Source organism: Hyperolius riggenbachi, chromosome 3 (assembly GCF_040937935.1).
Source record: "Hyperolius riggenbachi isolate aHypRig1 chromosome 3, aHypRig1.pri, whole genome shotgun sequence".
In the NCBI taxonomy this organism is placed as follows: Eukaryota; Metazoa; Chordata; class Amphibia; order Anura; family Hyperoliidae; genus Hyperolius; species Hyperolius riggenbachi.
Genome location: NC_090648.1, coordinates 98,207,818 through 98,310,254, shown reverse-complemented (window position 1 = coordinate 98,310,254; position 102,437 = coordinate 98,207,818). Strand labels below are relative to the sequence as shown.

Here is a 102,437-nt window from a genome sequence, read left to right as displayed (position 1 = left end):
GATGGCAACTGCTTGCCAGTAATGCATTATTTCTATCAGTATCCTTGCGAAACAGGTCTGTCTCAAAGGTATCACCCTTAATCTCTATACTCACATCCAAAAAGTGCAGTTTGGTGGCATCATAATCAATGGTAAATTTTAGTGTATCGTGGCGGAGGTTGAGGTCATTGAAAAAATTCAACAAAAGTTGCTCGGGCCCTGTCCAACAAAAAAACAGGTCGTCAATGTACCTGCAAAAGCCCTTACTGTACTTTACAAAAATCTCATCGTCCAGCATGAACTTGGACTCAAACTCCGCCATATACACATTAGCCAGACTTGGCGCATAAGGGGCCCCCATAGGAACTCCCTGGACCTGTAAGAAAAAATCTTGGCCACATCTAAAATAATTAGATCTCAAACAGAATTCCAATAGCATTGTCATAAACACCGATCGATCCATATCTGCATTTTCCCTTCCTTCAAACACATTTCTCACTGCCGCTACTCCCTCAGCATGAGGGATGTTAGTATATAAACTTATTACATCCAGACTCACTAGAAATGCAACATCATCCGCAGTTAGTTGTTCCAAACATGACAGGAAATGCGTAGTGTCCCTCAGGCATCTAGGATTAGACCATACCTCTGGTTGCAAAACCGAGTCTATATACACTCCCAAGGGTTCCAACAGCGAATTCACTGCCGACAAAATTGGTCTACCAGGCGGGTGCATTAAATTTTTATGGACCTTAGGGAGTGTATACAGTACAGGGACCCTATATGTATCTTTTTTCAGCGCAATAGCCAATTCGCTGGAGATTAGCCCATCATCATATGCTTGAGACAACAAAGTTTCTATCTCTTCCTTAATGCTCAGTGAAGGGTCACCGCGCAATTTTCTATAGGTTGACTCGTCATTCACCTGTCTCATCAGTTCTGACAAGTAATCAGCTCTGGATTGAGCCACCAAAGCACCACCTTTATTGGCTTTTTTAAACACCACTTCACGATTGTTCCGTAAATCCTGCAAAGCCTGTCTTTCAGTCAAGGGAGTATTATGCTTATTATGATACTTATCATTTCCCCATATTTTCTCCAACTTATTCAGCAATAAAGTTTCAAAGACATCAAGTGCTGGGCAGCTTAACGGTGCCTCTGATTTATTCCTGGCTCTCAGCTTCTCTGGAACATCCTCACCAATTAGCCTCTGTGTCGCAGCGGACAAACTATTCGCAGGTTTCTTTAAATAATGCCATACCTTCCATTTAAGTTTCCTCACTAATTTATATATGTCCACTTTCAAATCAAACAGCGGCTGACAAAAGGAGGGCACAAAGCTCAAGCCCTTGTTCAAAATAGAAACCTCTGCCTCAGTAAAAACGTGACCACTGATATTAATCAGTAGATCATTGGGCTGCAGTCCCGCTCCACTCAGACTCACAGATGCCCCCATACTACTTACGTCCTGTGCCGGGGCTAGAGTTGCTGGGTCTGGCTCCTGGTGACTGGTCCCGCTGGTGCCGCCGGGTAGTTTCGCCTGTAGCGCGGTCTCTGTGGCCGCCTCAAGCCTCTCCCTCCTTGCTTCGGCGGCAGTCCGCCTCCGCCTGCACCTACGCCTCCTCCTCTCACTACGGAGGCCTGTGCAGGAAAAAAAGCACTCCCGTCTGGCCTTCGTTCAGCGTCAGATCCTGAGCTGTCCTGGCCTATGCGTGGCTCTCTAGCGCCACCTCTCTCCTCTCGGCGCTGTCTCCTCTGTACTCTCCTAATGGAGGACCAGGTGTACACCTGATTAGTGCTGTAGTCCTTTGCGTCGCGTTGGAATTTCTGTGTTTTAATTTGTAGTATATAGTCCTTCAATTCCTTCATAGATGCCTCAAGCTCATTTTTAAAGGCCTCTATGACCGACAGCTCTGCCTTTGTCAATAATTCTGCGTTCATGCGCTCAATCTCCTTCCTTAACTCATCGACTTTCGGGTGCAAATATTGTATAGTGAGGTACATCAAATCCTTTGAACATTGATTTAAAATGCCATACCACTTCTTCATAAATTCGGGGTCCTCTTTACAGAATATTGGCGTAATGGTTACTCTCAGCCCTCTGGGAATGCGATCAACTTTTATATACTCCACAAGTGTAGATATATGCATAGAGAGGTTTAACTCCTTTCTTGCCAACTCATCGATCTGTTTCTTTAGTGCGTCAACTGGATTGGAATCCTCCGAGGTGAAAGTGTATCTCACCGAGCCTCCAAGTTGCAATATAGCCTGTCTCTCGTCATCAGAAAAGCTGTGGTACTCCACTTGTGAAACCGACTCCAATGTCACGTTTTCCTCCTGTGACATGATCAGTCACCACGACACGTGTCCGGGGAGTATAAGGTGGTGGATGCAACAGTCCAAAGTAAAACAGATTACCTTAATACTACAACCCAAGTACTTGCTTCAGACCAGGGAGTCGACCAGTCACACCCGTATCCACCTAAGGTGCTGCAACAGTCCAAACAAAATTCACGACTGGGTCTCGACCTGGATTTTAGGCCTGATTGGCCAATTTTATTTTATGTACCACAGTGCAAAACAGCACGACGTTTCGACCAACAGGTCTTTATCAAGTGCTTACAAACTATTTGTGCAGCATCCATATATATAGAAGCAGATTCAAATTTAAAACACACCCCCGTAGGGGCGGGCACAATACTTAAAGAGACAGGCTATATTATATTATACAAAATCATAGAAAACACTTCAGGTTGTAGGCCTCATTCATGCCATTAGGCGCCAAAGTTCCTAAGTCATATATCCATTTGCTTTCTCTGCGTAACAGGGAGGCAAATAGTTTGTAAGCACTTGATAAAGACCTGTTGGTCGAAACGTCGTGCTAATCCTAGATGCCTGAGGGACACTACGCATTTCCTGTCATGTTTGGAACAACTAACTGCGGATGATGTTGCATTTCTAGTGAGTCTGGATGTAATAAGTTTATATACTAACATCCCTCATGCTGAGGGAGTAGCGGCAGTGAGAAATGTGTTTGAAGGAAGGGAAAATGCAGATATGGATCGATCGGTGTTTATGACAATGCTATTGGAATTCTGTTTGAGATCTAATTATTTTAGATGTGGCCAAGATTTTTTCTTACAGGTCCAGGGAGTTCCTATGGGGGCCCCTTATGCGCCAAGTCTGGCTAATGTGTATATGGCGGAGTTTGAGTCCAAGTTCATGCTGGACGATGAGATTTTTGTAAAGTACAGTAAGGGCTTTTGCAGGTACATTGACGACCTGTTTTTTTGTTGGACAGGGCCCGAGCAACTTTTGTTGAATTTTTTCAATGACCTCAACCTCCGCCACGATACACTAAAATTTACCATTGATTATGATGCCACCAAACTGCACTTTTTGGATGTGAGTATAGAAATTAAGGGTGATACCTTTGAGACAGACCTGTTTCGCAAGGATACTGATAGAAATAATGCATTACTGGCAAGCAGTTGCCATCCTCCCCCTTTGATTAAAGGACTCCCTAAGAGTCAACTTATCAGAGCCAGTAGAATTACCTCCAGTGATGGGAAGTATCAGGAACAGTCCAAAAGAATGGTGGTGGACTATGAAAAGAGAGGATACCACAGAGAGATGGTGGAGGGAATGGCAGCTCAGGTAGCTACAATGGATAGAAGGGAGTTGAGAGGGAGGAGGGAGGTTAGCAGGAAGGAGCCCCAGGAGGGTGTGCAATTTATCCTTACGTATGATAACCATGCATCAGACATTAGAAAATGTCTGCGCACGGCTTGGTCAGTGGTGGAGGCTGATCCGCTACTGTCCAAGGTTTTCCACTCTCCCCCTAGGATGGTGTTTAGGAAAGGTAAAAGTGTCAGGGACCAGTTAGTCAGGGCGGATTTAAGGGGACACACTGAGACCACTGCGACATTCATCCCACGCCGTAAAGGCACGTTCCCCTGTATGAACTGTCAGAATTGTTCATCCATAATCCGGGGTGATTATGTCACCCACACCACAAAAGGGACACGGATTATGATTAAAGGCAATTATTCTTGCACCACGACAAATGTAATCTATCTGCTAAAGTGTCCTTGCGGAATGGGTTATGTAGGACAGACAACTAGGGATGGTAGGAGGAGGATTAATGAACATAGAAGTGACATTAGGAACTATAAAAAAGAGCAGGAGAATAATGCAAAAGAAAAATTTAAGGATAAATTTGAATCTCCCGTAGGTCGCCACTTCCAGGAGTGTGGGCATGCAGTGGGCGAATTGAGGTGGTGTATACTGGAGAAGGTGTTCTTGCAGGAGGGAGTGGACCCCCAAGCCTCCCTGTTACGCAGAGAAAGCAAATGGATATATGACTTAGGAACTTTGGCGCCTAATGGCATGAATGAGGCCTACAACCTGAAGTGTTTTCTATGATTTTGTATAATATAATATAGCCTGTCTCTTTAAGTATTGTGCCCGCCCCTACGGGGGTGTGTTTTAAATTTGAATCTGCTTCTATATATATGGATGCTGCACAAATAGTTTGTAAGCACTTGATAAAGACCTGTTGGTCGAAACGTCGTGCTGTTTTGCACTGTGGTACATAAAATAAAATTGGCCAATCAGGCCTAAAATCCAGGTCGAGACCCAGTCGTGAATTTTGTTTGGACTGTTGCAGCACCTTAGGTGGATACGGGTGTGACTGGTCGACTCCCTGGTCTGAAGCAAGTACTTGGGTTGTAGTATTAAGGTAATCTGTTTTACTTTGGAGTGTTGTCTAATGACATCAACACCCTATATCAGGTGTGCATAATTATTAGGCAACTTTCTTTCCTTTGGCAAAATGAGTCAAAAGAAGGTCTTAACAGGCTCAGAAAAGTCAAAAATAGTGAGATATCTTGCACAGGGATGCAGCACTCTTAAAATTGCAAAGCTTCTGAAGTGTGATCATCGAACAATGAAGCGTTTCATTCAAAATAGTCAACAAGGTCGCAAGAAGCGTGTGGAAAAACCAAGACGCAAAATAACTGCCCATGAACTGAGAAAAGTCAAGCGTGCAGCTGCCAAGATGCCACTTGCCACCAGTTTGGCCATATTTCAGAGCTGCAACATCACTGGAGTGCCCAAAAGCACAAGGTGTGCAATACTCAGAGACATGGCCAAGGTAAGAAAGGCTGAAAGACGACCACCACTGAACAAGACAAACAAGCTGAAACGTCAAGAGTGGGCCAAGAAATATCTCAATACTGATTTTTCTAAGGTTTTATGGACTGATGAAATGAGAGTGAGTCTTGATGGGCCAGATGGATGGGCCCGGGGCTGGATTGGTAAAGGGCATAGAGCTCCAGTCCGACTCAGACGTCAGCAAGGTGGAGGTGGAGTACTGGTTTGGGCTGGTATTATCAAAGATGAGCTTGTGGGGCCTTTTCGGGTTGAGGATGGAGTCAAGCTCAACTCCCAGTCCTACTGCCAGTTTCTGGAAGACACCTTCTTCAAGCAGTGGTACAGGAAGAAGTCTGCATCCTTCAAGAAAAACATGATTTTCATGCAGGACAATGCTCTATCACACGCGTCCAAGTACTCCACAGCGTGGCTGGCAAGAAAGGGTATAAAAGAAGAAAAACTAATGACATGGCCTCCTTGTTCACCTGATCTGAACCCCATTGAGAACCTGTGGTCCATCATAAAATGTGAGATTTACAAGGAGGGAAAACAGTACACCTCTCTGAACAGTGTCTGGGAGGCTGTGGTTGCTGCCTCACGCAATGTTGATGGTGAACAGATCAAAACACTGACAGAATCCATGGATGGCAGGCTTTTGAGTGTCCTTCCAAAGAAAGGTGGCTATATTGGTCACTGATTTGTTTTTGTTTTGTTTTTGAATGTCAGAAATGTATATTTGTAAATGTTGAGATGTTATATTGGTTTCACAGGTAAAAATAAATAATTGAAATGGGTATATATTTGTTTTTTGTTAAGTTGCCTAATAATTATGCACAGTAATAGTCACCTGCACACACAGATATCCCCCTAAAATAGCTAAAACTAAAAACAAACTAAAAACTATTTTCAAAAATATTCAGCTTTGATATTAATGAGTTTTTTGGGTTCATTGAAAACATGGTTGTTGTTCAATAATAAAATTATTCCTCAAAAATACAACTTGCCTAATAATTCTGCACTCCCTGTATACTGGGGGGCACCTACCTAATCTAACCTATACGGGGGGCAACTACCAATTTAACCTATACTAGGGGGCAGCTACCTAATCTAACCTATACTGGGGGGCACCTACCTAAACTAACCTATACTGGGGGCAGCTACCTATCTAACCTATACTGGGGGGCAGCTATCTAACCTATACTGGGGAGCAGCTATCTAACCTATACTGGGGGGCATCTACCTAATCTAACCTATACTGGGGGTCCACCTACCTAAACTAACCTATACTGGGGGCAGCTACCTATCTAACCTATACTGGGGGGGGGCAGCTATCTAACCTATACTGGGGGGCAGCTAGCTATCTAACCTGTATTGGGAGCACCTACCTACCCAGCTAGCCTATACTGGTGACGCCTATACTGGTGGCAACTATACTGGCTACCTATATTGGAGGCACCTACCTAACTAACCTATACTGGGGGCACCTACATATCTAACCTATGCTGAGGGGAAACTATTCTGGCCACCTATATTAGAGACACCCACCTAGCTAACCTGTACTGGGGGCACATACCTATCTAACTTATACCAGGGGCACCTAACCTATACTGGGGGCAACTATACTGGCTACCTATACTAGAGGCACCTACCTGGCTAACCTATACTGGGAGCAACTATACTGGGGCACCTATGCCTGGCTACCTATACTGGGGGGACCTATAGCTGGCTACCTATACTGGGGTACCTATTCCTGGCTACCTATACTGTGGGGACCTATACTGAGTGCAACTAGACATGGCTAACCTATACTGCGGGCACCTATACCTGGCTCCGCGGGGGGGCCCAATTTTTACACCCTCGCCCTGAGTGCATTTTAGCCTAGAAACTGCCCTGGTGACCACCCTCTGTGTCTGGGGGACTGAGGCATCCCAGGTCTTTTTCAGGGGATCGTGGCCCCAATATACACTTGACAGGCAGCTCTGTCTACTGTAGTAGCAACATGTAAGAGCAGCTCTACTGTGCAGTGTGCTGCTTGTTTACCTTTGCTTGTGGCTGGCAGAGCCCGTCCTTATACACTCTCACAGCCTCTGCAGCACAGGTCAGGCTTGTGCTTGTGCAGTGACTTGTGCTGTGTGACTGATCTGTCACTGTCATGTCTTCCTGTGCTGCAGGCAGAGCAGGGACAAGGTCCTCCAGCACCCAAGGCTGAGACACCAAAGTGCGCCCCTCCATCCCTCCCACCTCAGCCGTCACACACTGATTGCTATTAGACTAAGAGGCGCCCCAGGGCCCCCAACCTCCCCAACACCTTAATATCTAGTTATCTGGCTTGCAGTCACTGCTATGTATCCCCTTTTCTTATTTCTTTCTGCTTCATACACAATTAGGAATGACAGCTGAATGAATTGTGCGCCCCCTCCTACACTGCGCCCTGAGGCTGGAGCCTCTCCAGCCTATGCCTCGGCCCAGCCCTGGCTGCAGTAGAGCCCCTGCCTGCTGTGTGTGGTGTGGGGAGTGTGGGCCAACATTCTCTCCCTAAAGGCGCATACACACGCCATACTGTAGCTAACGACGGGTCCGTCAGACCCTCCCACTGGGCGGACATTCTGCCGACAGTAGCATGTGTGTACAAGCTGTCGGCAGACTGATAAGACTGTTTCTGACAGAGCGGATCCGTCAGAAACAGTCTTATCAGTCTGCCCGACAGCGTGTACACACGTGCTACTGTCGGCAGAACGTCCGCCCAGCGGGAGGGTCTGACGGACCCGTCATTTGCTACAGTATGGCGGGAGTACGCGCCTTAAACACAAGCTTCTGCTGCTGCCTTGAACTTGTGGGGGTGGGCTGGGCTGCCTCTTGGCAATGTGTTGGGGGCTGCTGTACCTTTACTAGTGTTGCCTGTAGATGTGAAGAATACAGTATGTAAATTTTAGTATGACAGAGGAACCAGAGATCAGATGTAAATGTAAAATGGTATATACAGTGGTTTGCAAAAGTATACGGCCCCCTTGAAGTTTTCCACATTTTGTCATATTACTGCCACAAACATGAACCAATTTTAATGGATATTGAAATATGATAACAGAGGCGCCAAGCAGAATGAAATTAGTTAAAATTGTTAAAAAGGGGGAAGTGGGTGGACTCACCTCCCTTCTGAAAAAAATGGCCGGACAATGGACAGGTTACTTACAGTCTAAAGTAACATTTATTAGTAACTCCAAAAGTGCAACGCGTTTCACGGGTAACAGTCCCGCTTCTTCAGGCAAACGATTATTTGGAGGGTGCAAAATCAGGTCATGAACCAGGTAGAGCGCCTCTGTCCAGACAGAGGCGCTCTACCTGGTTCATGACCTGATTTTGCACCCTCCAAATAATCGCCAGACAGAGGCGCTCTACCTGGTTCATGACCTGATTTTGCACCCTCCAAATAATCGTTTGCCTGAAGAAGCGGGACTGTTACCCGTGAAACGCGTTGCACTTTTGGAGTTACTAATAAATGTTACTTTAGACTGTAAGTAACCTGTCCATTGTCCGGCCATTTTTTTCAGAAGGGAGGTGAGTCCACCCACTTCCCCCTTTTTAACAATTTTAACTAATTTCATTCTGCTTGGCGCCTCTGTTATCATATTTCAATATCATCTAGTCCACCCTTGGTGGAGGGGTGTATCCCCATTTTCTCCTATCTACAGAGAGCGACTTTTTAACCTGAGCGGGGTCAGGTTACAATTCTCCCCGCCGGCCTTTCCAGTGGTTGCCTTTGTGGCGACCCACCCTTGTGAGTATAATCATCTCATTTATTCACAACAGATCTCTCCATATTAACATACTGCACCATATTGGGCTCTCGGTTTCTCCCCCATTTTCAATTTTAATGGAATTCCACGTGAAAGACCAATACAAAGTAGTGTACACGTGAGAAGTGGAACAAAAATCATACATGATTCCAAACATTTTTTACAAATAAATGAGTGCAGTCAGTTGCCCATAGACATTGCCTGATGAGTGCTAATGACTAAATAGAGTGCACCTGTGTGTAATCTAATGTTAGTACAAATACAGCTGCTCTGTGACGGCCTCAGAGGTTGTCTAAGAGAATATTGTGAGCAACAAAACCATGAAGTCCAAAGAACACATCAGAAAGGTCAGGGATAAAGTTATTGAGAAATTGAGAGCAGGCTTAGGCTACAAAAAGATTTCCAAAGCCTTGAACATCCCACGGAGCACTGTTCAAGCGATCATTCAGAAATGGAAGGACTATGGCACAACTGTAAATCTACCAAGACAAGGCCGTCCACCTAAACTCACAGGCCGAACAAGGGGAGCGCTGATCAGAAATGCAGTCAAGAGGCCCATGGTGACTCTGGACGAGCTGCAGAGATCTACAGCTCAGGTGGGAGACTCTGTCCATAGGACAACTATTAGTCATGCACTGCACAAAGTTGGCCTTTATGGAAGAGTGGCAAGAAGAAAGCCATTGTTAACAGAAAAGCATAAGAAGTCCCGTTTGCAGTTTGCCACAAGCCATGTGGGGGACACAGCAAACATGTGGAAGAAGGTGCTCTGGTCAGATGAGACCAAAATGGAACTTTTTGGCCAAAATGCAAAACTCTATGTGTGGAGGAAAACTAACACTGCACATCACTCTGAACACACCATACCCACTCTTAAATATGGTGGTGGCATCATGCTCTGGGGGTGCTTCTCTTCAGCAGGGACAGGGAAGTTGGTCAGAGTTGATGGGAAGATGGATGGAGCCAAATACAGAGCAATCTTGGAAGAAAACCTCTTGGAGTCTGCAAAAGACTTGAGACTGGGGCTGAGGTTCACCTTCCAGCAGGATAATGGCCCTAAACATAAAGCCAGGACAACAAAGGAATGGTTTAAAACAAAACATATCCATGTGTTAGAATAGCCCAGTCAAAGTCCAGATCTAAATCCAATCTAGAATATGTGGCAAGATCTGAAAACTGCCTTTCACAAACGCTGTCCATCTAATCTGACTGAGCTGGAGCTGTTTTGCAAAGAAGAATGGGCAAGGATTTCAGTCTCTAGATGTGCAAAGCTGGTAGAGACATACCCTAAAAGACTGGCAGCTGTAATTGCAGCAAAAGGTGGTTCTACAAAGTATTGACTCGGGGCCAAATAATTACGCACACCCCACTTTGCAGTTATTTTTTTTTTAAATGTTTGGAATCATGTATGATTTTCCTTCCAATTCTCACGTGTACTCCACTTTGTATTGGTCTTTCACATGGAATTCCAATAAAATTGATTAATGTTTATGGCAGTAATATGACAAAATGTAGAAAACTTCAAGGGGGCCGAATACTTTTGCAAACCACTGTAATCCTGCTCAATGATGCACTTCTTGTAGTTTGGTTCACTTTAAAAGACACCTGGATTGAAAAGGATACATGGAGGCTGCCATATTTTTTTTTTTTTAAATACCAGTTGCCCGGCTGTTCTGTTGATCCTTTGCCTTTAATGCTTTTAGCCATATACCCTGAACAAGCATGCAGAGCAGAGGTTTGTCAAGTCTGACTAGATTAGCTGTATGCTTGTTTCAGGTGTGTGATTCAGATGCTACTGCAGAAAGCCAGGCAACTGGAATAGATTAAAAGGAAATAAATATGGCAGCAGCCATATAACTCTCAGTTCAGGTGTCCTTTAAAGATGCATTTCACAGGCCCACCCGCAGCCAGCAAGACAACGTGGAGGACCAGGGCTGCGGCGAGGGACTGAAACTACTGTAGGGGCTGGGAGAACCCCCCGGTGAGTAAAATCTGTTTAATATTTGTCGTATCGGAAGTCTTCTAACATTCCTCATTGAGAATGACGCACTTGGTACAGCTAAGTTGCAGCTTTTCTAGACAAATAGAAGTCTTTTGGTTGGACCTCAAATCAGCTCTCATGTGTGACATCAAAAAAATGTCCTCAAAGCGTTTCCCCTTCAGAAGTTTCTTCGAGTTTGGGAACAGATAATAGTCTGAAGTGTCCAGGTCAGGTGAGTAGGGGGGATGGTGGACCAATTGGAAACCAGTCCCAGGGTGTTCAGTTTGGAAGTCACGATGTTGACATTGTGGCTTCCAAACTGAATGTACAGGTGCACTGTCCTGCAGAAAGGGATCCCCTTGGCCAACTTTTCTAGGGATGATCGTAGTCAGCCAACGCTGGAACTACGCGTAGTTTTCCGCAACTACGCACAGTACAACTACGTCTACGTTACATGAACTACGCTACGAAAGCACCTACGCAAGTATGCTTTGAACTACGCAATAGCAGTAGTCGTACCGTCATGCTCCCATGCGGAATTCTGTCCGCATTAACTTTGGTGGTACTACGCATGCGTTTACCCGTTTCTATGCGTAATGTCTGGCTGTCATGCGGAAATAAGTCCGCATGTGCTGGGTAGGTGAAGCAAGTCAGTGTGCTTGCGTAGTTTACGTCCGCACACGTAAAAACACGCGTACGGCACAAACACGTTTCTGAATGGCTGATGCGTACAAACAACAGGAAGTTGTCCATCCATAGTTGATTTACTGACCTCTAATGCCTGTCTCATGCTGGGAATACACTGGCCGATTACTCGCCGGATCAACCTCCGCCACGTCCCCGCTCGTCTCAAGGCTCTATGGGCTCTGTCCATCCTCAGGTCTTCTTCTTTCAGAGAAGGAGCAACTATGAGAAATAGTGCTGTCAGGTATGAGTGTATCTCCTCTTTGGATTCCGGGACCCCTCGGATCCTCAGATTGCATCGCCTGCCACGATTTTCGCTATCCTCTTTGGCTTCTTTCAGGGCTTTCACCTCCGCTTTTAGAGCAGTCACATCAGCATCTGTCTGCTTGTTATGGGTTCTCACTCCGTCGAGACCCTTCTCCAGATCATGTATTCTGTCACCCAGCGATGAGATTTCTGTTTGGATCTCTCGGACAGTTAGTGGACTTGATTAGTTGCTCCAGATTAGTGAAAAGTTGATTGAGATCAGCTTTAGTCGCCATATCTTTCGGGAAGTTCTGATGGCCCGGGGTCTGCAGGCCTTCCTCGCGTGAGCTGGCGCCATCTTGGGAGTTCGCGCCCTTGTTCTTGGGACTAAAGATCTCTGCATATTGTCCCTCAGAGTCCACGGTATGCTTCTTGGGTCCCATGGTTGGGTAGCCTGAGGCTTGGAGGTCTGGGTGGGCTAAATTGCGTCGGGTCTGTCGGGGTACGAGGTGCTCGTGAGGCTAGTTTAGCCGGAGCTAAGGAGCCAGGCGTCTGCCCCCACTGCCTATAAAATTCTATGGGACTATTCAGATCTCTCCACTGTAACAAATTGCGCTATTTTTACTCACTGCTTGCATGCTTGGAATTAATGTGTATGTTATAATGTGCGCTGTGTCCAGTGCAGTTCACACACATTATACCTGGAAACTGCTCACCAAAATGGAAGAAGTGTGTTCCCTACCTTATGTGTCTCATATAACAGGTTACAGCAGATAATGGATTAGTAGTATAGGTGGTACCAGCTGGCGGGTTCTATGGAAACTGTTCCATCAAATTAACATGTACCTGTATTCCTAAATGTTATCAAACCATCCATGTACTATGCATGTATTTTATACTTTCTTTATGTTGTGTGTGAACTATGTAGGCACTATATGTATGGTTCCCACTGTTGTCCGTATTATACTCTGTACATCGCCAAAGATGTTAACGCTATGAAAATAAAAAATAATAATCTACAGCCTGCTGCCGAGATGCTGCCAGATGTAGTTGTACAGTAGACTCCCTTTATAGTAAACTCCAAGGGACCTGGCCAAGTAGTTTACTATATCAGTTGTAGTAGGAAGCAAGAGTCTCTTAAATAATGGAATCACATGTTTAAAGCAGGATTGTCACCATAAAAATCAAATTTCAACAGCAACTGGTCTGAGTGAATTAAATGATAGAGATGCTAATCCTGCATTCGAAACTTTTTCTGCTGTTATGGTTTGGAGTTATCAGATACCGTATTTTTCGGAAAATAAGACACACTTTCCCCCCCCCCAAAACTAGGGGTGAAAAATCAGTGTGTCTTATATTCCGAATATACAAATATAAGATCAAAATGGTGCCATGCCATGGTGATGCTAAGGGGCGGTAACGCGATGTTGAAAAGCTCTGCTAATCACATTGCGTCACCGCCCCTTTGCATCACCATGGCAACCTGTGACTACAGTGAAATATTTTAGGATTTTTTGGTTCAAAATCTTTTTTTCTTTATTTCCCTTCTCTAAAACTAGGTGTGTCTTATAATCCAGTGCATCTTATATTCCGAAAAATATGGTACCTTAGGAACACTGGCCTTTTAATTGCCATTGCCAAACAGTTGCATGTTGGGAGGCTTTTTATCTGTAATATATTCCTCCTCTTCCCTTTATTTCCCCCTCCTTCTAATGACATAAGACAATGCACTTCCTAGCATAGACCTCAGTCTGAGAGGAAGGCGGGTAACCGATTCACAATTAGCAAGAGAAGAAACAAAAATAGCGAGGTAGGAAATTTTGTCAGTGGGTGAAAAAGGGGTGGAACCAGCACTAGTTGCCACTGACAACCTCCGTGGGGGTCAGTAGTGGAAGGTTTGATGTGCCTCCAGACAGCTTGGAACAGTCACACCAGTAAAGTAGAAAGTAGAATCCGGGCACCGTCAAGATGCAACTTCCACACTTTATTTCATCCTTGCTTCCTCAGAGTCTCTGAGGAAGCAAGCGTGTCTGCTTGTGAAATGGCTGTTAGACCAGCCCTGTGCACCTGTATCTGTATCTTTGTGGGGATGAAATAAAGTGTGGAACTTGCATCTTGACGGTGCCCGGATTCTACTTTACTGAGGTAGGAAATTATGTCAGGAGGTCAAAGGTAACAAAGATGGAAACTATCTAGAATAGGATTCTCTGCTTTTCCTTTATATAATTCACAGGAATCATAACGTAGGCAGTGCAATACATCTGTTATGCAAGCAGAACTAGCATTTATCTACTTATATATGTGTTTTGTATTTCTAGGTTAGCATGTGTGTCACTTGTTCTTTAACCACTTAAGTACCAGCGGTCTCTGCCTCCTTAAAGACCAGAGACCTCTGGTACAATAACGACGGATCCCAGACAAATAGCCGCATACCCGCCGCAATCGCCGCACGCTGGGATCCTCCTGACATCCACTCTGCCGTCTGCATGACGGCAGAATCATGTGAGCCGGTCAGGAGCCGCTTTCATTGGCTCTTGACCGTGTCTATCAATGTAAGCCAATGGGAGCGGCTTATATTGATAGACACGGCCAGGAGCCAATGAAATCGGCTCCTGACCGACTCACATGACTCTGCTGTCATAGAGACAGACAGAGCCAGTGAGCTGCTGCGAGAGACATAAGGTGTGAGCAGCGTGATCAGCGGGGAGCGACGGATGCGCGCTGCGGTTGTGATTAAAATCTACGCCCTGCCAGCCAGGAGCCCACCAAAACAGGGCGTAGATTTCAATCACCATGGTCCTTAAGTAGTTATAGAGACTCTGAAGCGAGAATAAATCTTGCTTCAGACCTCATAGATAGCAGGGGCATGTGTGCCCCTGCTAAAACGCCGCTATCTAGCGGCTTAACGGGGGTCCCTTACCCCCCAAATCCCCTCCGTGCAGCGGGGGATCTCTTCCGCATTGAGGCAGTGCTAACCGCCGCAGCCCTGCCTCACGCGCGTCTTTCAGACGCGTATCTCCGCCTCTCCCCCACCCCTCTCAGTCTTCCTTCGCTGAGAGGGGCGGGGGAGAGGCGGCAATGCGCCGCTGATAGACGCGCTGTGAGGCAGGGCTGCAGCCGTTAGCCCTGCCTCCAGGAGGAGCAAAATCCACGACCAAGTTGGTCGTGGATTTTGCAAGGGGGGATTTGGGGGTGAAGGGACCCCCGTTTAGCCGCGGGATAGCAGCGTTTTAGCAGGGGCACGCATGTCCCTGCTAACTACGAGCTCTGAGTCTCTTTAAGGTATGCTTCCAAAAAATAGAACAGAACTTCCAGAACCCACTTCATTCAGCCATAATTATAAATAGAGACCTTTAATTAATTTTAATAATTACAGAAACCTTTAATCAATAGAGGATATACAGTACATGACAATGTATATAAAACATGAGACAGAGTGCAAACATTTTCCATATGGTTTTAATGAGATTTCTGCACGGCCGTGTGACGGACAGTTTTTGATTTGTAATCAGAAGTCCTTGTTAAGGCTCGTACACACGTCCAACAAATCCGCCCAATTGTCGTTCAGTTGGTTGGTGAATGGAAAATACAAGTCGTGTAAATGGTTTGTTTTGGGGTCAGTCACGTTGTGGAGTTGGTTGTGTCATTTGTTGGACACGTACGAGCTTAAACATTACGATGCTGAGCATTGCAATAGGACAGCAGCCACTATACCATTGCACAAAGCAAACTCTGATAACATACTGATACAAACTGCATAACAGGATCAAACAGTGGTGAGAAATGCAGAGGTTCTTATTGGCAAACAAAAATAGCCCTTATCTCTTATCAGAACAGAGATTTCACTAATCTTGTCACTGAGCTGCTGAAAGTTGAATCCTGCCCAATCATGTTAAAATGTACACATAGCAATGCGGACTGGCACAATGTAGCAGCCCACAGCAACCAGTCAATCAGAATTCACCTTCATCTGTTCACTGCAAACCAGACAATGAGAATGAAGAAAGTTAAGTTGTCACTGGTGTTCTGCAAACTGTGCCTTGCATGTGAATATCAGACACTACTAAGGATTAAAGGGCAACTGAAGAGAGGGATATGGAGGCTGCCATATTTATTTCCTTATAAGCAATACCAGTTGCCGGGCTATCCTGCTGATCCTCTGCCTCTAATACATTTAGCCATAGACCCTGAACAAGCATGCAGCAGATCAAGAGTTTCTGACATTATTGTCAGATCTGAAAGATTAGCTTAAAGAGACTCCGTAACAAAAATTGCATCCTGTTTTTTATCATCCTACAAGTTCCAAAAGCTATTCTAATGTGTTCTGGCTTACTGCAGCACTTTCTACTAACACAGTCTCTGTAATAAATCAACTTATCTCTCTCTTGTCAGACTTGTCAGCCTGTGTCTGGAAGGCTGCCAAGTTCTTCAGTGTTGTGGTTCTGTGATGCATCTCTCCCCTCCTGGCCCCTCTCTGCACACTGCCTGTGTGTTATTTAGGATTAGAGCAGCTTCTCTCTTCTCTCTCTTATCTTTTACAAGCTGGATAAATCGTCCTCTGAGCTGGCTGGGCTTTCACATAGTGAGGAATTACAGACAAGGGCAAAGCTGTTTGCAGGAAGAAACGAGCAGCCTGAAACTTCAGTGCATGAGAACAGGGGGAAAGAAACACACAAATGATCTCTTGAGATTCAAAAGAAAGGGTGTATACAGCCTGCTTGTGTATGGATGTATTTTCTATGTGTGGACATGCTGTACATCAACCTACTTCCTGTTTTGGTGGCCATTTTGTTTGTTTATAAACAAACTTTTTAAAACTGATTTTAACCACTTTTAATGCTGCGGGGAGCGGCGAAATTGTGACAGAGGGTAATAGGAGATGTCCCCTAACGCACTGGTATGTTTACTTTTGTGCGATTTTAACAATACAGATTCTCTTTAAAGCTAATGGGAACCCTTATTTAAATACAAAAAGTCAGATACTCACCTAAAAGGCTCGGTCCTAATGAGCCTTCCCTCTCCTCTGCCGGCGCTGAGCTGGCTCCTCCGTTAACATCCCCTGCCGAAGGGACTTCGGAAGTCTTCGGGAGCCGAGTCCTCCCAAAGACAGGCAGCTCCACACTGTGTATGCGCAAGTGCGTCATAGAGGGCGCGCACGCGTGCGCAGTGTAGAGCGGCCCGTCTTCGGGAGCACTGGAGCTCCCGAAGCATTTCTGAAGCCTCCCTTCGGCCGGGAGACAGCGGTATTTGACCGAAACAGTCGAATACCGCTACGGGGGAGCCAGCGGAACAGCGGGGACCGGGAGAGGAGAGGGAATGCTCTATGGGACTCAGAGCCTCCCTCTCCTTAGGTGAGCATCTGACTTTTTTTTTTTTTGTTAATACGGGTTCCCATTCACTTTAATGCTTGTTTCTGGCATTATTCAGACACTACTGCATCCTCATAGACCAGAAGGACTGCCAGGCAACCGGTACTGTATAAAAGAAAATAAATATGGCAGCCTCCATATATTTCTCACTTCAGTTGTCCTTTAAAGAAAACCAGTTGATATTTTAACTGACTTATAAACTCAAACAACATTGTTCAAATGTATAACTGTGCAGGCTTGTTGATAACAGATTTATATTGTTTTGCTTAAAGGATACCCAAAGTGACATGTGACATGATGAGATAGACAGGTGTGTGTACAGTGCCTAGCACACAAATAACTATGCTGTGTTCCTTTTTTTCTTTCTCTGCCTGAAAGAGTTAAATATCAAGTATGTAAGTGGCTGACTCAGTCCTGACTCAGACAGGAAGTGATTACAGTGTGACCCTTACTGATAAGAAATTCCCCTTTTTATCTCTTTCTTGCTCTCAGAAGCCATTTTCTGCTAGGAAAGTGTGTTATAGTTGTAATTTCTTATCAGTGAGGGTCACACTGTAGTCACTTCCTGTCTGAGTCAGGACTGAGTCAGTCACTTACATACCTGATATTTAACTCTTTCAGACAGAGACAGAAAAAAGGAACACAGCATAGTTATTTGTGTGCTAGGCACTGTACATACACATGTCTATCTCCTCATGTCACATATCACTTCGAGTATCCTTTAAATCCCATCTCCAAGGACATATCTAAAAATATCTTTATTTCCATTAGTTTTAGCAGGGACGGCCCAGGCAGACAACCTACTGCTCTGTGTACGGGGCTTTAGGCTATAGCCCTGAAGGCAACTATCAAATCTCAAATTAACCCTTTAGCAGCCAATTTATTTAGTGGCTTACAAGTGCTCCAGGCCAATTTCTTTTAGCACATTTTTATTTCTTTATTTGTTACATTTCCTTACTTCCAACTAGTACTGCTGTAATGTGTATTTATGGCCACTTGTCACTAGGGGGCAGTGTGAGACAACAACAGAGGACTTCTGTTTTAAGTATCTAGATTATCTACTAAAGAGAGATCAAAGCATTCCAAGAATTTACAGCATGAGTTCTGCCGACTGAGGTCAAAAGCAGAACACTTATCTCAAACTAGGCAACTCTATTGCAGCTGCTAACTATATCAACCTTGACTCACAAGCTCAGAGTTTTTCTCAGACAACATAAGCAAAAAAATTTCAAAATGGATAGGGATTTTTTTTTTCAATGAGTCCAACCCATAACTACTTTGCTTACGACCATTTAAAACACAACAAAAGATTGCAGGGTGTTGCGTAATGGTCAGAGAACATATCTGGTAATGCAATTGCTGGGCTCAGTTTCTATGCAGAGACTGATCTCTGCATTGTGAGGAGACAGGGCTGTGCAGCATTCATCATCAGCTCTCAGTTGTGGTCAATGGAAGAGAACACGCTGCGTCTGTGATTGGAGATCTGGAATCAAACAACAAAGAAAGACATTAATGTTTAGCTTGTACATATTGGTCTTGAAAAAAAAACTACCCATTGATAGCGAAATGCTGACTTTTAGCAGAATATCTGTAAATGTATGGATATTTTACTACCAGCTATTTCCTGTGCTCTTTTTAACTGGCGCCTTAATCAAAAAAAGTCACTGTAAGTACTTGTGCAGACAGTTGGGTAAATTGGGCAGTGAAAATCTAGACACAGAGGTGTTGTACGAAACAGGCCATAGAGGCTGCAAAGGCCACCAAACAGCTATTAATGGAGACACTAGACCTGCAACATAGTGACATGTCATTGTGCTGTCGTGCGCGCCTACGCACTACTGCCCGACTCCGGCCACTTGGACTCAGCTGCACAGAAGAATTACGGTATGAAAGAGGGGGACAGAGGAGAATGGGGGAATGGGGGGGGGGGGGGTGCAGGCATGTACTAGGTACAGTCCAGATGCCCACCGCTCACCCCGTTTTTAGTTTAATGTTCGGCTCTGGTATACTTTAAGGAGGGAACAGACAAAACATCCAGTAAAAACATGCCTTCCTCCTTTTTATTACCCCTAGTTATCATATTTGCTTTTGAGCACAAGTAGTATTGTCTGTTTATAAATTCCCAAAGTACAGTTCATCTGCACTGAAAGCTGCCATTGAAACGTAATGCAGTGTTGAAGGGAGAGCTGGCAGGCACTCGGGCAACGCTGTAGCATGCAGGCAGACAAGGATCAACACCCAGCAAACTAAGTGCTCAAGACAAAAAGCAAAGTCTCTGCAAAGTATGCAGGAGGTGTAAAGTGTCTGGCACTATAGTTTATTGATTACAAGTTGGAAACAAAAGTCCTGTGACAATATGCAGTAAAACAACATAGCGTGCAGTGAACACTGACATAACATCAGAACTGTGTCATCAAAAAATCATCACATATGTGTCAAAAAGCTGTACCTGGGTGTGGGGAGGTAGCAGGTGTGGGCCGTGCACCAGAAGGGCCGTGCACCACTTGGCGCCCACACCTGCTACCTCCCCACACCCAGGTACAGCTTTTTGACACATATGTGACGATTTTTTGATGGCACAGTTCTGATATGTCAGTGTTCACTGCACGCTATGTTGTTTTACTGCATCTTGTCACAGGACTTTTGCTCCCAACTTGCCATCAATAAACTATAGTGCCAGACACTTTACACCTCCTGGATACTTTGCAGAAACGTATTGCAGAGCTGCTGTATTTATATATTGCAATGTATCCAGTGAGATTGGGGTTGATTAGCGAAAGAAAATAGCGTAAGTAACCTCCTGTTACTTGCGCTATTTCCACAGCATGCTTTAATTGTAATGTGCTGAACGCTACGCGTGCCATTAGCCGCGTAGCATGCATAACAATAGGAGCGCACGCTATGCTGCTGTTAGTGTAGCATATAAAGCTATTAACTTAAGCCTCCTTCCTGCTATTAAGGAGCCCTGTGCCCCTTCAGGTCCAATACCCCTCGCCCCCCCCCCCCCCCCACACCTTCTAGTCGCCCAGTTTCCCCCACCCCATTCTCTATGCTATTACAGTACTACTTGTTCACTGTGTTAATTTTGCACTACAGTCTACAGAGCTGTTTCTGAACTTTACATTATAGAATAAAGCACATGAAGACTCACCCTGACTTCTCTCCATCACAGAAGGCCTAGTAGGGGAGGCACCAAATGCAGCAGTGGGAACATTTGGCAGATCTAATACCATCTTGTTCAGGTCAAAGGCTGAAATGAACAGAGAGTGTTGTGTCAGCAAGAACTCCAACAACAAGAATATCAAGATGTAATATCAGACACTACCTTATGTGTATAATATGTACCATTCTACATGTTCATGTACTGTTGGTGGGCCTTAAAGAGGAACTTCAGCCTAAACAAACATACTGTCATTAAGTTACATTAGTTATGTTAATTAAAATAGATAGGTAATATGATCTCTTACCCACACTGTTTTAAAAGAACAGGCAAAGGTTTGTAATTTCATAAGGGCAGCCATCTTTTTGGTTGAAAGAAGGTGACAGGGAGCATGAGACACAGTTCCAACTGTCCTGATCACCCCTTCCAGTGGCTAGGCAACGTGAACAACAACATAGGAAATCCCATCATGCTTTGTACAGCATTAGGGGAAAAAAGCCCAGCATTAGGGGTAAAAATGCAGCTAAAAATGAGACTTCTATAAGAAAAACAAAGTTCTGATGCTGTAAATCTGTTAAAGAAATACCAAGCCTTGTCAGTGCTGCCGAGTAGATGGAGGTTCACTTTAAGGACAGGGTCGGGGAGCTCTGCCCTAGGCCATGGCCTTTGTGGCCTTGCCGAAAATATAGCCATGCATGAAAAGTAGTTAGGATTTCTTCTCAAATGTGCAAACCTTCACTGACCCTGAATAGAAAATGAATGCCAATCAAAGCCTCTAGCTGCTAGTTAATTCACCATTTGTCAGACAGTTATCAACACATACTTGCTTTGATTGGCTTTATTTCATTCCCTTTTTGGGTCAGTGGAAATCTGCTAATTGTTTTGCTCATCACTAATCTCTATATTTCCCTCATTTCAGGTCATAACAGGAGATGGGTAATTCTCTCCAACACAGACAGACAGCAAAACAATCAAACAAAAAACAAACTTTCTTGGTGGGGGAAGAAGAACTTGCACCTTCATCAAGCTTTTATTGCACCTCCTCATTTCCTGTACCTGGAGCATTGCTGATCATACTAAACCAATGTAGGTTCCCAGGGACAGGAAGTCTGTGTTTTCTTCCCATGCTCTTTTAGCCGGGTGCTCCACCCAGCTAGTTTTGGTGAGCACCCTGCTGTAAGCAGAGTAGTGCCAACCTTGCATTCTCTCATATTGCCCCACCCAGCTACTTTTTCATGCCACGCAGGTACTTTTTTATGCCACCCGCCTGTAAACAATTGCTGGGGAGAACACTGAAAGTGATGGAAAATTTACCTTATAAAGGACACAGACAGCAATAAAACCCTCAACATATTTTAGCCCCTTTCAACAAAGCCAACATGAAAAGGATTCCAGGAATGTGGCTGTGGCTTGAAACTAATATTCAGTACACATACTTAGCTATTTCCTCCCGTATTTCATTTTTACCCTAACTGCAGTTGTTATTCTGCTTGTTAAATGGTAAATGGACTGTAAAACTTGTCTTAAATCGACATCACTGGGGATAATTATCAATTACCAATAGAATACATCAGTTTATATGCACACCATGTGTGCCAAAGGTAGCATGGAAACAAAAGTAGGTAAAGGATAACAAATTTAGTCCTTTAAGGAACATATTAAAAACAATAATAAAAAAAAAAAACGAGCAGACCTCCGTATTTGCACAATATAATGGTTCAGTCAATCAATACATAACAGAAATACAGGAATGGAACACGCATTGTGATTGGCTGGCTGCCCGGCACTTGTAAACTGAACTGTGGGAACTATATTACCACCGAGAGTTGGAAAGTGCTGCACTCACTGCTGCTCTGTATTATGTACTGGGCCGGGCCGCACCGGTAATTTGACAACACTGCATAATTCAGGATCCATGTAGACAAATGCAGTTCAAGCTGGCTCTTCCTGAACATTTTTTTATTCATGCAGAAAACATGAAAATGTTTCTGCATTAATAATAATTAGAGAAGTGCAAGCTTCAACTGCACTTGCATTTACAGCAACCTATGGACTTTCACTCTAACCATTTCTGCCGCTAGGACGGGAGCCTCAGCTGCTACAGCTGCAGGGACACGCTAGTCACGTCCCTGCAGATTGGAGAGCTGTGCGGGCAGATGCCCGTTACCGGCAACAGGAGGGAATGGCTGCAGGAGACAAAAGCCCCCTGAGCCAATCCATACATTACCGCTGAGAATCACCACTGTAATAGTTCAAAAACAGTGTTCATTCTGAAAGAGACTCTGTAACTAAAAAAAGTTCCCCTGGGGTGTACTCACCTCTGTAGGGGGAAGCCTCCGAATCCTATCGACACAGAATGCTTCCCCCCGCCCTCCTGTGTCCCACGGTGGCCAAATAGTAAAATTACACCTACTGACTTTAGGGAATAATTTTTTTTAATATGTATGTCATTTTTAAATATGTATGTTTAATATTATTAAATTATTAGCTAAAATTTAGTGATGGATGTAAGACTGAAAAAATGCACCTTTAATTCCAAATGAAATATTGTCACCATACATTATACTAGGGATATACCGTATATACTCGCAAGCAAGCCAAATTTTTGACCCCCAAAAAGGGGGTCAAAAGTTGGGGGGTTGGCTTGCTTGCGAGTCACCTGTGGTCCCCCCCCCCCCCCCAAGCGGCCACCGCTATCACCTGAGCTGGCGCCGCATCTTCTAATATTCCCCTCTCCGCCGTGGGGCGCGCTGCTGTGAATGAATTACTTTACGAGCGGAAAGGGGAATAATAGAAGATGCGGCGCCAGCTCAGGTTATAGGGGCGACCACGGAGCGGGGGAGAGGAGGGGGCACTACCTATACTGGGCACTGTACCAGCTATACTGGGGCACTATACTGGGCACTACCTACCTATACTGGGCACTACCTACCTATACTGGACACTATACTGGGCACTATACTAGCTATACAGGGCACTATACTGGGCACTACCTACCTATACTGGGCACTATACTAGCTAAACTGGGGCACTACCTACCTATACTGGGCACTATACTAGCTATACTGGGGCATTATACTAGCTATACTGGGCACTTTACTAGCTATATTGGGCACAATACTAGCTATACTGGGGAACTACCTACCCATACTGGGCACTATACTAGCTATACTGGGCACTATACTGGGACACTCTTGGGGGATCACGCGGCTAGCATTTCCTACCCCCGGCTTATATGAGGGTCAATCATTTTTTCCTGTTTTTTCAGGTAAAAGTTGGGGGGGGGTCGTCGGCTTATATGCGGGTCGGCTTGCTTGCGAGTATATACGGTAATTTTAACGTTGCAATAACCGGGACAAATCGGCAAATAAAATGTGTGGATTTTAATTACGGTAACATGTAATATTTTTAAACTATAATGTCTGAAAACGGAGAAATAATTTTTTTCTTATTATTCCCATTATAATGCATTAAGAATCAAATAATAATTAGCATAATGTACAACCCAAACAAAGCCTAATTTGTAGGCGGAAAAAACAAGGTATAGTTAATTTCGTTGTGATAAGTAGCAATAAAGTTATTGGGAAATGAAAGGGATGAGCGTTGAAATGTGAAAATTCCTCTTATCTATAATGTGAAAAATACCCGCGGGCTGATATGGTTAACCTACATATGATAAAAAAAAAAAGGTTGACTGGCATCTGCATTTGCATGTCAAAAATAAATACGATTTCCTTTCCCTTTCTGACAGTAGAAACCCATAAACCAAGCCTACGTGGTATTGTATGATGCACATTGTACTTCCTTATACTTTAGTATTTCTCAGTTACTTAAAGAGAACCTGTAATAAAGAAAAGATAAAGAAAAGTGCCCCTGGGGGATACTTACCTGAGTGAGTGTGTGTGTGTGTGTGTGTGTGTGTGTGTGTGTGTGCGTGCGTGCGTGCGTGCGTGTGTGTGTGTGGGGGGGGGGTGTTAGCCTCTGGATCCTACTGAGGCTTCTCCCATCCTCCTGTGCAGCTTGGATCCAGCGCTGGGACCCCCGGAGAGAAGCAGACCCCCCTGAGGGATCAAAAAGGTAAATATTGCAGCATGCTGCAGGTGCTACTGCGCCAGCGCATCAGTGGACAAGCTTGTCGGCAGATTTTCAGGGGGTGCCAGCGCTTTAACTGGGGCTACACAGGACGACAGGGAAGCCTCATTAGGATCGAGAGGCTCCATATGGGCATTTTTTTTTTCCCTTACAGGTTTTCTTTAAAATCCTTAAAAATGGGGTACATAATACACTAAAGGGCTGATCTAACAAAACAGGTGAGAAAAGAATCTGGAGTAAAATAGAAGACATTGTCCAGAGCACCAATCAAGCTTCAGCAGTTAATTGAAGCAACGATGCTGGATGGTTGTTCTTGGCAACTGCTAATCTGCTGCTCCAGGTTTGACTTGGTTTTGATAAATCGGTCCTGTGTACCCAGCTTGCCTTCTTATGAATTTCAGGTCAATAAACCCTGTAAAGCAGGGGTCAGGAACCTTTTTGGCTGAGAGAGCCATAAACACCAAATGTATTTCCGTAACAGCCATACAATATGTTTCAAACTGGAACAGTGCGCATGCGCAGCATACATGTAGGAGGGTATAATTACCACCGTTATTCTGTCCATCAGAAAACCTCTGCGGGGATGTTATTAGTGGTCCAGTAGGAACTGTGGGAAGGTCCACATCATCACTCTGAAGAATGTCATTCAGCTCCTTCTCCAGCTCATCTGTGTCTACATCTACAGGGAAACAAGATACCAAGTATTGAATATGAGAGTACAGTACATTATGTGCTTACAGTATTGCTAGCCACAAAGTGACACTTGTATCACAAACGTAATGTTTGGACTAATTTCCTTACTCGGGTTGTTTTTATCTAGGACTTGTGTGATAAAAAATATATCTTAAAGGAACACTATCAATAACCAAGTGTTCTAAAATTACAGTGAACAAATAATGTCTAAGAAGCTGTGTAAACATTTTCCTACTTTTCATGTTAAATATCAGAGGAAAAAGCTGTAATTTGTTGTGTATAGCTTGTAGCTGCATTGGAACAAATAATTGTTTTTTTGAGTTGAAAGCCACTCGAATTTGAAATTGTAATAAGGCTTTATTAAGGCAGGTGTGAGCATGGGAGACGAGAGGTTACTTACCCAGAAGTCTGTCGGGCTCCTATGCGTATCATTCCACTCGCACGCGACCTATGGGACACACGTTCCACGACTCACTACGGCAACTCCTCCTTCCGACTTGAAGGAAGAAGTGCATCCCATAAGTGCAAGTGGAGTGAAACACATACCAGCATAGGAGCCCGACGGACTTATGAGTAATGGCCTGAGCCCACTAACGCAGTTGTGTCCACTTCTGTCCGCTTTTCAGCATCTGTAACATTGTTGTGTAACTGAAAAGCGGACACAACTGCGTCAGTGGGCTCAGGCCCTAAGTAACCCCTCGTCTCCCATGCTCACACCTGCCTTAATTAAAGAGAATCTGTACTGTCTGATTTGTACAATAAAAAAAATACCAATCGAGTCACTGCGATCTCCTGGATCCCTCTTTGCCATTTCCGCCGTGATCCTGGCTTTTAATAGCCAGTTTTAGGCAGGGTTTACAAACAAAAAACATGGCCAGGAAGTGATGTGTGTGTGTGTGTGTGTGTGTGTGAGTGTGTGTGTTACATGCAGCTCCCTCCCCTTCAGCCCTCACAAACTGCATCACATCACAGATAAGCTGAAACTGAGAGCAAATAAGTTGTCTGTGAGCAATAAACAGTTGAAGTAGGGGGAGGTTGACTCCATATGTACCTCACTACTGTATAAACTTATTATTGAAGTAACTTTCTAACAGTAACCTAATTGGTTATTTTAGATGTAATTATTAAATGTTAAGTTTTATTCCCTGTTGAGGGAATCTTTTGTGAATTGTCTGAGCAATAAACAAAGCACACAGAGCCTGAAGGGGGCGTGCATAACTTGTATTCATTACAACAGAGGCAGCCCATTCCTCCCTGGGTCAACAAAGCTTGACAAAGAAAAGAAGAAAAAAAGATTAGATATATTACAGAGACAGTGCAACTAGAAAAGGCTGCAGTAATCCAGACCACATTAGAACAGGTATAGGAACTTATATGATAGAAGAAATAAGGCTGAAATGTTTTTTACAGAGTCTCTTTAAGCCTCATTACAATTTCGATTTCGAGTGGCTTTCAACTCAAAAGCCCATCGCTGGTCTCCACAAGTATTTTTGCCCATTCATCTTTAGCAATGAGCTCCAAATCTTTCAGGTTGGAGGGTGTTCTTGCCATCACCCTGATCTTTAGCTACCTCCACAGATTCTCAATTGGATTCAAGTCAGGACCCTGCCTGGACCATTCCAAACCATTAATGTTGTTGTCTGCTAACCCTTTCTTCACCACTTTTGATGTGTGTTTTGGGTCATTGTCATGCTGAAATGTTCACTGGTGCCCAAGGCCAAGTTTCTCTGCAGACTGCCTGATGTCATTAAGAAACCTCATGTATTATTTTTTTTTTCATGGTGCCATTTACTGTGATTAGGTTTTCTAGTCCATTGGTTGAAAAATACCCCTAAAGCATTAGTTTCCCACCACAATGTTTGACAGTGGGGATGGTGTTATTTGGGTTGAAGGCTTCTCCTTTTTTTTGCCAAATGAAGAAATCATCACTGTGGCCAAACAATTCAATTTTTATTTTGTCTGACCATAACACAGAAGACCATAAGTCTTCTTCCTTGTCCAGATGAGCATTTGCAAAGGCCAAGCAAGCTTTTGTGTGCCTTATCTGGAGAAGCAGAGTCCTCCTTGGTCTGCATCTGTGGAACCCAGCAGTGTGCAGTGTCCGTTGGATTGTCTGCCTTGAGACATTACCACCAGCAGAGCCCACATTCACCAGGATGGCCTTGGTGGTGATCCTTGGATTCTTTTTTACCTCTCTTACTATCCTCCTGACCAGCACATGTGTCACATTTGGCTTCCGACCACGTCCTCTGAGATTTTCCACTGTGCGGAACATCTTGTATGTTTTAATAAAACTTTGCACTGTAACCACTGGAACTTGAAAACATTTAGAAATGGCCTTGTAGCCCTTTCCTGACTTGTGAGCAGCCACAATGCACAGCCGCAGGTCCTCACTGAGCTCCTTTGTCTTAGCCATGACTGTCCACAAACCAGCTGCAGAGAACTGCGGTTTTTCACCTGTTGGGTTGATTAAACCAGCTGTTCCCAATTAATCAGGGTAATTAGGATGCTTTCGAACAGCTTGGACAGTTTGGAATGGTATAGAACTTTGAATTTTCCCATAGACTGTGACAGTTTGTGAAGGTTATGAATAATTTTGGACTGGACACCTTTTGCTCAAATGTAAATAAAAGCTGAACATTTTTTTTTTTCTACAATTATGCCTCTTGTACATCGTGATATCTTTTGGGAGACACCTATGTCATTTCTCGTCAAAAAAATCACTTGCTGGTTAAATAAAAGTAACTTTAAGTGAAAATTTGCCAGAGGTGTGAATAATTATGGGCAGCACTGTATATATATATATATATATATATATATATATATATATATATATATATATATTTATATACACACACATACACATACACACACACACACATACACCTAAAGGCCTGTACTTATGCTTGATTGGTGTTGCCCAATGGGGCTCAGGACCCAATCTCTCAGGCGACATCGCTGGGCTGAGACTGTACAGATGTGGAGCCAGCTGTACAGCGGACACTGCTATCTGTTACTATGTGGGGCAGTAAAGGGCCGGTGGAGCGGCCCCGATATGAAGTCACACAATGGGCGAGGCTAGGGGCACCAACAAAAGTATCGGCCGTCACTCTGCGAGTTGATCCGCCTGGGAAATAGTTGGTCAAGCAGTGGTCGCTGGTCGGGGGCAGCTGTAGACATGCCAGATTATCCATTGTCGGCCATCTCAGCTGACTTTAATTTAGCACGTGTACGGCTGTACACAGCAAAGTGTCAGCACTCACACAAACGCAATGCAAAACACTACTTACCAACATCTCCAGGAACTGCTCCGGCTAAGGTCTTGCTAATATCGTCCTGAAGATCACAGAACTACAAAAAGAACAAAGCCTATTTAGTGCACTTACAAACTGAGTTGAGTCCGTAAATAGGAGTTCCGGAACATTTTCCAAATAACTTACATTCTACATAAAAGTTTCCTGAAAAACAAAAAGGGAATTACTCGCTCCATCAGTTTATGGAACTTCAGCAACTGACAGATGCCTAGTCTCACTCAATTAGCCTGGAAGACTATCTTAAGTCACCTGTGGGAGCAGGGCCGGCTTTTGACCTGAGCGACCGGAGCGATCGCTCAGGGCGCCGGCTTCCAGGGGGGCGCTCCTGCCGCCTGGCTGCATGCGGCTGCTGCGGGCCCCGGCTGGGTCCGTCTTGCACCGCCCCCGGGTGCCGCTGCCGGGGGTAATGGGGGGGGGGGGCAAACATGCCCGTGCGGCCGACGTGATAGATGGGGGAGCCGCAGCCGCGGGGAGGGCAGCCCAACCTCTCCCTCCCTTCCACTCCGGGCCACCCTCTGTGCTCCCCCCTCCGATGTAGACTGCAGCAGGAAGCAATGCAGAGAGAACAACTCACCTCCCTGGTTCCGATCGCTGGCGCCGCTCACTTACCGCTGGTCGCCTCTTCTACATAGTCACTGATACACACTAAACTTCCTGCTTAACAGGAAGTTATCTAACCTAATACACTGGGGGCAGCTACCTCTGTAACCTGTACTGGGGGCACCTACCTATCTAACCTATAGCTGGGACAAATGCCTATCTAACCTATACTTGGGCAAGTATACTGGCTACCTATACTGGGGGCACCTACCTGGCTAACCTATACTGGGGGATTCTATAGCTGGTTACATTTACTGGGTCACCTATGCCTGGCTACCTATACTGGTGGGAATTATAGCTATATGTCAGGAATCAGGATGGATGGAGGCGCGCTGAGCCTCAGGCTGCTGCAGAGAAGCGTGCAGCACGTGTGCCACTCAGCCCTGTGACAATGTCCTGAGTAACGACGAGTCCTTCTCTCCTGCTCCCAGAATCCTGGCACCTACACTGGCACTAAGTCTGCAGACTGCTCTGCAGACAGTAAGAAGGTAAGAAGAGAAGACTGATCAGCTATAAGCAAGGCTCCCCAACCTCCCTACGCTACAGGGGGAATATGCTTATGCTGCTAGATACACTAATTGGGGGGGGGGGGGGGGGGGGGGGTCTGCTGCCTAAATACACTAAAAGGGGATCTGCGACTGCAAGATTAGTGGCCTAAGCCTATATACACTAAGGGGGGGATCTGGCAGTGTATATAGGCTACAAGTCTTGTATATGTAGGCAGATCGCCCCTTTAGTGTATATAGGCTTAGGCTACTAGTCTTGCAGTCGCAGATCCCCTTTTAGTGTATTTAGGCAGCAGATCCCCCCCCCCCCAATTAGTGTATGTGTGTGTGTGTGTGGTGCGCTCACACGCGAAGAGGATGAATGTGGGGGTGCACCAAAATCTGGTTACGCTCAGGGCGCTGTGAAACCTAAGGCCGGCCCTGTGTGAGAGCGGAAGACATAGTAACTCTTCCTCTTTCACTCCTCACTGTGTTCCCCATGGCTCAGTCCTTGGACCTGTGCTATTCTGACTTTACACCTTCTCTTTTGCCATACTCATACCCTCCTTCAGCCAACAATACGAACTGATTGAAGATGAATGACATCCAAAAGTACCTGTTCCCCCCTTGTCTTCATCCGTCCTAAATAAAGTTTACTATCAGTGCGGATGGCTGACAGGTACCTAAACTGAACTAACACCCCACCCCCTTAAAACCTAGACTTGAGATGTCAATGTAATAACCAGTATTTCCAGCACCCAACAGGCATACTCTGACCTTTGACCATGCATTTCTCTCCTACACTTCTCACATGCAGAACATCTTTGTGCCCTGCCATAATCAGCTGTGCGACATTTCCAAACTATACTTCTCTCTATGCTCACTTGAGTATCACACAATACAAAATTACAGAAGCACAGCTTTACCTCCTGAATCTGATCCACTAAACTTTCAGCCTTCTCCAGGCTGGTGTCCTTCATTGCAGTGCGCAAAGCAGAGACGCCCATCTGGTACGCAGACACCACCTGTCATTGGAAATGTTTATTACTTAACATGCCCACTTACCAATAAAAGGGGTAAAAGACAAGACAAGCATGTTTAATACCTTATCAGTCACATCTCACTTCTGTGATATTTTGCATTGCTGGAGGTGTCTGACTCCAACTTTTACCTTTCATAGAAACAAGAATATAGATCTATGGACAGTTTAAATTACCTGGCACTGAGGGTACTGTCACCTGGACGACATGATGTCCCCACAGTAGCAGTAAGGCCTGGGACCCACTACAGATCACTGATCGCAATCGCTCAGCACTTTTGCTAGCAATTCATAAAGCGGTTTCAGCAGTGATTCCTGGCGTTTTTGTTGCGATTTTATTTTAGTAGTACAAATGCAAAAGAGATTGTGATTAGCAATTTGCAGTTTTGAAGTTCGGCAAGGGATTTTGGGTAAGATGGTGTTTTTTTTCCGTACAGCTGTAAAATAATTTTGAAACCATGTATGTATAGCGATTGATCCTATACTTAAAGGAAGCCTGAAGTGAGAAGCATACAGAGGCTGCCATATTTCTTACCTTTTAAATAATGCCAGTTGTCTGGCTGCCCTGCTGATCTATTTGGCTGCAGAAGTATCTGAATCACACACCTGAAACAAGCATGCAGCCTATCCAGTCTGACTTCAGTCAGAGCTCCTGATCTGCATGCTTGTTCAGGGTCTCGGGCTAAAAGTATTAGAGGCAAAGGATCAGCAGGACAGCCAGTCAACTGGTATTGTGTAGAAGGAAATAAATTTGGCAGCCTCCATATCCCACTCAGTTCAGGTGTCCTTAAACATTGAATCATGATCACTAGGAAAATGGTGCAGGCAGAGCGACTGTATTTTGGCCAAATCACAATCCCTAAAGTGGGCTCACCTCCATTCACTTTCATTGTCAATTTTTGGAATCATCGGTGAATCTAGAAAGCATAATTCGCTGCTGAAAGCGCTCTAGTGGGTGCCAGGCCTAAGCAATAGCTCTGGAGAGGGGTGCTTAAGGATTTTCTCTGTGATGTGCGCGCTGACATGCAGCGGCGGTGACAGGGGTGGGAAGTGAGGAGGGTTGTGAGAGAGGCCTAGCACCTGTTATGTCAACGGGCCTTCGTTCTAGCGGCTATATAAAAATTAAAAAAAAAAATCACTCTATGCAACAGACCTTATAATTGTGGGCAATTGTACTGGATGTTATGAGCAGATGGAGATTTGTAGTTGCCAAAAAAAGCCAGCAATAATTCAATGCTACAAAATGACCTATTCCTAGAGATCTACTGTAAATGTTTTTGGTTTTTGCTGTACACAGTAACAGATTGAAGGTTATTTAACAAGTAATACAGCAGTTTGCAGCTGAGTGCTATTCCTTGTTTTTTGTTTTTTTTTTCCCCCTGACCCGGGAAGTCAAACTCATGTCCTCATGCTTAATAGGCAGAGGCATTACCTCTGGATTAACAAAACTTTATCACAGCATTCTGCTAATGTGTCATACACTGAAAGGGTATTTGTGCCCTGTGAACCGATGACTGTGGGGCCACATGATTGGTTACCGTGCGGTCAGTCTCTGCTGTGGAGATTTTCTCCAGGATGCTTTGCACGGTGTCCAACTTATTCTGCAGCTCTGACAACCGGCGTTCTGACATCTTCCAGCGCTTCATACATCGTAAAGCCTATTATATAAAAAAGACTGAGAATTAATGTTTGAAATTTGGGGAATTAAAAGTTTCATTGACTGTAGGCTTCACTGTACCCAATGGAATGTGCAAGTTACATGCGGTGCCACTTTCCCCAATCTGTTGCATTCCCACAGTTAAGTCCACTATGTTCAGTTCTGTGCCTTGTTCCCTGGTGGTAACCTAAAATGCAGATGTGTAGTCACACAACATAAACATTTCCCTATGTGCTGGACCAATTACATAGTATCAATGAAATCCATAGGGTCCGCACACTGCTCAAATCAAGTCAATGTTTTTTACTGATACATTCCCAAGTATAGTTCTATCACCAACAATCGTTTTGGGGCCATGCAGGGTCCCCTTTATCAAGGTATTGAACATGAACGATATATCATTCTGTTTTGTACCTTGACAAAGGGAATTGCCAGATATGCTGGACCTTAACAGCAGTCATCAATGGATACAAAATAAGGGTTATGCTGGGCATACACGGTGCAATTGTGCACCATCCCCGTTCGTCCGCGCGGATCGATTCCCGCTCGTCCCCGCTGGCGCTTTTAATCAACGCTTAGTTTATTCCCATTGTTCTCCCCGCCGGTATCGAGCGCAGAATCGATCCGGCGGGGTATCGGACAGGTTGGATCTTATCAATCAAGCCATCAGCGGCTCGATTGATAAGAACTATTGCACCGTGTATGCCCAGCATTACACAGTGATACAAAATGGATAAAATAACATGGCCATGGTATGGTTATGTTGTGTCACTACACAGTTTACTTCTATCTGAGTTAAAGGATTAGGATTTAGCACTAAATTGATGACTCTAGTTGAAAGGCTACTTAAGAGATACTATACACTATCTTTATATTGCTCAATTATTTTGTTTAGTCTGCATACACACTATGAAGACATCTTTAAACAAGAGTTCAATCAACCACTTTATCCACCACTACTGAATATCTACGTCCTCTGTGACTTCATCTAAGCCATGAGCTTAAAGGTGCCCATACACTCGTCAGATTGGCAGCAGATAGATAAGAAATGCATCTGATGATCTATCTGATGCGTTTTTAGAACATTTTTTACCAGGAAAGAATTCCAATAGATTTCAGTTTGAAATCTATTGAAATTCGATCTGATGGCATTTTTTTGCCATCAGATTTCCATTAAGGCCAATGCAAACTGATAAGCAATCTCATCAGATCGACCTAAATTTTCCACCCTGCCAGTTCGATGGAAATCTATCGAAATCGATCGAAATCGGCCGTCGATCGGTCGATTGGCCAACCGATTTGCAATCGATCTATCGATCGGGATCGATCGGTCGGCCAGAAAATCGGCTGAGTGTATGGGCCCCTTAAGTCTTGTAGCTGAAGCACAGCTGTACATGATTGGGCATTGCTCTGGCACTATCTGCTGCAGCACTAATTGGTGAAAGGGAATATATGATCCCTGAGCCAATAAGATGGATTTTTACCATTAAATATGCTTTTAGGGCCCGTTCTCACTTGAGCGGGAATCGCGAGATTTCCGCTCTAGGCAAACCGCTACAACATGTAACAAATGGCAGTGTTCTCACTGCTGCGTTTGCGGTTAGTGTTAACTGCAAACGTGTTACATGCAGCGGTTTGCCGGCTGTTCGCGATTAGCATGCATAGCACCGCTAATCGAGATCGCTCCAAAACCGCAGCAGTGTCCAGTGATTTTTCCATGTTAATCACAGGAAAATCACTCCCACAAAACCGGTTTTAGATGTGAATGGGCCCTTAATTTTCTCAGTTCATTGTGAACAATACACAGGGCCAAATGCAATTCACTTTTTCACCTGAGTTTTCTCCTAGGTGAACTTTTCAAACTTGTCAACAAAATGCCTTTTAAACAACCAGCAAGCAAACAAATACTCAGAAAAATTTTGATAGTACTTTTTCGCTTACTATTTGGTACTTTTACAATTGCAGTGTTAAAAGTTTATTATAAATCGAAGATGAAAAATTTTCTCCTAGCATTATTTCAGAATCAAATATCCTCACCATAAATTGTGACAGGAACATAATCTAAGTTTTGTGATAAACGGTTGAAATAGCCAAACAAAATTTGTGGGTTTTTTTTCTTTAGTAGCCCTTTTTAATTTTAAACTGTAATTGGTAAAACTGAGAAATAATGTGTTTTTCCCATTTTTTATCTCCCCCCCCTCCCCATTGAAAGGCATAGAAAACAAAATAGTTTGAGGGAAATAATGCCATACAATGAATGCCTAGTTCGTCTTGGAAAAAAAAAAGATATATATTTCATTTAGGTGTAATAAGTAGGGATAAAGTTATTGCTGATTAAATAGGGAGATGGCTAAAATGTCAAAGCTTCTCTGGGGAAACAAGGTCTGGATGTATAGTGGTCAAGGAGCAAGGCTGGAGACCTGGGGCAGACTATTTGTCTAACAAATATGTGGAAAAAGGCTATACTAAGTAACTAGTATAATGATGTATTTATGAAGGGCAAGGCCCGATTGTGTGGAATATGTTGCAATAAACTAGAATGCAAGTTTGTAGACTGCCTACTATTGTTGAATTGTTCCACCAAGGTGTAACCCCACTCGTCACTTATCACTGCAGAAAACGGAAGGTTTTGTCACATGTTGTATGCAGGGTTTTTTTCTGAGAGCCTAATGAAATACATACACATTGGTAAATGAAAAAGCAATGCAATTGCATATACAGGGGTGTAGCAATAGGGGGCGCAGAGCTAGCAACCGCATCGGGGCCCTTGGGCCAGAGGGGCCCTCCCTCAACCGCAGTATTAGCTCTCTATTGGTCCTGTGCTCATAATAATCACTTCTATAGATACTTTAAATAGTGGTAATCATTAACAAACTGTTCCCCAGCCCCTTCTTGCACCTCTGACACTGTAGTTGCCACTGGCAGTTTTTGGTGCAACGTATCAATTGTTATGTATAGGGTGCTGGGGGGGCCCATTGTAAAACTTGCATCAGGGCCCACAGCTCCTTAGCTACGCCACTATGCATATATGTTTTCACAAGCACAAACGCAATACTGTATTGTGAAAAAGATCATGGTTATAGGCTGCTTGATTTAAAAAAAACCTCAGGTGAGAGAGGTATGGAGGCTGCGATATTTCATTCCTTTTAAACAATACCAGCTGCCTGGCAGTGCTGCTGATCTTTCTGGTCAGTAGTGTCTGAATAACACACCTGAAACAGGCATGCAGCTAATCTTGTCAGATCTGTGTGAGAAACATCTGATCTGCATGCATGTTAAGCGTCATTGGCTAAGGCCTCTTTCACACTAGGGCATTTTCATTGCATTGCATTACCCTATTTTGAGGCAGGGTAACGCTAAGGCAATGAAAGTCTATGGGGCATTTCCTACCTGGCGCAATGCGATGTCTGCCATTTGACGCACAGGCAACAGCATGTTTGGGGACGGCATGCGCAGTAACCTGCGGCAACCAGAAGTCATGCAAGTCTATGGAGAAGCAGCTTTTTTAAAATTGTTTGTTATTCACGTTGCGGCGTGCATATGTGGAAGCGTATTTTTTTTTTCAATAAACTCCAATAAAATTCTAATTTTGGCCACAGGAAGTGAGCACTAGAGAGCCTCCCCTCTAGCCTGGCTTGCAGCCAGAAGGGAAATTACCGCGCATTGTCATGGTAATTTCCGACGGCCATCTTTTAGCGTTGCAATCATCGCACCGCAGCGCATCTATAATGCCGGCTGGTGGTGTGAAACCGACCTAAAAGTATTAGAGGCAGTGAATCAACAGGACAGCATTGTTTAAAAGGAAAGAAATATGTCAGCTTCCATATGTCTCTAACCTCGGGTATTCTTTAAAGGACACATCCGAGGAGGAGGAGAAAAAAAATCCACTTACCTGGGGCTTCCTCCAGCCCCTGCCAGCCGTCCTGTACCCTCGCCGCAGCTTCGCTCCACGCGGGTGGTCCAGGGTCACCTCTGGCGCAAGATGTCGACTGCATCTGTGCGAGCGTCTCTCAGAGTCACGCTGACGTCTTTCGGTCTGTATTGCGCAGTAGTTCTGCATCTGCACAGAACAGCCTGGATGAAGTCAGTGCGACTCAGTAAGCCGCACAGTGGAACGCAGGAAGATGCCGACCTGGCAAGGTCGGCCTCTGCACCGGAGGGGACTGGGAGCCAATGGAGCTGCGGCCATGGCACAGGATGGATGCAGGGGGCTGGAGGAAGCCCCAGGTAAGCGGATTTTTTTTGTTTGTTTTCCTCTGAATTACCCTTTAAAGCCTTGTAAACACACACAAGATGGTTCTCGGGTAAGGTGGCCAGTTGGGGCTGCCTCTTCCAAGAATCTAGCATGTTTACAAAGGCCCCTGGTCTTTCAAGGAGTGAACGGCTTGGCCAGGCACAGGCCAAGGGCATTGTTCCCTTACTGAACCTGCCTACTCCCTTGTATGCCACTTACCACCATCCTTCCCCCTCCATATCAACAGAACGCATTGCTAGCCTACAGAACTCCTGAATAGCATTGGGCCCTGAACTGTCGCCTGCATGCCACAGTCCTCTAATGTGTGTACAAGGCTTTAGTTGCTGGTCCTAAGGGAAGAATTATCATCACAGGATCTATTTGTAAAATAGTGACACAGGTGAGAAAAGAGATTTCACAATCATAAAATCCACCTGACTGAGCACAACAATAACTATACCTCACCTGATGTTTATTTCCTTCTCTTTTAAAGCTTATTGCTTCCTCCTTCAGCCTGCAAATGCAAATAACATTTACATGAGTGAGATTACAGTTTTATCTCTGGATATGCCCATTAAAATATTAGCATTTGGCCAAGATAGTCCTGCCTGATATCATTGCCAAGCTATTGCTTTCTGGTGTCTGTATGTACAGTCTACAGTGTGCTCCCTCCCCCAGCAATCCCACTATAACTGCTTCAGTTACAACTAGAATAAATTACTATTATCGATGTACAAAGCGCCAGCATATTCCGTCAGTGGCGCTGTACAAAGTAAGAAACAAACATGGGGTGCATAATAATACAGGCAATGGTATACATCAAATACAGACACTTCTACAAAATACAGAATTGGTAATTACAGTGACAAACGTAACTTGTGAATAAAATAAATTCTAAGACACAAAGTAAATAACATATTCCAAAACACAAATCCCAGCCCTTGCGAGCTTACAATTTGAAGGAATTGGAGGGGGGGGGGGGGGGGGGGGCAGTGTGTTTTCAGGTTATCTAGTGAGAAGTACAACTTGGCCAGCGGTCGAAGGGGGAACGGCCTAAGTTAGAGCGTTTGCTTGTCGGGAAAAGTTTTGAGGGAGTGTTTGAAAGAGTTCAAAGGTTGGAGAGCGGCAGATGTGTTGTCAGGAGGGGGTATCCAGAGGGAAGGGGGGTGAAGCATGTCAGAAATCTTGTATATGTGAACAATAATGCATTTATATAGAAAAAATACATTTGAATAAGCACTTTAGCGACATGTACTAGCTGCCCCCCAGAGGGGCTAACAATGTCTCTACCAAAGCGAAATAGAATGTTTTTTGGTGGTATGAGAGAACACTTGACAACCAGTAGAACTGCCATGCAAACATAGGGAGAACATACAAACGTCCCCCAAATAGTGCTCTGGTGGTACTAAGCAATAATGCTGACCACTTAGCCACTCTGCTGCTTTACAGGAGGTAATAAACTCAGGAGCATGATTTCTGCTGCAAAACCTGTGAATTTCTTCTCCGAGGCTCGGTCCACACTACATGTGGTTGCAGAACGCAATCCGCGGTCCAGGCTCCGGTTTTAGAAAACCGGGACGTAATGGATAAAAAAAAAAGTTTCTAGTCCGTTTAAACATTCCATGGCTTTGGATGGGAGGGCCGCCATGCTGGAGTGAGTAGCAGGCAGGAAGGGGGGCAGCTGGCACAGTGTTGGAGAGGGGTGTTGGACCCCCCCTCCCTCATCTGAGTGCCCCCTTCCACGCCCCCCTCTAGTTAGTTTCTTTTAAAATCAATCCAGCGGAGAGCAGGGAACTCATTCACTACCTTGTTCCACCGCTCGCTACGTCACCTCTTGCAATGCCGCCCACGGAAGTACAGAGCGCGGCATTGCAGGAAGTGACGCGGCGAGCGGTGGAATGCAAGGAAGTGAGTTCCCGGCTCGAAGCTGGATTGATTTTAAAAGAAACTAGCTGGTGGGGGAGCGGGGACGCCACTGTGCCCACTGCCCCCTTCCTGCCTCCTACCCCCTCCAGCATGGTGGCCCTCCCACCCACAGACAGGGTTGGGACTCTGGAAACGTATCCGTTTCTGTCTAAAGCTGTCTGTGTAGAGGGAGATCCATTTTTGCATTGCTTTTCACTACCCCTCTGTGTATCCGGGGTCTGTGAAAAAACTGCAAATCCGGACTGTCCGTTCAGTTTTTCAAACCGGATTCCCCCACGGATCCGTTTTTAGATTGTGTGAAGACGGACGCTATTTTTAACATTGGTATCCGTGGCTCCGGTTTTGGTCCGGGCCCAAAAACGGAGCCACGGATACGTTTCAAATACAAGTGTGAACCGACCCTAATGGAGCTTTGCCTACCTTGGGAACAATTTAACTTGGAGTTAAATTCCACTACAAGCTTAACTGCAATATACTTCCTGAAACAAATGCATGGAAATCTGCAGTATAGGTGAAATGTGATCAGGATCTGCTATGGGTTACTATTTCATGCAATCAGTGAGGAAGCCGCCAGGAACGCCAGTACTTGCCGATCAGACTCTTCGCATGCCTTCTGCACTCTCTCTGATAGCAGCTTCTCACTTTTCTGTAACTCGTATATGCCCAGGTCTGCTTCTCCAATGGGGGTCACATGACTCTTGCCGCTCTGCACAAACTTCACAAGCTGCAAAGAAGCAGAGGTGACAAAACCGTTATCAGTAGGGGCGTTGCTAGCCCCAAAGATCAGTGGCACATGTCCCTGATCTATTCTGGGGTGCCCCGGATGTCCCCCAGGCAGAGTCAGCTGTGGTGCTTCAATAGCGAGCATGTTGGGAGCTGTGGTGCCTAAATGGCAGACAAGCTGGGAGCTGTGCTGCCTCTATGTGGGCATACTGAGTGCTATGGTGCCATGCTGGGCACTGTGATGCCTTTATGGGGGCATGCAGGGAGCGGTGGTTCTTCTATGAGGGCATGCGGGGAGCTTCTTCTATGGGGGCATGCTGGGAGTTGTGGTGACTAAATGGGAGGCCCATGGGAGCATTGGAGGGGCTCCACTAGAAGGTCAGGGAATGCTATGGGGGAACTGCCAGATAACCTGGTGGCAGGCCAGCCCGCCCAGCAGAAAGCCAGACCAGCCAGCACAAAAGCCAGGTAACTGCCTATTTATGTGATATGCTGCATGAGAGGGGGGCTTCATCCAACATTTTCCTGAGCAGGCCTACTTAGACCACTGTTTAGTTCATGTAAATTTCGCTCCACACATGACCACACCCACATTCTGGCTTATGGCCACACCCATTTTCCATCTGGAGTGCCCAAAGTGCCCCGGACCTCTTAGGATACTAGCAACGCCCCTGGTTATCAGAGAGGAGAATAGGAAACAAGCATTCAGAGGGACTGAAAGCACCGCATAACTCTTTCTGAAAACGTTTCTAAGACAAACTTGTGGAGCCACATTTCATATGTATAAAATGCTTTAAAATGAAGACTACTCCACACCTCTATCTCAGTAAAGTTATATTATTTCAGGGGAAATTTTACAAGCTTTAACTCAAAGCCCGTTGAATGAACAATGGCAATACACCATACAATTGTATTTAAAAAGAGAAACTCCGACCAAGAATTGAACTTTATCCCAATCAGTAGCTGATACCCCCTTTTACATGAGAAATCTATTCCTTTTCACAAATGGATCATCAGGGGGCGCTGTATGGCTGATATTGTGGTGAAACCCCTCCCACAAGAAACTTTGAGGACCATGGTACTCCTGGCAGTTTCCTGTCTGTGAACCCTGTTGCATTGTGGGAAATAGCGGTTTACAGCTGTTTCCAACTGCCAAAAAGCATGCAGCAGCTGCATCACTTGCCAACAGTAAAAATGTCACCATGTAATAAATGTCCGAATGTAAATCAGGGATTTAAAAGATTTTACCATGGGCAAACACTGACTAATCATTTGCTGTATACATAACTATTGTAAAAATGAAGCACTTTTTTCATTACATTAGTTTCACTGGAGTTCCTCTTTAAAGAAAACCTGAACTGAAAATTAAAAGTCAAAATAAGCATACACAAGTCATACTTACCTTCCATGTAGTCTACTCCTCAGTGTCTTTCTCCTGTCCCGCGTCCTGTTTGTTCACTGTGATCAAGGGAATTTTCCGTCCTCCATTTTGAAAATGGCCATTACTAATAACAGCTTTCTGGTCAGCACACAGTTAAACTGTAACATCGCCCACTTGAGCCATAGGGAAACATGGACATTACCTGGTACATCAGTTTTCTTCTCAGCTATAACTGACAGCAACTGATATTTTACTGACAGCAACTGATATATTTCAGATCTGACAAAATGTTGTCAGAACTGGAAGGGATTATTGTCAGAAGAAAATGGCGAGCTCCTGAGAGGAACTGATGGCAAGGTAACTATGTAATCTTCATTTGAAGTTACCTGATAGGTTTATTTTAAATATTTTTACTCAGTACAGGTTCTCTTTAAAGAGGAACTGTAACCCAGGATTGAACTTCATCACAATCAATAGCTGATTCGCCCTTTCCCACAAGAAATCTTTACCTTTTCTGGAACAGATCATTGAGGGGTCTGTATGGCTGATATTGTGGTAAAACCCCTCCTATAGTGGGATGTCAGCATTTAGGTCTTGACAGTTTCCGGTCTGTAAACCTCATTGCATTGTGGGAAATAACAGCTGTTTCCAACTGCCAAGCAAGCAATATCTACTTCTGTGCATATGTACAGTGCTGCCCATAATTATTCATACCCCTGGCAAATTTTAACTTAAAGTTACTTTTACCAGCAAGTAATTTTTTTGACGGGAAAGGACATAGGCGTCTCCCAAAAGATAAGACTATGTACAAGATAATACAATACAATACAATAACATTTGTAAAGCGCTTTTCTCCCATAGGACTCAAAGCGCATAGCTGTGTCTCAGATTAATACAGGGTTTCAGGCTGGGTTGTGTTACAAAGGAGATAGTCAGATGTTCATGAATGCCAGACTGAAAAGGTAGGTTTTCAGTTTAGACTTAAATGCTTCCAGGGATGGGGCTGTCCTGATTGGGTGTGGCAGGGAGTTCCAAAGTGTAGGGGCAGCATGACAAAAGGCTCTGTCTCCAAAGGTTTTGAGGTGGACTCTGGGGGTGACCAAGGTGTTACGTCCTTTTGATCTAAGATTGTGGGGGGTGTGATGTAGTTGCAACAAGTCCTTCAGGTATCCAGGGCCCAGATTGTGCAAGGATTTGAATGTCAGTAAGCCAATCTTAAACAGAATTCTCCATTTTATCGGTAGCCAGTGGAGTGAGCTCAGGGTTGGTGTTATGTGGCAATGGCGGGGTTGGCTCGTTAACAGCCTTGCGGCGGTATTCTGTACTAATTGCAGGCGGCGTAAGTCTTTCTTATGCAGGCCTGTGTAGAGGATGTTGCAGTAGTCTAACCTTGATGTGACGAAGGCATGAACTAGGGTTGGAAGATCCCCTGAAGGAATTAGGTGTTTAATCCTTGCAATATTCCTTAGGTGAAAGAAGGAATGTTTCACAACAGCTGAGATTTGATTCCTGAAGCTTAATTTCCCATCAATCAGTACTCCCAGGCTGCGCACACAGTCTGAGTTGTTCAGGTCTGAGCTCCCTATCCTTAGCGGTGTTGGTTGAGACTGGAGCTGCTTTGCTGTTGAGCCCTGGCCCTCGATAACAAGAACCTCAGTTTTGTCAGCATTAAGTTTTGTTTTTTTTTGTTTTTTTTTGTTGTTGTCAGCATTAAGTTTTAGCCAATTATTATTCATCCACTACTGAAGCTCAGCTAAGCATGCGTTTATTTGTGGAGTAGGGTCTGTGACATCAGGTTTGAATGACAAATATAGCTGGGTATCATCAGCATAGCAATGATATGTCAGGCCATGTTTTTGTATGATTTCTCCAAGTGGCAGCATGTATATGGTGAACAGTAAAGATGAATTATTTTGGAAAAAAAAAAAATTTCTCAGCTTTGATTTACATTTGAGCAAAAAGTGTCTAGTCCAAAATTATTCTTACCCTTCACAAACTGTCACAGTCTGTGGGAAAATCTAAAGTTCTATACCATTCCAAATAGTCCAAGCTGTTCTAAAGCATCCTAATTACCCTGATTAGTTGGGAAAAGCTGTTTTAATCAACAGGTGAAAAACAGTAGCTCTCTGCAGTTGGTTTATGGACAGTCATGGCTAAGACAAAGTAGCTCAGTGAGAACCTGCGGCTGTGCATTGTGGTTGCTCACAAGTCAGGAAAGGGCTACAAGACCATTTCTAAAGGTATTCAAGTTCCAGTGGCTACAGTGCCAAGTATTATTAAAAAATACAAGATGTTCGGCACTGTGGCTTCTTCCAGCTCCTGGCAGTTGATCGGTGCCCTCGCCGCAGCTGCTCTCCCTCCCGGCGTCCATCGGTGAAGAAGCCGACCTCGCCAGGTCGGCTACCGGGTCAGCTTCTGTGCACTCCACGACGGGTGGTCACGTGGTGTAGGGACGTCATCTGGTCTCTACTGCGCCTGCGCAGTAGAGACCAGATGACGTCATACCACGTGACCCACGCCATGGAGCCCACATGAAGCCGACTTGGCGATGTCGGCTTCTTCACCGCTGGATGCCGGGAGGGAAAGGAGCTGCGGCGAGGGCACCGATTGACTACCAGGAGCTAGAAGAAGCCACAGGTAAGTGCAGTTTGTTTTTTATATCCTGCGTGGATCTTCCCTTTACGATCTTTTTAATACAATTGATATTCTTGACTGATAGTAATGTTTGAAAAATCAGATCGATCCACCATATGCTACAGTAGAATCGCGTTATAGTAAACTTGATATAATAAACCTCTGGATATAGTAAACTCCAATCCTCAGGTCCCAGCAAATGCATCTGCATAAATGTACAATGTATGACCAATTCTGAAATAGTAAACTTCTGATCTAGTCTACTTTTCCTGGACCCTTGGAGTTTGCTATGATGGGATTCAACTCTATTACATTTTTCCTAAAAATTCATCAGAAATTTCCAGCACTGGGCATACCATAACTATCAAAAAATATTAGAAGACAGATTGATTTCTCTTGGGGGAAAAAAAAAAAAAAAAAAAGGTAGGTAAATTAAATGTTTTGTGGTTGAATCATGTATGGCACCCTTAATGGGAACCAGAGGTGAGAGGGATATGGAGGCTGCCATATTTATTTCCTTGTTGCCTGGCAGCCATGTTTATCTGTTTATCTTCTGCAAGAAGTGGTGTCTGAGTCAAAACCCTGGAACAAGCATATGGCTAATGCAGTATAACCTCAGAGTACCTGATCTGCTGCATGCTTGTTCAGGGTCTATGGCTAAAAGTAATAGAGACACAGGAAACTGCCCGCTAGGCGGCGGCTGGTCACAGTGGTGTTTCCATGGAAACGGTTTCCTGTCAGTTCACGGAGGGAGTCTCCGTGAACAGCCTGCGAGCCTCCGATCGCGGCTAGCAGGCAAAATGTAAACACGCGGGGAAGAAATCCCAGTGTTTACGTCGCAGGAGATCGGCGATCCCCGGCCTCTGATTGGTCAGGAATTGCCGCCGTCTGATAGGCTGAAGCCTATCTAAGGCGGTACAGGATGGATCGCTGTCCTGTACCGCCCATAGTGAGGAGGGGAGAGAGGGAAGGAGAGGGAAGGAGAGGGAGGGCAGGATATCGCTGCGGAGAGGGGCTTTGAGGGGCCCCCCGCTACACACAAGTAGCCAGCAGCGATCAGACCCCCCCAGCAGGACATCCCCCTAGTGGGGAAAAAAGGGGGGGGGGGGGGGGGAGTCTGATCGCCCTGCCTACCACCCGATCTGTGCTGGGGGCTGAAGAGCCCACCCAGCACAGATCATTCAAAATTCCTGCGGTGCTTAAGTGGTTAAAAGTAAATAAATATGTTCTGTTGTTTTCTGATCTTAAAATTAAGCTGATTTCCGCTCAAAACTCACCTTTAAACCTACAGGTACTCAGATCTTGAGAAATGTTTGTACTATGCTTTTTCTTTCTTCTCACCAGTAGGCTCAACTTACACCACCTATTCCACATTCGATTAATGGTATGGATCTGGACATTAATTTACCACCTGTGCTCCTTTCCAGTCTCAGGCTGTAACTTTCCACGTTTACTGTATTTCTATTTGTTGACCCTACCTATGAGGTACTACTTTGCTCTAAGACCTGATAATTGCCTATGTACCTGTAAACTTTTTCTTTTATAATCAAAATAAAAATAGTGTTACAAAAAAAAAAAAAGTAAATAAATATGGCAGCCTCCATATACCTCTCACCTCGGGTTCGTCTTAAGAGATCAATATCCCCAAAAAATTTTAAAATACATGTGTATAATACGTATATTTCTCCCCAGTTAAAATGCACTATAAATTAGTTTCTCCTACATACCTGTTGCTTACAGTAGGCAGTAAAAATCTGACATTTGACAGGTTTCAGATTAGTCCACCTCCTCATGAGGGTCTGTGTGGGTTTTCGTTATTTTCAAAAGCACTAATTGAACAGCAGTTACTGAGTCCAACTGCCAAAACAATGGGCAAATGAGTAGGCAGGCCAGGCAACATCTTTGTGTTGATCCTTTCTAGGGAATGCTTTTGTAAAGAATAAAGGGAATATTGAGAATGCCTCAAGAGGAGATGGACTAGTCCAAACATGTCAGATTTTTACTACTTAATGTAAGCGACAGGGATATTGAAGAAAATCTAGGAGAAATATACTTCTTACAAGTATGTGCACACATATATTTTACCTTTCACAATTTTTCCCAACAGTGGTCCTTTAAGAGAGCCAAAAGTGTGTGTGATTTCATTTAGCCATGGTACAAGATACAATCACCAAAATCTGAAAAGATATGTTGATTTGACAAGGAATCAACAACGCTACTCATAACTGCAGACTAATGTTCCTCAATAACTGTACACAAAAGTTCCAAAACCGATGCCCACCACCCTTATATGGATATGAAAACCCTCTGTGACAATCCTTATATGCTACAGAACTGGCTGCTTTCTTCTCACCCTTTCCCCGTGCCGTTGCAACACACAAATCTTCTTGTCTCGCTGCAGCTGCAATAAAGCCAGCTTGAAGGTGGGCGGGTCTGGAATGACCTCCTTGCACAGTGTGCATACATCATCCTCCAGCAGTAAGGGGAAGGAACTCAGAGGGGAAGACTGGTACGTCTGCAGCACCAGCTCTGCCTGCACCTGCGGAGAAAGAAACACAACAGCATGTTAGGGAACCTCCGTCTCCTACCATACGGTTTCCAAACAATGCAAAAATGAATACAACCATCACACCAAATATATCTATCTATCTATCTATCTATATATATATATCATATATAGGGTATTTCGTGTACAAGACACTTCTAGGCCCCTCCACCCTTTTGTCTACTTCAGAGCCCTGATACACAAGAAAAACACAGCTGCACTCTTCGCATCCATGTCGTAGTTCTGGACTACACGCTGCAACACTGGAAAAAGAGAAAATGTCCGCACTCATCAACAAGTAGCTTCCATACACTTTATTAGACATCCATAAAACAGCAAAGAAAGGCTGACATGTTTTGGACAATTGTGTCTAAGGCCGGGTTTCCACTGCTGCGAATCCAGGCCGATTCCCCGCCCACGAATTCGGATGGATTTCAGCAGCCTATAGAAGTCTATGAGAGCCATCCGAATTCGTGGCCGAGGAAAAATCTGAGGCCCTGCAGCATAATTTCGTCCGTAGCTGTCCGAATCCCATAGCTGTGCATAGCACGGCTAGAGGGATTCGGCTGCGAGAGGCAAGAGCTGTGCCGGCATTGCGTCTCGCAAGACGCATGCCGCCGCACAAATGGAAACCTAGCCTTATTCATAGCCCCAGAGCCCTGATATGTTGGAGGAGGAGAAAGATAGTTACTTATCACGATTTGAGCATTTGGTTCCTTTGGCTCCCTGCTGATTGGAGGGAAGGGACGGGGACAGGGACTGGAGCTATGCAGGAGGCGGGGGAGCAGCCGAGACTGACACTACAGATGTAAACACAGCCTTACAGCACGGCTGTGATTTATGAGGGATTGCAGAGTGCAGGGGATACTTAGTGAGGTTTGGGATAGCAACAGAGGCTGGGCTGTATAGGCAGATCCAGCCTCTGTAAGCAGATAACATTCTTTAAACACACCTCGGGTTCTCTTTAAGACTCCCTTTCAAGAGTATCTGAAGCAGATAATTGGTGGTTTCCTGGGACAGTTGGAAATCTAGATTCAGGAAAGAGTATGGCTCTTTAGGGGTGAAGTTATATTTGAAGTATTAGGAGGTTGGGATGGAGGGGGGGTAACTGACTGGAATATGGGAGGGGTGAAAGGAGCCGTTTGGTTGTGTATATAGTTGCCTAGTTTTAATAGGTCTTTGTCTTGGCTCTCAACACGCGTAGGTCATTTCCTATAAGTTGTTTGGGTGGGGGGGGGGGGGGGGGGGGGGAGTGTGCCGCTAGGTAGAATCCCTGTTGGAGTGGTGCCCTCAACACCCATCTTTAGAACTTCAGGTTTTTGAGCACTGCCGTTTATAAATCATACTGCAATGTATTTTAGACTTGCTGATCTGTTTGATCGATATTTTCATTTTGTGTTCTTTGAATTGTAATACTGAAGACTGATGCAGAGTATCTCAATGTGATTTTATATATTTATCTATAATTATACTGATTGTCTTGAGCATCAATAAAAAAATGTTATTCAAGAAGAAGACATATATAAAGTATTTACACAGGAGATGCATTTGTAATGGACTGGTCTTTTGGAAGTGGCTTCATCAGCCCAGCACATGTGCCCCTTTCTTCAAAACCGCAAGATGTTGTAAAGCTAAAAGGCACCACCAGCCAGGATACTGACTCACCTGCGAGTAGTTACAAGACAGCTGTACTGTAATTATGCATCTCTGATGCCAGCGACTGTCTAAAGCAGTGGTCCTCAAACTAAGGCTTGCGGGCCCCTGAGGCATCTTTACCGGCCCCCACACACAAAATGTATTACTTATAGAAGCGGTCAGCTACATCTTTAAATATTGATGGTCCGCATATAGAATAGCAGTGCTGGCACACCCCCCCCCCCCCCCCCCCCCCCCACACACACACACACACACACACACACACACACACACACATGGAAGCCAGAAAGCAGTCATTCGCTTTTTTCCAATCAAATTCCACATCAGGTGACACTGCTGTCCAATTGGACTGCACGCTGTCACCTGGGTATGCTTCACTGTCTGGCCAGCAAAGTCTTCTACATCATTTTATGTATATTCCGCCGGCCCCCCAGCAGTCTAAAGTATGTTGACCGGGCCCTCGACCCAAAGCGCTTGGGGACCGCTGGTCTAAAGGCTCTAATGAATGTACAAGTCATGTCACCCAGCCAGGATACCAGCGCTCCATCCCTCGGCAACATTGCAGGGCTGAGTCTGCACAGGCTGGCAATATGTTGCCACGTGGGGAGGGAGAAGGGCCAGGGAAGCAGGGTAAGAGGTTCATCATGCAGAGTCAGAGGTGTGTCATGTGGTGGGCAGGGAGAGAGAAGAGAACAATGTGCTCGGCCGAGTTGATACAACGGGCTGATCACAGGCCCCTGTGCTAATGCTAGATTCTCGGCAGAGGCAGTTGTTATTACACCCCTCGCCCAAGTTTCATCAAGTGACTGTAGGAGGCTAAAGTTGCGTTACAGTGGAACTGAACACAGAGCTTCCTTTCTGCTCTAAAAAATTAGCCACATCATGATCTGTGAATCCTATAAAAACATGGGACTTGATTCACTAAACATAGCGCTGCGTAACAGTGCGAGCTAGCTGTCAAGTGACAGAAAGCCAATTGGACCAATCAGAGTGCAAGGATCGGGTCCTTTAATGTGACTGGACCCGCTGGTGCTCAGGGTGGAAGGAGTGTTTGCTATGCTGTAATTCAGAAGCATAGCGTGCACAGAATGCCCGCTCCCCAATTACACATGCTACACTGCCAATAGTAAGCGTAGCGTGAAGGGACACTGATTTGGAGCGTGCGTATTCACTAGCGCGCATAACAGCAGCTAACTCGCGCTGTTACGTGGCGCTATTTTTAGTGAATCAAGCCCATGAAGTTTTACTTGAATTCACTTGAATTCACTTCGCTAGAAGTGAGTTAAGGGGTTAAGCCTGTGTTTACACCAGGACAGAGCAGCACAGTTGACACACAACTTATGCTGGGAATACACGTTATGTTTTGCGCGTTCAATTCGGCGCCTGATCTATTAGCCATTCGATTTTCTGCTTGATTCTCGCATCTTCCCCTCGTTTTTCTTATCTTTTTTCCATTCACTTCTATGAGAAATCGAGCGGAATTGAGCGGAACATCGGACTTGTCGGAATTTTATCATCGAAGGCATCTGTCGGAACGATTCTTAGCAAAAAACGTACCGTGTATTCCTAGCATAACAGCTTTGATTCACAGCTGCTGATAACACACTCTGATCTAGCTAAACAAGCACAGAGCACAATAGAGTAAATGTATCCAATAACTAGATATGAATATATTGTGTGATGTGCTGGGTTAAAACTGTCCGCCCACTATTACACAAAAAATAACAATGACAGGGGAACTCATTTAGGAGTGAGTGACAGCATGGGAATTCTGCAGTTCCTAATGTCCTTGTTTTTTTACATAAGAACTTGACAAGGTCTAAGGTAAACCAGAAATTCCATTAAGACTCAAACAGAAAATGACAATAAAGAAACAGACATGACGGACCAGCTTTACAACATAAATTGATATAGTCATGTACCTTTAACACATCAGGAATCACGAATCCTTCATCCAGATTCATCTGTCCACCTAGAACGGACCCCAGCGTCCATCGTAGAGGTCTGATGACCAGCTGCCTCATGCCCCACGAGATCCAGCCGCTGGAGACCCCAGACACAAAGTCCGCCTCTCTCTGCAGGGAACCACGCCTGTCACAGCACAAGAGGGACAACAGGGCTCGTTTATACAGTGTGGAATAGTGACAATTCTGCAGACACTAGATGTTGCTGCTCTAACAGGGGTTACATCCTGGAAAGCTCAGTGCTGACCAGCTGTTACTATGATCAAAGAACTGGTGTAACTATTACAGTTATAGTGGTGGCAAAAAAAGCAAAGAGACCACTATGATAACCTAACCACCTTCTACTGTTTGCATTTCACTGTTTTGTGCAGTTCCTCACAGCTTCTTCAGTATAATCGAATAAGCCATAGGTGTTTTTGCCCCCAAAGCTTTACTATAATTTAGTGCATAAAAGCTGCCCAAGGTTTTACACAGGGCCAGTCAGTCCTCAAGTCCTTCAGGAAAAGTCAGTATACAAAAGGGGGAAAAACCAGGTGGTAAATATACAATAGACAAATGTCTCTGTTTGACAATATGTGCTATGCAAAATGTTGAGAGCATCTCCTGCATGCATAAAACAGATAGCTCTGTAGAGAAATGCTGAATGTGTAATAAGTGAAAGTTGCAGCCACCAGGGTTTGGTGTGGACTGGTAGCCCAATACCTGATGTCAACCGATGAATGCAGCAATATATCGTCTCCTATATCCAGCTGGTCAGAATCTGCAGGATAAACGGGACACACCTCCTACAGGTCGGGAGTTGGGAAACCATCAATCTGCCTGCAGACGTCGAGAGGAACGGCAGCCGTGTAGCCTGGTCAGGCGCTCTAGCCCCAAGTAACGTCACCACCTGCACCCCACGCTGCGTTCCAGGGTCCATCGCCCAGGAGGATTGTGACCAGCAGTTATAGGAGGCGATACATTGCTGCAGTCATCGGTTGACATCAGGTACTGTGCTATCAGTCCACACCAAACGCTGGTGGCTGCACATTCAGCATTTCTCTTCAGAGCTCTCCAATTTATGCATGCAGGAGATGCTGTCAACTTTTTGCATAGCACATATTTTCAAACAGACACATTTGTCTATTGTATATTTAGCGCCTGTTTTTTCCCCCTTTTTACTGTCATTTTGCCGTTCTCTGTATACATAGCTCAGAAAGCCCAATGCTTTACTTTAGAAAGAGGTCAGCAATGGCTGTCTCCTAATTTCTCTTACCACTTGTGTACTATAAAAGTCACAGCCATGAGGTGACAATTAACAAATCAGGATGAACCAGATAACAGTCCAATGTATCTGGTTTCCGCAGAAACCAACTCCGGGAGGGCCAGGAGGCCTCAACTAGGGGTTGAAAAGCCCTTATGGTTGATACTGTTTTCCTGTAGTGAGTTTGCAACATCCTCCCCACTGTATTGTCATGAATTTGTATGCTGCACTAAGCCATGCATACATGTTTATAGTGAATCTGTGGATATTTAGGTTGATCACGCATATGTACACCACACAGCACTGAACTCTATATGTCTCCCCACCTGGAATAGGTCAATGAATTATTTTCACCTGAGCATCTCCTGCATCACCATTTCCAAGCCCAGCGGAGTGCAGCCATTGCGTTTGAAGCGTAATTGCAGTTGGCGTAATGTGACACTGGCAAGTCCATCTGCCTTGGCATGCTCCACAATCAATGGGATCCAAAAGGCCATTTTACCATCCCAGTCTGCGCTGTCCACATCTCGTGTCCCCTTGAAAGCAGAGAATAAAAATGACATGCGTTCATCGTCATTCCAGTCTGCTGGGTAATGCGGGGCCATCATCATCACCGATCAAGGGGTGGACCTAACAGAAAGATTCAAGAGGGATTAAACTCTGACATAACATTCAGTAAAAACATGTTTTCTTACTTTTTATTACCCATTCAGTTCTCATATGTGCTTTTGTGCACAAGTATTATTGTCTGTTTACAAATTACCCAAAGTACAGTTTATCTGTACTGAAAGCTGCCATTGTAATTCATTGCATAACTGCTGTATTTATATATTACATAGCCAGTGAGAATGTATCTTCTCCTGTGTACACTTTATGCACAGTTATCATGTTCTGCAGTGAATACTAGCAGCATCTGGTGCCATCTAGTGGCACATATCTCTATGTACACATTCAATACTCAGTATCCATGATCTTCCCTGATGACACAAGATTGCGAAACCAGTCGGGAAGGCGACAGGCGGCACCATTTTATTTGAGGTCTTCTATTGACCATTTTATGCGCGCTACTTTTTCGGGGTTCCCAGTGCACGGGCCCCGTATGTGAGTTCTTCTTTTATCCTTGTTTTTAGTTTCAAAAAGTTTTAATTTTAAGGATTATATCAAATATAACAGCATTTGAATGGACCCTTAGCAAAGGGCCATGTTGCGGTTAACATTCAAACATAGTAATGAACATTGGTACAGGTATAAACAGTGACAGGTCAGATGACAATTTATGCGGAGATACAAAGAGAAAACAGTACGGGGGATAGCATTTGGTGAGGATTGTCCCTAAAAGGAGAGGGCACAGGATCGCAAGGCTAGCATTGATGAGGCCGAGAGCCATGGTTGCCAGGTTCGTGTAAAGGGCAAAGTAGCATCATTAATTATTGCTAGTAGCCTTTCAGATACTAGGATCTCCATAATAATGGAGTCTGTCGTTTCAAGTGACAAGGTGGGTTTCATACATTGACGGGCAATGTGAAGTCTAGCTGCTTTAGCTATGTGTTGTGCAAGTCTATGTTGTGGATATTTCCACTTTGGTGGCTTATTTCCAAGTAGTAGTTGGAATGGGTCAGGAGAAAGAGATATCTCTAGGGCTGTGCCTAAAGCTGATGCTACTTGAGACCAATATATTTTAACTACAGGGCAGAACCACCAGATGTGGGCCATGTCACCTAGTTGCCCGCAATTTCTAAAACAGTTTGGAGATTTGTCTTTTGAAATAACCTGGAGTTTTTGTGGGGTTATATAAGTGCGATGGAGGATTTTGTGATTTGTTTCTATATGGGAATAGTAATTTCTCCCTTTGGCTAAAGTTAAGCAACACTTACTCCATTGTTTTTATCCTTGTTTTTAAATTGTTTTACTTGTTATGTAATAAAGACGGTTTACACTTAGATGTGCCATATATCTCTTTCATGTCACTATCCTACTGGACTCCCCTTTGGCGAGTCTCTGCAACCTCAGGATATCTACTATATTCCGGAGGAATCTGTGGTGTGCAACATCGCTGGTGAAACAACACCATTTGAAAGTTCTGCGGACCATCTATCAAACTCGTTTACAACCTTATAATGTGGGTTGTTGGAATCTGGTAAGCCTTGCTTCTTTACCTTTTTGTTCAAAGATCCTGTATACCAGAAAATGACAAAAGCTGTATTACTATAGACCTGCGCTGACTTTATATATTCATTGCAATATAAATGTTATTTGTCTTGTCTTATCAAACAACTGTGCGAAGATCCACCACGGCAAATCGTTAAATGCCAAAAAAATGAATGAGTCTAAACTGTAATATTTAAAATACATTACTTTTTTTTTTTTCTTAGGCTACTGTTATTTACAGTACCTTGTAAACTGAGCATCTAGCTGCTCCTAGATTTAAAAAAATATGTCAAATAAGCCTTCCCCAAATGGAGGTTTCTAAATGGAGTGGGCTTTAGGGGGGCAGCAAGCATTTATTTACCTTTGGGGGACTGCTCTTTAGTCCCCTCTCTATATGTGGGCCTCCTTTGGACATGCCTACTAAAGACCAACAAAATATTGTTAATGTACAGAGTAGGGCATTGTGAAGAATGGGTCAGCACTATTTATGCAATACTAGTCATTTTAGGATAACTGGTGCTGAACAGTGGGGCATTAACCCCAGGGCTGTGGAGTTGGAGCAATTTTGGGTACCTGGAGTTGGTGGTTTCAATAAACTGAGGAGTCTGGTGATTTTTGTACCGACTCCACAGCCCTGATTATCCCACTCACCCGCAACCACCACGTGCCCATGTTCAACCACGGCAACGCCTGCACACTCACCGCCTGACACCAATGCAGCCTATGGATGCAGATCCCAGGGCTTTTATTAGGGAGGATAATTAATAATAATAATAATGATGATGATGATGATGATGTGAACCACTAAGTGCTTCCTGAGCACTGTAAGGGCTGGTTTACATGGACAGATGACAGCATTTGTCCCCAACGTTTAACACTAGGGATCCAATGGGTTGTAATCAGGGCTATGGAGTCGGAGTCAGGGCAATTTTGGGTGCCTGGAGTCGGAGTCGGAGTCGGGAAAAAATGCACCGACTCCGACTCCTAATGAATTTAAACTGTAATTAAAATAGAAAATATGATAAAATGTTCTATTTCTCAGACAATAGTCATCATAAATTATACATACAGTAATAGCTGTGCTTAGTCCACAAAAATGAAATAAACCAATCAAAATTAGTTACTTGTGCTGCTTCAATAAAGCAGTCCCCGTGTTTTTAAAGTCAGACATACACATCTGATTGTGACTGTATATATGATGTGTACACAGGAATCTCTTATATATACGAAATAACATCTATGCTGTAAGTATAAAGCCTGATGTGTAGCCGTGTCACTAATACAGATGGTCAATGAGATGCAAATAATTCTGCGTTGATTCTGATTTATGCAAATATACTCTTTGCTCATGAAATCAAATAATTTGATACGTTAAAATTTGGTTTGGTGACTACAAATTAAATGGTACCTGAGATGGATGAAAAGTTTTATACATACCTGGGGCTTCTTCCAGTCCCCTTCAGGCTAATCAGTCCCTCGCTGTCCACCTCCACCACCTGGATCTTCTGCTATGAGTCCTGGTAATTCCGCCAGTCAGCGCAGTCCGGCCGCATGCCGCTTCCACAGCCAACAGTGTTGCGCAGGTGTAGTACGCTCCCGGCGGCGGAGTGTGTGCATGCGCACTACGCCAGACTGGCTCAAGTACCTGGACTCATAGCAGAACATCCAGGTGGCGGAGGAGGACAGCGAGGGCCTGATTAGCCTGAAAGGGCTGGAGGAAGCCCCAGGTATGTATAAAACTTTAATTTCATTAGTTTCAGGTTTACTTTGTTACACAGTAGTACTATACTCTACATATGCACTCTCCACAGAGCTGCAGGGAATCCAATGAGAATGTTGTGCACATTGAACACAGAGGTGTTGTCTGTCACCCATAAACCTGGTTCAGATTGTGCATGAAGAATGTGTAATAGAGGAAGAATCTCCTCATTCCCCTGCAGAGTACCTGCACATCACTCTTACATGTAGCCACAGTTACATTGCCTAGGGCCTGATAGATGTTCTTTGTTCCGGCCTGTACCTCTTACAAGTACTCTTACCAAGGACTAGTTTTAGTCTATGACTAAAGGGAATAAATATGGCAGTCTCCATATCCTTCTCACTTCAGTTGTCTTTTAAAATTCCTATGCGTTGGCAGTTAAGAGACGAATTTCATGTTACATACTTTCAATCAAGATTGTAATATGCAAATTAGAGAAGTCGGAGTCGAGGAGTCGGTGGAATCCTAAACTGAGGAGTTGGAGTCGGAGGATTTTTGTACCGACTCCACATCCCTGGTTGTAATAGAGATGCATGGGAGTGTTCATCTCACGTTTAGTTAATTGCCATTGTTTGGTTAAGTGATGCAGTCGATCATGTTTTTACAGGCGCTGCAGTGTCTCAGAGTAAATTGCGCTCACGCTTTAATTGAGCTCCTCTATGGCTTTAATGCAACAACAAATGATGTCAAATGCTTTTCTGGGCAATAGCAGCAAAGCATTTGAGCTAGATGAAACGAGCCGCCGAGACCTGTTAATGTGATCCGAACCCTTAATTTGATCATTCGTAAATGTGTATTCACAGCAGCAGAGGAATGTGTAAACACAGTATATATATGTGTATATATATATATTTTTTTTATTTATTTTTCACAGCAGCAGAGGAATGTGTAAACACAATCTATATCAAGGAGATATATATAATATTCACACACATTCCCAACACAAAGAAAGGACCTGTACTGAACAGCTGGCCGAGAATAGTTCAGGGACAGACATCAGCCTGGAAGTGACAATACTGGCTTTGGCAATATATTGGCAAGGGCGGAGGGGCAGCAGAGAGGAAAGTGAAAGCAAGTCTCCCCATTATATTCAGGCAGACAGAGGGAGGCTGGTGGCACACACTGAGCAGAGTACAGGACACACTGACACACACACACACAGAACATGGACAGAACAAAACATACCCACCCCCCAGGCAGAGCTCGTGTTTTGTTGAATTGAGCCTTCCCGGACCCCGTCACCATTCCATCCATAGAGAAGAAGACACGGAGTATACACTGCCTACTCGATGGTCTGAAGTGAGCACGACGGGCGCCCTCTGTTGGATAAAAGCAGCACTGCAACCACCGCGTTACTGTCAGGAATAAAAGAAAGAAACAAAAAGCAAAGGACCTCATGTAATGCCTTGTCATGGTTATTTTATTACAGACGTGTTACATCTTCCCACACCTGAAAATACTGAACGATGTGAGGGAATGGCGCTGAACTGTCAGAAGCAGCTGGCTATCCATATTCATGAGGGGGCAGGTAGCCGGGTACTGAACCCGCCTCTCTGGGGACGTCACCGCCTAAATTGGCGGGAAAACAGAAGAGTGAGTGAGGTGCCTGGTGTCCCCGGGAAGCTGTCAGGTATTTTGCTGCTGTGTGTTCTCTCCTTGTTAGACTCAGGCTGGGGGTGCTGCACGTATGGCTACTATTAGTGGCAGCTGCCTCACTTCAGATGAGGAGGAGATGGCTACACTTATATGTACAGTACTTTATTCATAACAACTGATACGGTCGGTGTTCCAACTAACTAGCATACATTGACAAAACAGCATACATTTAAAGTGATATACCCCTTGTTAGTAGAATCAGTGTCCCAACACCGGCGCACCAAAACCTGCCAATGGCAACTATAGTAACAGAGGTGCAAGAAGGGGATGGGAAACAGTTTGTTAATGATTACTACTGCTCTAAGTATCTATAGAAGTGATGATTATGAGCACAGGACCAATAGAGAGCTAAAACTGTAGTTGAGGGACAGTGTTCCGACGAAAAACCTACCCGTCGAATTAGCCTACGTTCACTATCAAATGTATAGCAGGAGGGTTAATGCTGGATACACGGTGCGTTCCCGCACTTGATGCGCTGCTTGATTCCCGGTGTGGTGAAATTTTTTGCAACTTTATCAGATTTTGCAACCGGTTGCACTTATTTATACGTATAGCTATCAGAAAGTGCAACCTAGCCATTGACTTTAACCTATCTGTATCAGAAAATGCAACCCAACCAAACCCTATTCTCACACAGAACCCTCCCCTCTTGCTCAACTAATAACCCCCCCCCCCCCCCCCCCTGGAGGGAACAATCCCCCCTCTTGCTCAACTAATAACCCCCCCTGGAGGGAACAATCCCCCCTCTTGCTCAACTAATAACCCCCCCTGGAGGGAACAATCCCCCCTCTTGCTTAACTAATAACCCCCCCTGGAGGGAACAATCCCCCCTGTTGCTCAACTAATAACCCCTGCTGGAGGGAACAATCCCCCCTCTTCCTCAACTAATAACCCCCCACCCCCCGAGGAAACAATCCCCCCTCTTGCTCAACTAATAACCCCCCCTGGAGGGAACAATCCCCCTTCTAGCTCAATGGGATCTGTGGTTGCAAAAAATTACAGGCGTGTTAACAGAGAGGAGCCACGCCTACACAGTCATACACTGTCCTCTATGGCAATTTGCAAAATATGATAGGTAGCAAAAATTTTCACTACACCGGCAACTCTATTTCCGACATGTCCGAGTTGTGTTTCGATGGATCGTTAGGTTGATTTGGCATACTTTACATGTGAATCGACCTAACAATCATTGAAATGCGCTTGAAAATAATCGAGAGGCCGGAAATCGAGCGGCGCATCGAGTGTGGGAACGCACCATGTGTACCCAGCGTTAGGGGATGGGGAGGGGATAGTAAAGTCTATGGGATGTAGGTTAGTTCGACGGTGTAGGCTAGATTGTTGGTACAAGAGCCCTGATCCGGTCGCACCCTCTGCAACCCCTATTGCTATGCCCCTGATGTACAGATAATTCACTTCTGCCAAGTGGTACAGATTGTGCAGTTGTTGTTTACAGCAAGCTTGGAGTACCTTTTCCTTCTTTAAATGTCATATTTGCCATGGTGTACATCAGGGCCATTTTTAGGCTTAGGCAAACCAGGCAGATGCCAATGTCTGTAGTATATGTGCTAATGTCTATAAGTTGTGTTGTATACCATTGTCTGTCTTAGGCCTGGTTCACATAATCCTAACACAATGTTTTGAGATGAGAAAGAGGGACAATTAAGCCATGACCCTGTCACACCTCTACTTATGCCCCCAGAACACCCCTAGTCACGCATCCATAAAGAGTTCATAAGAAAAATATATTGTTTTATAGTTCAAACCTACAGTTCAAACCTTTCTAACCTGCTTCATTTTCTTTCATTTTTAACGTGAGAATAAGAAGTATATCAATTTAAAGGATTGGAATACAGTTTAGTGTCAATTTAACACATTTGTCATTAGATAAAATATATATTTACCGTACATAGATCTGTACATAAGTCCTGAATGAGGGACAAATGAGGAAGAAAGAGGAACTGGGTTCCCAAAGAGGGACTGCCCTTCCAAAAGAGGGACAGTTGGGAGCTATGCATTATTCAGGTTGTAGTAAACTATGGCCACACTATTTGGCCAGATGCACTCTGTGCTGTGATTGGAGAACTGTTCCCTATGAGGTTTCCTGCTGGGTCCCCGAAACTAGATTAGTGTCGGACAATATTCTATTATGCCCAAGGCTGTAAATAAACAGCATTGTTTTGTTTTTTTAATAAAGTTGCTACACACTCGAAGTTGCAAACACTTAAAGGAGTTATCAGGCAATCTAAAGAAAATAAGTGCTACTTACCCGGGGCTTCCTCCAGCCCCAAGTGCCCAGCATGTCCCTCGCCGCAGCTCTCCCTTCAGCCGTTCGCCGCGCAGCTCGCTTCCGGTCCCGGCGATGACGTCAGGGAGCGTGAGTGGCGCTGTCAATCACCGGCACGTGGGCCGGAGCGGACTGAGCAGGCGCAGTAGATCTGCGGCGTCTGCTCCGGCCTACGTGGTGGTGATTGACAGCACCGGTCGCGCAGGCGCAGTACAGGCCGACCTGGAGGTCGGCCTGACGTCATCGCCGGGGACCGGGAGCGAGCTGCGGCGAAGGACATGCTGGGAGCGTGGGGCTGGAGGAAGCCCCCGGTAAGTAGCACTTATTTTCTGATAACTCCTTTAAGTCAGAAACCCACTAGGAGTGCTAGTGATTTGAAAAAGCTCTTGCTGATGCAATGTTGTTATACAAATGATAGATCATTGAGCCCTAGTGCCTGATGTTGGTTTATTATCCCGCACAGCATTTAATAGATGTCTTTTCTCTTGCTCTCAGGCTGTCCACCTCACGATGGAGGATGAGCTGGCCCTCTCTGATGGGGCCTCTGATGCTGGCAGTGAGGAGGTGCTGACACCTGCAGAACTCATTGAAAAGTTGGAGGAGGTGAGATTTGTGGCAATGGAGGCAAATGGTCTGTTCTGCAGTGCAGACATAAAGGGTCCTTTCACACTGAATCCATTGCGTTCTGTTGCAACGGACAAAATGATCGCATCCCAGCGCGATTCAATGTCATTTGTATGCTACGTTCACATTGGTGTGTGTATATATGTATCTCTATCTCTCTATCTCTATCAAACATAAGGGCAGAGAATGTTCAGTCCTTCAAAGGGCCATCCACTATACCCGATTTTGTTTGCATTTGGTGCAGCGGGTCCTGTTGGAATAATGTGCAGCATGCAGTGTATTTACCAGAAAACATGCATGTTAACATTGAAGCATGCTTTCCTTGTACTGTATGCTTCACTGTGTGGTTGTATCACACCTCTAACGCATGCAGCTTTTCACCACTGTTGCGATCGCAGCGCAAAGTGCACAATGTGAAAGGAGCTTAAGAGATTTATGCCGTGTGATTGGAGACATAAGTGATCCTGAAAGCCTGGACTTCCAGTATGCGGCAAAAGCTTGCTATCCTGCCTGGGTCATATAAGTGTGTATATATAAGGGAGTTGCTGAAAGGTTAACAAATAGCAGTTGTACAACTGCAATCGCATGCAGCATCCATAGGAATTTTTTTTTCATTAAATCCAGCCTGCCCTGTATTTATTAAAGATCTATTCTTTCTGAAGGTGCTGCTATAAACCTCATACATATGTATTGGTGCATATAGGCAAGTTCTGCTGTCTGCTCTTTTATTCTCTTGGGCTGAAGATGTGGAAACTGGGTACATCTCATCTTTGAGACGGCAGCTAAGTGCCTGGATAGTGTACTTGTTAAGGGTTTTGGATCCAGAGGTACAGGGATCGTATCCTGGCTCCTATTCAGTAAGCCAGCACCTAGTCAGTAAGGAGTCCTTGGCTTAACACTGCAGGGTGGCCTACTGAGCTCGCTCTTAGTGGCCGCAGACGTCAAGCGCTTTTAAGTCCGCCAGGAGAAAAGCGCTATACAAATGTTAAAATTATGGAGTGTCTAGTACTCCTGCCATTTAGTAAGAGTTGCAGGTAGGGACGGTCAATTCATTTCAAACAATGTACATTGGAGGCTGACATATTTATTTCCTTTTTAAACAATGCACATTACCTTGTTGTTCTGATAATCCTCTGCCTTTATTACGTTTAGCTACAAACCCTGAACAAGCATGCACATCAGATGTTTGACTAGATTAGCTCCATGCTTGTTTTAGGTGTGTAATTCACACTACTGATGCATGAAAGATCAACAGGATTCTAGGTAATTTGCATTGTTTAAAAAGAAATTAATATGGCAGTGTCAATATCCCTCTCACTTAAGGTGTCCTTTAAAAACTGATCAATGGAATCCCGGAAAGCATGGGCGTAACAATCATCCCTGCGACCTCTGTCATTGCAGGGGGGCCCAGAGGCTCTGGGGACCCCTCCTCTTTCCTTTCCCGACTGCAAATGCAGCCAATTGGCAAAGAACCGCCCCCCCCCCCCCATTTGCTCACAAAAAGTTTGCAGGAGCATGTGTAATTTTGTTTTTTCTTGCTTCCAGACGCTGCTTCACAGCAGAGCACTCTCTGCTGCCATTCGCCGGCTCCTGATCACGTGGGGTTCAGGGACCAAGGGGTCCCCATGCTATCATTTTTGCAGGGGGGGCTATTAACCCCCTTGGCGGTATGAAAAATACCGCCAGGGGGAAGCGCAACAGTTTTTTTTTAAATTTTTTTTTTTTTTTTTTTTTTTTTTTTTTTTTAATCATGTAGCTTGCCGAGGGCTCGCTACATGATAGCCGCTGCTCAGCGGCATCCCCCCAGCCCCGCCGATCGCCTCCGGCGATAGGCGATCAGGAAATCCCGTTCAAAGAACGGGATTTCCTGGAGGGCTTCCCCCGTCGCCATGGCGACGGGGCGGGATGACGTCACCGACGTCAGCGACGTCGGGACGTCATTGGGAGACCCGATCCACCCCTCGGCGCTGCCTGGCACTGATTGGCCAGGCAGCGCTCGGGGTCTGGGGGGGGGGGCCGCGCGCCGCACCGGATAGCGGCGATCGGGCGCGCGGCGGCGGCGATCGGGGTGCTGGCGCAGCTAGCAAAGTGCTAGCTGCGTCCAGCAAAAAAAAAATTAAGTCAATCGGCCCAGCAGGGCCTGAGCGGCACCCTCCGGCGGCTTACCCCGTGTCACACACGGGGTTACCGCTAAGGAGGTTAAGTGTAGTTATTCCCCTGTCGGAAAGGTAGAATTCGATTGGTCAGTTTTCAATCTGTATAAATTTGTATAAAATGTAACATAATGCTGTATGAACTTGGAATGTTTTTCTCCTCATTGACCATCCCTACCAGCTAGGACATTATCTGTGTGGCGTTTGTATGTTCTTTGTGTAGATTTCCACTAAGTACTTTGGTTTCCTCTGCATTCCAAAAACATACTGCTAGGCTAACTGCTTCTGTCCAAATTGGCGCCTGTTGTAGGGATATTAGTATGTGCTCCTTTTTGTGGAACGTTGTCCATTGTGCTCTATGAAGTGCTGCAGAAAAATGTCAGCACTAAATGGACAACAATTATGTGTAGCAGCATAAATGATTCACGTGACCTCCTCTCCTCTGCAGGCCTGGCTCAATGAGAAGTTTTCACCAGAACTCCTGGAGAGTAAATCTGAGATAGTGGAGTGTGTGATGGAGCAGCTGAACCACATGGTAACCTTTTTATGCTGTGTGATTGTTTTACTTGGCACTGGATGAATATCACAAATCTTAAATACTTCCTTCCATTATTTAGGAGCAAAATTTACAACGAGCTCGACAGGGAGACCTGAAGGTCAGTTTCCATCACATGGAAATAGAGCGGATCCGGTTCATGCTCAGCAGTTACCTGCGCAGTCGATTGGTCAAGGTATTGTGTGTGTGTGTGTGTGTGTGTGTGTGTGTTCGCTCGCTCGCGCGCTCGCTTGCTCGCTGACCATTGCATTGCAACACTGAGGCTATGTTTCCATTTGAGTCATGTTTTTACGTACATGGGGTGTATTTAGGAAATGTTGGTAAAATACATTGCAGGGTACCATGTGGGTTGCGCTATTTGTGATATTTACTGAATGCACCCTGTGGTTTCAGCAGCGGCCCTTCCTACTCATGTACCCGGCTCCCCAGGATCCGGATAGTCTCTTCTGTGTGCTCCGAGGCTGTCAAACTCTGGTTTCCCTTACCCACTCTGCGACCGCCTAACGCACATTGGCAGCCGCAGAGTGGCTCCCTTATTCCTCCTGGGCGCCATATGGTGGTATCTCGCGGAGTGCGAGACTAGCAGGGAGCTCGTGCTTCTGTAAACACACACTGCTGGACTCGGTTATCGGCCTGCCCACCCGCGATCGTGGCTGGCAGGCTCCGATCGTTCCTATCGTGGCTGGAAGGCTGTGATCGTCACTGGGGTGTATGAAATGTGTCTGTTTAGCATTGCCATCTGGTGCAGCACTGCACAGTATACGTCATTTAACTGTCCCACGGAGGGGCTCACAATCGAACCCCTCTCATAGGCATATGCCTCTGTATCTATGGTGCAATGTATGTATGTATTACATATTGAATATGGGGGGGGGGGGGGGGAATAAAATAAAGGCTTTTTTTATTTAATTTTTTTTTAAAAGGATATTTAAAATAAAATAAGAAATAGAAAATTTCAGCAACAGTTAGATGCCACTACAAAAAACTCAATTTGTGAAAAGAAAAGGCAGTGAAATTCATTTGGGTGCTAAGTTGTATGACAGAGCAGCGAACTGTTAAAGCTGCGCAGTGCTGAATTGTAAAGGCCACTAGGAGGGGATAAGCCTGTGGTCCTCGAAGGTTAATTAGGGTTTGACAGTATTTCTTGGATTGCCTTGATAATTCATTGACTGATATCATTTCTGTTCAGATAGAGAAGTTCTTCCCACATGTCTTGGAGAAGGAAAAGGCTCGCAGAGAAGGGGAACCTCCACATCTGTCTCCAGAGGAGTTTGCTTTCGCCAAAGAGTAAGTGCTGTACCCACAGACTCGCCACTTGACAGTGAAATGTGTGTAACAGAATAAAGAAAGGACAGCGCCCAAATGTTGTTGGTCTATCGAGATCAGAAGAGGAGCTTTACTGCTTCCAGTGCCCGGAATATCATTGCAGAATGGCTGCTCTCCACACCCAGCAGCTTGTGAGGTAGTATAGCAGTAAGCTTGCAGGCAGCACATTCTCAGCACGCAATTACGACTTTCTGCAAGTTATTCCACGTTAGAAGACTGTTTGCTTTAACAAAAGCATGACCCATTTTGTTGAGCAAAGGGCATAAAATCCAAATAATTCACAGGCAATAATATATAGTATGAACATGCTTACAATACTTAACACACTAAAATCAGTTTGCCTCTGTCCTGCACAGATTTCCTCTGCACTTCGTGGCTCCAGCTTCCCAGGACCTGATTCAGCTGAGACACGTGCGGCAAATCAGATGGGGAGCACTACATTAAATGAGCCAATCACCACCTGCTCTTCTAACAAGACCCGTCATTCCCAAGGGCTCAGTAGTGAGTGCAGTGATTGGCCCAATGACAGAGCCCTGATACCGCCCTAGGGACTGTCAGGTCCTGTTAGAAGTGCAGACAGCGGTGGTTGGCTCATTTAATCCTCAATAATTCCAATTCAATAATCTCTAGTTGTTTAGTAAATTTTGGAAGTTTTGTTATTTATATGCAGGTTCTGAGATCTCCTGCTCGTCATACTCGTCCTTGGAGATATACTTTTTTTTTCTTTTTTTTTTCTACAAGAATGAGTGGTTATTCTATAGCAAACTTCTGCTCAATGTTAGTTTAAATTCTATTTAAAAAAAACTAACACCGACAGATTGTAGAGTTAGCATGTGTTTGCTTTATTTTTCTCATTTTATTATATTACTGTGATTATGATGCAGCATGTTGCTGTAAATCTGACATTTTGCATATATTTCTTGCTGTTGAGTCTCTGGAATAAAAATGTTAGTTAATAAAAAAAAACAAAAAAAAAAACCTGACAAAATAATCTGGGGGTTGTGATGTAATAAACAGGGCTTTGGAGTCGAGGAGTCGGAATCGGGGCAATTTTGGGCACCAGGAGTTGGAGTTGTGGTTTCAGAAACGTCGGAGTCGGGAGTCTGAGTCACATGATTTTTGTACAAAATCCACAGCCCTGTTAAGTATTAGACTAAGGAGTCGGAGTCTGAGCAATTTTGGGTACCCGGAGTCGGAGTCATGGTTTCAGAAACTGAGGAGTCAGAGATGGAGTCGGAAGATTTTTGTACCGACTCCACATCTGTGGTAATAAAGGATAGAAGGTACTCAGAAAATCGTATTGGTAGTGAGGGCATCCAACCAAAATAGGCAGGTAAAGATTATAGAACAGTCTCCTGGTGATCCCAAGGTCCTCTGGGATTGGTCGCTCTTATGAAAAATATGGAAACCAGTTAAGGCACGTACACACGCCGTATTATTACAAACTACCCTCCGCGGGGCGGTCGTTCTGCCGACAGTAGCACGTGAGCCGAGCGGATCTGCCGACAGCTTGTACACACGTGCTACTGTCGGCAGAATGAGCTGGAGGCCACACCCTCCCAAAGAGGGTAAAACCGTAACAGATGGGTTAAGAAGTTTCACATAAAACTAGGTTAAAACCAATTATTGTGTATCAACTATTTTATTGGTTTTAACCTAGTTTTATATCAAATTGGGAGCCGCTATCTTTCATTTGTACTAGTCAAGATATTACAGGAAGGTTGTGAAAGTCTGTTTACATCAGGATGTGGAGTCAGAGCAATTTTGGGGTACCTGAAGTTGGTGGTTTCATAAACTGAGTCGGATTATTTTTACACAGACCCTGGTTTACATAACAAATGGACTCCAGTAGATGAATGACTATATCCATTCTGTACCAAGCAGCAGGGCTGATAGAACTTCTCACTACCCTTCATGGCAGCTGACCTTGCCTCTTATCACTGCAGGTACATGGCAAACACAGAGACTCTAATGAAGAGTGTGGCCCTCCGACACATGCCCCCAAACCTGCAGGCTCTGGACTTACTGAAATGTGGTAAGTAGTGTAGCAGATAACATCTACTCAGCTGCCAGTGCATCCCATCCAGGAGATCTCCTGTAACCAACCACATCACAAGTCACAGCTGCTTTCTCGTCCATAAAAGGAGCGCATGGGCACTGACCACCCACGCTCTTACATGGAGGAAAAAGCCATGCGCGAGTGGCTCGGTGTTTTGTGTGAACCTATTTGACAAGCCCTTGTCTGAGATCAAAGGACCCAAGTGCTGGAACAGCAAAGGGCATCTCTAGCATCTGTTTCCCTCAGGTACACGTTAGAAAGGCTTTGTGTTTTCCTATCTCCTCCCTGTTTATTTAAAATGGATAAAGGAGGCATTTGGGTTATTTGGTCTATGCCTTATCTCCTACTCTGCACAAATCTTGGACCGCTCAGGAATGTGTAACCCACACTCCTGCCACTCGGACAGATCCAGTTATCAAGGTGGTCCTCAAACATTTTGACATCCTTAACCCATGGTGTATCTTGATAGGATTTCTTCATCCCAATATTCCCCTGTTCTGTTTAACCACTTAATGACAATCTGATTTATAAAAACGTCCTGCTAGAGCCTCTTAATGGCTCCAGGACATTTTTATAAGTAAAGCAGTGATGCTGTTGCTGTGCATGTGTGCGTTCCCGCACACTCCATAGAAAAAATGCATTTAATTCCAAATAATATATTGTCACCATACTTTGTAGTATGGGCATAATTAAAATCTTGTGATAACCAGAACGTATTGGGAGATAAAATGTGTGGGTTTTAAGCACAGTACCAGTGTTTATATTAAAACTATAGGGGATGAAATTGGAGAAATAGTGTGTGTTTTCATTTTTTCCTTGTTTTTCCCTTTAAAATGCATAGAAAATAATTACTGGAAACAATCAACCCTAAAAAGCCCGGTTGGTAGTGAAAAAAACAAGATATAGACTATTTCATTGTGATTAGTAGTGATTAAGCTATTGGCAAATGAAAGGGATGAGCACAGTGAAAGGTGAAAATCGCACTTGTCCATTCGGGTAAAAACCCCTTTGGGGTAAAGTGGTTAAAACATTGGGTTCTAGGAACAGATTTCCAATAGGTTGCAGAATTAAATCGACCAGTTTATGGGCCCCTTTTTCACAGCAACCACGTTGTGATCCCCTCTCCATTCCCATACTCAAGTGCACTTCTTCATCCAGACGGACTTCTACACTCGGGCCTCATTCAGATCATTTCGCGCAGATGGCTGCGCGATCAGAACGCAACGCATACGATCGCACGCCATCTGTGCTACTATGCGCTGCAGATCCCATTCACTACAGTGAATGGAATCTGCGCTGCGATTCCTGAAACTGCATGCAGCAGTGCTATAGCACATTGCACTCCTACGCAGCGCATATGATAGGAACGGTAGAAGGGCTGTCTATGCCCTTCTACTGTTACTTGTCGCACACTATACGCGCTGCCAAAATACGCACGGCAGCGCGTATAGTCTGAACGAGGCCTTACCTCTCATTTGAAGTAGAGGCTGGCTTATGGACAGATGGTTGGAGTCTTCAGTCAGTCTTCCATTTCTGGAATTCTAACTTCAATTTCACGAAGTGCTGCAGAGAAGCTGGTATGGAGAAGGTAAAATGCATCCTTAAAGTGTACCCAAGGCAACATGTGACATGATATAAACATGTGTATGTATAGTGCAAAACATATTAATAACCAGGATGTTTTATTTGTTTTTGTTTTTCTGCCTAAAAATAAGTAATTTTCAGGCATGCAAGTGACAGCTTCTGCCTAGTCAGAACCTTGTTGGGAATATAGTAAACTTTACTGATGAGGAAATTCCAACCATAAGTTTTCCTGGCAGAGTACAATTCTGAGGGCAGGGGAGAGATAGAAAAAGATCAATAGTTCATGTATTTTAACTCTGGGACTCTTAATAGACCGCTATTGATCACAGATGGCAAAACATTCAATGTACTTCGTAAAATGCTGAAATATAAAATAAAACCATGGGATATCTACAAAAAAGTCGTTTTTAGGAGTAGGTGGATGAATGCAATTTTCTCATCAGTTTATTTTCACCTCAGGTGCACTTTAACCTTAGTTGGCAGTGGAATATATAAACAGTGTTCTAAACAAAATCAGAAGAGTAAAACAAGGTCTAGTGGTAGAAAAAAAAGTGTATTGGCAAAAATAAACAGTTTATGGAGTTAGAAAAAGTGTCAGGTGCAGGGGAATGTCTCTAAAGAGCGCAAGATTGCAGCTCAGACAATATATTCTGCAGCTCTGGCCAGTAAGGTGTGATGACAATGTGCATTAGTGAAATAACATCATATAGACCATGGCAGAGATGAGATCATGTCAAGAAGACATTTCAGCTGGGTTTGCGATGAGCTGTGTGCTGCTAGTTCCATATTAGGAGGAACAGGGCCTCTCAGCATTAGTGGGCCATCCAGAATGGGAGGGCAAGAAATGGTGCCTTGACTTATTGAACTGTTAACCCGTTTTTTGTTTTTTTTTTGTTTGTTTGTTTTTTGTAGTCCCAAAACCCAACCTGGACTCCTTTGTGTTTCTGCGGGTGAAAGAGGATCAGCAGAATATCCTAGTGGAGCCAGAGACAGATGAGCAGAGGTGAGGTCACACAGGACAGTATCCCTGTAGGTTGTCTACCTTTTGTATATGGTGGATTTTTCATGATACAAAATAGCAGAAACTGCACACCATTCCTGAGGTGCTGGACCAAAAAAATGTAATTCGAAGATACAAGGGGGTGTGCACACTCAATGAGAGAATAAATGTTCCTTTATTCAACAATCGTGACAGTTATCCATTCAAAAACCAATGACCGTTTTGGGGCCCCGAGGAGGTCTCCTTTGTCATGGTAACAAACAGAATGGCAACGTTGCCATTCTGTTTTGTTACCTTGACAAAGGAGACCCCTTGGGGCCCCAAAACGGTTGTTGGCTGTTGAATAGATAATTGTCACGATTGGTGAATAAGGGCCTGTTTCCACTACACGCAGATTCTGCACGCAGAAAACTGACTCCAATGAATGCCTATAGGAAATCTGCATCAGAAAAATTGCGTTCAGTGGAAACCGGCCCATAGGCATTCATTGGAGTCAGTTTTCTGCATGCAGAATCTGCGTGTAGTGGAAACAGGCCCTAAAGGAACATTTTAATCTCTCATTAAGTTTGCGGACCTCTTTGGATCTTCTCATGATACAAGGTTCCTATTGAGCCATATCATGAATAAAACCTCAAGCAAGTTAAATTTGTAGATCAACTCAGCAAGTTATACTTGGTCCTAAATATATTTGGCAAAATCCTTCTGCAAGTGTGCATACTTCACATTGGTTGCAGCGTCGCACAGTAACACAAATGGGATGTATTGTGCAGCTCAGGTGTAGCCCAGATCTTTCTAGCTGTGCAGTGATGGGTGACAATGAGGCAGAGGAGTCTCACAAATAATGCAATCATTACTAGTCACATTATAAGCACAGAAGCTACAGTTGAGTTGCAGCAATATCTCTGCTTTCATTAAAAGTGGTAACTAACTCTGAGCTGGACATAAATGTGGGAGCTTGCAAGTGCCGGCTTGCATCCACTTACACTCTGAACTAAAGGTGGCCTTATGTTGCTTGATTACTTGTCATCCATATCTGGCCCATTGCTGGAAAATGGTGATGGTCGCGTAGATGCAAAGAACTTGATTTGATGCAAATTTATGCAGCTTGAAAATGAACCAATCAAATCCTGCTGAGGTAAAATTTGTTTGGTTCATTTTCAAGCTGCATACATTTGCATCAACTCGAAGTTATTTGTATCGACTTGACCATCACTACTGGAAAATGTCACGTGACATTTTAAGCTAGGTTCACCTATGTTGCATCTGCTCTTCAGTGCCTCCACCACGGGTGAGCTCCATGTTGGTGACCATTTGAGTGATGGGACATTGCCTAAATATTACCGAATATTGGCCTACAAAGCTTTTCTCCAACCAGTGGCGTAACTAGAATTCACTGGGCCCCCTGCGAAACTTTGGGGCCCCCTCCCGCCAAACCTCAAACCTGCAGAGAATAGAAAGCTTTTTCTCTCTGTGCCCAGATACCTCAAGCATCACTACAGCACACAGCTCTTGGGGAGGGGTAAAAAGGCTGGGGGTAGAAAAGTGCTGTACACAGGACCCTGCTGAACAATAAACAGGGATTGTCTGCAAATCTTTGTCTTCAAAACTTTGTATGATTCCTTATCAGTGGCTGAGCAGATGCAGTCATTAGAACAATTGTGCAGAAAGCAGAAAGCTTTTTCTCTCCTTGCCCTTAGTTGTCAGTCTCTCAGGACAGGGCCCCCTGTTGCTTTTGAGCCCCCCCTGCAGCTGCATCCCTTGCAGGGTCTATTGTTATGCCCCTGTCTCCAACTCAAATACTCGGACGTTCAATCTTGGGCAGGGATGTCAAATTCGAATACATAGTGGACCAAAATTGTACAGTGGACCAAAATTGTACACTGGGTCCTAGTCGCAGGCCGGCCTCAATGTCTACTGGCCACATTCCTCCCTTGAAAAGTACCCCGGTGTCTAATCCACACACGCCCACACACGCCCACACACGCCCACACACGCACGCACACACACGCACACGCACACACACGCACACACACGCACACACACGCGCACACACACGCACACACACGCACACACACGCACACACACACACACACACACGCCCACACACACCCTGTTCCCTGGTGTCTACTGGTCCTCTCTCCCCTATACACTTCCCTTGTGTCTAGAAGCCCCCACTCTCCCTAGTGTTTAGTGCTTTCCCCACTTCCACCAAATGGCTTCCCTGGTGTTCTAGGTCTTTACCTCCAATATAGCTTCCCTGGGGGGTCTAGAGTGGGCCAAACATAATGCAAAGTGGGGAAACCACTTGAGGGCCAAATTGAATGGCTCTGAGGGGCCGGAGTGACATGTATGATCTAGGGCCTCAGACACTTTCAGTGACTGCATGGCTACAGCTGACCAGCCTGTTCTGTGCTATGAGGAGAGGAGACAACAAGCAAGCAATGCCCAACGGTGCAGAGAGCAACAAGGAAAGACATTTTGCGATCAGTCACGATAGATCTCTATGATGTGCAAACAGCTGCCCTGATGCTAGTTTTTTTTTTTTACAGGAAGTGATCATGAACAATTGTCTTCTAGGAGAAAAATGTAGCATGCTTACCTAGGGACACTGCTGGCTGATGCACAGTACATTCAGGTTACCGCTAGCCAGGAATTCCTGTGTCATAGGCTGTACATAGTTACGGGTCTGTTAAAGTTGTAACCTAATCCATTATGTAAGAATTTGAACTCTGAGCACTGTGGGGCAGTGACATCATTATTAATGTAAGCAGACATTGCTGTTACACATGCTCAGCAGCGGTATCTGCTTACAGTGTACTCACTGCTTATAATTAGGAAGTGTTGCATTACACATGGAATTCTATACGGTGCTAATAGATTGATGAATGGCGGAGCGACAGGCAGCCGAGCCACACATTCATTTCTAGGTGGAAAATCCTCAATGCCTGGTATAATGGAAACCGGAGTTGAAGGGAAAGAAAAGCAAGTCATTGCTGACTTTCTTTTGTTCTGATCGCCTGGCTCTTGTGCTGCATATTTGCCAGCGTGGGTTTATGTTACGAGGACTCGCCTGGCTCTTGTTGCCAGCGTGGGTTTATGTATCGAGGACCCAGAACAAGCCTGCAAATCCGCTCTTTGGTATTTTTCAAAAGAGAATAAGAATTGAGATGGTGACTTACATATTTTTGCGTGTTCAGGAAGTCTTTGTCTATAGCAGTGGTCTCAAACTCAATTTACCTGGGGGCCGCAGGAGGCAAAGTCAGGATGAGGCTGGGCCGCATAAGGCATTTCACAATCGCGGCGCATCGCCGCCTCTGCCCGCCCCTCTCACTCTTCCTTCACAGAGAGGGGCGGGGAGAGGCGGCGATCTGTGCAGCGATTGACGTCAGGAGGGGCAGAGCTGAAGCTGAAAGCTCTGCCCCTTCCAGGAAATGCCGGCGGATTGCCCCCGGGCGATTTGGGGGCTTTGTAGCCCTTGTTTAGTGGCGGGGATGCGGCGGATTACTTGGGAGCACTGAAGCGAACTATAAGCAAGCTTTTGCTGGCGAGGGCCACAAAATATTCTATCGAGGGCCGCAAATGGCCCGCGGGCCGCGAGTTTGAGACCCCTGGTCTATAGTGTCATTATTGTTGTACTCATAAAAGCACCATCATATTACGCAGCGCTGGACAATAGGGATACACACAATGTTAACAAGGGGTGACGGAGAGGTAGCACACGGTTATATAACCTAGCACAAGGTTGCACATGCAAACTGGGTATAAGATGCGTGATCGTACAATTTTTAAAGAGACACTGAAGCGGAAAAAAATGATTTGTATGTGTAGTACAGCGAAGAAATAAAACATTAGTAGCAGAGACATAAGTCTAATATTGTTTCCAGTACAGGAAGAGTTCGACTCCAGTTATCTATGTGAAAGAGCCACTGAGCTCCATGAATTTCAGTCGCAGAAAGCTCTGTCTTCTGAAGCTTATTATCTCAAGAGTCTGTCAATGTATTTTCTTTCTCTTCAGGGAAGAAGGGGTTCAAAAGTTCTCTAGCCTGCTTTGTAAAATCATTTAGAATGCTGAGTAGTGTGGAAACTGCAAATATTAGAGAATGATGCAATGTTATTAAAAACAAACTATATAGCTGAAAATAAAAATGAGAATATTTTCTTTACATAGTTACATAGTTATTTTGGTTGAAAAAAGACATACGTCCACCGAGTTCAACCAGTATATGGTACAACACCAGCCTGCTCCCTCACATATCCCTGTTGATCCAGAGGAAGGCGAAAAACCCTTACAAGGCATGGTCCAATTAGCCCCTAAAGGGAGTAAATGGGAGACCCTGCCAAAAGCTTACAATGTAAAGGAATGGCTATCTTATACAGTCTATCAGGGATGCTGTCACGAGTAGATTCGAGTGGCCTAAGCACTCGAACTCGTGATTCAAATGAGCAATAATTAATGCAGGTGAGGAGCGGGACATAAGGGGTTATTTACCCATAAGGCTGCGTGCTCCCTGCGCTCCAAATAGGATCCATACGTGTCCTATTCATCGCATTACAAGCCTCGCTGCAGGCACTTCTTCCGGCTTGAAGGAGGAAGTGCCCGCAGTGCCTGCAGCGAGGCTTGTAACGCAAAGAATAGGACGCGTGTGGATCCTATTTGGAGCGCAGGGAACACGCAGCCTTATGGGTAAATAACCCCTTATGTCCCGCTCCACACCTGCATTAATTATTGCTCATTTGAATCACGAGTTTGAGTGCTTAGGCCACTCGAATCTACTCGTGACAGCATCCCTGCAGTCTATAGTAGACTGGGCTTATTAAAAAAAAAAAAAAAAAAAAACTTGTTCATTTAATGGGTAATAGTCTGCAAAATGTTCTACAAAAAAAAATTATAAATTATTATGGAACTAAATTCAAAGCTGAACAAGGATAATTCTGTTAGTTAATAGGTAATATGTGAGTGTAAACAGTTTATAGGAACAGCGGTGACCAAATAACTTTGCTTGGAACTCCAGCACAGCTTCTTTCCTCTACTGTCTGGTTTCAGATGTTTGGTAAAGCAAGCGTCGCCATGTGTAGACAACAGGGAACTGTATAAAGTCCCATCTACACGATACGATTCTTTGTACAATTCGATTACGATTCTATTTACGATCCGATTAAATCCGACATGTCCGATCGGTATTCGATTCAATTCGATTTGCCATTGTTTTGCAATAGCAAATCAAATTGAATCGAATCCTAAACGGACATGTCGGATTTAATCGGATCGTAATTGAATCGTACAAAGAATCGTATCGTGTAGATGGGGCTTAAGGGTGGGGCGGTGGCATTACACACCTGGGAGGGGGCGTGGCTATTAAATATTGAGGTTGGCCTATGCCTTGGTCCCAATGTTCAATTTTGGTCTACTTTGTATTTGAGTTTTACACCCCTGGTTTAGAGCTTTCGCCCGAATTAAGGAACCTTAACCAGAACATATATTTTGGGTTGATTCACTAATGATGGCGTGCTCAAGCAGCGTGAGTTAATACAAGTGAGCACACGCTACGCACAGTCCTGTCAGCATAGCATGCACTCTTAACTTGCGCACGAACTTTCCTACTTCTGCGCGATGTGATGGTAGCACGACCGTGATACTAGCGCAGCCACTACTACATTAACATAACGGCTGCGCTACCATCACATCGTGCGGTACTTTCAAGGGTTGCATGTAAGTTAAGAGCGCACACTACCCTGACAGGACCACGCATAGTTTGCTCGCTTGTATAAACTTGTACTGCTTGAGCATGTTATCGTTAGTGAATCAACCACTAAGATTCTCAATTTGTAAGATTTGTTGTGTAGGAAGATTTCCAATATAACAAACCGAATCATTGCTATCTTTTGACTCCCTATCTACCATAATTTTTTTCAAAAAAAGTTTCACTTGCCTGGGGCATTTACCAGCCCACTGCAGCTATCCTGTGCCCTCGTAGTAGGCTCCTCCGGTCCCCCGCCGCCAGCAGTACCTTTGCACGCAATCCCGCTGGTGCAGGAAGCTATCGCGGACATTAACACATACATTTTTCCGTGTTGAAGGTGCAATGCGTAAAAATGTACATGTTAATGTCCGCGATAGCTTCCTGCACTAGCAGGAATGCGTGCAAAGGTACACGTGGCGGCCCGCCGACTTAGTCGGCAAAAACTAAACTAGCTGGCGGCGGGGGACTGGAGGAGCCGTGAGTACCTGCGAGGGCACAGGCGGCTGGTAGATGCCCCGGGTAAGTAAAACTTTTTTTTTTTTTTTCCCGAATAAAAGCTTCCCTTTCAATTCTAACCGACCCATTTGTAAATGTTTTTCAGAAGAAAAAAAAAGTAGCTAAAATCTAGTATTCTGTCACCAAAGGAGGAGGATTGATTAGAAATGTGGAAACTTGTGATGTGACTTGTGGTGTTACATTTGAACATTCTTGTTTCCCCACACAGTGAATACGCCATAGATATGGAAACTGGATCTCAGCATCTTATTCGATATCGTACAATCGCACCACTCGTGGCCTCCGGAGCTGTAAAACTCATCTGATTCATTTCTGATGGAAAAAAAAGATAAATACAACACAATGCAATACTAGGACAGACCAGTAGATGGCAACAAATGCATTGTAAAATGACTCATCCTGTAGAATCCAGGAACCACAGACCTTTCCATACCCTCTCTGACCTGTGACAAGATTACTGTACACTCAGCACAGCAGAGGCAGTTTTTCTGAAGTGATGGGTAAAGATCTGAAATAATACAAGTAACAGTAATGTGTACCTGAGGATTATAAGAGGGAACTATTACTATGCAGCTACAGAGGCTTTCCTACCATGACTATGCATCTGCTTGTCTGTAGACAGCACCTTCCAACATGCACTGCAGGCAGACGCTGTATCATCATTAGATTAGCATGGAATGAGAAGGAAGAAAAGTACTTGTAACATAGGCATTCCTAGGCTCAGTGGATGTTACTGTGGTGCTGTACTACAGTAGGATCATTTGTGGTGTTTAAAATTGTTTTAATGTAAGAGACTATATTTTCCGAAATATGATAGTAGGTGGGAAAAAAATCAATGCATTGCAAAGTGAGAATTTAAGAACTAAATCAAGAAATGATCGATATTCGCCATGTAGTTTGTTCATGTTTTCGATCCACTAGGATCCTGCAGGTCCTCATCTTTACTCCTGGCTAACGAGGAAAAAAAATAGACAGCACCAATTGCCATTATCTATGAACACGCCCACTAACCATGTGATGGGCTAAAGGTAAAGATTCCTCGTGGGAAAAGGGGGTATTGACTACTGATTGGGATAAAGTTCAAGCCTGGGTTAAAGTGAACCCAAGGTGAGCGCGATATTGAGGCTTCCATATTAATTCCCTTTTAAGCAATACCAATTGCCTGGTTATCCTGCTGATCATCTGGCTTCCAGCCTTATACCTTGTACAAGCATGCAGCAGTTTAGGTGTTTCTGGCAGTATTGTCAGAACTGACAGGATTAGCTGCATGCTTGTTTCTGGTTTAATTCAGACACTACTGCAGCCAAATAGATCAGGGCTGCCAGGCAACTGGTATTGTTTTTAAAAGGAAATTTGAAGCCACAGACTCCTATATCAAGAAATAATGCAAGTTAGGTTACTGATAGTTGTCTCTTACTTTTTTTATGTCTTGTTAAAGGAGCTCACTGCACCTTGAACTTTATGTAATACTTGTGGATCAAACAAAATAAATAGCATTTGTAAAGCGCTTTTCTCCCATAGGACTCAAAGCGCATAGATATGCCTCAGATCAATACAGGGTTGCAGGCTGGAGTGTGTTATAGGAAATAGTCAGGTGTTCATAAATGCCAGACTAAACAGGTGGCTTTTCAGTTCGAACTTAAATGCTCCAAGGGATGGAGATGTCCTGATAGGATGTGGTAGGGAGTTCCAAAATGTAGGGGCAGCATGACAGAAAGGTCTGTCTCTAAAGATTTTGAGGTGGGGATGATTAAGTTAATAGTCTTTTGATCTAACATTGGGGGGGGGGAGGGGGGGTTGGGGTGATGCAATTGCAACTAATCCTTTAGTAATATGATTACTGGAATTGGAGTGCTGGTTTTGTAATTTAAAATGACTGTGAATGGACCAGGCATTGCACAGACCGATCTGCTGGATTGCATTTGTGTGTAGGTGAACTTACTGCATTGAAGAGTAAGGTTGCCAGAAAGTCCCCCCTTTAAAAATTGTAACCATCCCAAGTCTTCTCTGTTTGGAGATAGTGGCTGTACCGTGCATACCTTACTTTATTTCAAGGTATTTAAATGACTTTGCAACTCTTACCAGACTATTTGAATTTTTTTTCTCATCTCTTCTTAGATTTATTTTGATAATTTCACAGCACTTTTGGCTCTGTGGTGACTATTTCGCTCTCAGTGAGAGACTCGCTATGTATTTTTAAGTTCAGCATGGCTGGCTAAAGTAAAGCTGTCTTCCATTTTGTTACCTGCAACCAAAATTGGAGCGATTGCTGTGTCTGCATAACCTGCATCCCCGAGGATGTAAGGAACACTCCTACTTCCTCCACAAAGAAGCTGTGGGGAGCGCTATAAAGAATTATCCCAGATTTGTGCAGATTGAAACTAACGGAAACCTTTCTGATTATTTTTACCACAAAGCCAGGTACAGTTTTCAGTTTCCAGGGAGATACGGTACCTAAAAATAAATTTTATAGCAGCTGCAGAGTAAAGTGGAAAGATAATAGCATGTTTGTTACATTATACCTTGTATTGTGATGTGTTATACAGTTTATACTCTAGTTGAGTTGCAGAGTACCCAGCAAGCTCATGGTGAACTCATTTGTGTGTGAGGGTCTACAAAGGACTAAAAAAGCCCTCTTACTAAAATGTTAATACAATTTTAATGTCGTGGGAGATATCATATTCTCGCTCAATCCTGAATTATTACAAATTCTTTGTTTTTAAAGAGGCAAACATTGTTTTACTTTTTTTAGTAGAGTAAGGTCGCATTCACAGTGGGACGTTGCGTTTTAATGCGACGTTAAAGTCGTAACGTGTCTGCTTTGATAGGTACCGTAATGTACTGCAAGCAGTGAGTTAACGCAACTTTATTTTTTATGCGATTTTTAACGTTGCACTGTGAACGGCCTATAGGATTAGCATTGCAGTGTGGTAAGCTGCGCAATAAGACTTTATAACACAGCTCCACAACGTCGCACTGTGAATGTGACCTTAAACACAAGGTTTTTTTCTTAAAGTAGCTTGTTTAACAATTAGACACCATTTAGCGTTAAAAACATATGCGGTAATATGACATCAGCAAGAGTGCAATTTATTGTTTTTTGGGATTTATATAGTGCCAGCATCTTCCGTGGTGCTGATACTTTTTTGTAAAACTATATGGGAAGGTTCAACAGGTTAGAGACAGTAACGTAACCTTATGAAAGGACACTGCAAACCAAGTGCATGTATCTAGCAGCAGATTCCAGAGTAATACATGCTAAGGAATGTAGTAATGAACTTTTAAGACTTTACAGAGGAATACCCAGACAGCTCACGGTGACCCAGAACTGCTAGGAAAGTATGAAGGGCTTAAAGAGTCTAAAGCCTTAAAAAATTCTTTGTTATTTGATATGTCATACTATACATACAGTGGTTTGCAAAAGTATTCAGCCCCTTTAAGTTTTCCACATTTTGTCACATTACTGTCACAAACATGAATCAATTTTATTAGAATTCCACGTGAAAGACCAATACAAAGCGGTGTACACGTGAGAAGTGGAACGAAAATCATACATGATTCCAAAAAATTTTTTACAAATCAATAACTGCAAAGTGGGATGTGCGTAATTATTCAGCCCCCTGAGTCAATACTTTGTAGAACCACCTTTTGCTGCAATTACAGCTGCCAGTCTTTTAGGGCATGTCTCTACCAGCTTTGCACATCTAGAGACTGAAATCCTTGCCCATTCTTCTTTGCAAAACAGCTCCAGCTCAGATTAGATGGACAGCGTTTGTGAACAGCAGTTTTCAGATCTTGCCACAGATTCTCGATTGGATTTAGATCCGGACTTTGACTGGGCCATTCTAACACATGGATATGTTTTGTTTTAAAAAAATTCCATTGTTGCCCTGCCTTTATGTTTAGGGTCATTGTCCTGCAGGAAGGTGAACCTCCGCCCCAGTCTCAAGTCTTTTGCAGACTCCAAGAGGTTTTCTTCTTAGATTGCCCTGTATGTGGCTCCATCCATCTTCCCATCAACTTTGACCAGCTTCCCTGTCCCTGCTAAAGAGAAGCACCCCCAGAGCATGATGCTGCCACCACCATATTTGACAGTGGGGATGGTGTGTTCAGACTTATGTGCAGTGTTAGTTTTCCGTCACGCATAGGGCCATATGCAATTTACTTATCCTCCTATGTTTTTTCCTGGGAGATACATTTTCATCTGTTCAAAATAACTTTTTAGTATTTTGCTGATAAAAAGTACCAAAAAGAAGGTGAAGTACTGTAAAAATTATTCTGAGTATTTTCTTTTCTTGCTGATGGTGTAAAAGCATTTTATTGACAAGCCTAAAAATATCACCTAGGAGAAAACGCAGGAGAAAAAGTTAATTGCATATGGGCCATAGTGTTTTGCATTTTGACCAAAAAGTTCCATTTTGGTCTCATCTGACCAGAGCACCTTCTTCCACATGTTTGCTGTGTCCCCCACATGGCTTGTGGCAAACTGCAAACCGGACTTCTTATGCTTTCTGTTAACAATGGCTTTCTTCTTGCCACTCTTCCATAAAGGCCAACTTTGTACAGTGCATGACTAATAGTTGTCCTATGGACAGATTCCCCACCTGAGCTGTAGATCTCTGCAGCTCGACCAGAGTCACCATGGGCCTCTTGACTGCATTTCTGATCAGTGCTCTGCTTGTTTGGCCTGTGAGTTTAGGTGTCTTGGTAGGTTTACAGTTGTTCTATATTTCTTCCATTTCTGAATGATCGCTTGAACAGTGCTCCGTGGGATGTCCAAGGCTTTGGAAATCTTTTTGTAGCCTAAGCCTGCTTTAAATTCCTCAATAACTTTATCCCTGACCTGTCTGGTGTGTTCTTTGGACTTTATACAATACAATAACATTTCTATAGCACTTTTCTCCCGTAGGACTCAAAGCGCTTAGGCTCTCTCAGATTCAGTAATTGGTAGTAGGATGAAGTATTTACACAACAAAAGTTATATTTCTGCAAATGCCAAACTGAACAGGTGGGTTTTCAGTCTGGATTTAAACACGTCCAGGGATGGAGCTGTCCTGATCTGTTGAGGTAAGGAGTTTCAAATCGTAGGGGCAGCATGACAGAAGGCTCTGGGAACAATAGTTTCCAAGTGGACTCTGGGTACGACTAGATTATTAGAACCTGTGGATCTGAGAATGCGGGGATTGCTACGCAGCTGCAACATATCTTTCATGTATCCAGGGCCCAGATTATTCAGGGATTTAAATGTCAGTAGGCCGATCTTGAATAGGACCCTCCATTCTATAGGTAGCCAGTGAAGGGAGTGCAGGACTGGCGTTATGTGGCAGTGACGGGGTTGGTTGGTTAGCAGTCTGGCAGCAGTATTCTGTATCAGCTGTAGGCGGTATAAGACCTTTTTTGGAAAGCCAGTGTAGAGAGCATTGCAGTAGTACAGTCGGGAGGTAATGAAGGCATGAACTAAAGTTGGTAGATCTGGGGTCATAACTGTTTTGTAGGATTTTGGCTTCTAGCTGGAGGTATACAACTTTTTCAATTAGCTTACACAGAAAGGGAAGGTTAGAGACAGGTCTGTAGCTGGCCATTGCATCTGGGTCCAGGGAGGGTTTTTTGAGGAGGGGCCTGATGATTGCTTCCTTCAGTAAAGCAGGAAATATCCCTGATTGTAAGGAACAGTTAACAATTTTGAGCATTACCGGTACAAACAGGTCGCGGCAGTTCAACTTGAACTGTTGGGCCAGGATCTAGGTCACAGGTAGTTAGGTGGAGGTGAAGGAGGACGCTTGATGTGACTTCTTCATCAATTTCTTTGAAGTTTGACCAAGGTGTTACGTTGTCTCTAATGGTCTTTGGCGCTATATTAGGCTCAGATGCTGTAAGTTGGATTGCGGACCTTATAGCGGAGACTGTCTGTAAAGAAATGGGCAAATTGGTCACATCGGTCCTTTGAAGACTCGATATTAAGTTTTTGACATGCCGGGTTGCAGAGTTTTTCCACTGTGCGGAACAGTTGGGCTGGTTTGTTAACTGCATTTGCAATCTCTTATGATAGAAAGGATGATTTTTTTTTCCCGTGATTACCTTTTGGTAGTTCTTCAAGTGGAGGATTAAGGCATGTTTGTCTTCTGGGGACTGAGATTTGCGCCACCGTCTCTCAAGTTTTTCGGCCTTGTCTTTTCAGCTCTTTTATAGAGTTATCGAACCACTGTGCATGATGGTGTGGAGTAAGATATTTGGTGCACAGAGGAGCAATGGTCTCAAAGGTGGAGGACACACATTTGTTGCATTTAAACACCAGAGTATCAGGGTCCAAGCTGGAGTCAGTCAATTCATCAAAGCTAAGGTGTTGCTCCCAATATTCTCTTAGACAACCTCTGAGGCCCTCACAGAGCAGCTGTATTTGTACTGACATTAGATTACACACACACGTGCACTCTATTTAGTCATTAGCACTCATCAGGCAATGTCTATGGGCAACTGACTGCACTCAGACCAAAGGAGGCTGAATAATTAAGCACACCCCACTTTGCAGTTATTGATTTGTAAAAAAAAATGTTTGGAATCCTGTATGATTTTCGTTCCTCTTCTCACGTATACACCACTTTGTGTTGGTCTTTCATGTTGAATTCCAATAAAATTGATTCATGTTTGTGGCAGTAATGTGACAATGTGGACTGGGGAAGTGGGCACTTTCAATAACAAAGTGCCCGCTTCCCCGGTCCATCCCAACTTACTCCGTTCTTCTGCTGTCATGATGCGACGGCAGAAGGGAAGATTATAGGATACACTGCGCATGCGCAGCGCAGTATGTCCGGGTCAAGGGTCAGGAGATTTGGCCGGCAGCTGACGGCAGGGAGTGAGGGAAGCATGTATGTTTTTTTGTCCCCCCCCCCCCCCCCCCCCCTACACATTGCATTTATTTTACCACAGCCCTATGGGCTGTGGTATCTTTTAAGCCTCATTCAAATGAAGACTAATGCCCAGCAGCGATTTGGGGGCTTGATCCCTCTGGTAGATAGTGCAGGGCTGAGGCTATACAGACGTGTTGCAAGCCTCCAGGCTAGCTTTGCATTCTGTTATGGGGGTGGGAAGAGGGCCGACAGAGCAGGACAATGTCGTAGGCCAGCATGCAGCCCAGAACATATGTGCTAGGCTGATCACTGGCTGAGGCACTGAGGGCGATCTACGGGCCACTGTACACAAGGTAAGATTCTTGGCAGATGCTGCCCTGACTGGCCGCTTTAATCAAGAACAGTCTAGTGTATACAAGGCTTTAGGGCAGGTGTGTCATAGAACTTTTCAGTCCAAGGGCCATCTGGTCATTCTTGAGTGCCAGGGGGCCAAACTTGCAAAGTTATACACAATTTATGCTCAGGGCTGAGGAGTCGGGAAAATTTTGGGTACCTGGAGTCTGAGTCTGTCTGAGTTGGAGGTTTTACAAACTGAGGAGTTGGAGTCGGATGATTTTTGTACCGACTCCACAGCCCTGTTTATGCTGATTGCCATTGGATACACTATTCCTGTGACATTTTCTCAAAACCTTTCCAATGGATCTAGTAACACAAATACCGTGTGCATTTAGCACAGTGTCAGCTGCTAATCGGTGGGTGTTACTGCTGCTGACATAGTGCTGGCTGATAACTTAAAGGCGAGCAAAGGAAGAAGTGGAGCGGTGACACAAGGTGGCACCGCTACGGCCTTTGGGCTGCATGGAGTTAATAACTATAGAGAGCTTTGGGAACCACCCGAAAAGGCTGTGATCCGCATTTGACCCCTGGGCTCTACTTTGGACATGTCTGCTTTAGGGTCATCAGTTTTTTTTGAAAACCAGCTAGCTAGTGAAGGCAACCAGTGCTGCTGGAGGTGGGAAAGCTGTGGAGTATGCAGGCGCACATCTGTGACAGCAACCAACTACAGGGTTTCTTTAAAGAGAACCCGAGGTGGGTTTGAAGAATCTTATCTGCATACAGAGGCTGGATCTGCCTATACAGCCCAGCCTCTGTTGCTATCCCAAACCTTCCTAAGGTCCCCCTGCACTCTGCAATCCCTCATAAATCACAGCCACGCTGCTGACAAACAGCTTGTCAGAGCTGGCTGTGTTTATCTCTATAGTGTCAGTCTGCTGCTCTCCCCGCCTCCTGCAGAACTCCAGTCCCCCCGCCTGCATCCCTTCCCTCCCTGCTGATTGGAGGGAAGGGATGGGGGCAGGGACCGGAGCTATGCAGGAGGCGGGGGAGCAGCTGAGACTGACACTACAGATGTAAACACAGCCTCACAGCACGGCTGTGATTTATGAGGGATTGCAGAGTGCAGGGGGACCTTAGTGGGGTTTGGGATAGCAACAGAGGCTGGGCTGTATAGGCAGCTCCAGCCTCTGTATGCAGATAACATTCTTTAAACACACCTCGGGTTCTCTTTAAAGCCCATGTAATGTATGTTTTAATTATTTTCATCTCCCGCACTCCGTCATACTAACCAGTACTAAGGTGGTCACCCCTCCCCCCAAACTCCCTTCTGTTTTACTTATCCAGATTCCTGAAGTTCCATTGATGACATCATGTTGGGGTTATTACCGTGTCCATCGGCTTCTGAAACTGCTACTGTGCTCCCTTTCTGGAGAGCGTTCCCGTGACATGCACACATTCCCATCAGTGGTAAATGAAAAGGAGGCGTGGCTATCAGTCACAGACTCAAACCTACCCCCCCCCCCCCCCCCTTTCCCCAGGTTATTGATTGTGAAGAGCATGATTTTGGCGAGTGGCACAGCTATGGACAGGGTGAGATGGTAGCAGCATGGTGGTTTCTGGGATGCAGCATGGGATGTTTTGGGAGTAGTCAGGACAGTGGAGACTGCAGCCAAAGTGGCCTTACAGAGGGTATGTAGTGAAAATAACAAGATTAATAAAATTGCTTCTTGTTTACATTATTAATATATTGTTTTGTCAGTGTTTGCCCAGTATAACATATTTCCTCTCCCTGATTTACATTCTGAAATGTATTACTGGTGGTGACATCTTTAGTCCTGCCAGGTAATCTGTACGGAAAGTTTGTTACTGAGAGTTGTATGCACAGCGGGAGAGATATTGCTTGCTTGACAGTTAGAAAAATACATTTCCCACATGCAACGGGGTTCACAGGTTCAAATGTCTTACATGTGTGCTTTAGGAACAATAAAAGTCCCTTTGTTCCAAACAAGCCTGTGTGCGAATCCCTCTTTCAATGTTCTGGTTTATACCGCTATAGGGGCCTAGCACCAGCAACCACTACACTACAGGTGTGCAATTCTTTCTGCTTGGGTGCAGTGACTATACAAGTTCTAGGCAGGTATTATATGGAGGGACCAGGAGGTATCAGTGACAATAAACTTATAAGGATATGCCCTCTTGCAGAGGAACTGGCCATGGATTCCTTCCACCATCTAAAAAGCTGAGCATTGGAATTTTGCTCATGAATAGATACCTAGTCAATGATGTACAAATTGTATCTTGCAAGCAAACTGTATTGAGCCTGGAACAGGGAAAATCAAAATCTATATGTCAAAATAAACCTAGTTGCGTCTTACGGTCAGGATATGTTAGAGAGGACAAACCAGGAGAAAAAATATATATACTAAACCTGGTGCATCCATGGTGCAGGGGTATCTTGTGTATTGTGCCCCCATTGTACCTTATGCCCCTTTTACCTCTTGTCGCCCTGTGTCCTCCTCTATGCCCCTTTGTGTTTCCGTGTCTTCCTCTGCATGGGCTCAGTAAATGGAGTCCCCGACATTGTGGTGGGTTGGAGGTTTGTATTGGCAGGTGTTCACAAGCAAGGAACTCCTTACATTTGGACTATAAGACGCAGTGACTTCCCTCCTCCCCCCCCCCCCCCCCCCCCCATTTTGGGGGAAGAAAAAGTGAATCTTCTAGTCCAAAAAATGCAGTAATCAAAATTGCTGCATGCAATTTGGAGTAGTTTATATCTTATTGACCCTGTCTGCTCATGATTCCAGAGGAAATACAGCACAAAAGCTGATCGCTTTATCCAGTTAGTTGAGAAATGAATCCAGGCGTCTACAGCAGGAAGGCAAGGAGCATACCAATGAAATCACTGCCGGAAGACTTGGACGGAGGATAAAGCTGATATATGGCTCACTCTGCTCCTGCACAAGTCATGGCAGCGCTAATTATAATTCCCCCTCCAGGTTCCTGTGGATAGTGGGGGAAAGATCTAATTCAGCTTCCAGCTATTGCTGGTGGCTGAACTACAGTGTTTTAAAAGTAATTTGAGCTTTGTCTTTTGATGGCGCCCAGTTTACTCAGAGTGCTACTATAGCTGTAATTCCTTGTACTAGTAATTCCTAGTTCTTTTAATTTTATATTTTTTTTTATTTTGTATGCTGGTAAGATGGATTTTAATGATGCTATTCGTTGTATTTCATGTGCTGCGATTCTTTTTAGCTTATAACAAATAGTGTATGTACTTTGCCTAGCTACGTTTGAACTCTGAATTTACAATGTCTCCCCATCACCCAAAGTCTGTGGTGTGTGATGTTTTAGCTAACAAGTGGTCTTATCTATTTGTCATAAATTAGCTAGCATCCCTGTGAGACCCTCCTGAAGTAACTAAGGTATCTAATTAAATTTATTTATGTTTGCAAAATAATTTCTCCTCCGAATGTCCAGTATATATAAGATGTGTTTCAGCAACTTGTTAATATTCAGGAACCAAGTCCAAGGAAGGCTTATTAGTCGAAAGCTTACTTTTTATTTACCTCTAAGTTAGCTGGTAAATGGTATCATCCTGATACAAGACCTCTTGGTTTTACTGAGGGCTAACACGTTACAACACTCTACTGCTACTGCAACTTGAAACTGATAGGTTGCTCCCCTGGACTGCCCATAATACTTAGCACAGGCATAATTTGAGAAAGACTGTGACATCTATCCTGTGACCTTGGAAGGAAGAATTGAGATACAGTCTGCCCTGTGAAAAGCTTCCCACAACAGTCTATTTTCCTGGAGCTAATCGCCAGGGTGGGGTTATAGTCTTTTGATTGACTTGCACAGTAATTTCATGTCACTATGGCCTATGTGCAGATTGTTTACACTTTTCTCTCCACGTTTTCCTTGTTTTGTTTGCTAATCATCTAATAGAGATCCTGTGCGTTGTACATAAACAGGATTGTCCAGCTTAGTCATTAGCAGCTGCTATCTTTGTCCTGCGCTACCCTTCATTGCTTCCACTGGAATGTCCAGCTCTATTCAGCTCTGCTAAATGCTCTTTACTAGGCAACCTGCTGACAGACAATCTGCATCCCTTTTTCTTTTGTTTGAAAAGAAAACACTACAGACGGGCGTAGCTAGAAACCATGGGGACCATAGCAAAATATTGGGCCCCCCACAAAAACACCATTGTGCCCTATTGCACATGTTCCCCTCAGAATTAGGCAACCCCTCCAGTATTAGTAGCCAGAGGTACCCCCAGTATTAAGAAGCCTCCCAGTATAGCTAACCAGAAGTGCTGCCCCCCTCAAAAAGGTAGTCAAAGCTACCCCCACTGTTAAAGAATAGATAGTCAGAGGGACTATCTAGTAGATAGCCGGACTGGCCCCCAGTATGGGTAATCTAGTAATAGCCTCCAAGTATAGGTAGCCAGAGTGGCCCCCAGTATGGGTAGTCAGATGGTCTTCTAGTAATAGTCTACCAGTATAGGTAGCCAGAGTGGCCCCCAGTATAGATAACGCTTTTCCTTTGCTCTGCTTGCAGTATTCTGCTCCTCAGTGTGCCCAATGTGGACCCTATTATGGCTGCTGGCTATTGCCACTGGGCCATTCTTGGCTAGGGGCCCCTTAGCAGCTGGTATAGTGATCCCTATGCCACTGTCTGCAGAGTTGCATATATAAATCACATTGACCATTATTTTCCCATGCTTAAAGTGTACCAGAGATAAATATATTAAAAAGATTTAATATAGTATCAGTCCCATCCGCATGGATCGTTGCCAAGCCGCCGTCTTCCGCTGCCCGCAGCTTCAGGAACCGGGTCTCATCACTTGTGTCAGTCGGAGGCAGTCTACGCAGGAGAAGTGCGCTCTCTACGTATCTCTCCAGCGGGTGCTGGAGAGATACGCAAACCATGCACTTCACTTACGTCAGACTGGCTGTGACTGACGGAAGTAACGGGACCCGGTACCGAAGCTGCGGGCAGCGGAGGACGGCGGCTTGGCAACGATCCGAGCGGATGGGACTGAAGGAAGCCCCAGGTATGTATACATCTTTTTAATAGATTTAGCTCTGAGTCCCTTTAAAAGAGGTTTGTATTGTTAATATATACCTTAAAGGAAGCGTTAAGAAAACAAAAGGTCATCCGTTTAGCTTAGCCAGGGCTTCTTCTAGGCCCTTGAAGTCCTCCTGGTCCCTTGCCGCCATTCCACGCTGCTCCCTTCAGCCACTATACTCCTCCAAAAGCTGCATGAACGGGCCCAGGCAGCGCGCCTCCTTGATGGGGTTTCTAAATGCAGGAGCGTTCTGTGCTTACGCAGCTTGTAAAAAGCGCAACTCCGTGTGCGCCGGTAGCAGCATGGAATGACGGGTGGCTAGAAGAGGCCCTAGGTAAGTTAAACTGGTGAAGTTTCTCTTCAGTCACTTACTCATTACCTGTCCCTTTAAGGCCATCTCTTTAAGATCTCTCCCTGGCGACGAGGGCTCCCTTCAGACTTCAAGTGATCGCGGTACTTTGCGTAGGAGTCATCGGGTATCGTAAGGATCCAATCCGCCCTGACAGTCGTTATCAGCCATCTCAGCCAAGTTAGCGTATGTACGGGCTTCTAGGTACACTACAAAACTGGCTGATTAGTGAGGCGATAGCATCTAAAATTGAAATGAGAATTCATTAATATTTACCTATTGAGCTCTGCAGGAGGTAAACTGGCAGCATTCTGGACAGTTGAACAGTCAGCAGTTTTTGTTTCTTATATGTAAGCATTTTGGCATTGGGAGCATTCATTTTTTGCAGTCCTTCCTTGTGAATGTGATGAAATAGGTTTGGTGGTAGTGGCTCCGATGGTAGGTCCCTTGGGGGGGATTTCTGTGACACAGGCACTGGCATGCTGAGAGGTATGGGGAGGGTTGCTGATAGTGTGTTAGATGAGTAGAGGTATGTGGAGAGCCTCCTGGACCTGAGGCCTTGGGGAGGGCTGGTGATGACTGGAGTATCTGGAGGAATGTAAGCAGGTCAGTGAGTACAGTGCAGTGTAATGTATGCAGAAGCCTTGCATCATCTGAACATAGTGCCCTCAGAACAACTGCAAGAGCCTCATTACCTGGGTTCTGTGCTCTCCACATGCAGGCCAACTTGAGCATTCAGTGTGGCAGCTTCTGTTAAAGTAAAACTCCACTTAGAGGACCACTATGATAAATGGCAACATTAAAAGAGGAACTTAAACAAATGAACTTCATCACAATCAGTAGTTGCTACTCCCTTTCCCAGGAGAAATCTTTTCCTTTTTCTCAAATAGTTCATCATGGGGAGATCAGCAAACAGGCTTTAGCAACAGATTCCACTGAGCTCTTGCTTGTTTCACGCTATCTGGTCACGCTCGGAAACAAAAAAAATGGGAGAAAACATAGCGTAATGCAGCCAGGGGTTTAGACCCTATTATCTACACCTTGTGATCACCATGCTGCTATCCACACCAAGTGCCTCCACCAGCATGCAATAGGTGAAATACAAGCTCACCAGATACAGATGCTGATGTCTCATAGACCAGCCTTCAGCGCTTTAAAATGCATATATGCAATCTTTACTCCATTATAGTAACTTCCACGGAATACATCTTTAAAGAGAACTTGAACTGAAAATAAAGTCAAAATAACCATACACAGGTCATACTTACCTCCCATGTAGTCTACTCCTCAATCCTTTTCCTCTCCTGCGTCCCATTTGTCCACTGTGATCAATGGAAATCTCCGTCCTCTATTTTAAAAATGGTCATTACTCCCTAACTGCTTCCTGGTCAGCACACTGTTAAACTTTAATATCACCCACTTGAGCCATAGGGAAACATGGACATTACCTTGCATATTCAGTTGTAACTGACAGCTGCTGATATATAACTGACAGCAACTGGTATATTTTGTCAGAGCCCCCCCCCCCCCCCCCCCTATGAGAAGATGGGCTAGTCCAAAACCTGTTGGTAATGTCCGATTTCTACTACTTACTATAAGTGACAGCAACATCGGCGAAAAGTAATTTACGTCTCATTTTACTCTGGGAGAAATGTACTTCTTATTGTATATGTTTTAAATTTTAAGATTTTTGTGACACATCCTCTTTGAAGGAATCCTATCGATTTTAAAATATATTTTTTTTAATGCTATGTGTTAGGCCACACATTACCACAAGTATTAGTGGCAATTTACTTCCTCACACAGCTCTGCTATACAATCATCCATCAGTTTTAGATATAAAGGTGTCAGGCTCTGCAGGGCTAGACCATGTTCCTGCACAGGGGGTTTGCTATCAACTCCTCGGTGTATGGTTTAATAATCGCCTTGCTGAAAGAATCTTATTCAAATGGTGGTAAGGGGTTAAAGATCCCAGCAATGTGTGTTCCTTGTCTTCTGTTCTCTGACTGATAACGTTTCTGATAATGCCTTTGCAGTGTCTCTCCCTCTTAGCACAGACACCACATAGCAGCCTAGAAGTAGATGCAGCCTGAAGTGTAACATCACAAGCAAGCCAGTCAGGCAGGAATAGTTGTTATACATCACCCCTGACTGCGTTATATATATTACAGCAATATTACAGCACTTCTAGTTACCCTTCCCTCCTCAGATCAGCCGCCTCCTCTTGTCTCCTGTATGCTGTGATACAGTAAAGTATATTTGTGAGCTGTGTAAGGAATGAAGGATTTTTAGGCAGGGAGAGCGAACTGGGTGAATAAATAAAGTGCCCCTAGCACTCGTGGTAATTTGTACCCTAGTATATGTTCCTTTAATCTCTTCAGGACCTGGGCAATTGAAAACTATGCCCAGTTTACTTACTTATTCCTGCCAGGGCGTACATTTCAATTACCACTTCAAGATCTCGTTGCACCAGCTCTGCTGCAGTCCACTTACTCAGCTGTCCTAATTGCAGCTGAGCTGCGTATGCTGATCTGCAGCTGTTTTAATTGGCTCCTGACCCTGCAATCACTCTGAGCCAATCACAATGATCACATCTTCAAATCCAGCAAAAAAAAAGTATCTGCCTAGAGATGGCTGGTACGGTACTTCGAGGGTTAAAAGCATAGAGTCCGTCCAACAGCTGCACCCTGTGCACAGTGCTTGTGTATACATCCATTGCTCTTTGTCTCTTGCTTGGTTTCTACTACTAACCTGGATTTACACACAGGCCTCATATTACCTGTTCTACCCCAAATCTTCTGTAAACAGCAGCTGCAGCTGTCTGTCCTCCATTTATTCCAGTAACCATGTGACTTCATTGTGATGCTTCACATCAGTTGAACCCAGGGCTCCATATACTGATCTGGCGGATGATGTGAATAGCAGTGATTACCACCTGTCATAGGGTGGCATATGCAGTAAGTGAACAGTCAGTGCTGCAGTGTATTGGAAGCAGGAAAAACAGGCAAATGTAAAGATCTGCATGACTTTGACAAGAGTAAAATTGTTGGATGTAAGCCGTCCTGAACATTGTGTGCCACTCTTCCTGTGTCATGTCTGTGTGACCGATTGTCTCAAGTCACTCCTTATTTAGTTAACAGTGCTACAGTACATAATGCATTTGTTAAAAAGACAATATAATAATAATGTGTAAATCCCTATACTGAATGCTAAATGATCATAGCTGTATAACCTTACATTCAACAACATGCAAGCGTTCACTGGCTTAACAATAGGGGAAGCAGCCCGCTCAAGTCTGTTTTGGGGGGGGGGGGCGGAGTGGTCGCAGCATGAGGAGAGCTTTGCACATCAGCGGGGAGGGGGGATAGTCCCTCCCCCCCCCCCCCCCCCCCTCACTTTGGGCTCCCCCCACTGCGCTCCCCTCCTGCATCTATGTAAGTGTTAGCAGTGGTGGCAGCAGCTATAATTACCTCCATTCACCCCGGAGGTTGCCAATCTGCAAGGGCTTCACATTACTTCCTGTTAAAACAGGAAGTAATGTGAAGCCCTTGCAGATCGGAGATCTCCGGTGGAGGTCCCCTGCAAGCGTTTACATTTTATGGAAATAGGGAAAATACACATAATGGTATACATACAGTTAAAGGGAGCCTAAAATGAGAAGGATATGTATTTGTCCTTTTAAAATAATACCAGTTGCCTGACTCTCCTGCTGATACTGTGTCTCTAATACTTTTAGCCACCGCCCCTCAACAAGCATGCAGATCAGGTGCTCTGACTGAAGTCAGACTGGATTAGCTGCATGCTTGTTTCAGGTGTGTGATTCAGCCATTACTGCAGCCAAAAAGATCAACAGGACTTTCATGATGCAACTGATATTGTTTAAAAGGAAACATCTACAGTATATCGCTCTCAGTTTAGGTTCCCTTTAAGCTGCAAGGCAGGTCATTTCAGCTCACGCTCTTCCCTGCGCTGTGCCTGACCTGGGTGCGGTCATAGACATAATGTTATGTCGATAGCCATGCAGCAGTGTAATTTAGGTGATGGCGATAGCCAGACCCCGAATTACTTCTCCCTCTGAGTTGCTACTACACGGAGTAAAGATTGGTGACGCGCCGGCGGGTCGGCCCTTCTGCGCCTGTGCGGGCACTTAAGCCCACGCATCCACGTCATCTAGCACATACTACTGTGCAGGCATAGTACACAGCAGATCACGTGGACATGCAGGCGCAGAAGAGCCGACCCAATCTTAACGGGCAGCCAGCGGGACACCCAGCAGGATCGGAGCTGCGGTAAGGGACTGAATTGGCTTCTAGGGGCTAAAAGAAGCCCCAGTTGTGTAAAAATAGATGAAAACTGTTGCCTCGGAAATCCGTCTTGTTTTTGCCAAAACTAATTTTGGTTATGACCTTGTCGTACTTGGTAAATAAAACTGATTCTGAGTCTGAATATGCAATGCATCTATTGCCCCAACATATTTGATGATTCTCTTTTGATCGATCTGGGGCTGATTTTGTTTGATTGGACATGTTGAAAAACCTCTGTTTGAGGGGGTGAGTAGGGGCAGTTGGTGGTCGATAGCCCATAGCGTTGCTCTGCTTCACATAGCACAGCGCTTGCAGTTCCATCAATGCTAAACCGTGTAGTGAAGGAATCGATCACTATCAAATTGGCTTGGTATATTGTCCATAATCGAACCTAATATAGCTTAGTTTAGGACCTATAGAGATTTTCGGGAAGGGGGGGGGGTGTTAAGAAAAACAGCCGAAACACTTTAAAATAAACAAAAACGTATAGATAACCAATGGAAACTATACATTTAAACCAATGAACTGGATTGTCATGGTAATTACATACTGTCTTTGCAATAGTGTCAGTGTCTATCTACCCACTGACTCCCTGTACAGTATTCCTCTACTCTCCCGAAATCCTCTTTTCAGTCCTAATCTTTCTCCTCACTGAGTGTGTGGATTCCTGGAGATGAGGCACAAAGAGGGGCCATTAACAACATTTCCCCAGAATGTCCTAGGAGAAGTATGGTTGATGGGAATCCAAGCATCAATCCTCACTTGTGCCTTTCAATAAAAGACCCTTCCCTACTCCTGACTTTATTTATGGCTATTCACTCTGGGTGACAGTGGCTGGAATCTGTTGACACAGCTGTTCTAGTAGCAGGGGGTGTTCTAATGTTGCATAATACAGGCTTAAAGGACACCAAAGATGAAAATAAACGAATAAAATAATTGTATCTATCCTCCTTCTCCTAAAAATGACTTTTTAAGATATTCCACAGCCTTATTTTATATTTAAATCTACTTTTAAATGTTTTACTGATTTATTGTTTTTCTCAATGACACATTCATTGAAGTATGCCAGAGCTAAAATCTATGAACAATTCACCCTTCTTATCTCTTTCCTGCATTTAGAAGCCATTTTCTGGTAGGAAAGTGTTTTATAATTGTAATTTCTTGTCACTAAGGGCTCGTTTCCACTCGAGTGAATCTGCATGCGTTTCCTGCATGCAGATTCGCTCAACCAATGCAAGTGGATGGCGCCGTTTCCACTTGTCAGGAATTCTGTGCGGCTCGCTCTGCAGAAAAAATCTGCACAGCAGAGCCGTCAGAATTCGCACGCCGCACACCCGCACGCGAATCGTCGGTAATGTAACTAAATAGGAAAACCGCAAGCTCTTTAGTCTTGCGGTTTTCCCGGCGTTTCCGCGTGCGATTTCGGCTAAAAACCCATGTCAATGCTCGCCGGCATTGACATGGTTAAAATTGCGTCGTTAAAACCGCGGGCGATTCCGCATGAAAATCCGCATGGAAACGTCAAGGAATCTGCAACCGCATGCGGATTTGTTGACGCGGTTTCCGCGAGCAAATCGCGCTGCTCAAGTGGAAACGTACCCTGAGGGTCACACTGGAGTCTGACCCAGTCCTGACTCAGAGAGAAACTGCCACTTACTGATGTTTAACTCTTTCAAGCAGAGAAAGAAAAACATGATCACAGCCTAGTTATTTGTGTGCTAGGCACTGTACACACACACGCCTATCTCATCCTGTCACATGTCACCTCGGGTGTCCTTTCAGTATGACCAAACCTACTAAGAGGAGGATCTATTCTCTTTACAGGCCATTATTAGGCTAGGTACACAATGACATTTCCTGGCAGATTTAGTGCCAGTTCGATTATTTCCAACATGTCTGATCTGATTTCCTAACGATTTTCCATAGCAGTGAATCAGAAATCAGATTAGACGTGTTGGAAATAATCGATCTGACAGTAAATCTGCCAATCTCATCGTGTGTACCTAGCATTAGACGCCACATATTGTGCTATATAAGGTGGGTGAAGGTATTATTATTATTATTATTTATTGTATTTATAAAGCGCCAACATATTACGCAGCGCTGAACATTAATTTAGGTTACAGACAATATTTAGGGGTGACATACAGCAATATGACAATACAGGAATACAAGAAAACCAGATCACACACCATATAGTATGAGTACCAGGTAATGCTTAGTCAGTCACTGGATGGAGCATGGAGATTAGGCAAGTTAGGTTCACTCAGATGCATAGCATGGGTGCACAGTAATGGAGGTGCAAGATCAGGTAGGACACAAAGGGAGGAGGACCCTGCCCAAAGGCTTACAATCTAGAGGGAGAGGTAAGGACACGAATGGTAGGGGACCAGAGTTCAGCTGTAGGTTTAGAGCACTTGTGAGGGGTGGTAGGCCAGAGTGAAAAGGTGAGTTTTGAGGGCTTTCTTGAAGATGTTGAAGGAGGGGGCTGCCCTAATGGGTGGAGGTAGGGAGTTCCATAGTGTTGGAGCAGCTCTTGAGAAGTCCTGGAGGCGTGCATGGGACTGGGTGATTCGGGGGGCGGTTAGGCGAAGTTCATTGGAAGAGCGGAGTGAGCGGCTAGGTGTGTACCTCTGAGTAAGATCGGAAATGTAGGTTGGACAGGTTTTGTGGACAGATTTGTAGGTCAGACACAGTATCTTGAATCTGATTCTGGACTGGATAGGAAGCCAGTGGAGGGATTCTAGGAGGGGATCCGCCGTGGTGGAGCGATGGGAGCAGTGGATAATTCTGGCTGCCGCATTCATGATGGACTGCAGTGGGGCTGTTCGGGTCATAGGGAGACCAGACAGCAGGGCATTGCAGTAGTCAAGGCGGGAAATTATGAGGGCATGGATGAGGAGTTTGGTGGTGGCAGAGGTCAGGAAAGGGCGAATCTTACAGATGTTACGAAGGTGGAAGTTGCAGGACTTTGTGAGGTTTTGGATGTGGGAAGTGAAGGAGAGTGCGGAGTCCAGGGTGACACCCAGACAGCGGGCTTGAGAGGTAGGGCGAATGGTCGTGAGGTTAACAGTGACATGCACATCTGGGAGGTTCGTGGATGGCCGGGGTGGGAAGATCATAAATTCCGTTTTGTCTAGATTTAGTTTCAGGAACCTAGCGGACATCCAGGAGGAGATGGCTGATAGGCAGGAGGAGACCTTGTCCATGGTAGTGGTGGATATGTCAGGGGTGTGGAGGTAGATCTGGGTGTCATCTGCATACAGATGATAGTTAAAACCCATGGAGGAGATAACCTTGCCAATGGAGGATGTGTATAGGGTGAACAGTAGGGGGCCAAGGACCGAACCTTGGGGGACTCCCACCGAGAGGTGGTTGGGGGTGGACGAGGACTCATTGAAGGCGGTCGTGAAGGAGCGGTTGGAGGTATGTAATGAGAGGGATTAGACTCTGACATTATATTAAATAAAATGTGTTTTTCTACTTTTTATTACCCATCCAGTTACCATGTTTGTTGTTGTGTACAAGTTGTTTTGTCCATTTACAAATTACAAGTTCCCAAAGTACATTTTATCTGCTCTGAAAGCTGCCATTGCATTTTACTGCATAGCTGCTATATTTATATATTTTAATGAACCCAGTGAGATTTCTGTGCTGTTTTTACCTTCTGCTATCCCTGCAAGCTGATAAACTGCACAGCAGTGTTTGCCTAGCTGCCAAACAGCCACTATGTGTAAACATAAGCAAGATAATGTTATTTGAGTTTGGATTTAACTTTAGCAATACGTCTTCCACTGAAGAAGAAAGTGCTGTGTTTAAATGTTTGAATGCTGTTCTGCTACCATTTTTTTTAAAGCAGTAAATAATTTTAGAGCAAAGAAGAAATGCTAAATTTCATACCACTTTCCAAAAAAAAATACAAAAAAAAGTATACTTTACAAATTAACCACCCTGGCGTTCTATTAAGATCACCAGGGCAGCTGCGGGAGGGGTTTTTTTTAATAAAAAAAAAACTATTCCATGCAGCCAACTGAAAGTTGGCTGCATGAAAGCCCACTAGAGGGCGCTCCGGACGCGTCATTCTGATCGCCTCCGGCATTAACAAGGAAGACCGCAATGAGCGGTCTTCCTTGTTTTGCTTACCTCGTCGCCATGGCGACGAGCGGAGTGACGTCATGGACGTCAGCCGACGTCCTGACGTCAGCCGCCTCCGATCCAGCCCTTAGCGCTGGCCGGAACTGTTTGTTCCGGCTACGCTGGGCTCGAGCGGCTGGGGGGACCCTCTTTCGCCGCTGCACGCGTGTGCTCCTTTTTATTTCATGAAAATCGGCCCAGCAGGGCCTGAGCGGCAGCCTCCGGCGGTGATGGACGAGCTGAGCTCGTCCATACCGCCCATCAGGTTAAAGTAGTAACCACATGAACTTTGAAAAATTACTTTCCTCATATGTTACTAGGCAAACTTTGCACGACCCATTCCTGGCCCCTCCCCCAGCCCCCCCCCCCCCCCCTGCCGAGTCACGAGTCTCCATGGCAACAGGCCATCACATGAAACTTGACACATGACACGCCAGCGTATCACGCACTGGCAGCCAGTGTGTAATACGGTGGCACGTCGTGACAGCGTGTCATGTGATGCCCTGTTGCCATGGAGACGTAACGCAGGAAGCTATGATTAGGTGAGTTTTAACCCCCGCTAATCGCCTGCTAGTGACTCTGCAGGGAGGGAGGAGAAAAAGAGGGGAATCTGGCCACCTATCAGTGCACCAGCCTGCGGCCATAGTTTCCCCAGCGCTGGGCTAGGCACACATCCAGAACCTCTGGTGTATAGCAAGCCTATAGCTTATACATTTTACAGAGCCACATCAACTCAACATACAGACAGCCTGTTTCAGACTTTCTGGTCTTCATCAGTGCTAATGATGTTCATTTCTAGGAGAACACATGGGGAAGCATGTGATTTGTTTGATCAGCTGATAGATTTGCAAAGCTCTGATTTGCTGTGATCACATCCTGCTTTAGCACATGATCATGACTAGCAAGTCAGCGACTTACATATCTATCACCTGACCAAACTGATCACATGCTACTCCATGAGTTCTCCTAGCCATGACCATCACCAATCAGTGCATGGCAGGAATTGATTTGGTTCTGTAAGATATAGGTTGGACCAGTACTACAGAATACGCAGCTATCTGGGTATTCTATAGTTCACTGTGGAAAACGACAGCAACACCTCAGCAGTCCAGACACTCATAAGCAGTTACCACAAACTGAACACTAGAACAACTAGCATTTTTAAGGCCCTGAGCTATGTGGCCTCCTAATTATGGACATGTGCATTGGCCCATAGGCATTAGCAGTAAGGGAAAGTGACACTTCTGCATTTCTGAAATTTCTCTCACAAATATGTCCAATTCTAAATCTTTGTATTTACACTTAAATGAGTCACCCTTTACGGCTGATAAGGTGACAATTTTGCAAGCAAACACTGCACGGACACGCTGCTCAACTATAGATGATCGGTATATGCTGTTACATGGAGGCCATATTATTAATATTTGTATTTATATAGCACCAACATCTTCTGCAGCACTGTACAGAGTATATTGACATTGGCCTCAATTCTGATAGGGTTTTTAAACAAATTACCTTATGTATGGTAATTTACCTCATTAGGTTTTAGTAATGTGTTACCTCATGTGGTAAATTATGAGGTAATTGTTCGTTTATTTTACCGAAAATAGTTATTCTCATGGAAATTAGGGGGCATGTTAGCACATTAGCACATAATTTACCAATCAGTTTAAGACCTGCGTGTACCTGGAGGTAAAGTCAATTTGTATGCATTTTGCAGTTTTTAGTGGGGTTCCTATTCAGGCTGTGCAATAGAGAAGAATAGTAGAAATAAAACTCCAAATATTTACTGGTGTTTTTTTTTATAAGGGATTCCTATAAATATACTTTTCATAGGTTGCTACATAATCAAATATACCTTCCCCCCTCAAAAAAAAAATCTTCCAAAGACTATCCTAACTTATGGAAGACAATTAAAGACTACTATTATTTATTTAGTGCATGCTTACTGCTGAAATACTGCATGTTTTACCACATGTTCAGAAATGCAGAAAAATCTTTCAGAATTGCTAAAAAAAAAAAAAAAAAAAAGAGGAAAATACTGCATGAGGTATTTTACCTACCAAAAATATTTACCTCACATAGCTACCAGAATTGAGGCCAATTGTCATTTAACTGTCCCTAAGAGAGGCACACAATCTAATTTCTATATATGTACAGTATCATGTAGTGTATGTATAGTAGTCTAGGGCCAATTTTTAGGAGGAAGCCAATGAACGTATCTGTATGACGTGGGGAGAACATACAAACTCCGTGCAGATAGTGCCCAGAGGAAACCCACGCAGCTGTTGGGAGATTATACAAACTCCATGCAGGGAACTAGCACTGCAAGACGAGTGTGCTAACTGCTCTGCCACCATGCTGCCCACATAGAAGGTCATCAGAGATATGATGCTTCTGATCAAAATTATTCATGATCTTTTTAGCCACCAGTGTGCTGCCAGGCAGTGACAGTTCAAACAAGCTGAGCTTGGCCAGGTACTATCCTATGGCAATGAGAGGGGAAAAGAGGGATAAAACTAGTCTAAAATCAATAACATTTTCTGTTGTCAGTTGCTTGTCACCCGTATTCTGACAGGCACAGAAAATTAGAGATGCCGGTACCTAGTGGCATAGCAATAGAGTAGGCAGAGGTTGCAACCCCACCAAAACCCCTGGATCAGAGGGGCCCACTACGGGTCCTCCATCTGTCTTATTAGTGTTTCATTGATCCTATGCTAGTTATGAACACCTCTATATGTGCACTGCATAGCGGCAATACCTAACTGTTTCCTTACTCTGATTGCACCTTTCTGACACTGCAGTTGTGCTTGGTAGGTTTTGGGGGCTTCATATCAATAGAGTACTTGTGGCCCCATGTAAAACTTGCACTGGGAACCCCCAAGCACTTTAGATACACCAGTGCCTGTAACGATATCTAACTGATAGTGGAGAAAATCATGAACCATAAGCTGGATGTGCCAAATCTATTGTTCCTTTTATTATTGGAAAGAAAACATTAACAAGCAAACTCAGTCTACAGCTACAAAACAGCTAAACATTATAGCCATTGCAGAATGGATGAAGATTGAAGACAGATTTCTGTTTTTGTTGTTTTCATCAAGAACAAAGTAAGGTTAAATCATGTCACCCTTGACCATTAGTCTCCATTGTGTGCAACCTCTGTAAATGGCCTCTTGCCTGGGGGGGGGGGGGGGGGGGAGGTTTTGTTGAGTGAGACATGGAGCCAGCAGACTGGCTGTTCATATGAACTTTACACATGAATGGGGTTCCTAATGTCTGTATTTTATGTTGGCCTCTATCGTCCTAATACCCAGTGATCCCTATTAAACAGCTAAAGGTACACAATACACATATACACCAGCGCATTCAATTACATATCCTGAAACTCAGTAGGGACTCTTACACCTATTGTCTCACTTGTATTGTAGCCAGGCAGCAGAGGCCAGGCTGCTGTGAGATGTCTATATACACTATATTGCCTGGTCTGGCTCATAGACTTGTGTCTCATGGTCATCCTAGAAGAAGTCATCATCCCAGACTAACTCTTCCAGTTGAGCACTGTTTCTTTTTATGTCAGTCAAGTATCAGTTGCTTCTTCCATCTTTGCTGGTTTGGATTTATGCAAAGACAACACAGGCCATGGCCTTGAAACTGAAGCTAAATACTCACCTGAAGATGGATCGGGGAACGAACAAACGAAAGGTCAAATGATCGCAGAACTTTGTGTGGGAATCGTCGGGGATCTTAAAGAGAACGAAGCTCTCTTAAAGAAAGATCTTAAAGAGAACGAGATCTTAAAGAGAACTAAATATATATTTTACCATATATATCAATGGGAACAAGACAGTAAACACCTACTCTGCTCTTTGTTTCCTTTTCACTGCTCAGTTTGCCTGTTTCAGCTCTGATAAGAATCTCTGACTGAGCATTCAGTCTAACTTTGCCCTGCATGATTATAGCTGAGTCAGTCTTCTGTGATGTATTTTCAAGCCCAAGCCTGCCCTCTCCTGGCTCTGCATTCCTGCTACAAAGATACATAGCAGGAAATCAGAGCCAGGAGGAGGCAGGCTTGGGCTTGAAAATAAATCACAGAAGACTGACTCAGCTAAAATCATTACAGGGAAAAGCCAGACTGAATGCTCAGTCTGAGATTTTATCAGGGCTGATAACAAGAAGACTGAGCAGTGAAAAAGGAAACAGAGAGCAGGGTAGGTGTTTACTGTCACGTTCCCATTGATATATATTGTAAAATACATGGGGGTGCTTCGTCTCTAGTTCTCTTAAAGATACTATTCACCATGACAGTCATTATTGCCACACGTCGTGACGTTGACAAACATCATTCATGTAATCACGTGTCTGTACCTACCTCGTGAGATTGCGGAAACAATCGCTCATCAATCAAATAAAATCGCGCAGTGGGTACGGGCCTTTAGATGGATGCTACATGTAGGGGAGGGGCTACACAAAGAGAGGGGAGAATGTAGCAGATGGAAAGGAAAGTTGCCTATGTAGGAGGTGCAAGTAAGAAAAGGGCTGCTGTAGATGGAGTACAGGGCCATTCTACATAGGAGATGTAGACATACACCTAATGAACAGGTGTAGCAAGCTAAGAAAGAAAATCAGTTGACTGTAAATTGTAGCATGCAACCTATACTATACATAAGTATGGCAGAAATAGCCAGTAACGTACAGCATGGCACATTAGGAGAGGGGGCTGTGCCCAAGTGAGCTTACAGTTTGCGTATGTGCAAAAAGGGCACTGAGGAGATTTGGGCAACAAAAACACAATAGTACAATATTGGTAAATTTACAGGTATTTTTCTATTTCAGTACAAATGTTTATAGTAAAATATTGGTAAAGCGGAATATAACCCAGAATCAGGGATGCTCGGATGTGCCTCATCCACGAATTCGGCAATCCGCGTGGTTGCAAAAAAAAAAAAAAAAGTGGGCACAGCAGTGGGCACTGGATATACAACTAGGTCACTGAAGGATGCAGTGGGCACAGTACAAGGTCACTGAAGGATGCAGTGGGCACAGCAGTGGGCACTGGATATACAACTAGGTCACTGAAGGATGCAGTGGGCACAGTACAAGGTCACTGAAGGATGCAGTGGGCACAGTACAAGGTCACTGAAGGATGCAGTGGGCACTGGATATACAACTAGGTCACTGAAGGATGCAGTGGGCACAGTACAAGGTCACTGAAGGATGCAGTGGGCACAGCAGTGGGCACTGGATATACAACTAGGTCACTGAAGGATGCAGTGGGCACAGTACAAGGTCACTGAAGGATGCAGTGGGCACTGGATATACAACTAGGTCACTGAAGGATGCAGTGGGCACAGTACAAGGTCACTGAAGGATGCAGTGGGCACAGCAGTGGGCACTGGATATACAACTAGGTCACTGAAGGATGCAGTGGGCACAGTACAAGGTCACAAGGGATATACGCGTTAAGCAGTCAAAGAGGTGAAGGCGAGTTCCAATGGCACTTGGCGGCGAAGGTACCACTGGAGGAGGATGAGTGGCTGACGCCAAAAAGGCCCCAGAGAGGTTTTTGCAAATTTTTTTTTTTTTTTTTGCAGCAATTAGCAATGACATCGCAGCAGAGTTGTCAGTGGACACGGGCAGTGTGAACGCAGAGTGCAGTGGTGGTAGCGACTGAGTCAGGAGAAGGACTATGCGGGCGGTCAGTTCAGCAGCACAGAAGGACCACGGCAACATACTGGTAGTAGTAGTAGCAGCACAGCGTCATAGTGCTGGCCAAAAAATTAAATGCACCCGGTGACCCGGGCAGTGTGAACGCAGACAGAGTACATTGGTGGAAGCGAGTGAGTCAGGAGGAGGAGGACAATGCCGGCGGTCAATTCAGCAGCACAGAAGGACCATGGCAACATACTGGTGGTAGTAGTAGCAGCACAGCGTCATAGTGCTGGCCAAAAAATTAAATGCTCCCGGTGACCCGGGCAGTGTGAACGCAGACAGAGTACATTGGTGGAAGTGACTGAGTCAGGAGGAGGAGGACAATGCGGGCGGTCAGTTCAGCAGCAGCAGCACAGAAGGACTATGGCAACATACTGGTGGTAGTAGTAGTAGCACAGTGTCATAGTGCTGGCCAAAAAATTAAATGCACCCGGTTACCCGGGCCGTGATAACGCAGACAGAGTGCATTGGTGGTACCGTGGTAGCGACTGAGTCAGGAGGAGGAGGAGGACAAAGCGGGCGTTCAGTTCAGCAGCAGCAGCACAGAAGGACCATGGCAACATACTGGTGGTAGAAGTAGCAGCACAGCGTCATAGTGCTGGCCAAAAAATTAAATGCACCCGGTGACCCGGGCAGTGATAACGCAGACAGAGTACATTGGTGGTACCGTGGTAGCGACTGAGTCAGGAGGAGGAGGAGGACAAAGCGGGCGTTCAGTTCAGCAGCAGCAGCAGCAGCAGCACAGAAGGACCATGGCAACATACTGGTGCTAGTAGTAGCAGCACAGCGTCATAGTGCTGGCCAAAAAATTAAATGCACCCGGTGACCCGGGCAGTGATAACGCAGACAGAGTGCATTGGTGGTACCGTGGTAGCGACTGAGTCAGGAGGAGGACAAAGCGGGCGTTCAGTTCAGCAGCAGCAGCAGCAGCAGCACAGAAGGAAGGACCATGGCAACATACTGGTGGTAGTAGTAGCAGCACAGCGTCATAGTGCTGGCCAAAAAATTAAATGCACCCGGTGACCCGGGCAGTGATAACGCAGACAGAGTACATTGGTGGTACCGTGGTAGCGACTGAGTCAGGAGGAGGAGGAGGACAAAGCGGGCGTTCAGTTCAGCAGCAGCAGCAGCAACACAGAAGGACCATGGCAACATACTGGTGGTAGTAGTAGCAGCACAGCGTCATAGTAATGGCCAAAAAATTAAATGCACCCGGTGACCCGGGCAGTGATAACGCATGCAGTGGGCACAGCAGTGGGCACTGGATATACAACTAGATCACTGAAGGATGCAGTGGGCACAGTACAAGGTCACTGAAGGATGCAGTGGGCACAGTACAAGGTCACTGAAGGATGCAGTGGGCACAGCAGTGGGCACTGGATATACAACTAGGTCACTGAAGGATGCAGTGGGCACAGTACAAGGTCACTGAAGGATGCAGTGGGCACAGCAGTGGGCACTGGATATACAACTAGGTCACTGAAGGATGCAGTGGGCACAGTACAAGGTCACTGAAGGATGCAGTGGGCACAGCAGTGGGCACTGGATATACAACTAGGTCACTGAAGGATGCAGTGGGCACAGTACAAGGTCACTGAAGGATGCAGTGGGCACAGTACAAGGTCACTGAAGGATGCAGTGGGCACTGGATATACAACTAGGTCACTGAAGGATGCAGTGGGCACAGTACAAGGTCACTGAAGGATGCAGTGGGCACAGCAGTGGGC

General features: G+C 44.7%; 2 protein-coding genes across 6 annotated transcripts; one reads left to right on the top strand and one right to left on the bottom strand.

Annotated features, from left to right (window-relative positions):
* Positions 1–17,874: 17,874 nt before the first annotated feature.
* On the bottom strand, positions 17,875–55,812 carry CHMP7 (charged multivesicular body protein 7). Of its 3 annotated transcripts, none has more exons than XM_068274659.1 (12): positions 55,643–55,812; positions 50,905–51,180; positions 49,266–49,434; positions 45,496–45,681; positions 38,995–39,128; positions 36,944–36,992; positions 32,126–32,245; positions 30,475–30,573; positions 28,440–28,500; positions 25,004–25,135; positions 20,356–20,454; positions 17,875–18,687 (listed from the first exon to the last, which is right to left on the bottom strand). In XM_068274659.1, exons 2-12 carry the CDS (start codon positions 51,159–51,161, stop codon positions 18,650–18,652), a joined length of 1,344 nt encoding a protein of 447 aa, XP_068130760.1. In that variant the 5' UTR covers positions 51,162–51,180; positions 55,643–55,812; the 3' UTR covers positions 17,875–18,649. The 3 variants fall into 3 exon arrangements, with proteins under 3 accessions (XP_068130760.1, XP_068130759.1, XP_068130761.1); XM_068274658.1 differs by having other exon boundaries at positions 55,647–55,812; XM_068274660.1 differs by having other exon boundaries at positions 25,007–25,135; positions 55,647–55,812.
* Positions 55,705–76,035, top strand: GINS4 (GINS complex subunit 4). 3 transcript variants are annotated; one of them, XM_068274662.1, is made up of 9 exons: positions 55,740–55,756; positions 55,887–56,087; positions 58,893–59,000; positions 61,623–61,709; positions 61,792–61,905; positions 62,920–63,017; positions 65,003–65,091; positions 67,612–67,702; positions 74,165–76,035. In XM_068274662.1, the coding sequence occupies exons 3-9, from the start codon at positions 58,908–58,910 to the stop codon at positions 74,259–74,261; spliced, it is 669 nt and encodes a 222-aa protein (XP_068130763.1). In that variant the 5' UTR covers positions 55,740–55,756; positions 55,887–56,087; positions 58,893–58,907; the 3' UTR covers positions 74,262–76,035. The 3 variants fall into 3 exon arrangements, with proteins under 3 accessions (XP_068130762.1, XP_068130763.1, XP_068130764.1); XM_068274661.1 differs by having other exon boundaries at positions 55,705–56,087; XM_068274663.1 differs by lacking the exon at positions 55,740–55,756 and having other exon boundaries at positions 56,071–56,087; positions 58,889–59,000.
* The last annotated feature ends 26,402 nt before the right edge of the window (positions 76,036–102,437 follow it).

Bases quoted from the DNA above. Each gene is read 5' to 3' on its own strand.
- CHMP7 (XM_068274659.1), bottom strand. From the start codon at position 51,161: ATGATGATGGCCCCGCATTACCCAGCAGACTGGAATGACGATGAACGC. The intron at 25,136-28,439 runs GTAAGTAGTGTT...GTTTCCCTGTAG, and splicing joins AGCAGTTCCTGGAGATGTTG to ATGTAGACACAGATGAGCTG. The intron at 18,688-20,355 runs GTGAGTCTTCAT...GTTTGATTCCAG, and splicing joins TGTGATGGAGAGAAGTCAGG to ATCTCCAATCACAGACGCAG.
- GINS4 (XM_068274661.1), top strand. From the start codon at position 58,908: ATGGAGGATGAGCTGGCCCTCTCTGATGGGGCCTCTGATGCTGGCAGT. The intron at 59,001-61,622 runs GTGAGATTTGTG...TCTCCTCTGCAG, and splicing joins TCATTGAAAAGTTGGAGGAG to GCCTGGCTCAATGAGAAGTT. The intron at 61,906-62,919 runs GTATTGTGTGTG...ATTTCTGTTCAG, and splicing joins TGCGCAGTCGATTGGTCAAG to ATAGAGAAGTTCTTCCCACA.